Here is a 144,179-nt window from a genome sequence, read left to right as displayed (position 1 = left end):
ACAAATCTCCTAAATATCCTAAATTCTAACTTAAATTCAAATATCTAACCAATTTTCAAATTTGAAGTTTATTCAAAATTTAAATTATTTAAATTTCTAATAAGATAATATAATATAATATCTTGAATTTTAAAATTTAGATATTCCTAATATTATATTCTTAATCTTATAATTTAATAAATTAAATATTACAAAATAAAAAATTTGAAAAATAAGACATTTTATGGTTAGGATATTACAATTTTAATAAAAAAAAGTAAAATAAGTTTGAAAAATTTTATGGTTAGAAACCCTGAAATCTCTATTCAAACCTAAACTAACCAATTTTTTAAATTTTATGTTATTTTTGCCAAAATTAATTTTAATTAGAAAAACATCTAATAAGATAAAATGTTAAAACTAACATCTATCAAATATTATAGTTTTAATTAATAAAATATATTTCAAAAATAACAAATTTGAAAAAATATGATGTGGTTAGCAAATTTTGAAATTTAAACAAGATTATTATTTAAAAAATATTTTAATATCAAAATAAGATCATTCAAATTTAATAAAAAAAAATGTAATATCTGATCTTATAATTAAAATAGATAATCTAAAATTTCAAAATTAACTATAAGGCTATTTTGTGAAAAAACAAATTTTCAAAATTCAAAGCCTACTAACATCTAAAACTAATTTTAATTAATTAAAAATTAGTGAAAATTAAATTTATTCTGATAATTAGATTTTTAATTGAAAATTTAGATTCTACATAAAATTCTACCAAAATTTGAATTTTTCTTCAATGAAAAATGATTTTTGAATCAAAAAATATGAAGAAAACAAATTTGGTGCACAGGGGTATGCAATGCATACCCCTGCGCGCGCGGATGGGAGTGTTTGGCTGAGGGACGAGACTGCATTGCAGCCTACTTGGCCGAGGGAGCTCGGCGTGACATGGCTTCAGACAGCCCGTGTCCGAGTTTCCTCGGTCAGGCTGTCCGAAGACGAGTGGGAAATGCCGGCTATCCCCTAGGTGCGCGCGCGTGAGTGTGCATCATGCTCAAATATTTTTATCAAAATTCAAAATATCATAACTAATTCATAAAAAATTCAAATTGGGTTCTGTAAAAGCCTAAATTCATTAATTTTTCGTCTACTTTCCAGTAAAAATATTGCCAGAACAAAATAAAATTTTTTTACAATATATATTGCGATTTCCAAACAATCATCAAATGAGCACATAAACCATCATGAAACCATCCAAATCAACACTAAACATCGTTTTAATTCATATTACATGAAAGTAAACATTACCATAGCTCTGAGGCTAGTTGTTGGAATATGTTTTACCAGGATCTAAATTTACTACCTTGTATGTTATTTAACATCCTAAATATGAATTTCTAAAACAATGTAAATAAACACATATAAAGTTTCAGAAACCTTACACTGGGTGCAGCGGAATATTAATGACTCCTTCCACTCAGATCTCTAACCCTTGTATCCTGAGATTGAACCTAAGCATATCAAGATTAAGATCTTTTGATCTAAGATCAACCAGTAATATTGACTTAGTAAGATACAACGGTAAGATTATAATATCTTTACCAAGATCAATATCGGTCCTAGTCCAATGTATACTCCATACATCCGAAACTAGCATACTTTGCAATTGTTCTGGAAAGAACATAACACTTATCCAAGGTGTAAGTACACTTTATCGCTGATTATCACATCAGTGTAAATCCAGTGCACTGATGAATCAGGGACATTGTCTTTTGAAGCATATAATCACAATCACATTCCACTGTGTTGACATCACTGTAATTGTGAACATTGGAATGCAGTTAAGTATATTCTGAAATACTTGAAGAGTACAAGGAATCTTGTGTTAGTCTACAAGGGTGGTGCTTTAAATCCCATAGGCTACACTGATTCAGATTTCCAGGCTAGTCTTGAAGACAGGAAATCTACATCTGGGATGGTGTTTACTCTTGGGGGTGGAGCAGTGGTTTGGAGAAGTGCTAAACAAACCGCGATATTGGACTCAACTATGGAAGCTGAATACATAGCTGCAGCCGAAGCTGCTAAATAACTTGTCTGGCTAAGAAAGTTCTTCACCAGTATAGGTGTCGTTCCTGGAATGGAAAAGCCTCTGGTCTTACTTTGTGATAACAATGGAGCAATAGCAAACAGTAAAGAACCTCGAAGCCGCAAGAGAAGCAAACACATTGAAAGGAAGTATCACATTATCAGAGAATACGTGGCAAGAGGGGATGTACTAGTTGAGAAAGTTGACACAGAGGACAACCTAGCTGATCCATTTACCAAAGTCCTGGCCGTGACAGCCTTTGAAAAGCACCGTCAGAATTTAGGATTAATTGATATGTACTAATTAGTTTTATATTAGTGCAAGTGGGAGTTTGTTAGGTTTTATGCCCTAAATAAAACTCCATTTCAATGTAATCTATTTTATTGAACATCAATAAAGAAACAGAAGTATTTTTCATTCATTTGTGTATATTTTAGTTCACTTTATCAATTGCTTGTCTATTTGATTTATAAATTCATCTTAAACCCTTTTCACATACTTGATCCTGTTTATTGTGTTGTCATCACATTGGAAAGTAAACATGGCTATGTGAATAAAGTTTCCTAGATTTATCAAACACAGGGTTTTACTGATATGATAATCTACAACAAGAGTTTACTTGCATTTGGAGAAATGCTATGTTCTTTCCAGAACATTGGTTAAAGTAAAGCTCAGGTTGGATGCATGGAGTATGCATCGGAAGGGACCGATATTGAACTTTGACTTAGATTTAATTAAACTTACCGTAAAATCTATTCAAGTCAATATTGCCTAGTTGATCCTAGATCAAATGATCTTAATCCTGTTATGATTAGGCTCAATCTCAGGAGGCTATTCGTGTTCTTTGATTTGTTAGTTAAGCCTACTTTTAGGTCAGGGTGATACGTACATTTTGGGAACACGGTAGTGCAATTGAGTGGGAGCGCTAACATAAACATGGAATCTATAGCTTCTATCTGGCGAATAGTAAACAAAGGATGATCTCCTTCGAGCTTGACCAAACGAAAATAAATGGTGGAGTACTCATTTCACATAAGCTGAAATATCATTTATACTGGGTCAAGTGTTTTAAGGATAAAATACATAGTAGGGTGTAACGGTAATCTAATCCCTTTACAGTGTAGATCATTCATATAGAGGATCATTGATCAAATTAGGATTATAACAATGGATAACTAATGATGCGTTTATATGGTGGAACATATAGAGCATTCTATATACTGAGAGTGCACTTCTAAAATCTATGCGTGGATTCAATGAAGAATAATAAGTTAGTGAATTTTAGTGTTAAATTCTTGATCTACTTATTGGAAGCTCGGTTATATAGACCCATGGTCCCCGCACTAGTTGAGATAATATTGTTTGTAAGACTCGTGTAATTGGTTTTGATTAATCAATTATAATTCTCAAATTAGACGATGTCTATTTGTGAAATTTTCACTAAGTAACGGCGAAATTGTAAAGAAAGAGTTAATAGGGGCATATTTGTTAATTATGATACTTTGTATGGTTCAATTAATAAATATGATAAATGACAATATTATTTAATAATTATTTATAGTTATTAAATTGTTAGAATTGGCATTTAAATGGTTGAATTAGGAAATTGGCATTGTTGAAAAAATCAGATACAAAAGTGTTAAAATTGCAAAATTACGAAAAGCAAGGCCCAAATCCATCAAGCCATGGCTGGCCACTTTTGTAGGCATTGGAAATTGATATTTTCATTATTTTAATGCCAAATAATTCAAACCTAACCCTAGTGGAATGCTATAAATAGATAGTGAAGGCTTCAGGAAAATTACACTTCTGATTCAGAAAACTTGAGCCTCTCTCTCTACCTTGGCCGCCACCCTCTCTCTCTCTTCTTCCTTGATAATTTCGAAACCCCTTAGTGATTAGAGTAGTGCCCACACATAGCAAGCAATACCTCAATCATAGTGAGGAAGATCGTCAAGAAAGATCATCAGCAAAAGGAGTTTCATCATCAAAGATTCAGAGAAAGAGATCCATGTTCAGATCTTGATAATACTCTGCGACAGAAAGGATAAAAGGGTTAGAGATCTGAACGGAAGGAGTCAATTAATTCCGCTGCACCCAATGTAAGGTTTCCTAAACTTTATATGTGTTTATTTCATCGTTTTAGAAAGTTCATATTTAGGGTGTTAATCAACATACTTGTGAGTAGATCTAAGATCCTGGTAAAATAAATTCCAACAACTGGTATCAGAGCCATGGTAATTGATTTACTTACAAGAAATTTGGACTTTAAAACGATTGTTTGTTTTGTTTTGGATGGTATCATGTTGTATTGAGTGTTATTTGTTGATTGATTGATGTTTGTGAATTTTTCGTAAAAAATAATTGAATATCTGTTTCTGGAATTATTTTTATTGGATAGTATGGAAAAAATTAAGCAAGTTACTTTTTTACAGAACTCAATTTCAATTTAATTTGAATTAGTTATGATTTTTTGAAGATTCAAAAAAATCGGAGTTGTGCTGAAACTAACATGCGCGCGCGGAAATCATGCACGACATGATTCCGTCGAGCAAACTCAGCCAAACACCTTGCATACGCGCGCGGACGGGTATGCACTGCATCCCGTCCGTTCAGCTCGCAATTTTTTCGTTTTTCTTCGTTTTTTCATGCTTTTTCATGGAATTAACTTTCGATTTTTTGTGTAGTTCTGTATTTATACTATTCCTATTCCTAATTCAATTCTAATTATCATTATGAATTAATTTAATATTTTTTAAATTTAATTCAAGATATTAGTGTAATTTGAATTTAAAAATAGTTAGTATCTATCTTATTTTTAAATTTGATTATATCTTATCTTATTTCTAAATTTAAGGTCACATTTTAAATATTTTAAATTAATTTTTTTTTAAATAATTTGACCTTATTTAAATTTAAAATAAGATAACTATAATCATGTAATTTTAAAAAGATGTAAGATATTTTGCTAACTTTTAAATTTTGTTATTTTAGTTAGCAAATTTTTTGAAATGATATTTAGGTTGGTTGAAACCTAATTTTTCAAAATTGTAGGTTTAATTTTAAATTTAATTTTTTTTTAAATTTCAAATTTTTCAAATTTTTTATTTAAATTTTCGATTTTTTTTATTTATTTAATTAATTATTTCGAAATTATTATTTAATTTAAAATTAAATGAATCCTACATCCAACTATCCAGCTAACCTTGTTGTAGGAGTATGTGTTTTAGCTTGTGTGTAAGCTTTCAAAACCTATTATTGCATGATTGCAAATAGCCATGGTTAACTTGTTGACAGATCCAATGATCTGATTTTAACTCATGGCTCCCTTGGTCAAGTTAATAATTTGTAACAGGTATATTTACAATCTTCTTTCATCTGTGTATGACCTAGCAACATGATAGGACCCATCCAAAGTGTGCCTGTGTGAGCCTATGTGTTTAATTTCATTATAGATGCATATAGGTTAATGTTGCTAAATAAAATATCATAGTTCTTGATAGATTTTATTTAGGTCCATTTAGTTTTTGGGCTTATTCAATTAATAACAGTTGTTCATTTTAATGTTAAATTCCTCTCTTTTGGGCCTTGTGTGAGAGTTGGGAGCCATAGAAGTGGGTACGACATACTGAACCCAGCACCCCCTCACATGAACCACCCCAATTGTGAAGGCCCATTTGCCTGATTTGAACAACTGTACTAGGTTAATTACACTAGTTTAACCTAATAAAATTGATTAGCAACATAATTAATTTCATTTATTTTGAAATTAATTTAAGAAAACCATAGTTTAAAGAATTTTATATTCTAAGCTAAACTATATGTATTTTCTTGTATTTAATTAAATATAGAATTATAACCATCTAGATTCTTTCTGAAGCTTAATTTAAATTTTTCATTAAATATTCCTATTTAAGTTGATATTTAGTTATCTACAACTAACCAACTTAAATCTGAATATCTTTTGGATTTAAAATTTCAAAATTAAGTTGAGGAATTTTAGGCATTGGTTATTAAGATTCTTTAGATATTTTTTAAGTTAATATCTTTTCGAATATTAACTTAAAATGGAATATCTTCAAATTAAGTGGTTATAACTTAATTTTAACTTAATTAAATCTGATTTGAAAGATATTTAAGTTGATTTTTTTTAGATTCTTCTAAAACAACTTAAACAAGATATTTTCAAATTTGTTCCATTTATTATTCGAATTTATTTTTCGAATTTAATTAATAATTGAAAATTAATTAAAGTTGATTTTTTATTTAAACCAACTCTGATTTGTAATTTTTTATTATTATAATATGGAACTTGTTCGATATTTATTCGAATTTATTTTTCGAATTAAATAATAATTAAAAATTAATTAAAGTTAATTTTTTATTTAAACCAACTTTAATTTGTAATTTTTCATTATTATAATATCGAATTAAAATGATTATACAAAATACATATAATATTTTCAAATAATGAGCTTTTAATCAAGAGACATTCGATCTCCATTGTGGGTTTTACACCGCGTTTATTTTAGTGAGTAATCCTCCCTAATGGAGGAACGTTCATTAGCAATTTCGCAACGTTCAATCTCGAATGATAAGTAGTTTGTAAGTGTTTTGTATGGTATGGATCACCCTAATGGTGGCGACCATACTTGACTTGCAAATTATGAAACAATGGTGTAAGCTCATAAGATAGAATTGCCTTGACTCTCGCCTAAACGGGACAACGCTGAATTCCAATCTTGATCGAATAAAAGGTTGCTAGAATGGTTATCATTTTAGATGAGCTGACAACTCTATTCAATGGATGATGCTTTGACTCTCGCCTAAACGGGACACTGTATCAGTTTGTTGAAATACCTTGGAAAATAAACTATGTTAGATTTAGTATTTCTATAACATATGTCCTTACTTGTTATTTTCTGAACTGTGTATGAATTTATGAACCAAAACCTTTCTTCTGTTTTATTGATGTGTTGTAGTGTCATTATGAATAACCCTCACTCCGATCCTCTCCTAGTTAATATCTTAGTAAAAGAACTCTATAGTGTGAAAATGCATCCTGGTAGTAGCATAAACTCGCACCTGTTGATGATGAATCTGAAGTTCCAAAAGGCAAATCTACTCGGAATTGATTTATCAAGAGAACAATGGGTCCAACTCATCCTTAATAGTCTTCCTCCGGAGTATAATGAATTTGTTATCTCTTACATGATCAACAATTCTAACTCATCCGACATGGACAAGCTCGAAGCAGAATTACGAGCCCATGAACGGAATTTGATTGCAATGGGTCGCCCTGGGTTTGTAATTCATAATCGAAGGAAAAGGACTAGGTATGAAGGATCTAGCAAAGCTGCTTCTTCAAGTACAATTATTAGACATGATCTTCTATGTTCGAATTGTAATGAAAAGGCACATCGTGAAGAACGATGTCCCAGGCTTCTAAACAATTCAAAATGAAGGTAATGCTTTTGTCTTTGAATCATGTGTTTTAGAGAACGACAAATCCGTCTGGATTGTTGATTCTGGGTCTACTAACCATGTATGTTCTTCACTGCAGTTGCTTGAAACTTGGAAAAATCTGCTTCCAGGAGAGTTAAAGCTTAAAGTTGGCAATGGCGAATTAGTGTCGGTCAAAGCTAGAGGAAAATCCCGCATCAAGTTTCAACAAAGATTTTTAAATTTTAGAAAATGTTTTATTTATTCCAAACTTTAGTAGAAACTTGATTAGTGTCTCATGTTTGCAAACACAATCTTAAATATTGAATTTTTCGAGTACAAATTGTTCAATTTCTCGTAATAGATTTCAAATATGTGTTGCTATAATGGAACAAGGGCTTTAGGTTTTAAGACCAAATACTCAAATCTCACTAAATAGTGAACTTTTCAGTGTAGCTAGACCTAAAAACGTTAAAAGAAAAGAGATTAATAATGATGATCATACATATCTATGGCATTTACGTTTAGGTCATATAGGCTTTGATAGACTCAATAGGCTCACCAAAGACGGTCCATTGAAAAATGTCGTCTTAGGTGAACTGCCAGAATCCGAGTCCTGCCTAGAAGGAAAATTGACTAAACGTTCTTTCTCTGCAAAGGGAGAGCGTGCCAAAATCCCTCTAGGGTTAGTGCATTCCGATGTCTGCGGACCTTTGAATGTCAAAGCCTGAGGTGGTTATGAGTATTTTGTCACTTTCATTGACGATTTCTCTAGATATAGTTTTCTTTACCTAATGCAAAAGAAATCTGAAACGTTTGAAAAGTTTCAGGAGTTTCATGCTTTGGCCCAAAACCAATTAGGTAAATTATTTTAAGATCTTGCGAACTGATAGGGGTGGAGAATATATGGATATGCAGTTCAAAGATCATTTAATTGAACTTGGAATTAAATCCCAATACACTGCCCCAAGCACTCCACAACAAAATGGAGTTGCAGAAAGAAGAAATCGTACTCTTTTGGAAATGGTTAGGTCTATGCTGAGTTATTCAACTCTGTCTACGTCCTTCTGGGGATATGCTATACAGATGGCAAATGACATTTTAAATGTTGTTCCATCTAAAGCAGTCCCTAAGACACCCGTCGAACTTTGGAATGGTCGTACACCTAGTTTACGCCATTACAGAATTTGGGGGTGCCCTGCTCATGTCTTAAGAAAGAAAGAAGACAAACTTGAATCACGTACCGAAGTATGCATGTTTGTCGGAAATTCTAAAGAGACTAGGGGTGGACTATTTTATAGTCACGAGGATAACAAAGTGTTTGTTTCTACAAATGCTACTTTCCTTGAAGAGAACTATATTAAAGACTACAAACCGAAAAGTAAAGTTGTTCTAGAGGAATTGCTATCAGATTTAAGTCCTTCCAATGTTCCGTCCTCTTCCACTCGTGAAGAAGACAATCCCACTCCCTCAGTTGAACAAAGTGAGAAATCTACTACTAAAGTTTCTGTTCAGAAGATCACCGCACATCGTCGTAGTGGGAGGGTTTCAACAAAACCTGCTCGTTATGGCTTGGATGGTGAAATCAATATGGTCGTAGGTGACGGTATTGAAGACGGTCCATTAACCTATAAACAGGCAATGGCTAGTCCGCAACGGAAACGATAGTCGGCCGGCATGGATTCAGAAATGGATTCCATGAAAAAGAACAAAGTCTGGGAATATGTAGACGCACCTCACGACTATCATCCGATAGGATGCAAGTGGGTTTACAAGAAGAAAAGAGGAGCTGGAGGCGAAGTCGAAACTTTTAAAGCTAGACTTGTAGCCAAGGGTTATACCCAAAGAGAAGGCGTGGACTATGAGGAAACTTTTAGTCCTGTTGCCATGCTCAAATCCATCTGAATTCTTCTCTCCATAGCTGCTGCTTTCGATTATGAAATCTGGCAAATGGATGTCAAGACTGCCTTCCTTAATGGGGTACTTGAAGAAACCATCTATATGGAGCAACCAGAAGGTTATGTTCTTCCTGGGAAGGAAAAGAAAGTTTTCAAATTAAATAGGTCTATCTATGGACTTAAGCAAGCTTCTCGCTCATGGAACAAAAGGTTTGATGAAATAATCAAGACCTACGGCTTTCTTCAGAATGAAGATGAACCTTGTGTTTACCAACTCAAGGAAGACCAAATAGTAGTATTCATGGTCCTTTATGTTGATGACATTTTGATTATTGGAAACAATGTCAAGAAAATGACTCACATCAAGGAATGGCTTAACACTCAATTCGATATGAAAGATTTGGGTGAAGCAGCCTATGTTCTTGGTATTCAGATTATTAGAAACCGGAAGAACAGATCTCTTGCTCTCTCTCAAACAACCTACATAGACAAAGTCTTAGAGATATTCTCCATGAACAACACCAATGGGGCAAACATGCCTTCTAGATATGGTATCCGTCTATCTAAGGAACAGTCTCCGACTGATCCTCAAGAGATAGAGGACATGGCGAAAATTCCCTATGCCTCTGCAGTTGGAAGCCTAATGTATGCAATGTTATGCACTAGACCTGACATCTGTTATGCTGTTGGAATCGTGAGCAGGTATCAGTCTAATCCAGGACATGAACATTGGAATGCAGTTAAGTATATTCTGAAATACTTGAAGAGTACAAGGAATCTTGTGTTAGTCTACAAGGGTGGTGCTTTAAATCCCATAGGCTACACTGATTCAGATTTCCAGGCAAGTCTTGAAGACAGGAAATCTACATCTGGGATGGTGTTTACTCTTAAGGGTGGAGCAGTGGTTTGGAGAAGTGCTAAACAAACCGCGATATCAGACTCAACTATGGAAGCTGAATACATAGTTGCAGTCGAAGAGAAGCCACAAGAGAAGCAAACACATTGAAAGGAAGTATCACATTATCAGAGAATACGTGGCAAGAGGGGATGTACTAGTTGAGAAAGTTGACACAGAGGACAACCTAGCTGATCCATTTACCAAAGTCCTGGCCGTGACAGCCTTTGAAAATCACCGTCAGAATTTACGATTAATTGATATGTACTAATTAGTTTTATATTAGTGCAAGTGGGAGTTTATTAGGTTTTATGCCCTAAATAAAACTCCATTTCAATGTAATCTATTTTATTCAACATCAATAAAGAAACAGAAGTATTTTTCATTCATTTGTGTATGTTTTGGTTCACTTTATTAATTTCTTGTCTATTTGATTTATAAATTCATCTTAAACCCTTTTCACATACTTGATCCTGTTTATTGTGTTTTCATCACATTGGAAAGTAAACATGACTATGTGAATAAAGTTTCCTAGATTTATCAGACACAGGGTTTTACTGATATGATAATCTACAACAAGAGCTCACTTGCATTTGGAGAAATGCTATGTTCTTTCCAGAACATTGGTTAAAGTAAAGCTCAGGTTGGATGCATGGAGTATGCATCGGAAGGGACCGATATTGAACTTTGACTTAGATTTAATTAAACTTACCGTAAAATCGATTCAAGTCAATATTGCCTAGTTGATCCTAGATCAAATGATCTTAATCCTGTTATGATTAGGCTCAATCTCAGGAGGCTATTCGTGTTCTTTGATTTGTTAGTTAAGCCTACTTTTAGGTCAGGGTGATACGTACATTTTGGGAACACGGTAGTGCAATTGAGTGGGAGCGCTAACATAAACATGGAATCTATAGCTTCTATCTGGCGAATAGTAAACAAAGGATGATCTCCTTCGAGCTTGACCAAACGAAAATAAATGGTGGAGTACTCATTTCACATAAGCTGAAATATCATTTATACGGGGTCAAGTGTTTTAAGGATAAAATACATAGTAGGGTGTAACGGTAATCTAATCCCTTTACAGTGTAGATCATTCATATAGAGGATCATTGATCAAATTAGGATTATAACAATGGATAACTAATGATGCGTCTATATGGTGGAACATATAGAGCATTCTATATACTGAGAGTGCACTTCTAAAATCTATGCGTGGATTCAATGAAGAATAATAAGTTAGTGAATTTTAGTGCTAAATTCTTGATCTACTTATTGGAAGCTCGGTTATATAGACCCATGGTCCCCGCACTAGTTGAGATAATATTGTTTGTAAGACTCATGTAATTGGTTTTGATTAATCAATTATAATTCTCAAATTAGACGATGTCTATTTGTGAAATTTTCACTAAGTAAGGGCGAAATTGTAAAGGAAGAGTTAATAGGGGCATATTTGTTAATTATGATACTTTGTATGGTTCAATTAATAAATATTATAAATGACAATATTATTTAATCATTATTTATAGTTATTAAATAGTTAGAATTGGCATTTAAATGTTTCAATTAGGAAATTCGTATTTTTGAGAAAATCAGATACAAAAGTGTTAAAATTGCAAATTTGCAAAAAGCAAGGCCCAAATCCATTAAGCCATGGCCGACCACTTTTGTAGGCATTTTAAACTGATATTTTCATTATTTTAATGCCAAACAATTCAAACCTAACCCTAGTGGAATGCTATAAATAGATAGTGAAGGCTTCAGGAAAATTACACTTCTGATTCAGAAAACCTGAGCCTCTCTCTCTACCTTGGCCGCCACCCTCTCTCTCTCTCTTCTTCCTTGATAAGTTCGAAACCCCTTAGTGATTAGAGTAGTGCCCACACATAGCAAGCAATACCTCAATCATAGTGAGGAAGATCGTCAAGAAAGATCATCAGCAAAAGGAGTTTCATCATCAAAGATTCAGAGAAAGAGATCCATGTTCAGATCTTAATAATACTCTACGACAGAAAGGATACAAGGGTTAGAGATCTGAACGGAAGGAGTCAATTAATTCCGCTGCACCCAATGTAAGGTTTCCTAAACTTTATATGTGTTTATTTCATCGTTTTAGAAAGTTCATATTTAGGGTGTTAATCAACATACTTGTGAGTAGATCTAAGATCCTGGTAAAATAAATTCCAACACCTTGTGTTTACCAACTCAAGGATAACCAAGTGGTAGTATTCCTGGTCCTTTATGTTCATGACATTTTTATTATTGGCAACAATATCAGGAAAATGACTGACATTAAGGAATGGTTTGACACTCAATTCGAAATGAAAGATTTGGATGAAGCTGCTTATGTTCTTGGTATTCAGATCATCAGAAACTCGAAGCACAGATCCCTTGCTCTCTCTCAAACATCTTACATTGATAAGGTTTTGGAGAGATTCTCAATGACCAATGCCAAAGGGGCACAAATGCCTTCTAGATTTGGTATCCGTCTATCTAAGGAACAGTGTCCCACTGATCCTCAAGAGATAGAGGACATGAGAAGGGTTACTTATGCTTCAACAGTTGGGAGTCTAATGTATGCAATGTTATGCACTAGACCTGACATATGCTATGCAGTAGGAATTGTGAGCAGGTATCAGACAAACCCAGGAGCGTAACATTGGACTATAGTTAGAATATTCTGAAATATTTGAAAAATACTAGGCATTATGTTTTAGTCTACAAGGGTGGTGCTTTAAATCACGTAGGCTATACCGACTCAGATTTCTAGGCTTGTATTGATGACAGAAAGTCTACATCAGGGATGGTTTTTACTCTTGGGGGTGGAGTAGTTGTTTGGAGAAGCGCTAAGCAAACTGCAATATCAGGCTCTACCATGGAGGTTAAGTACATAGCTGCCGCTGAGGCTGCTAAGGAATTTGTTTGGCTAAGAAAGTTCTTCTCAAGACTTGGTGTTGTTCCTGGAATGGAGAAACCACTGGTTTTACTTTGTGATAACACTGGTGCTATAGCCAATAGTAAAGAGCCTCGAAGCCACAAGAGAAGCAAACACATAAAGAGGTAATACCACATCATCAAAGAATATGTGGCAAGAGGGGACGTACTGGTGGAGAAAGTGGACACTGAAGACAACTTAGCTGATCCATTCACCAAAGTATTGACTGCAACTACATTTGAAAAGCACAGATTTAATTTAGCATTAATTGAAATGTACTACTAGTTTTATGTTAGTGCAAGCGGAAGTTTGTTGGGCTATGTGCCCTAAATAAAACTCTATTTCAATGTAATCTTTTCTATTCAATTATCAATAAAGAAACAGATTTAATCTCATTACTTGTTTAATGTGTTATTTGGTTCATGTGATCATCTATTTACTTATTTGATTAGTAAATTATCAATAAAGCCTTATCACACTGATATTCTTGTTTATTATGTTGTCAACACAGTGGAAAGTAAACAAGATTGAGTGATTAAATGTATTCCTAGATTTATCAGTACACATGGTTTATCTAATAAGATAATCTACAACATAGTTTACTTGTACCTTGTATAAGTGCTACGTCCTTTCAAGGGCATTGGTTAAAGTAAGCTTGGGTTGGATGCATGGAGTATGCATTGGAAGGGATCGACATTGAACTTGAACTAGATATGATAATTTTACCGTAATATCTATTCAATTCAATATCACCTAGTTGATACTAGATCAAATGATCTCAATCCTGAGATGGTTAGGTTCAATCTCGAGAGTGTTATTTGTGCTCTTTGATTTGTTAGTTAAGCCTACCTTTCGCTCCGAGTGATACATACATTTTGGGAACACGGTAGTACAATTGAGTGGGAGCGCTAATCATAGATATGGAATCTATAGCTTCTATCCAGACATAGACGTGAAACAATTATTTCCTTCGAGCTTTGCTAAATAACGATAAACGATAGATCGCTCATTTTAGTGATTATATTAGTTCAGTAGAATATAATTTATAGGTGGCTAAGTGTTTTAAGGATAAAATACATTAAAAGGGTGTAACGTTATTTTTATCCCTATGCAATGTAAATCATCTATAGAGGATCATTGATTATTGGGATTATAACAATGGATAATTAATAGCGTATCTATATTGTGGAACATATAGAGCGTTCTATATAATTGAGAGTGCAATTCCAAGTTCTATAGTGGTTCAACGAGGAATTAATAAGTTAGAGAATTTACTTGGTAAATTCCAGATCTGCTTATTGGAAGCTCGGTTATATAGGCCCATGTTCCCCATACTAGTTGAGACAAACTGCTTGTAAGACTCAGTTAATTAATTTTAATTAATCAATTTTAATTCTAAAATTAGACTATGTTTAGTTTGTGAATTTTCACTATGTTATGGCTTAACTGTAAAGAAATGTTATTTTAGGGTTAATTATTAATTAAGAGACTTTGTGGAGTCTAATTAATAAATATTATAAATGACAATTTTATTTGATAATTACTTTAATTATTAAATAAATAGTTTTGGCATTTATAGGGTTGAAATTGAAAAAAGTGGTATTTGTGAAAAATAGATAAAATAGTTGAGAAAAACGACAACAACCAAACCAATGTGGGGCCCATTAAGTGCCCGGCCACTTGGTGCTTATTTTTCTCTATTTTTATCACTTTTTTTTTAATCCTAATAATTCAACCCTAAACATATTGAAAATTAATATAAAAGGAAGGCTATGGTCTCATTATCTAACTAACGCCTCCAAAGCTAAAAACCTAGTTTTCTCTCTAGGTTGATGAGACCTCATCCTTCTTCTTCTTCTATTCAAAAATACCATAGCCTATGTTAGAAGTATTTTACCAGGATCTTAGATCTACTCACAAGTATGTTGATTAACAACCTAAATATGAACTTCTAAAACCATAATAAGTAAACACATATAAAGTATGAGAAACCTTAAAATGGGTGTAGCGTAATAATATGTCTCCTTCCACTCAGATCTCTAACCCTTGTATCCTTTCTGTTGCAGAGTATAATCAAGATCTGAGTCTGAATGTCCTTTTCTTGGATTTGATCCTTCACAGTCTTCCAAACTATGATTGAGGTACTGTTTGCTGTGTGTGGGCACTACTACTCTCTTACTAGGATTTCGAAATTGTATCTCTCTTGTATGTTCAAGAAGAAGGAGATGGGCGGCTATATATAGAGAAAAAGGGAAAGCTCAATTTTCTGAAAGAGGGAGTTTCCTGTATTATTGAGTAATTGCTTAACTGCCTTATTTGGTGTGAGCCATCACTTTCCATTTGTAGATAACTGCTAGGTTTAGGTTAGTAATTAATTGGCATTAAAAAAATAAAAATATTAATTGGAAAATGCACATACAAGTGGCCGGCCATGGGTGTTATTGGGCCTCACTTGGATTTTGCAGTTTTTTACAATTTTATTTCTATTTTCCCAAATATGCCAATTTTCTGATTCTAACCATTTAAATGCCACAACTAATTATTTAATAACTAAAATAGATTATTAAATAATATTGTCATTTAACATAATTATTAATTAGACATATAGAGTCTCTTAATAAATAAATAAACCTAGAATCTCTTTTCTTTACAATTTCACACCTGCTTAGTGAAAATTCACAAATTAGACATAGTCTAACTTTAGAATTATAATTGATTAAACATAAATCAACTATTGAGTCTTACAAACAGTATGGTCTCAACTAGAATGGGGACCATGGATCTATATTACTGAGCTTCCAATAAGCTGAACCGAATTTACCAAGTAAATTCCCTAACTTATGAATTCCTTGTTGAATCCACTCTTAGAACTTGGAATTGCACTCTCAGACTTATACAGAGCATTCTATATGTTCCACGATATAAATATGCTATCTCATTTAACCATCGTTATAATCTTAATGTGATCAAAGATCCTCTATATAGCTGATTTACATCGAGATGGGATAAATTTACCGTTTTCACCCCTCAATGTATTTGGCCCCTTAAAACACTTAGCTACATGTAAATGATGTTTTAGTGATCTAAGATATAGTCACTGAAACAAGAGCTCATCCATTTACTTCTATATAGCTAAGCTCGAAGGGAATCATCACTTGACTTCTATACACCAGTAGAAGCTATAGATTCCATATTTATGTTCAGTGCTCCCACTCAGTCATACTATCATGTTCCCAAAATATACGTATCACCCTGACCCAAAAGTAGGCTTAACTAATAAATCAAAGAACATGAATAGCACTCCTGAGATTGAGCCTAAGGATATTAGGATTTAGATTCTTTTAATCTAAGATCAACTAGTGATATTGACTTGGAAAGATACAACAGTAAGTTTATAATATCTTGTCTAAGTTGCAATATTGGTCCAGTCCAATGTATACTCCCTACATTCGAAACTAGTATACTTTACTAATGTCCTGGAAAGAACATAACACTTACTCCAAGTGTAAGTACACATCATCGCTGATTATCACATTAGTGTAAATCCAAAACACTGATGAAACAGGGACTTAGTCTTTTGAATCATATAATCACAATCACATTCCACTGTGTTGACAATACTGTAATTGTGAATAAATATCTGTTTTGGACTTAACTGATTTTGTGTATATATTAAATATATATATATTAAACCATAAACATGAAAAATACATGTTAACATAAATCACTTCAAATCTCTTAAATTGATAACTAATCAGATTGTAATGGGTTTTATTTAGGGCACAAAACCCAACAAACTCCCACTTGCACTAACATAAAACAAGTTGTGCATTCCAATCAATCTGTTGTCTTGATCTTCAGATCAAGTGTAGTATATTTGAATCCACCCAAACTTCTGGAACCAGGTTCATAGAACATTATGAAACATCCTTAACTATATGCTTTGCTCATCAAGGGATACTAAAATTTTTACTGCTTATTAAGTACATCTGAATTATTTTACCAGGATCTTAGATCTACTCACAAGTATGTTGATTAACAACCTATATGTGAACTTCTAAAACGATAATAAGTAAACACATATAAAGTATGAGAAATCTTACAATGGGTGCAGCGGAATAATATGTCTCCTTCCACTCAGATCTCTAACCCTTGTATCCTTTCTGTTGCAGAGTATAATCAAGATCTGAGTCCAAATGTCCTTCTCCTGGATTTGATCCTTCACAGTCTTCCAAACTATGATTGAGGTACTGTTTGCTGTGTGTGGGCACTACTACTCTCTTACTAGGATTTCGAAATTGTATCTCTCTTGTATGTTCAAGAAGAAGGAGATGGGCGGCTATATATAGAGAAAAAGGGAAAGCTCAATTTTCTGAAAGAGGGAGTTTCCTGTATTATTGAGTAATTGCTTAACTGCCTTATTTGGTGTGAGCCATCACTTTCCATTTGTAGATAACTGCTAGGTTTAGGTTAGTAATTAATTGGCATTAAAAAAATAAAAATATTAATTGGAAAATGCACATACAAGTGGCCGGCCATGGGTGTTATTGGGCCTCACTTGGATTTTGCAGTTTCCACAAATTTATTTCTATTTTCCCAAAAATGCCAATTTTCCAATTCTAACCATTTAAATGCCACAACTAATTATTTAATAACTAAAATAGATTATTAAATAATATTATCATTTAACATAATTATTAATTAGACATATAGATTCTCTTAATTAATAAATAAACCTAGAATCTCTTTTCTTTACAATTTCACCCCTGCTTAGTGAAAATTCACAAATTAGACATAGTCTAACTTTTAGAATTATAATTGATTAAACATAAATCAACTATTGAGTCTTACAAACAGTATGGTCTCAACTAGAATGGGGACCATGGATCTATATTACTGAGCTTCCAATAAGCTGAACCGAATTTACCAAGTAAATTCCTTAACTTATTAATTCCTTGTTGAATCGACTCTTAGAACTTGGAATTGCACTCTCAGACTTATACAGAGCATTCTATATGTTCCACGATATAGATATGTTATCTCATTTAACCATCGTTATAATCTTAGTGTGATCAAAGATCCTCTATATAGATGATTTACATCGAGATGGGATAAATTTACCGTTTTCACCCCTCAAATGTATTTGGCCCCTTAAAACACTTAGGTACCTGTAAATGATGTTTTAGTGATATAAGATATAGCCACTGAAACAAGAGCTCATCCATTTACTTCTATTTAGCTAAGCTCGAAGGGAATCATCACTTGACTTCTATACACCAGTAGAAGCTATAGATTCCATATTTATGTTCATCGCTCCCACTTAGTCATACTATCATGTTCCCAAAATATACGTATCACCCTGACCCAAAAGTAGGCTTAACTAATAAATCAAAGAACATGAATAGCACTTCTGAGATTGAGCCTAAGCATATCAGGATTAAGATTCTTTTAATCTAAGATCAACTAGTGATATTGACTTGGAAAGAGACAACAGTAAGTTTATAATATCTTGTCTAAGTTCAATATCAGTCCAGTCCAATGTATACTCCATACATTCAAAACTGGTATACTTTACCAATGTCCTGGAAAAAACATAACACTTACTCCAAGTGTAAGTATACTTCATCGGTGATTATCACATAAGTGTAAATCCAAAACACTGATGAAACAGGGACTTAGTCTTTTGAATCATATAATCACAATCACATTCCACTGTGTTGACAATACTGTAATTGTGAATAAATATCTGTTTTGGACTTAACTGATTTTGTGTATATATTAAATATATATATTAAACCATAAACATGAAAAATACATGTTAACATAAATCACTTCAAATCTCTTAAATTGATAAGTAATCAGATTGTAATGGGTTTTATTTAGGGCACAAAACCCAACAACCTATTCTTCACAAAGTAAAGTTCAGCCATTAGTGATTGAGTACATGCCCACACATAACAAGTTGGTCCTCAATCATAATATGTAAGACTTTGAAGAATCCAAACAACAAGAAGGAGAATCGGGATTAGATCTTGGTGATACTCTGCTACAGAAAGATACAAGGGTTAGAGATCTGAGCGGGATGAGTCATTTTATGTGTTTATTTTCATCATTTTAGAAATTCATATTAGGATGTTAAAAACATACTTGTTATTAAATCTAGATCCTGTTAAAATATATTCCAACAGTGTGGGCACGACACTCATTCACTGTAGGTTTCAAAAGTGAAGAACAATGAAGGAGGTGAAATCACTAAGGAAGGAACTCTCTCATCTTGGTTGGTTGAATAGTCAAGTTTAAATTAGTTGGATGAGTGAGAGTATCATGTTCCTTTTATAGTGTTTCAACTAGGGCTTAGGGTTGAATTTTATGGATTAAAAAAGAATAAAATATTGGGAAAAAATAACTTAATGGTCGTACACTTTAAATGGACCATTCTCTAGTTACAATTTTGCCTCTTTATTTCAACCACTTATTCTTCTTTGCAATAATGTCATATTTTCCAATTGAATCCTATAAATGCCAAAACTATTTATTGAATAATTATAATTAATTACTAAATGAAATTGTCATTTATGTAATTTATTAATTAGACCATACAAAGTCTCTTAATTAACAAATTGACCCCAAAATTCCTTTTCTTCACAATTAAGCCCTTGCTTAGTGAAAATTCATAAATAAGATATAGTCTAATTTTAGAATTATAATTGATTAATTAAAATCAATTAACTGAATCTGCAAGCAGTATTATCTCAACTAGTGAGGGGACCATGGGCCTATATAACATAGCATTCAATAAGAAGATCTAGAATTACCAAGTAAATTTCCTAACTTATTAATTTCGCCTTGTGCCACTATAGATTTGGAATTGAATAGGACTCTTAGTTTTATAGAACGCTCTATATGTACCACGATATAGACGCGTTATGATTATTTATTGTTACAATCCTAATAGTCAAGGATCCTTTGTAGATGATCTACACTGACTAGGGACAAATTTACCATTCTACCCTTCAATGTATTTTATCCTTAAAACACTTAGCAATCTATAAATTATATTTCAGTAAACTAATATAATTACTAAAATGAGATCTCAATTATTTATCTCTATTCAGCCAAGCTCGAAGGAAATCATCGTTTCACTTCTAAATACTTATAGAAGCTATAGATTCCATATCTATGATCAGTACTCCCACTCAATTGAACTACCATGTTCCCAAGATGTAAGTATCCAACTCTTAGAACATAAATAATACAACTAAGTTGAACCTAACCACATCAGGATAAATATTCATAGACCTAAGATCAACTATTGATATTGACTTAGAAAGATATAACAGTAAGTTTATGATATCTTATCCAAGATCAATATCGGTCCCTTCCAATGTATACTCCATACATCTGATACTGGTAAACTTTGCTAATGCCTTAGAAATGACATATCACTTATCTAAGGTGTAAGTATACCTTATCACTGATTATCATGCCAATCTAAATCCAGTGAACTGAAAAATCATAGGAATTAAGCTTTTGAACATATAATCATGATTATATTTCACTGTGCTGACGACACTATAATCATGGACAAATATTTTTATATATTTATGTTATGGACTTAATAGAATTTATATATTAAACATAACCATGAAATAAATCATGTGAACCATGCAACATAAAACGATTTCTGATCTTATATTAATTAGTAAATCTGATTACATTGAAATGGGTTTTATTTAGGGCACAAAACCCAACATCTTCTTAGTCATCTATCAGTCATTTCCTTTTCCTCTGCTTGTGTTCTTCTTCTCATTCCCTTCTACATGAGCCTCAGTTCTCAAGACCGTTGTCACACACTCAGTCAGTTTGTTAAAGGTCAAAAAGGCTATTGGACCACATATTGCAGGCCTCAAACGATGCATGAACTGTTCAATCACCAAGGGTTGGTCAACCACACTAGGATATGCATAAGATGATAGCTCTACAAGCTTCATGTAAAACTCATCCACAGTCATATCCCCTTGTCTAAAACAATAAAATACCCCAATTAGAGCCCTCCTGTGAGATGGACTAAAATATTGCTCCCGTTGGACACAACAAAAGTAACTTGGTATTCTTATTGTGTTAAAAAAATTTCTTTATTTGCCTCAACCATCTTTCAGCTTCCATGGGATCTTATCCACCTTCAAACTCACGGACTTGGATCCGATGAAAGATCTTAAAGTGATGACTCTGTCGAGTGGCAGGATCCATCTATTTAGCGGGAACTACTCTTAAGGCTTCAAGATGCTCGTTCATAAGGATTTTAGCTTGTGGAGGTTGGACATTAACTGTATGGGCATCTTCTCCAACCGTTATCCTTGTTTTCCTTCCTTTCGGAGGCATTTTCTTAGGTCTGAGAATTGGATGCTAATAATATAAATATGTCTTATACATATAAATATCAAGATACTTATTACTACTATTATTTAAAATAAATCTAAGGTATTTGGTGATACACTCCGAGGTAATTAAACCTAGTGCTCTGATACCATTTTTCTATCACGACCCGAGCCCTAGGCCATAGCAGATATGTAATATCCATAACTTGGGTGGTCAAAGATCACACTTTGACCCTTGTAGGAAGATAAGACTTGTAAATAATCCTTGAATTTATATATATCAAAAAATACTTATTTAAAAATAATGGATTAACTCCTATGTCGATAAGAAAATATTAATAACAAAATCAGGACCACTCATTAATATAAAAGAATAATAATATCCCCACAGTCATGTAGTCACCGAATAGATAGATTTAATAAGTTAATAAAATACTAAAATAATATCTAGCATTAATCATTCCTCTTTTTTAACGGACACTTAGCTAATTTAAGTCATCCAGACCATCCATTCCAGCTTAAATAAAAAATTAGTTTCATTGGAAGTTTAAAAAGTAAAATAAAACTAAAGAAATAATGACTTTCTTCCTCAACGGTACCATCCTTATCAACTATCGTCAAACTGAGTTCCTGGAATGGGAGAAAATAGGGGGTGAGCTTATAAAGTCCAGTAGGAAAACAACTAATATCAAAGGATCCTTGGCTTAATAAAAATTCTTGCAAGGTTAGCTTTTAAAATAAAATATCTCATCACCATTATCAAAATATATAAACAAAGTAGAGAGACCACAAATAATAACAAAATCAACCATCAAATGCATATCACACTGTCCACTAGACCCCTAGCTCTCAATAACAATCATAGAAAATGACTTCTTAAATCAGGTAGTCGCACCTGATAACCACCATAATACTAGGGCTCAGATTTACTTCACTCCTTGTACATATTCTAAGTCTTTCACCTAAAGGTGAGTGCACACCTGATCTACCTATGATGACACAGAGACTAGGTTGTGAAATAACAATATGTACCAAACGTGATCAACATGACTCTAATCAGTATAACCAAAGTAAGAAAATAATAAGAATAACAAAAGAACATATTCCTTTTTATTTTCTAGAAAATACGGCAGCATACCGGCTGTATTCTGAATAAACTCAAAAATTATAACCTACCACTACTACAAAAGGGGTTTTTTGCATCGATCAACGCGTTTGGTCAAACTTGTTGACCGACACAAAAAGCAACCCACACTTTTTTGCTCCAGTTATCTATCCGACACTAAAGCAAAAACCAAAGCAAAAGATGAAATATAAAAAAAAAAAAAAATTGTATACACTATTAGCGTCGGTGCACAACCGAAGCAAAAAGACATTAAGAAAATCAGTTATGGGCTTTAGCCCATTTGAAAAAAACCTAACCCTAAAATATAAATCTAACTTCTAACCATAATTTTCTCTCAGCCGCCCCTCTCTCATCTATCTCTCTCTAACCTTATTCCCTCTCTTCACGCATCATCACCTTCATCTTCTTCCTTTCTTCTTAACCTAACCCAAAACATGAACCTCTCAAACTCTAACTCTCTCTTTCTCCTTTTTTTGTAGGTGGCGTTGGAGCTCATTGTCGGCCATCATGGAGCACGGGACCATCTGTGCCACCCTCGCCATCTCTCTCTCTCTCTCTCTCTCTCTCTCTCTCTCTCTCTCTCTCTCTCTCTCTCTCTCTCTCTCTCTCTCTCTCTCTCTCTCTCTCTCTCTCTCTCTCTCTCTCTCTCTCTCTCTCTCTCTCTCTCTCTCTCTCTCTCTCTCTCTCTCTCTCTCTCTCTCTCTCTCTCTCTCTCTCTCTCTCTCTCTCTCTCTCTCTCTCTCTCTCTCTCTCTCTCTCTCTCTCTCTCTCTCTCTCTCTCTCTCTCTCTCTCTCTCTCTCTCTCTCTCTCTCTCTCTCTCTCTCTCTCTCTCTCTCTCTCTCTCTCTCTCTCTCTCTCTCTCTCTCTCTCTCTCTCTCTCTCTCTCTCTCTCTCTCTCTCTCTCTCTCCCCCTCCAAAATGGAGTTTTCATAGGTGAGATTCATAATTTTTTTCTCATTCCCCGTCTCGCGCGCCTAGCTCCAACTCTGGCTTCTCTCTTTCTCGTTCGAGTTCTCTCTCTCTCTCTCTCTCTCTCTCTCTCTCTCTCTCTCTCTCTCTCTCTCTCTCTCTCTCTCTCTCTCTCTCTCTCTCTCTCTCTCTCTCTCTCTCTCTCTCTCTCTCTCTCTCTCTCTCTCTCTCTCTCTCTCTCTCTCTCTCTTTGATTTTTTTTTCGCAGGAAGTGGTTGTGATCCCGTGGGATGGTGGTGGTCCTATGGATGGTGGTAGTTCGATGTGCTTTTGGTGGTACGATGGGTTGAGTGGTGGCAATATTTATTACAGCTGTTCTTGTTGGGTTGTTGTGGTAGTCCGAAGGGTTATGGTGGTCTGATAGTTTATATTTTTTTTAGTTTTTTTATTCTTTTGCCTCGGTTCATAACTAAAGCAAAAAAAATAATTTGCGTCAATGCTTTACTATTTTCTTCGGTTATAAACTGAAGCAAAAGACTTTTAGCATTTGTTAATAAGTGAAGAAAGGGAGATCGAGAGAGGGAGGAAGACGGCGAGAGAGGAGGTCGATGGTGCGGAGGCGTGGGTGGGGTTTCGGAGGGTTAAGATTTTCGTTTTAGGGTGTGAGAAATGGAGAAGAAATAGGTAGACATGTGGGAAATAAAAAAAAAAGTAGGTGGGCACGTGGGAAATGTAACGAGAAGTAGGTGACGATTTTTTAATGGGCCCTTATACCTGACGGTTTAAAATCGTCGGCTATAGTATAAACTGTCGGGTATAAGGGCCCAATAAATGATGAATTCCAATTAAAACTGTCGCCTATTCCTATAATTACTGTTATAAACCATCAGTAATACTAATTTTTCGTGACGGTTTTAAACAGATATTTAATTTTTTTAGCGACGGTGCCCCAAAAAAAGTATTTTTAGGACCGTCGCGAATTCTGACTTTTGTGGTAGTGGACTCGATATTAAAATGCACCAATAACAGTATGCCATCTCTTCTGGTGTTTAACACCTTAAAGTGTCCCTTAACATTTTCCTTAAAATATAGGGTATTTTTACAATACATCCCGAAAAAAGTGCATAGTTGCATTCTATAGTGTTTCAACATTTAGAAAAAAAAAATTTCATGGTCTGAATAATTTACAATACTGAAAATAGTATTCGAACAGTCTATTTCAGACACGTATAAAAAATAAAAGAGTCACATGTGTCACAAGCTGTTTAAAACTTACTCCTAATTTGTTAAATTTTTTTCGAATTGTTTAAAATTTTCTAGGAAATTTTAAATAATTATAATGTAAACGATCATGAAAAGAAAAATAAATTAAAACTTCTTCTAGAATTACTAAAATAGATAGGGATAGATGAGTGCACCATTTAATTTAAGAGACGCACATAAATTTTCCATATTAATATCTATATCTATATATACATTTATAAACTAATTTGATATAGTTTTATCAAAAAATATAAAAATATTAAAGCTACGAGAGAAACAATCAATCATATATATTACATAAAATTATAACTGAAATATTATAAACTAGCACAAGCATAGATTCTACAAAACAAATTCAGATAATATATATCTATATCATTGGTGGCTTAATTCCACTAGACACTTGAGAGCATTGACCTGCAACTGGAGGCAGCCAATGTAACTTGCAACTTGTGTGAGTAATTGATTATCATCAGACTCTCCCAATATTATCTCATTCCCTCCAGGCAAAAGTGTTCTCAATCGAGCCAAACGGTCACCAACAATATTAATATCCTCTTCTTCACTACTTTTCATTGCTACAGTACCTTTTCTCTCTCTTCTTCTACTCAACTTCCTCTTCTTCTTCATCATCATCGTCATCTTTACCTCACCACTAGTACTAATCTCACCACTCTTAAAATTATTAGTGAAAGAAATTTGGTGCAAAGAAGAATATCTTTGATATGTGGAATCATTATTATTATTAGTATTTTTGTTGTTATAATTATTCACACTTATATCTCTTTGAATAATAAGCTTCGCTTCCAAGGCATGACTCCATGCAAAATAGAACTCTTTTGCTGATAATGCAAATGCCATGTCGACTTCAAATCGGACTGCCTTAGCTAGCTTGTTATGATTAACGCCATTTTCTTCGTCGCAGAGGCAAAAGCTACTGCTATTTTGGTTGTTGATCTTCCTTAAGGCTGGTACCAAGTGACTAAGATAATTTCTAACAAAGTCAAGATCATGATGAGGTGATTTGTATGTTTGGAGAAGGCGAACACGACGAATTCGTTTATTCATCATCTCACTCCCAAAATAAAAAAAAAATGATGACCAAATACTACAAGAAAATAATAATAAAGAGTAATTAATAATAATCGGAATGTTAAAAAACTAGTACAGTCTACAAGCAAAGCTACATATAATGAAAGAAGAAGAAGACTATATCAAGTTAACAAAAGAAATAGACATATTGGAAAAGCCCCTAGAGAAAGTATATATTATAAACGAAGAGTTTGGTGACATATATATAAGGTCGCAAAGCGACAAACTATCTAATAACTTTCACTTAATAACCAATAAGAGCTCCTCCTGATCATTACACCCAACATGCACACATTGACATAATCATATCTATAATATTTGTTCAGTTGGATTTTTGTCTTTTATTATAGAAAAACTCATCAAGTATAGTACTCAAATCTTATAATTACGTAAACTTGATACGTAATTAAAACTACTGATATCCTAATTACATTGTGACAAAATCATGATTATTTTTTTAAAAAAAAAAAAAAAAATCTTATGACGAGAGAGGCCAATTTGGAGATATGCACATGGCCTCACATGCTGCATGGCCTTTTGTTCGTACCAACTTATTAAAAGGACCCTCAACCCATGTGCACTAGGTTACAAAAAACACCTAAGCCCCACTATAAATGCCTTCACATGACTATATAGTGTATTTCTTCTTTTGGGAAGGCTGGCTCTTTCTTCCTCTACCTCAACCTTTCTGCCCCTCATTTCAAATCAAACAGCTCATATATATTATATAGTACACTTTCCAAAAATCACCCCTCTCAACCCCTCTGAATATTCACTTTTAGCTCAATTAATTTGGATACAATTTCCTGCTATATGATTTATGCAATTAAAGAATTTTTTTTTTGTAAGTAAGAAGACTTTTATTGCTCACTAAAACACCAATTACAACTTACAACCAATACAACTAACTAGTCATACTCAAACTATCCAACTAATTACTATCCTCTATACTAGTTTTCTCTTTATAAAAATTAGAAAAAACCTCAAACAAATTTCTTTTGTAATTTTCTTTACAAGAAACTTTACAATATAAACTTCATGATTAAAGAAAATTTTTGAAAAGGAAAATGGCTCGTCTACTCAGAAATGTTCCTGTGAATTCTTCCTCCCATATCTTGAATGGCAGAACACGTTCGATCAATCGCACTTAGTTGTGATTCGTATATATATTCCATCTCTTGCTTTTAATTATGTTTCTTTTCATTTACTTATGTATATGTTTATTTTGATCTTTATAATTAGTCCTACTTAGAAATTAAGATCTCACATTAAGAAATGATAGGTAAAACTAATAAATATATAATGATTTTTAATGAAAAATTATATTGAGATTTTTTTGTGGAGATAATATATAAGTACGTAAAATTCATTAATAAGGTTAGTAAAAAAAGTGCATAATCGGTTGAATTGCTTCATATTGATAATTTAAATAAACAACTTAAACATATCACAATATTCATCACTGAAAATAATATATGAACCGTGGTACAGACCTAAAGTGAAAATATTAATGTTACGTACAATTAGTTTTTAATTAAGTTTAATTAAGAAATATTAAGTGTTATATTTAATTTTTTTAATTAAATAATATATATTTTTAAAATTTTTGAAATGAGATGTGAGATTATAATTTTTGAGATTTTTATTAAATATTGAGGCAACATAAGTGTATATATATATATATGTCTCCTATCAATAATTAGTACTTTATATAATCATGATATTTTAAGTTTGACTTACCTTACAAATATAGTTTAACTTAAAATACTTTCAATTTTGATATTAGAAAATAATTTATATAAATTATATTTTAAGATTGTGTGCTTTTAAAAATTATGTGAAATGTATCGATTGATATAAAATCGTTATAAGTTTCGCTCTACTAATATATTGATCGAAAAGAAAAAAAAAACAATATAAGCTGACCAGAAGACTAATATAAAATATTTATAATTAAAATTTTCTTATATTAAATATTTATATAATTTTTATCTTTAAATATATATATAATAATATTACAAAATTAATAAAGAATATTCTGTTAAATAATAGGATATTGTATTAATTATATACATAGATTTTCATGCTCTATATAAACACCCACAAATCTCATATCATGCTCATAGAACAAGGATTATCCAATGATGACCATATGACTGGAAAAATTTAAATCCAAATGTAGCAATACAATTTTAGTATTAATTTATTTCATTAGACATTTAAATTTAGATTTTATGTTTGTAGTAAATTTTTACTTTGTTGCGTGCAAATTTATTTAATTTTATTATTTAACGTAGCCTCCATAGAATCATTTGCACATAAGTTGCATAAATGTATGCATGTAAATATCTAGATTCGATCAAATTATAAAATGATTGTTAAATATTATTAACTCATCCAATCAAACTAATTTTAATCACCCAAATTAATTGAATATTTGAATAGATTTATTGAATGTATTGTATATTTATTATTTTAATTCAGATTTATCCAATATTTTAAATTCAATATTTTTTAAATCATGCAAATCAAATGGGATCCATCTAATATTTTAGATTTATTTATTGGATATCCAATCCAAAAAACAAAATAAAAATACAAATAAAATTTTAATCATAATTTTCATATATATATATAAAATAAATATTACAACATAAAATCTAATTACTCATCCTAATTGTTGATGGCTGAATCTCATCAACGAAATCAAAGTCGAAAAACCATAGTTAATGTCAAATCACGAAGAATGTTGAAAGTTTTAAAGCTTGATCAAGATAAATGTTTGAAGTAACAATGAAGAAAGAAAAGTGTTTAAATTACTCAAGTATTTAGTGTTACAATGATTTTCTAACCCCTCTCACAACCTGAAAATAGGGTATATATAGGCTTTAATGGCCAACAATACAAAAGTAGTCCCAAGAGGACAAATAGTACATTGTACGCCTATAGGTGCTGTTGGAATTATTTTACCAGGATCTTAGATCTACTCACAAGTATGTTGATTAACACCCTAAATATGAACTTTCTAAAACGATGAAATAAACACGTATAAAGTTTAGGAAACCTTACATTGGGTGCAGCGGAATTAAATGACTCCTTCCGTTCAGATCTCTAACCCTTGTATCCTTTCTGTAGCAGAGTATTATCAAGATCTGAACCTGGATCTCTTTCTCTGAATCTTTGATGCTGAAACTCCTTTGTTGATGATCTTTCTTTACGATCTTCCTCACTATGATTGAGGTATTGCTTGCTGTGTGTGGGTACTACTCTAATCATTAAAGGAATTTCGAAATATGAAGGAAGAAGAGAGAGAGAGAGGGTGGCGGCCAAGGTAGAGAGAGAAAGGCTCAGGTTTTCTGATTCAGAAGTGTAATTTACATGAAGCCTTCACTACCTATTTATAGCATTCCACTAGGGTTAGGTTTGAATTATTTGGCATTAAAATAATGAAAATATTAGTTTAAAATGCCTACAAAAGTGGCCGGCCATGGCTTATTGGGTTTGGGCCTTGCTTTTTGCAATTTTGCAATTTTAACACTTTTGTATCTGATTTTCTCAAAAATGCCAATTTTCTAATTCAACAATTTAAATGTCAATTCTAACTATTTAATAACTATAAATAATTATTAAATAATATTGTCATTTATCATATTTATTAATTGAACCATACAAAGTACCATAATTAACAAATATGCCCAAACAAGAGAAAAGGATGATAAAAATGTGGCCCAAACAAGAGAAAAGTGGTATTTTTGAAGACCAAATTGAGCCCAAAGAGCATGAGGCCCAACCGGCCCATTTTCCTCTCTCCCAGCAAACAAGGCAGCCACGTGGCAGTCTCCCATTCGCCCGCATGCTGCCACAGCCAGTAGCAGGCCCCTCTTGCTTCCACGCGCGCCTGAGGCGCACGCCCTCACCCTGGTCGTGCGTGCATCTCACCCCCAGCCCCGAGAGTGGGGCTTCTCTTGGTCCGAGCCCCTTCAGCCCAAAGTGGCTTCAGCCAGTTTCCACGTGGCTCTTTCTCCAGCCGCCACATGTCACATGCAACCAATGAGAGAGTGACCATGGCACTCCGATTTTAATTATTAGTATTTACATTTTTACCCACATGCAATTTGTAATAAGTTTAATTGCACATTAGTCCTTTTACCCTTCTATAAATAGAAGCTTAGATTTTTAGAATTCAGTTGCAGTTTCAGTTTCAGACAGAAAAATCCAGAGAAAACGCTCAGAGCGCTCAGTGTTAGTTTACCGCTTTCTTAGTTAATTTTCTTATGGGTTTCTAAGTTCCCTTATTATTAAGGCGGACAATGAAACCTAGTGTATTTACTTAAGTATTTATTTTTATTTTGATTCTCAATACAATATATGCTTATGATTTTTGCTTCTTAAAATAATTTATTTCATCTTTAATATCACGCATTTTTGATAGTTATATATTATTTATGCTCAGTTCCACATTTTATAAAAAATAATATTCTTTGATTTTTTGTATTTATATTAAATTGTTTCACATTTAATGTTTAGAAGTTATAATTTTAACGCGAAGGAAAATTTATTTTTTGTTAGAAAATAATTGGTTTGATTGCTGATTAAATTATGAGAATCAATATAAACATAAATATTTTTATATACTCTTAAGTGGATTCTGAACCCTTAATAATATCCCCAAATATTACTAAAAAATATGTTACTGTCATTTTTATCATTTAAACACTTTATTTTATTTTGTTACAAAAAACCTCACCATTTTCGGGACTAGGTTAGAGTTTTATTAGCTTAGATTAAATAAGTATTTTCTTTGATTTCACGCAATTCCCATGGGTTCGACCTCGTTCTTCACAATCTCTATACTACAATAAAGATTCGTGCGCTTGCGAGTTGATAAATGTAAAACGTACTATTTCGTTATAAAACAAGAAGAAGCTTTTTTGACTTTTAGGATTTTTTGAGGGTGACTCTTCTTAGTTTGTCTGGTTTGGTTCGTGGCTTCGTGCGTGAGCAGTGAATATAGTGAATTCGAATAGCCTTTTTTGAATGTGATAAAATAAAATTTATATTATTAAGTATTAACTTTTAAATAAAATAAAAAAAAATTATATTTTTTCGGGTTACGGGTTACAACCCGTAAAAAAAAATCAATTAACCATACCCAAACCCGAAACATGTTTGGAGGTATTTTTAGGTTAAACCCAACCTGACCACACCAGTTTTCATGTTTTCAAATTTTTAGCGACGAGTCGAGGCAGGTGGTCGGGTTTGCGGGTCTAAATGTGCAGCCCTAATAGATATACAAATTTTGTTATCGATTGACTAGCTTGAGGTTTCATCTTTAGTTCATCTAATTGTAACAAAATAATTAATTATTTAAAAATTTATTATAAGAAGAGAAGTTTAATTTGTGTACAAAGAAGATTAATTTTTGTAAAAAAAAAAAATTATTGTAAATATTATAATTAAATAGCTTAATTGTTAAAATAATTAGAGTACAGATTTAAATATAAATAAAAAATTATTTATAAATATTAATTGTTAAAAGATGTCTTGTTAAATATTTAAATAATTATTTTAAGAAAATAGTTAATTATAATTAATTAATTTTAAAAAAAGAATGTTTATCTATTAGTAAACTTCTATTACAGGTAAAAAAAAAATGTAACATGATGGTCACAATAAAAATGTAACATTGAATAGTCACCCTAATATTTAATTGTATAAATATTTAAATACCATATAGGGCTTTTTGTGAAAATAAATTGGGTTTTACAGATTTTTATGTAAAATTTTCAAAATGAAAGTAAACCTAATCTGTCAAAAGGATATGGAGGAATCTGCTTATTTTTCAGCAGTGTTTCCTAGCACAAACATTCCTACTTTCTTTTTTTAAATCCAAACATTCCTACTTAGTCTCAAAATATAAAGCAGTGGTAATCATGACATATTTGACATGTTACTTAATCAAACATCTACATTTATAAATTTATCATACCCTTTAAGTACCAAATTGACAACTCCAGAACAGTAGAAGAGGAAATTTACACTGGTATTTCAAATCAATGACAAAGGAATACAAGCACCAGAAATTCGAGCAAGATACTCAACCAGACTCCCCAAACTTTCTCACTCGCATTTCAGCCCACTCCTTGCCTAGTCAAGCTTATAATTTAAGCATGCTATTTAAGAAAAATAAAAAATAAAAATGATTGTAACTAAGCAGTGATGCCCATCTCAGCTGATATTACTTGTGGCACTTACCATAATTATAGAAGACTGGAAACTTTTCACTATACTATCAATATTCAAGCATCTTCTGTACTAGTGATGTTGTAACACTCCATTACATGAAGCATTTCCTTCATATTCGTCCAATGCAACTAAGGTATACATCATCCCCTCTTAGAGTTTCAGTAAGTTCAACCAACTGTTTCCAACAACAAAAAAAAAAACTGTTTCACTCCTTGTCACCATCTGCACAATTCAAGAATAATGATAATAAACTCTAAATTTTATGGCTTCTTGCGTATTGACACGAGAGCCTATAATAATTGGGGAAAGTATTGGTTTATATGGTATGCAGAACTTTACAGAAATTGGTAAAACCACATCCAACACAAATATAATGCACTAAAACCACTAACTTAGAAAAAACATCGCAAATCCTTCCTTTCACATTTGGTGTTTTCACACTTTTCTATATAATATTTGCTTTTTTTTCAAATAATCTTTTTGTTAATTTTTTTTTAATGCAATTAGTAGAACCCACACACTCAGATGCCCAGCCAATTGAGCCAACCTTGAGACATTATGGGAGATTTTTTTATCTTTTCTTTGTCAGAGCATTATCGGAAAAAATTGATAATAATAAACTGAAATACAGCAGAAAAATCACACTTATTTGTATTATTAAGAGACAATACCTTAAATCACATGAGCAACCAATATAACGTATCAAACAATGCACGATATGTCAATCCAACCTTCATGAAACTAGAAGAAAAAATCCCTGCATGGGCAAAATTAAACAGCAATGATTATGAACCTGAAGAGCTAAATTTCTTGTACACAACCAAAATGAGGACATGTGAGTCTCACATCTTTCACTGTAAATTTGTCTAACAAACTCAATGGAGGCAGTAGCCATTCAGATAAATAAACAGGGCCAATTTGTTGATGTCTAACAGTGGAATCATCATCTGCATGCACAATTGCAGTCCACATTCATATAGTCCATTACTAATAAACTACTTCCAATGTCATTACAATGACAACTAGGATAGATGAACATTGCTATAATTAAAGCATGGAAGAGATTTGAAACCTGAAGCTCGTATGAGTATTCGATGTGTGACAAAAGACTGCATGCACAAAAAAAAAGTGAAAGGTTCAACAAGTAAATCATACATATAAATGAGCATTGAATAATTTTCTATCCTCCTTGACTCTCTTTTTTCATTTATCTTGCAAGGGTAAAAGCTTACTTAACCAAACTATTTTATGAGTAGAAGTTCCTAAAATCAGGTGCTTTTCGGTAGAAAAATGTGGGGAAAAATCCCCAGGCCAAGTAGCAATTAAAAGGTATATTTGCAATACAACAGTACTCTTACAACTAAATACATTCAGATGAAACCCACACAGAACTACAGAAGAGCGTCATAAAATGTACAATATAGCAGAATATTAGCTCCCCAGAACATCAGATTGTATCTCACGAAATAAAGCAGCAAACAGGTTGTCATGGAACATCACCTGCCAGACTGAAGGCATGTACTCGCGACATGGTACTTTGTGAGTACTCGTAGTACCTGGAAAATACTTTTTTCTGAAACATTGAATTTGAGAAAGTATTTCAGAAAGATACTGAGCAGGATTGTTTAGAGCATTTACTGTCACTGTATGGTAGAACTTCTAATGATTTTTTTAAAACTTCTATTCCTCTCAGCAGAGGATAATGAGATATGTCATGGTCAATTCTTTACATCTATATACATGCATACATAAACATATAAATATATATATACATTTTCTCCATTCAGGGACCAAGTCTATTGTGTACTGTGCGCATGATTTTATGTGCTTAAACATTTATATATATTTAGTATGCTCTGGACTTCGTTTTATGTGTGCTTACATGTAAAATTCTGTTTACAAAAGTAGATTCATATAAAATAATAAGTTTCGTAGTTTAATATCATCACTGTCACTTTAAAACTTCCCTGTTAAATGCTTTTTGCTGCACCCAAATATTATCAAAAATATATGGGACAGGACTGAGAACCCCAGTTAGGACGGATCTATCAATGATCACTAGACAGTAATTTCTTATCTCCAATGTTTGTCTTACGAACATGACTCTTTCTGCCCATCAATGAGAGATAAAAATTTGTCCAACTTGATACAGATTAGAAATTTTCTAAGATTTCACCAAGTGTATTGGTCATTATTCAATCTCAAATCTTTTAGAGATAATTCCCTAATTAATTAATTCAAAAACCCTCACACTTCTTGTAGTGGTACTACTATTAAACATTTATGATGTGTTCCTCACTTCATTGAAGTCCCCTCCCACACCATTTATCCCTGCATAAATCAACCAACTCATCCCAAAGCTGATCCCAGCCCCTGCTACTATTAGAGCCATATACACCAGAAAACCATCACTTCTCATTATCAACTTCTTCAATTCAAATTGACACTGAATAGGACTCAACTATCTTGATACACACTAGAACAGGCACAAGAATGGGGTAGAAAGAATTGAAGTTTTATTGAATTTCAGCAAATAACAATGGTGCCAGGCAATTCGAGAAACTTGGGGTCTCCCTTAGTTCAAGACTCTATTTACAAGTGATTCTTTTCCTTCCGTCCCAATTACAATTCTCACTAATATTTATAGACACCACTAACAAAACTATTAACTAATATTTTGACAGCTCATTCATAATACTGCCACCTCAGCTAATATTTCTATTCTTTATGCTATTATTCAAAGCATATTTCTTAGGTCTCCTAAAATTAGTGAACCTAATTGGTGGTGTATCAATACCCCGGGGGTGCACTTTCACCTTGTCCTCAAGGTGAAATTCAGGAAAGGTTGTGTTGATCTTGTCAAAGCTCGCCCATGTAGCTTCAAACTCGGGCAGGGACTTCCACTTAATGAGGACCTCCAAGTCTTCCAGGCCATGTGTAGCTTGCTGCCGCACTTAAAGAACTGCTTCTGGTGCAACTTGCAGCTCTAACTCAGGTGTGAAAGGAGGCAGAGTCGGCAATGAAAGAGTCGAACTATGTGCTCTTTTCAGCTGCGAGATGTGGAAGACCGGGTGAATAGATGAGGAAGTTGGTAGCTCTAGTCGATAGGCTACTGCGCCTACCGTTTCTGTCACCTTAAAAGGACCATAAAACTTTGCAGCGAGCTTCTCAAAGCGACGCTTGGCTAAAGACTACTGTCGGTAGGGACGAAGCTTGAGATAAACCAAGTCGCCAACTTGAAATTCCTCATGGTGCCTGTGTTGATCAGCATGATGCTTCATTTGCTGCTGGGCTCGAAGGAGATGCATCCATAGGTCATCAATGTTGGCATCTCCATTAGCCAACAAGGTATCAACTGCGGACACATGCGAAGATTTAGCATGATAGCGAATCAAAGGTGGGGAATCTCTGCCATACAATGCCTAGAATAGAATAAGCTTAATGCTCGAATGGGTGGAAGTATTATACCAATATTTTGCCCAAGCCAACCATTTAGCCCATTGCTTGGCTTTCTCATTAGCAAAACAACGGAGGTATGTCTCAAGAGTCTGATTCACCACTTCTATTTGGCCGTCAGTTTGTGGATGGTAAGCGGTGCTGCGCTTGAGGGATGTACCTTGCTAAATCACTCCAAAAGTGGCTAGTAAAGATCCGATCACGGTTTGAAATAATGGACAAGGGTAAACTATGGAGGCGGACTACCTCTTTAAGGAAGACTTGCGCAACTGTTGTGGCTGTGAATGGATGTTTAAGGGTGACGAAATGGGCGTACTTGCTCAATCTATCCACCACTACCATGATGGTATCCCAGCCTTCCAATCTTGGCAAACCTTCGATGAAATCTACGGAAATATCATCCCAAACTTGAGCTGCCAGGGCAATGGGCTGCAGTAACCCAGCTAGGGTAGTGGCTGCAAACTTATGTTGTTGACAAATGGCGCACTCTTGGACGAATTTCAGCACATCTTTTCGCATCCCTACCCAAAAAACCTCAGATTTCAACCGTTGGTATGTCTTCATCTCCCCTGAATGCCCTCCCATAAGAGTGGTGTGAAATTCTCCTAAGATGACAGGAATCAAAGAAGAATTTTTGAGAATCACAAACCTACCTTTATACAACAAAATATCCTGCTCGATAGTAAACTGATAGAATAATCTTAGAGTAGAAATATTCTATCAGCTAATTCCCAAAATAAATACCAATAATGAATTTCTCAAATGATTTTTATTCTGAAAAACAGTCACGAAATAACAATATCGAGCTTTCGAGAGGCTCGTCTCTCCAAATTCCCAATCTTTCGAGAGGATTGGTCTCTCCACAAAGAGTCTACTCTTATCTGATTCCAAGCTAATCTAAATGAGGTTGCTCCCTCTCTATTTATAAGCATTGGTCTCAAAAAGACTTAGGCCACCTAGGATTACAATTGGACCAATAGAATTAAAACACTAAGACAACTCAGCTTGTGTACATAAGAGACTAAGCATTTCATTTAATCCTTTGTGATACATAAGATAAGTCTTAGGCTTATCATAAACCCAACGTGTTCCTAGTGCTGGATTTGTAGACAATGTCAAATTCATAGGTCATGAGTTTAGCTATCCAACACTGGTACTCATTACCTATCACCCGCTGCTCTAAGAGGAATTTAAGGCTTTGCTAGTCATTCCTCACAATGAAACGTCGACCAAGTAAGTAAGGTCTCCATTTATTTACTGCATACACAATGGCCATCAACTCCTTTTTATAAATAGACTTAAGTCTACCTCGTGGACCAAGAGTGTGGCTGAAATAAGCTACTGGTCGAGATCCTTGCATGAGTACTGCCATAAGGCCATATCCCGAAGCATCGGTCTCTATAATAAAAGGTTGAGAGAAATCGGGCATTGCTAACACAGGAACTGTACTCATGGCTGTTTTTAATTCTCGGAATGCTTTACTTGCCCCTTCATTCCACCCAAACCAATCTTTAATCAATTGATCGGTTAATGGCCAAGCTATTTGCGCATAATTGCTAACACGGAACTATACTCATGGCTGTTTTTAATTCTCGGAATGCTTTACTTGCCTCTTCATTCCACCCAAAGCAATCTTTCTTCAATTGATCGGTTAATGGCCAAGCTATTTGCGCATACCCAACCACAAATTTACGATAATACCCTTTGAGACCCAAAAATCCTCTAAGCTCGAGGATATTTCGAGGAACCGGCCAATTTGTCATAGCAGCCACCTTGCTTTGGTCAGCTGCCACTCCTTGACCCGAGATGATGTGGCCCAAATAAGCCATTTGGCTCTGCCCAAACTCACATTTTTTCCTATTTGCAAAGAGTTGGTGTTGTTGAAGTAGTTGTAGTACTATGGTGAGATGTCCAATGTGGTCTTCGTCACTCGGGCTATAAACCAAAATGTCGTCGAAAAAAACCAGCACAAATTTCCTCAAATAAGGGCAGAAAATAGCATTCATCAAGGATTGAAAGGTGGCTGGAGCATTGGTGAGACCAAACGGCATTACCTTAAACTCATAGTGCCCTTCATGGGTTCTAAAAGCAATTTTCGGCACATCCTCTTCCCTAACCCGAATTTGATGGTATCCGGACTTAAGATCGAGCTTAGAGAATATTTGTGCACCGTGGAGTTCACCCAAGAGCTCGTCGATGATTGGTATAGGAAATTTGTCAAGAATGGTGGCCCGATTTAGTGCCCGGTAGTCGACACAAAATCTCCAAGTCCCATATTTCGTTTTTACCAACAAGACCGGACTAGAGAAAGGACTCTGGCTATCTTGTATGATTCCCACACGTAGCATTTCTACTGTCTTCTTTTCAATCTCGGTTTTCTGGAATTAGGGGTACCGATAAGGCCGAACACTCACTGCTGGGGTCCCTTCTTTGAGGTTTATTGCATGCTCATGACCACATATTGGGGGTAACCTTTTTGGCGATTGAAACACGGGGTCAAATTTCACCAAAAGCTCTTCCAAAAAAACTGGTTGTTCTGTCTTCTCCACTATTTTCAATGTTGAACATATTTGGTTGTGCCCACCACTTATCTTAGGCTGCTTCCTTGACTTCAAAGTTACCACACTTTTGCCCAAGGAAGTATTCCCCTAAATTGTTACCGGTTGACCCCCAATCTGAAACTTCATTGTTTGTTGATTCCCTTTAACATGGGTGGTCCCTAAAGTTGCCAGCCACTGTATTCCAAGTATCACATCAATGCAACCCAACCCAAAAGGTAAAAAATCATCTACAATGGTCAACCCTTGTAACTCCAAACTACTTTTTGACAAATTCCTTCACCTTTAAATGATTTACCAGAACCAAGAGTCACTCCATAAGCCCCTGTTTTCGTCAAAAGCAGGTTGTGTTGCTTAACTAAGTTCTTGGAAATAAAATCATGTGTTGCTCCTGAATCAATAAGCACAGTTACCTCTTGGCTGCCGACGATTCCTTTAATCTTCATGGTCTTGGGAGCAGTCACACCTGTGACTGAATCAAAGAGACTTCTGCAGTACCGATCGATTCCGCATTATCTAGGTTGAGATCCTCCTCTTGCATAGAATTTGAGTCCTCCTCGCAACCTCGGTCACCCTCATCGTCATGAGTCACAATAACAATGAGCTCTTTCTTTTCACATTCCCAGCGACCATTTGTTATCACACCGATAACAAATTCCCTTTCGTCACTTCTCTTGCAATTCTGAGTCGATCATCCTCCGGTATTGGCCATGGGTTTCCGATCCTTGGATGAAAATTCGGTGTCCCTGCGATCTTCGTGGCGGCTCGTGTATTGGGAATTGCCCCAAGGAGAACGATTTCCAAATAAAGACCGGTTCTTGCTCTCGATCTTGGCTGCAATCTCCATTGCTTTATTCAAGGTCCTCAGTTCAAACAATCACAATTCCTCCTTCAAACCCCGTTTGAGACCGAAAAGAAATTGACCCAAAGCCACAGTGTCGGATACCCCATCTAATGGTTCCAGCAACTCCTCACAATATTCCTTAACCGTGCCGATTTGCCGAAAATCAAGAAATTGTTCATGTAAAGATCCTTGTGTTTCAGAATTTATTCAAGAGAAGTAACATAAGATCTTCCCAAAGTAGGATCGGCCTCCGACGAAGCTCCCATTAAAAGCAAGTTAGAGCCTTCCCTTCGAAGCTAATGGTGGCTGCCTCAACCATTTCTTCATTGTTAAATCTTTGGAGTGCAAAGTACTTCTCAACCCGCATAAACCACCCATCAGGATCAACTCCGTCAAATATTGGCAGTTCCAAACGGCGTAATCGAACATCCCGGCGATGTTCGAAGGTGGCACTGCTGTTTTCCCCATCTGGCGTCGAAGATTTCTCATGGCCTAGTCGCTGTCCCATCCTCGCCATTCTTTTCAACGTCCGAGAGGTCAGCTTATCAACGCCAAGTTCTTGATTTCTGATAGAACCCGACTTCTCTGTTTGTTTTCCCAGAAGACGTCCGACCATTTCCTAGAGTTGCCGCATCTCTTCCCTGAAATCCCTGATATCTGCTCGTACAGAGCCAACCTCCGTTTTAACTTCACCAATCTTGGAGTCGACAACCTCCTCCTCCGACATCTCCTCCGCTCGTTCTTGGTCTGATTTTCCTGGTTTCTTCAACATTCTTTACTTCCCAGAAGAACTGCTCTGATACCACTTTGATACACACTAGAACAGGTACAAGAATGGGGTAGAAAGAATTGAAGTTTTATTGAATTTCAGCAAGTAACAATGGTGCTAGGCAATTCGAGAAGCCCGGGGGTCTCCTTGAGTTCAAGACTCTGTTTACAAAGTGATTCTTCTTTTCCTTCCGTCTCAATTACAATTCTCACTAATATTTATAGACACTACTAACAAAACTATTAACTAATATTTTGACAGCTCATTCATAATACTGCCACCTCAGCTAATATGTCTATTCTTTATGCTATTATTACTGCTATTATTCAAAGCTTATTTCTTAGGTCTCCTAGAATAAGTGAACCTAATTGGTGGTGTATCATACCTTTGTGTTTTTTGAATCCCAAACCACCACATTACCTTGTCCTTCCAATTGATGGAAGACACAGCCATTGTTTAAATATGGATTCAATATACTACCAATGAAATTTCAGTCTATTATTTCTCCTTTTATTCTCTTGTAAGACTATAAGGTAGGTTACTTTTATTGATATGATTACAAAACAAGTTCCAAGTATTCCTCACTTGGAAAACATCACAAGAACAACTTTAGTTTACACAAACTCCACACCCTCTTGAATAGCTTTTCCTGCTAGTTATACATTTAGGACCCGTTTGGAACTCAAGATTGGACTGGAAAGGATTGAATTGAATTAGACTGAACTGAACTAGACAAGATTGGATTATGCTAAAAGCAATCTTGTATTTAGTTTAAGAATAGACCGGACTATTTTAATTATTTCTTTCTAAAAAAAATTAAAATAAAAATAAAAATATAGGTGTTGTTTGGTTACACTTTTGTTTTTCAATTTTTTAATCACAAAATGAAAGTAAAATTTTTGTTTTTAAAAAATTTATTTTTGAAAAATAAAAATGCGTTCTGTAACAACTTTTGTTTTTCAATTTTAAAAACAAAAAATAAAAGTGTGTTATGTAAAGTTCATTTTTATTTTATTTTTTGATTTTATTTAAGTCGGGTCTAGGTTCGGGGTTGGATTCGGGTTCGGGTCAGAAGCCGGGTTCAGCGCCAGGGTCGTGGGGAGGAGATTGGGCCCAGGTCTAGTTGTAATCCAAAAGATAAATACGAAAAAAAAACTGTTTAAAAAAATATTGAAAATGATTTTTTTTTGTTTTTAAAATTTTGATTTCTAATTATAAAATTGAAAAGTAAAAACTGTTTTATAGAACATGTTTTCGAAAAATATTTTCACTTTTTCACTTTTAAAAACAGAAAACTGATTAAAAAAGTGTTACCAAACGCCACCATAATAATAAATAAATAAAAACGAATAATTTTTAGCAAAAAAATAAAAAAGAATAATAAAAATTATTAAATTATAAATTAAAATAATATATTAGTCAAATATATATCATAAATATATAATAAAATAATTTATCATATTTACATTTAATAAATAATTACAATAGTAAAATAAAAAGATTTGAATAATATAAAATCATTTATGCTAAATAATAATTTAACCACTAATTTAATACAAATATTAATTTTTTAAATTAATGATATAAATTTTTTAGTAATTTAAAAAGAATATATAATTTTATTGTCATATTATTTCTCTTAAAATTAATTTAAGTAGCTATTGTTTAATTAATATTATTTTAAATTTTGAAAGCTTACGTATGATAATTCAAAATTATACATTTTTACTAATTTTAATGAATAAGTTTTTGATAAAAAATCTATAAGTAAATTTGTAATAATTCTTTTATTAAAATTCTTATTAAATTTAAAATATATTAACAAAATCAAAATTGAAAAAAAAAAAATGATAAAAAATAAATCTCACATGTATGGGATTATTTATCTCACCTTGCAAGCTGGGATAAATAATCTCAAACAAATGAGATTAACTGGATTAATTATCAAAATTTCTTGCATGCCCAAACACTGGACTGGACAAATTACTTTGTTTAATCTGTAGGAAATCAAGCTAGCTGTAAATTAGGTGTAAATTTACATTTAATGCTTTTTCATTTACTCTAGTGTTCTAGATGTTCACATTGTATTATATATATCCTTTGTATGTACTAAAATTGATCATCAGAAAATACAAATCATTTTCTCTCATTTCCTTCATGGTATCAGAGCATGTAAAAGCTTCTCAAAGAATTTTTTCATTCCTTCCTTTCTAAAAATTAGGGGTTGGAGTCTCTATCTTAGAAAACTAATTAAAAGGAGTTTTCTATTCTCACCTCCAACCCAGGGAGCTTGTCCCACCTCCGATCGGCAAAACCCAAAAATCCAACGTCCATTTAAGCTGCGCGTGGGCCCCACGTGCCACCTCCATCCGCAGCGACTCTCCACGCGCCGGTGCATGGGTGCACGTGGAAGCCTCCAACGGCATTTTTTCTGCGTCGTCTCTCTCAAATTTCTCCATCTCTTGCTCTTCTCCAACTCCAACGACGTTTTTCCAGCATTGTCTCTCTTTGTTCGTCTTCTCTAGGATTCTGTACTTGTTTGTTTTGTCTTCTTGTCTTTCTCCATGGCAAAAAAAAAACTCATTAAGAGTCATTTCTTTAGTCGCAAGACAATGCAATACTCATGCACTTCAGGTTATTCAGACACCTCATAACCCTTGGATTGTAGATTCTGGTGCTTCTGACCACATGACAGGTGATAGATCACTATTTTCTTTTTTAAGTAAATACTCTCATGAAAGTACTGTTCGCATAGCAGATGGTTCGTGTTCAAGAATTGATGGAATTGGAACTATAACAATCTCACTAAGTCTTGTCTTAAATTCTGTCCTTTATGTTCCAAAGCTTGATTGCAATTTACTTTCTGTAAGCAAATTGAGTAGTGATCTTAATTGTGAAGTTAAGTTTGCTGCTAAGTTTTGTGTTTTTCAAGATGTGGAATCGTGGAAGATGATTGGCTATGCTGAGTTCGGTAAGGGCTTGTATCTGCTAAAAATTGACAACCCCATGTTTAACTATGGAAATCGTTGTTGTTTCTCCCAAGGTCAATCTCTTTCCTCATAAATCAGTTTAATAAAATTAGTACTATCATGTTATGGCATTACCGTCTAGGTCATCCAAATTTTGTATATCTTAAACACTTATTCCCATCCCTATTTGTCAATATAAATCCTCAGTCTCTCAAGTGTAATATTTGTCAATTATCTAAGCATTCTCGCCACTCTTTCATTCCAAGACCTCATCATCAACCCTCTCATCCATTCTCACGGGAATATATGGGGACCATAAAAAATTCAAAATATCAATAGTTGATGATCACAGCTGCCTAAGTTGGACATTCCTCATGAAAAAAAAATCTGAAACAAGTCATATTTTTCAAAATTTCCACAAAATAATCCAAACTCAATTCCAAACTAACATCCAAGTGTTAAAAACCGACAATGCCCGTGACTTCTTCAATTCTGTACTTGGATCTTATTTGCAATCCAATGGGATTGTTCATCGAAATTCTTATGTACACACCACAACAAAATGGTGTAGCTAAACGCAAAAATCGTCATGTACTAGAGGTAGCCCGATCTTTACTCTTTTCATCCCATGTTCCAAAAAAAATTTGGGGTGATGTTCTCACAGCTACCTATTTCATAAATAGAATGCCATCACGTGTGTTAAAATTCAAAACTCCGCTGCAAATCTTCTTAGAAACATATCCCCACTCACATCTTGTGTCTCAAATTCCCTTTCCTGTTTTTGGTTGTGTTGCATTTGTCCATGTTCACTCCTCACATCGTAGCAACCTTGATGCTCGAGCCACGAAATGTATCCTTCTTGGCTACTCATCTAATAAAAAAGGATACAAATGCTACTGTCCTGTTTCACAAAAAGTGTTCAACTCCATGGATGTCACTTTTTTTGAGGAACAATCTTATTATCTCACATTTGCAGTTCAGGGGGAGAATCATAATCAAGAACTACAAAATTGGGACTTTGTTTCACTCATTGATCCTCATCCTTCTTCCCCTAACAACACCCTTGCTCCAAAAACTACTCATCCTCCTATTTCACTCATTGATCCTCATCCTTCTTCCCCAAACAACACCCTTACTCCAAAAACTACTCATCCTCTTGTTTCACTCATTCATCCTCATTCTTCTTCTTTAGACAACACCATTACTTCAAAAACTCTTCATCTGTCTGTTACTCATACTCCAAACCATTCAGCCAATTCACACGAGCCAAAAACTCCTCATCCAACCTTTTCAAATCCTGTCCACATCCCAAACACAGAAAACCGAGTTTACTCAAGGAAAAAGAAAAATCTAGCAAACATTGATCAAGCTACCACTCACACTCAGCAAAGTCAAGAATATAATCTGATTCCATTCATTCTTGAACAAACACAGGAAGATGCTCACGCTGAACCTATTGTGGAAGATGTGTCTGAAGATCTAAGCATTCCCATTGCTCTCAAGAAAGGGGTTTGCTCTTGCACTCAACATCCCATTCACAACTATTTGAGTTACTCAAGCTTCTCTCTTACCTATAAAGCTTTTATCACCACTCTGGATCAAGTTCAGATTCCAAATTCGGTCCAGGATGCTCTATAAGATCCCAATTGGAATGCTGCCACAATGGAGGAAATAAAAACACTTGAAAAGAATAAAACATAGATCATCACAGATCTGCCTAATGGTAAACGTCCAGTTGGTTGTAAATGGATCTTCTTGGTCAAGTATAAGGTTGATGGGAGCATTGAAAGATTCAAAGCCCGATTAGTGGCTAAAGGATTCACCCAATCATATGGCATTGATTATCAAGAGACATTTGCTCCTGTTACTAGGTTAAACACCATCCGAGTTGTCTTATCTATTGCAGTCAACAACGAATGGCCTTTATTCTAACTTGATGTAAAGAATGTTTTTCTTAACGACGACCTTGTAGAAGAAGTATACATGGACATTCCTCTAGGATTTGAGGACCGATTCTCAAAGGGAAAAGGGTGAAAACTAAAAAAATCTCTCTACGGCCTCAAGCAATCCCCTCGAGCCTGGTTTGACAGGTTTATAAAAGTGTTGAAAGGAGATGGTTACACTCAGTGCCAATCAGATCATACTTTGTTTATAAAACACTCAGTTGGTGGAAAATTTACAACATTGATTGTTTATGTCGATAATATTGTGGTTACAGGTCATTTCATGGAAGAAATTTCTCATCTCAAGCAGCTTCTCTCCAGTGAATTTGAGATTAAAGATTTAGGCCAATTAAGATATTTACTGGGAATGGAAGTTGCAAGATCCAGTCAAGGTATCTCAATCACTCAGCGGAAATATGTCCTTGATCTCTTACAGGAAACTGGGATGATGGGATGCAAGCCAAGTGAAACTCCGATGGACCCTAATACCAAACTTGAAGTACAGACAGATGGAACAAAAGTTGATCGAGGAAGGTATCAACGTCTTGTGGGAAAGTTAAAATACCTAACTCACACTCGGCCTGACATAAGCTTCGTTGTGAGTGTTGTTAGCCAATTTCTCAATAATCCATTCGAGGAACACATGGATGTTGTCTACCGGATTCTTAGGTACCTCAAGGGAACACCAGGAAGAGGGTTAATGTTCAGGAAAACTCTCAACAAAGATCTTAAAATATACAAAGATGCAGATTGGGCTGGTTTTCTCACTGACCGAAGATCAACTTCTAGGTACTGCTCCTACGTTTGGGGAAATCTCGTATCTTGGCGCAACAAGAAGCAACAAGTTGTAGCTCGCAGCAGTGCAGAAGCAGAATTTCGTACCTTAGCGCATGGAATTTGTGAAGGAATGTGGTTGAAACGTCTTCTCAATGAACTCAGAATCAAACTTGAAGGCCCGATAGATGTTCTTTGTGATAATCAATCAGCCATAGCAATAGCAAAGAATCTAATTCATCATAATAGGACCAAACATGTTGAAATTAATCGTCACTTCATCAGAAAGAAGATTGAAAACAAGATCATCACCTCGAAGCATATTCCCTCGAGACAACAAGCAGTTGATATCTTAACCAAAGCTCTCCATCATCCTAATGTTAGAGAACTAAGTTCAAAATTAGGAATGTTTAGTATATATCTAGCTTGAAGGGGAGTGTAGGAAATCAAGCTAGCTGTAAATTAGGTGTAAATTTACAATGTTTTATCATTTACTCTAGTGTTCTAAGTGTTCACAATGTATTATATATACCCTTTGTATATACTAAAATTGATCATCTAAAAATACAAATCATTTTCTCTCATTTGCTTCATAATCCAATCCAGTTCTGCTAACCAAACAGGCCCTTAGAGGAGTTCCCTTTAGACTAACTCAAAGAATGAGAGCTGGACTCATTAATCCAGTCTGCTAAACTCATAAGTGAAAGTAAAACAACAAATGAATCAACCCTCCAAATCACAATTGCTATTGCCATTCAATTTGGATGTTTGGAAATATATCGAATTAGTAATTACAGCTAACCTCTTAGCATTAGTGTTACAACTATGATAATCAATTAAACCAAAGTCTCGAAAGGATTTTAGAGCTGCAACTATAATGTTTTGGGCAGATTTTGAAGTAATAAAAAAATCAGTTAAGCTTTCTATTCTGGAAAAAACGGCAGAGGTAGAACAAGATGAAGAAAAGGGGTTTGTACAGTTTGGGAAGGTCTATATCAGAAAAAGAAAGTCAATGGGACACACCAGAGTTGAATCAGTAGTGTCAGCAGAAGAAGAATTTTATTTTGAGGGGGAGGAGGCTGATGTAGAGTCATTTGAAGAAGAAATGTTGGGGCTAAGTTCAGAGAGTGAGTGTTCGGAGGGGGAAGGAATAGATTCTGAGGCCGAGGATAGTGAAGAGCAAGAAGATATTATTGGTGACATCAAGGAACTGTGGAGACAGAATGAACACGAAAAGCAGTTAACTACCGATTATCTCGGGAAGGGACAGAATACAAGACAAATCTATCATGAGGATCAATCGTGGTCTAACATCGTTCACTCCATGGCGGAGATGGGAATGGAGATCCTGCACAATAATGATGACAACAATGTGATAAAAGGAGAAAGGAAGCCTATGAGAAAGTTAAGCAGAGAATTGAATAATCTGACATTTAATGTCAATTATGATAGAAGTGGCAAAAAAGCAGGGGTGGTCAAGAAAGCTTAATGAAGATCCTTTCATGGAATATAAGAGGGAGTGGGGACAAGGAGAAGAGAAGAGCAATTAAAGCGACAATATGTAAGGCAAGTCCGGATGTGGTGATTTTACAAGAGGTGAAGAAAGATGTTGTAGATAGAAGGTTTATTGGCAGTATTTGGAGGTCACGTTTTAAGGCATGGATTTTGAGCCCATCCATCGGAAGATCTGGAGGAACATTGCTAATATGGGATACGAGAAATATTAAGGTTTTGGACTCATTGATTGGTAATTTTTCTATTTCAATCTTGATCCAAGCTGAGGGGTTAGATTCATGGTGGTTTTCGGGATTATATGGACCTTGTTCATACAATTTAAGATCAGAATTTTGGGATGAGTTGGCTGGCCTTTATTCTATTTGTGGAGATTCATGGTGTTTGGGGGGGGATTTTAATGTTGTGCGAAGAGTGGGGGAGAAGTTAAATAGCAACTCATGTACTAAGAGTATGAAGGTTTTCGATGAGTTGATTCGGGAAATGAGATTGATTGATCCTAATCTAAATAATGGGCGGTTCACTTGGTCTAATTTTAGAGCTACACCAATTTGCAGTAGGTTGGATAGATTTCTTTATACTTGCAAATGGAATGGATTGTTTCCATTTGTGCGTCAAGAGATGTTGGTGAGATTAGTTTCAGATCATAATCCTATTGTTATTGATTCGAATCCGCCTAAATGGGGGCCTGGTCCGTTTCGGTTCGATAATCTTTGGCTGGAACACAAATCTTTTCCTAAGTTATTTGAAGGTTGGTGGAGAAATGCTAGTGCTGACGGCTGGCCAGGAACGAAAATGATGTGCAAACTGAAAAAAGTGCAAAAAAATATCAAGGAATGGAGTCAAGGGGTTTATGGAAATAACAAGGTGGCCAAGAATGCAGTAGAAAGGAGAATAGTGGAGCTGGATAAAAAAGAGGGGAGTATTATATGGAATCAATCTCTAGCAGAGGAGAGGAGAAAGCTTAAAAGGGAGTGGCAGCAATACATAGTTGAAGAAGAAAGGAGTTTATGGCTGAAATCGAAATGTAAATGGGCAAAAGAAGGGGATGCAAATACAAGAATGTTCCATAATTTATTAAATGCAAGAAAGGCAAGGAACACTATTTCAAGAATTGAAAGATTGGATGGTTCGATAATTGACAAGGAGGATGAAATAGTAACTGAACTAGTAGATTTCTTCTCCAAATTATATACATCCGAGAGGAGACCGGGTTGGGGTGTTGAAGGCATTGAATGGAAACAGTTACCAGAATCATTAGCTACAAATTTTGAAAGACCCTTTGAAGAAGATGAAATAAAAGAAGCCATTTTTAGTTGTGAAGGTAACAAAGCACCTGGGCCGGATGGATTTAGCTTGGCTTTTTTTCAGTCAAATTGGGACCTTATTAAGAATGAGCTGTTGGAAGTCTTCAAGGCATTTGAAAGAGAGGGCAGAATTGAGGGAAGTATTAATGAGACGTTCATTTGTCTTATACCAAAAAAACTTAATAGTTGTTTGGTAAAAGACTTCAGGCCTATCAGTCTTACAACAAGTGTGTACAAGATCATAGCTAAAGTTCTGTCCGCAAGGCTTCGAGGTATAATGGGGGAAACGATTTCGGTAACACAATCGGCATTTGTAGAAGGGCGGCAAATCTTGGACTCTGTTTTAGTGGCTAATGAGGCAGTGGAAGATTACCGGTGTCGAGGTAAGAGTGGGTTGGTTCTCAAGATTGATTTCGAAAAAGCTTACGATAGAGTGGAATGGGATTTCTTAGATATGGTTATGTTAAGGAAGGGGTTTGGGGGAACTTGGAGGAAGTGGATTAGGGGATGTATCTCGTCAACATCGTTTTCCTTATTTGTGAATGGAAGAACAAGGGGAAAATTCAAAGGATCTCGGGGCCTTAGACAAGGTGACCCTCTATCCCCTTTTCTCTTTACATTAGTGGTAGATGTTCTTGGAAGGATGATTGACCAAGCTGTAACTTCAAGTAAATTCTCGGGATTTTAAGTGGGCAAAGATAAGATTCAAGTCAGTCATTTGCAATTTGCGGACGATACACTTCTTTTTGCGGATGATGAGGACTCACTCCTTACACTAGTAAGAATTGTAGAGGCTTTTTGTGCTATTTCTGGATTAAAAGTAAATATGAGTAAAAGCCAAGTGTTGGGGATTGCTATGCAAGAAAGTGTGGTGGCCTTGTGTGCTAATCAAATTGGATGTGAAGTAGGGAATTGGCCTATGTCATATCTTGGAATGCCTTTGGGTGGCTCGCCTAGGAAAAAGTTGTTTTGGGCACCGATCTTGGAAAAATGTGCTAAAAGGCTTGATGGATGGAAATCTTCATTTTTATCCAGGGGTGGTAGACTTACTTTGGTTCAATCAGTTCTTTCATCGCTTCCGATTTATTATCTCTCCCTTTTTAAAGCTCCAAAAGCGGTTTTACTATCGTTAGAAAAAATGATGAGAGATTTTCTTTGGGAAGGAGGAGATTCAATGGGTGGGGATCATTTGGTGGCGTGGGAGGAGGTGTGTCGACCTAAGCGTGAGGGAGGTCTCGCTATTGGAAGGTTAGACATGAGAAATAAAGGGTTCCTTATGAAGTGGCTGTGGCGATTTCCGTTAGAATCAAATTCACTTTGGCATAAAGTAATCAAAAGCCGGTATGGGAAAGCAGAAAATTGTTGGGATACTAAAGCAGGTCATAGACTATCCCCAAGAGGTCCTTGGAAAGATATTTCAGAACTTTATGGTGAATTTTTGGAGTTGGTAAAGTTCAAGGTGGGCAATGGCACAACTATTCGGTTTTGGGAAGATATATGGATTGGAGATACAACATTAAAGAATCGGTTTCCGGATCTGGCAGTGATATCAAAAGCGAAAAACGCGACTATAAAAGATCTTGTTGCCATTGAAGGAGAGGTAGGAAATTGTGTTGCAAGTTGGAATTTTAAGTTTAGAAGGAATTTGATGGAGAGAGAAATGCCAAATCTTATTGTACTACTGCAACTTCTGGAACATATTAGGCTGCTCAACATATCAGAGGATAGTAGAGTATGGAAACCAGATCCTAGTGGAATTTTCTCTTGTAAGTCAGCCTTCAACTGGTTTACTTCAGACCAGGATTTTGGTGATCTGTTTTGGACGAAGACCTTATGGAAAAGCAGGTGTCCTTTTAAAGTGAAAGTCTTTGGTTGGCTGGTCGCATTAGGAAAAATCAATGTGCACCCTATGATGCAAAAGAGGCGACCTTTTATTTGCTTGTCCCCGGGGTGGTGTGTTTGCTGTAAGAAAAGTAGTGAAGGAGTGGCTCACTTGTTCTTAGGGTGTTGTCTAACTCAAAAACTTTGGATAAAGCTTCTGAACGAATTTGGAATACAATGGGTATTTCCCCAATCAGTTTCATTAATGATGGTGAGCAAGGTGGGGGGTAGAAAGGGTAGATCATACCTATGGAGGACAGCTGTTCTAGCTATTATGTGGGTTATTTGGCTCGAAAGAAATAATAGAATTTTTGAAGGGATTGAAGCTCCGTTTGAAGACTTGTGGGAAAAAGTTAGATTTTGGACAGCTGTTTGGGTTTATAAAACTAAAAGCTTTGAGCAGTTTTCGTTCTTAGAATTGAGTAGTAACTGGAGATTGTTGTGTAGTGTGGTATAACAGTACATGTTTTGTATATGTCTAGCTGTTGTGATTTTGTTTTAAATGTTTTATATGTTTGTGATAGAACATTTGTAATCATGGTATTCCTCCGCCACAAGTGAGGCTTTCTATATATGTCGGAGGAGGGGTCAATCTTAGTCATTGGCCTCTTTCTCTTTTTCAAAAAAAAAACTATGATATTGAACCAGACCCTACAAATCTCTCATTATCGATCAACAAAATATTCAACCCTCGAGAGAGGTGCACAAACTCCCCACGTGGGTACAGAAGAAATTTGTTACATCAGAAGGCAACACCATTTGCCACATCTACAATGGTTTGCTAATTGTGTTATAGTAAATTTGGGGCAAGGATTATGTGTTTATAACCAGTCTGCAGTCTTAATGTATTTATTAAGTACAGAGTGAAAATCAATTAGTTTCACATATAGAAGCATCCAACAAAAACATATATAAGTTTCGAGAACTAACCGTTGGACCTCATTGGCGTATCTGTCCCCCAAGCTGACTGTTTTTGTAGCTATAACAAGCATAGGATGCATTAGGAGAAGCCTCTTCATCTCTTGAACAACAGTTTCTGAAACACTCTGAAGAGAAAGGCTTTTCCTGCAAACTAAGCTGTTAATATTTCCATAGTATTTCATCCTACTCATCTGCGATTGTACTTTCACCCAAATATGACCACACAAGACATGATCTTATCAGAATAAATGTTCTTATCAGCATTTTAATATCATAATCAGGAGAGACACTGACTTGTAACTTCTTTTGTTTGTTAGAGGGGGAAAATAAAAATTGATAGAAAAGCTTGGAATTATACTATATTAAACTAAGGGAAAACTCCCTTTGTAGTTGGTTTTGTAGCACTTATAAATAACTCATATAAAAGTAATGGATTTTATTGCGCTGCATGTCCCTGACATTAAATCTGCTGATAAACGTGGCAGCCACAAATAGTTCGGAGACCAAAAATTCTAAAAAGCCTAAACTAAATAATAAAACTGGTGTTCCTTTCTTATCGTAGTGAAAGAAACACACAAATGATAGCATAGGTTCCAAGCTTTTGAGAGGCTTGGTCCTCTCTATTTCCCAGTAGAGCTAGGCTCTCAAATTACAAAAGAATCAGATAGCCATTACTGATAAGAATATCCTATTTAGAGATTAGTTATAGCAGAAAAATATTAGAATAATTCCTTTCTATCTTAATAATTTTGTAGCTGACAAGCCAATACATATACTCTTACAATTTTACTAACAAGGTAAGCCAATACATATACTCTTACAATTTTACTAACAAGCTAAGGATACAATCCTAACACATGACAGTTCATTAAATTTTGAGTAAAGGAGGAAATTAATGGGACGTATCATCTATTGTTCCAATTCAACACATAGATACAATTACCTGTGTGTACTTGACTGAGAAAATGATGAAGCACGTTCAACCCAATGAAAAGCTCCAATGCTGAAAAAAAGAATAGATTAGCCGTTTATTATTAATATCAATCTATCAGTAAATTTGTTTAATACAGAGGAACAAGGATTTAGATGAAATGAGATTATAAAAGTAACAACAAATTATAAGACTACAGCAGCTTCTATGTAAATAGTAAAAGGTAATTCTTTAGATTCTTTGGTATCAAACACCCATAAAAACAATAATTGCTTTATCCAGTAAAATCTAAAAAATCCTCTAAATCTTCAGAAACACTATCATTTATTTCCAGCTTCTAGGTGCTTTATTTAGTTGAACTGAGACATATGCAAAGGGTCCCCTTTGTATTACAATAAGTTGTTGGCAATTAAAAAAAAATGATTTAGAACTATAGAAGCGAAAAATACTATTTAAGTAAAATACACCACATTCCAAAGCAAACCTGTCAATTAAGAGAAAAAATACTATTTAATTCAAATACACCACATTCCAAAACAAACCTGTCAATCATTAGCAAATAGACACTAGACTGTTGAGCTTCTTCAACCTGTTTAAGCTGATAATGCAATGTCTGCAATCCAAAAAGAGAAGATAACATTGAAAAAGACCCACAGGTTGACACACAATAGATTGGAGAAAACTAGAATGAAATCTGTGTTGGCATCAAATTAGATTGGGAAGGTTCCTAGCCCTTTGAGACACTTGGTACCTCCACAAAAAAGAGTTTACTACTTTCCACAATCACAATAACCACACATCCTTAAGAGAAAAGCTGAGTATATATAAATATATACATATATACTCAACCCATTGACTCAAAACTAAGCCCTGGATTGCCCAATTAATTTTTTAAAACAACTAGGCCCCGCCAGCCAATTAAATAAAACACAATGACAGTTAAGCCCAAAAGTGAAAATTACTTAGCTAATTATTTCTTGGCTGATGCATAGAGTAAGTAAGACTAATAGGTGGAACCCTGGGCCCGAACATTCACCTTGTCTTCAATGTGAAAATCTGAAAACTGATTGTTGATCATATTGTACTCAATCAAAGATGATTCAAAATCTGGTAGAGCTTTCCACTTTATAAGTACTTCAATGTCCCTTGCATTCCTGCCTCTATTTTGTCTGATTTCCTCTAAGGTGGCATTTGGTTACAAAATAAAAATAGAATAGGAGCGGGAATGGTAATAGGAATAGAATGGAATTTCTGTTCTTTTGTTTGATAAAGACTACGGAATCAATAACTGAATAAGAATTGTGATGTTTGGTATAGTCTGGAATGAAATGGAATTTTTATTATTTTGACCAAAATATCCTTTACTCTTTTAAAATAATTTTTGTTTTATAAAATTATTATGGTACAAATTAAAAAATGGCATATATTTATGTATCACTTTCAAATTGTATTTTTTTAGATCTAATTATCAAATAATAAAATATACATAAATATTTAATTTATTAGTCTATTTTATATTAAATATTTAGGTATCAACATAAATGTTATTCACATAATTTAATCATTACACATCTCGTTTATCTATATAATTATAATAATAGTGTTTCTCTCCTATAATTCTGTACAAAAAAATACACTAAACATATTATTCTAATATTAAATATTGTAGATATATGTTTTAAAATAAAAAAATGTTACCCATATAATTATAACTTTAATCATTTATTTAAGAGAAGGGTAGATAGGGCAAAATAATTTTTGGTTGGTATAGAAGGAGTTTTCAAATCATTTTATTTAGGAAAAGTAATCTCCTAGTTTACATGAATTACAATTCCTATTGGAATAAGTTTCTAATGACAATAAACAAACCAAACACTTGAATGATCTTTCTTTAGGAATAGCAATTCCATTCCTACACTCATGTAAACCAAACACTACCTAAGTTTTTTGGTTCCATTATCTTTTCCAAGTCTGAATATAGTTATGTGATAAGCCTAACACTTATCAAGTGTATCACAAAAGGATTAAATGAAATACTTAGTCAATGTACATAGGCTGAGTTATCTTAGTATTTTAATCGTTTTAATTCTATTGGTCCAAGTCCTTTCTAGCTTAGACATCTTGATGTTCTAAATGTTTTTACTCCTCGATGTATGCTCTAAGAGTCAGCTGTCTTAGGATGTGTCTTAATGTATCAATTTTGTTACCACAGTTTTCCTATGCCACAAGTGCGGCTCCCTAATATAAATGGGAGGAGGTCAATGTAAGACACTTGACCTTTGTCTCTTTTTTAGAAAAGAAAATAAAAATCTATTAGTTTGATAGTAATCCTAGGTGGCCTAAGATAAATAGAGAGGTAGCAACCTCATTTAGATCAGCTAGGAGTTATTGGCAGATTACTCTTGTGGAGAGACCAAACCTCTTAAAAGTTTGGAATAGGAGAGAAAGCCTCTCGAAGAGCTTGTCTTTGTTTTTTTGAAAAGAGAGGAGAGGACGTTGTCTTAGACTGACCTCCCTCTATTATAGATTAAGACCCCTCACTTATGAGGGAGGAAAACTGCTTAAAATAGAGTAAGAGAGAGTACAAAAAGCAGAAAAATAAAAAAAGTTACAATTCAGAAACTAAATTACAACAGGACTCTCCATTCTCTGCTCAAATCTAGAAATGAAAGGTCTTCGAAATGCTTTGCTCTGAAAACCCATGTTGTTGTCCAGAACTTGATTTTGTCCCAAACCACTTCTGTTGAGTTCTCTATATCTTCAAAAATTATGGTGTTCCTCTCCAGCCAAATAACCTAAAGTGTTGCTACAACAGCCATCTTCCAAAGAACATCCTTACGTTTGCTTCCTTTTAACTTACTCACTATCATTTGAGGAACACTTCTAGGTAGAGCCCAAAGCAGCCCGAATTCCTCCAACAACTTTGACCATAAGCTGGAGGAAAATTTACAGTGCAGAAATAGGTGATCCACTTCTTCTCCACTACTCTTACAGCATACACACCACCCAAGGGAAATGAGTATAAAAGGTCGCCTTCATTGTAAAACGTCATGCACATTTACTTTCCCAAGCGCTACTAACCAGACAAAGATTTTAACCCTTGGCGGGGCTATACTTTTCCATAAAGATTAGGACCAAGGGGGTTTAGCTACGTTTTGGTTGGAAGTAAACCAAACGAAAGCTGATTTGCTTGAAAAGATTCTGGTGGCATCAAGTTCCCACATTCTGATATCAACATTAACGTTAAGTAATTTAACTTGTTCCAACTGTTGTAGCAGCCCAATAAGGCTAGGTATTTCCCTTTCTAACAAATTTCTTCTGAACTTGAAATCCCAACTTACTACACTTTCTCCAGCTGCACCTTCCACAGCCACAAGATCTTTTATACTTACGTTTTTAGCTTTAGAAATCAGGGTTAAATCAGGGTAAGTATGTAGCAAAGATGAGTCGCCTAATCATTCATCTTCCCAAAAACAAATTTTATCCCCTTTCCCAGCCTTAAACTTCACCAAACTTAAGAATTCATCATAAAGATCCGCAATGTCCTTCCACGGTCCCCTCGGGGACATCCGATCCCTTTTTTTTGAGTCCCAAAAATTATTAGCCAAGATATAACGACTCTTAGTGACCCTATGCCAAAGAGACTCAAATTCTAGAGGAAATCGTCTGCATTTCCTGCAAAGTATCTATAATCCACGCAGCGGCATCAATGGTCACAGAGACTTGGAACACGAAAAGCCTAGTACGTTCACAAACTCTTACAGTTACAGCTCCACCGTCCCCAATCAAAGTGATCGTGAATACTTTGTGTTCAGTTTGAAAACTCCAATATTTATGGAATCCTTAATTGTTTAGATGTTTAGACAAATTTTACCAGCCAAAACCAGTCGAGTAATGACTTTTTTTTTTCTCAAAACCAGTGGGGTTTCGATGCCAATCATGGTCGAAAGGGCCATGGGAGCCCCCGTATGCATGGATATGTCTCTCAAAAAGAGGAGAGAGAAGAGAGCATGGAGGAGTCAAAAGGTTTTTCTTCCCTGCAATACCTTTCTGGTGAAGAGCTTGTCTTTGTAATTCTTGAAGATTCAATAAAGAGTTTTTATGGTGGGCTTTCAAAATTTGTGTCTCAATTCTTAATTAGACTATTTCTAATCTAAGAAAAGTCTATCAAAATGGTGTTGTGATTGCGAACACGAGAGCTACGAAGCTGAGACGACAGACAGCTACCATGGAGGCCCTACAAGAGCGTTTCTTTGTCGTCCTCCAAGTGTTCCAACAACATCAATTTTATGCTAATAGAAAGAAGTGTGAGTTTGGGCAGCAACAAACAATTTATTTGGGTCACATTATTTTGAGACAAGGGGTAGCAGTTGATCCTAATAAAGTGGCAAAAATGAAGGAGTGGGTTGTACCACATGTAATGTTTGGTGAAAATGAATTGTACTCTCATTAAAAAGTAATACACACATATATATACATAGCTAGGAATCTATTATATAAAACTATGTAATTCGGAAACTAGAGTTAGAGATGGAAATGGGACGAGTTAAAGACGGGGAGTGCTCCCCCATCCCCGTTAACTATTTTAATACCCATCCCCGGATATTTTCTTTTAGCACTTTCCATGGGACATTGGGACCACTTTTCATCACAAAGATAACAAATGCTCTTGTTCATCTGAAGTAGCCCAACCAGTCAGCCAATAGAATTCACCAAATGGTTTCCATTTGTGTTTAACTTGTAGTTTGTGGTTGTCCTCGTGAGAAGTATGACATATGTTGCTTGTTGTAGTGAGTTGTGTAAATAAAAGGAACACTGAACAAAAATTACATTCAATTTTGTACACCAACTTCATCACTTGAGTTAGATTTCTAGGCTCCAAGATCCTCAAGTCATTATTTTCTTGAACCAATTTAAGAATTGGTTTAGTGATTCAATGTAACCTCTTCTAAAAACATTGTCCAAAGGTGGTAACAACTCAATAAGTCTTTTGCAATATTCCTTAATTGTTACATCTTGTAGTACAGCTAGAAATTGCTCGTACAAAGACCTTTCCTATATTGAATGAAACTGGTTCAGCATTGACAGATTCATTTATTCCATTAAGATCATCGGTCTTATTAGCAATTTCATTTATTCTCATAACAGCATATGCCTTTGCTATTATTCTCGTTGATACCACAGCAAAGCAACTCCTTCAAAGCTTACCAAAACTACTTCTAATTTCTCGTCATTGGTGAATCTTTGTAAGGAAAAATAGCATTTGACCTTCATAATCCAACCATCCAGATTTGTTCCATCGAAAATAGGCATTTCCACACTAAGTAACAAAAACTCTTCCCTATGATCATAATAATGTGCAGAACCCTCTTATGTGTTTCCTATCATCAACAATAAACTAAGAGTCATCTTCCTTGTATCGGTTGGCGTGGTCATCTTGCTAGCTTCTCTTGGTTTCAGAAAAGCTTATCATATATTTTCCAATGGACGCTATTTATTCCTTAAATTGAGCTTACTTCACAACTAACCTCTTCTTTCACAACCTCCACATATTTCTTCCTGTTTTTAACTCTTGCTCTTACTTGTTGAGAGACCCGCTCATGCTAATTTGATACACACTAGATTAGATAAAATCTAAAATGCAATTTTTGTTGGTGTTGAAGAACAAATTACAAAGGTTTGAAGCTCTTAGACGCTTGGTATCTCCACAGAAGAGCTTCAACTCTTATCATAGTCACAATAAGCACACATCCTTAAAAGAGAAGCTCTTGAAGTGCCCTTAACTACCCAACTAGTTCTTTAAAATAGCTCAGCCACCCAACAACCAATTAAAATAAAACATAATGACAGCTAAGTCTAAAAATAAACAAATGAACCATTATTTCCTTTCAAATTTCAATACAGCTTATAAAGCAAAGTGTATTCTTACCTTAAGAGAGGCAAGAAACTGAAAGCTATCATAACAGCGGACATACAAAAACCGTCTCATGCATAGAGCATATAGTTCCTCATCATAATCTAAAGTAGATTTTCTTCTTTCATCACACTTCTGTGTATCAAGATGATCCCGCCCCACATTTGTCTTACCCAGCAATCCTAAGGAAATTTTGGATCAATGTTAACACACAATCATTCAAAACATGAAGCTTCTGAAAAATAAAGATATGTAAAAAGAATCATATATGTCTTTCTAATTGCATCGAATTGGATAAATTTATGGAGCGAACATAAACTTAATACACATTTTATTCAACTTTTTTTTTTTTGACAAGATATTTTATTCAACTTACTGCATGATTTTTTTTCTTTTCTTCCTTAATTAAGACATTTTCTAAGAATTCAAGTTGTTCAAACTATTTAAGCTTGAATCTATCATGAGTCTTACATTAGCATACAAAAAGAATGGAGAGAAAGATTTACTGGCTGCTTCAGCACTAATTGAGAAAATTACCGTTCAGCAATTGGAAACAACACATGTCGATGAATAAAGAAACATACCATTAGCTTGCCCAATTCGGCGCTTAAGCATTGTCGAAAAGCATAAGATGTCGAAACGGCAATCGAGGTCAATGAACACAACCAGCCGCCCCAACCCTCCATAATGAACACCATTCCAGTCCTTGGGAAGAATGCAACTGATAGCAGCCTAAGTGTAACAAATTTAACCATTCTCAAAAATTACAAACCCTAAACTGGTTCAGCGACTGAAAGGGAAGAGAAATGGTTGGTTATACGCAAGAAAAGGTTGGAAAGCCTAAAATTTGGACCTGAATTAGGATGAGAGTTTTGGCAGAAGAAGAAGGCCCGACGAGCTCGAGAACATTGCCCACGCGTAGAGGAACGCGATGAAGCGGCGGCAGAAGAAGCAAAAAGGGACGTTCGATTGAAAATCGAGTGAGCATATCACCTGCGCTCTCGTCTCCGTCTATCCATCTTCTCACCTCCATCCCCAATAAATGGCATGATTTTGGCGCCAAGTAAATTAAAATACAACCACAAAAACCCAGAATCCGCTAATTATTTGAACTTAGTGACTTTTGGTTGGAGATAATGAAATAAAATATAAATGAAACAATATATACTCGATTTGGATTTGGACATGAATTAAGAGTAGTGGATGTTAAGATGAACCGATATGCTCTCTCTTGGAGAAGAGCCTTCCGAAACCGATATGCTGCAAAAGCCTGATATCACCATGGATGATCTCCTTGCCAAAGCTTCAAACCTTACCGTGCTGGATGAAGATGGGTGGGAAATCAACGAAGCTCGGGGAGACGTTGCTGGAGGTCACTGCGCGAAGGGCCGATTCTGTTCCAATAAACCGATGAGTCGTCCTCTTCTGAAGACGATTTTAGGTAGGGTATGAGGAATTGCTGATAATAACTGGGGTGTGGAAATTAAACACAGCAATAAACAATCAAGTTTCTTGGTGTTTACATTCAAATCAGCACAAGATCTGAACAGGATCTTGGGCAAAAATCCTTGGTTCCTCAATTATGGAACTCTGATTCTTGAACGTATGACATCTTTGCCACAAGATTAGGAAAAAGAACTTCTGCGATTCCCAATCTGTGGACGGGTTTACCATCTTCCTTCCCGTTCAATAACTCAAAGTAATCTAACTCGCTTGGCAAGTCTAGCAGGGGAGGTAATTGACGTTCAAATGGCGGATATTCCACGAATTGTAACCAAGGATTTCTTTACATTCAAAGTCTGGTGTGATATCACCAAACCTCTATTCCCTGGCCTTTTATTTCCTTCGATTGGGGGAAAGAAATGGCTCCCGTTCAGGTACGAACGTCTTCCATTTATGTGCTTTAATTGTGGTTTTTTAGGGCATGATACTCGGGTTTGTACAGGCACTCCCAAGATGTTTGAAGATGGATTGGGCAATTGGAAAAAAAACATATGGACCATGGCTCAAAGCTGATGACAAACGAGAAGCCCAAACTGTCTCAAAGGCAGCGACCAATGAATTACTTCAGCAGCATGTTCAAAGGCCGGTGATGTATGAAGACTCTTCGAGCAATATGCAGAATACTATGCTGGGAGCTGAAGTCCCTGGTGCTATTATTAATCCTCCTGGCAATTTGGAAGCGGTGAATTCAGGGTTGTTTATTGTTGATTCGAATGGGAATTCCTTTGCAAACTTGTCACGACAGCAGGATAACAAGGTGCCAATGATGGAAAAGGGGGAAAGTAGTCAAGTCAATTGCAAGAGGAATGGTTCTTGGAGGAATGATCATGAATCCTTAAAGGGCCTTGCTGCTATGGACATGGAGAGTGTATTTGATTCGGAAGGCTTGAGGAAGAACAGAACGGGTAACGAGGTTGATTACAATAAATTAGTGGAAATTCCAATAAGTTATGATGTTGGGATTGAGAGGTTAAACAAGGAAGACGGACCATTAAAGAGGAGAAAAGTGACTCCAAGAAGACCAAAGATCAAAGGAAAAGGTGTTCAGACAGAGAACTTTATAGTGCAGATGGCTATGAATGAAGGGAGTACTCTTTCAAGGGGAATTTCTAAGGATTTGGATTTGAACCTTGACGACAATTTGAAAGCGGAGAACCTAGGTAATCTAGGTCGCCGAGCACCATGATGGCCATATTTTGGAATGTCCAAGGACTTGGGAACCCTTGGACATTGAATACTCTTAAGTCCCATTTCAAAGATTATCATCCCGGGATGATTTTTTTGTCTGAAACTCGCTTAAACAGCAGTGGTATGGAATTCGTTCGAGTTCAATTGGGTTACACCAGGTGCTTTACGGTAGATGCTCGTGGTAAAAGTGGGGGCTTGGCGCTTCTTTGGACTAGTGATTTCGTAGTTCAAATCAAATCCTTTACGGTCTCTCATATAGATGCTTTGGTTGAAAACGATTTGGGGTTTATGTGGCGTTTTACGGGATTCTACGGTAGCCCAGATCCGGGAGGGCGCGTGGAGAGTTGGAAGTTGTTATTTCGCCTAAAGAATATGTTTAACTATGCTTGGATTTGTGGAGGTGATTTCAATGAGATAGCTAGTTCAAAGGAGAAAAAGGGAGGGGGTCCGAAACCCGATTATCTTATGAAAAATTTTAGACAAGCAATGTCGGATTATCATTTGAAAGAAATTGATCCTAAAGGAACTGCCTTCACTTGGTGTAATGGGAGGACATCCAACTTAATTTTTGAGAAGCTTGACCATGTGCTATGTAACTCGGATTGGATGAATCACTTCAAAACTAACAAGACCACTCTCCTTAAATGGTGGAACTCGGATCATAGACCGATTCTATTGGAAGCTTTTCAAGGTGCCAAAGGGAGTTTGTTTAGAAGGAAATGGGGGACTCGATTTCATTATGAACATGCTTGGGCGGATAATGAAGAATGTCACAAGATTATTAATGAAGTTTGGAGAGTCAAAGCGAATGGGAAGCCTATTGATACTCTTACGCATTTAATCTCTAATTGTGGAAAGAGATTACATGAGTGGAATATTACTCAAAAGAATGCCACTTTTTCTAGTTCCAAAGAGTTAAAAGGAAAAATTGATTGGTTGTCTAAATCTTCAAGTATGAGTGATTGGATAGCCCGTCAAAAATTGGAAAAGGATCTTAATGGGGTGGAAGAAAAAAGGGAGATGTATTGGAGACAACGGAGTCGGGCGCTTTGGTTAAAACATGGGGATCGAAATACAAAATTTTTTCACTTCAAAGCTTCGGCTAGGAGGAAAAAAAGTACAATTGAGGGGCTGTTCAATGACAATGGGAAGTGGTGTACTGCTGAGAATGAAATCACAGAGGTAGCAATCAATTATTTCCAAAAATTGTTTTCTTCTTCAACTGGAGGAATTGATGTTAAAGAAGGTCTTCGTGGGAAAATTCCTTGTCGCATTAGTGAAGCCGATAATAGAGCACTCCGGGAACCTTTCACCAGTGAAGAAATTCAAGCTTCTTTGTTCCAAGTTCACCCCTTAAAGGCACCTGGGAATGATGGATTACCGGGTATGTTTTTTCACAACAATTGGGACTTAATTAAAGATGATTTTACTGCTGCCTGCCTGGACATTTTAAATCAAAATGCGGACTGCAAGGCTATAAATGAAACCCTTATATGCCTCATTCTAAAGATAAAACAGCCAGCAAAGATGTCGGATTTCCGACCTATTAGTCTTTGTAATGTGGTTTATAAGGTTGTTTCAAAGTGCCTTGCTAATCGAATGAAACTTAGCATGAATTCCGCCATATCCGACAACCAAAGTGCGTTCATTGGTGGTCGAATTATTCAAGATAATGCTATGAGGCTTCGAAAGTCTCCATTGTATGAGGAAAGGTCGGTTCGGGAATGGAAGAAAGATGGCTTTTAAACTTGATATGTCTAAGGCATATGATAGAGTAGAATGGGATTTTTTGGAAGCAATGATGGAGTATTTGGGCTATGAGGAGGACTGGATTAAGAAAGTGTTGAACTGTGTTAAATCTGTTTCTTTCTCAATCATTTTAAATGGATCGATCAAAGGATTCTTTCATCCGAGTCGAGGCTTAAGACAAGGAGACCCCCTCTCCCCTTTTTTATTTTTAATCTGTCCAGAAGGACTCTCTTGCCTTATTCAGGAAGCCGAAAGGGCTGGGAGAATTCACGGGTTACGGTTTGGAAGCTTGGATATGAGGCTCTCCCACTTATTCTTTGCAGATGATAGTCTCATCTTTCTAGATGCTACCATGGAGGAGTGCAAGGCAATAAAAGAGGTGCTGGAACGTTATGAAACTCTTTCTGGACAGTGTATAAACTTTGAGAAATCTGAAATGTGTGTGGGCAGCAAGATCAAAACAGCCGTGGCAGCCACTTTAGCTAATTACTTGGGCGTTTCTTTGGTGGAAAACCATACTAAATACTTGGGTATGCCTTCCTTTGTGGGAAGAAATAAAAAACAAGTTTTTGGCATAATTAGAGATAAGGTGGAAGCTAAGCTTCGAGGTTGGAAGATGGGGCTCTTCTCACAAGCGGGAAAGGAAGTATTGATCAAAGCGGTGATTCAAGCTATTCCTTGTTATATCATGAGTTGTTTCAGAATTTCAAAAGGCATTCTTAAGGAGATGGAGAGTATGATTGCGAGATTTCAGTGGGGATCTACAACTAATAAACACAAGTTACATTGGGGTAATTGGAAGAAATTGTGTAGACTCAAGGAACAAGGTGGTATGGGCTTTCGGGATTTGGAAGATTTTAACAAAGCAATGTTGGCCAAACAAGGATGGAAACTCATCACCGAACCAGAGAGTTTAATGGCAAGGGTGCTTAAAGCTCTCTACTTTCCTCAAGGTAACTTTATGAATGCTAATATAGGCCATTATGGGTCAACAGTTTGGCGAAGTATACTATGGGGTAGGGAAATATTACTTCAAGGTTCTCGGTGGTGTGTTGGGAATGGCTGTACTATACGCATAAATGAAGACGCATGGCTTCCAAGAGGCAGGCCCTTTTCTCTTCGTACAAAAGTTCTACTCCCTGAAGGTACCACTCTTGACAAATTAATTAATACTGCTGGGAAATGGAAAATTAATGAAGTGTATAGTTGGTTTCATAAAGACGATATCCCTTGGGTGCTTGGTATTATCCCCCTCACTTCTAGTCCCGATTGGATGTCATGGAGTTTAAATAATAATGGTAAATATTCGGTTGCAAGTGGTTACAAAACTAGATTTATTCATACGAATCTAGCTGAATGTTCTAATGCAGCCCCTTTGAAAGCGTGGTGGAAGTTTATATGGAGTTCTAAGCTCATCCCAAAAATGAAAAATTTCATTTGGCGTGTGTTTAATCAATGGCTTCCCACGAAAATAGAATTGTCAAAAAGAGGTATGTCCTTGGAAACTAATTGTGATTGGTGTCAAGAGAAAGAGGAGGATATTTGCCATGCTCTATGGTTTTGTCCTAAAGTTCTTAAGATATGGAAACTTGCTGGTTTTGACACTCAAAATTTTATACACATGCCGAAAGCTTCTGATGTTCTTTTTTACTTATGGGGCAAACTTCCCAAGGAAGATTTGATTCAATTTATTGGTCTTTCTTGGCTAATTTGGCAGTGTAGAAATATCTTCATCTTTAAACACCAAGTTCAAGAGATCCATAGTTGGGTAAGATGGGCTCTTGAAAAGTTGGATGATTTTTTTGGTGAGTGTAAGGACCCTCGGCAGGACAACGCTGTAACAGCAAAACCAAAATGGGGTCCTCCTCCTTCTGACTGTGTAATGATCAATACAGATGCCTCTTTAATTGATGATAAAATGGGGTATGGATTAAGTGCTGTGCTTAGAGATTCAGTTGGTGATTTAATTGTGGTTGAAACTGTCTTTGTTCCAGGTATAGCTTCTATATTTTTGGCGGAGGCTGTTGCTGTTAAATTGGGGGTTCGCCTTGCGCAAAAATGGTCTGTATCGAAAGCCATTGTTGCTGCTGATTGTTTAAGTATCATTAACAGCCTCCAATCGAGTTCGGCTCTTAATTCAGATTGGGGCATGCTTTGCAGAGATATTCTCAGCCTCAAACATCATTTTCTTTCTTTAAATTTTACTCATGTGCATAGAGATTGTAATGCTGTAGCAAATGCTTTAGCAATATGGAGTCGAATGACCCATTCTTCTTGTATTTAGATTGATTCTTTGCCCTCTTGTGATGCTGCCTATTTAATGGTAGATAAGCCTAGTGTGGTTGCTTAATAAGATGTTCATTTTCAAAAAAAAAAATAAATAAAAAAATAGAAATGAAACAATCTTCATTTTACTTTTTTGTTTGGTTGCATATTAAAGGGCTGGAATGTCATTCCAGTAAAATGGCATTTTCACCATTTTAGTAGAATAGCTATTCCATTCTAAAAAATTAATAATTTTTTTAATAATTTTTTTATGCATTTTAAATTTTATTTTATTCAATTCCATTCATATTCTTATTCCTATTCTCGATCTCATTCCTGTATTTTCATTCATTCTAACCACACGCCACTTTAAAATTTTTAACCCTAAATTACTAAACATTCATATAAATTCCACACAACAAATAAATAATGCAAAAAAAGAAATATAAAAAACAAGGAAAAGAGATTAATCAAAAAAGTAGTGAGGGAAAGTCATTTTATAGTTCGATGTGGGGAATAAGGTCTCAAAAAATTCTTTATTGGATACTCCTAATGCAGAGGACTTGAACCCTGGCGATTCTGAGATCGAGGAATAAAATCAACCGAAACTCGAAAAAAGTATGTGAGAGATTATGAGGGCATGCAATTTGAAAAAGAAAAAAGTTGAAAATTATAAAATTCTGAAGCTCTGTAAATGGTAATGGTGAAATAGGGGGAAAACTCAAATTTTTTATACCCAAGCAAAAACTGTTCCATCGTTATGATGACTGGTCGAACGAATGGGAACTATTGGGGAAAAAAGAGTCAGAATAATAAAGGCTAAAATGATGCTTACCTCGAAGTACTGAACCACCAAAATAAAGCATGTAGCTTCTTTTTAAAGAGGGAAAAAACGATCTTACCCTCTAGCAATTAAAAAGTCCTTTTTATTTAAAAAAAAAATACTTTTTCGGGAACAATTTTTATACCCATATTTTGAGCAATAATATGATATTGACACGTGTAAAGAAACTGGAAAATAAACAAGGTCGTGTTATAAAACAATTAATACATTAAATAAACTCGCCTTGGTAAATACATATGGTAGAAATATTCAAACTCACCCTTTTAAAGGTAAGAACAAGCTATGAATAATAACTATTACCTGATGAGACCATCGAGGTGCATAACTAACAAAGAAGGTCCATCTTAGGATACAAAAAATAGACAATAGAATGACAATGCTTGGAAATGGTAGATAATTAATTCTTAAAGAGCTTGCAGCTCATTGATCCACATACTCGTGAGTATGTTGAAAGATTAAACACTCTCAACATGATTCCTCTCGGAATCGTCACACTACGGTAGTGTCTTGCGTTTGCTTCTCTCAACATTTTATATAGGAGCACGAGAAGTATTACCAGAATATACTTAGTCACTGACAACCCTTTCCAGAATAAAGCGTCTTGAGGAGATTGCTTGTATTACGAGAAGAATAAGGCATAGTTAGCATAACCACTTACAAATTAAGCTAAAGATTGGTTATAAGCAGTTATTTATTATTATCACATGTGATATAAATGTTAAACGTGTGATTGTCTACGTTATATGAACGGTTACAAGGATAAGATCTCGAGGGAATAACTATCACCATACAACTCCTATAAATAGGGACAAAACTTAGGGAACAAGGGACGACCAATTTAGGGAAAATAGGGAATTATATCAATATATTCTTGTATTCTGTATACAATTTATAAAATCCCAAAATAAGATGGACTTATGGACTATGAAGAATTAATTTCAAAACTACGTTAAAAACCCTCTTATCATATATTATTATTATTTATTTAATTCTTGAGTTCATTTATTACAAAAAAAGGCTTATTTATTGGTTAATAAAAATCTATGTTAACATAACCATAAGTCCAATGATCTTAACATAATATATATATATATATATTAAATCTAGACTAATAAATATAGAGACAATACATCTTGTAGCCTATCAGGGGGTCCTCATTATCTTTTGTATTATTATTGAACATCCAATCTAAGAACTTACTGAAGAGTTCACGCCACAATCTTATAAGCCAACCTCAACACTCACGAATAGAGTGGGTTATTGTTGAAATTATTTTACCAGGATCTAGATTTACTAACAAGTATGTTTCATTAACATCCTAATATGAATTTCTAAAACAATGAAATAAACACATATAAAGTTTAAGAAACCTTACATTGATTGTAGCGGAATATAATGACTCCTTCCGTTCAGATCTCTAGCCCTTAATTCCTTTTTGTAGCAGAGCATTATCAAGATCTGAACCTGGATCTCTTTCTCTCCTTCTTGAGCCCGATTCTCCTTCTTGTTGATTGGATTCTTCACAGTCTTCCACACTATGATTGAGATACCACTTAATGTGTGTGGGCACTCACTCTATCACTAATGGCTGAAATTATTTAGTGTGAAGAAAGGCTTAGTGTTTCGAATTGAAGAAGAAAGAAGAAGGAAGAGGTCTCATCTAGGTTTTTAGCTTTGGAGGCATTAGTTGGATAATGAGACTGTAGCCTTCCTTTTATACTATTCTTTAATAGGGTTAGGATTGAATTATATGGATTAAAAAAGAATAAAATATTGGGCAAAAATTCAACCTTGGCCGTACAAGATAGTGGATCTCATTCTAGTTAGATTTTTGCCACTTTATTTCAACCACTTATTCTTCTTTTCAATAATACCATATTTTCAAAATTCAAACCTATAAATGCCAAAACTATCTATTTAATAATTAAAATAATTATCAAATAAAATTAAATCATTTATAATATTTATTAATTAGACTCCACAAAGTCTCTTAATTAACAAGTAAACCCAAAAATACTATTTCTTCACAATCAAGCCATAACATAGTGAAAAATTCATAAACTAGACATAGTCTAATTTTAGAATTATAATTGATTAACTAAAATTAATTAACTAAGTCTTACAAGCAGTTTGTCTCAACTAGTATGGGGACCATGGGCCTATATAACCGAGCTTCCAATAAGCCGAACTAGAATTTACAAAGTAAATTCACTAACTTATTAATTCCTCATTGCATCCACTCATAGAACTTAGAATTACACTCTCGGTTACATAGAACGCTCTATATGTTCCACGATATAGATACGCTATTAATTGTCCATTGTTATAATCTCAATAATCAATGATCCTCTATAGATGATCTACATTGCATAGGGATAAAATTATCGTTACACCCTTTCAATGTATTTTATCCTTAAAATACTTGGCCACCTATAAATGATAGTTTAGTGAAATAATATAATCACTAAAATGAGATCTCAATCATTTATCTCTATTTAGCAAGCTCGAAGGAAATCATCGTTTTACTTCTAAATACCTATAGAAGCTATAGATTCCATATCTATGTTTAGCGCTCCCACTCAATTGTACTACCATGTTCCCAAAATGTATGTATCACCCTGACCAAAAAGTAGGCTTAACTAACAAATCAAAGAACATGTATAATACTCTTGAGATCGAACCTAACCATGTCAAGATTAAGATCATTTGATCTAAGATCAACTAGGTGATATTGAATTGAATAGATATTACAACAAATTTATCATATCTAATCAAAGTTCAATATCGGTCCCTTCCAATGTATACTCCATACATCCGGTACTAGTAAACTTTGCCAATGTCCTGGAAAGGACATAACACTTATCCAATGTGTAAGTATACCTATCGCTGATTATCATGCCAGTCTAAATCTAGTGAACTGACAAATTAGGGAATTAAATTTTCAAACATATAATCATGATTATATTCCATTGTGCTGACAACACTATAATCATGAACAAATACATATGTTTTGAAAAAATTTCCGTGTGGCAGTATTTTTGTAAAAGTTAACCCAAATTACAGTATTTTTGTAAGTTTCCCTATAATTATGCAATCATATTATATCCTGAACTCATGAGATACTATGATGAGATAGGATTGATCACAAAATTCACACCACATTGATGTGTGTGGTGATGTGTGTTGAAGAGAGAGAGAGAGAGAGAGAGAGAGAGAGAGAGAGAGAGAGAGAGAGAGAGAGAGAGAGAGAGAGAGAGAGAGAGAGAGAGAGAGAGAGAGAGAGAGAGAGAGAGAGAGAGAGAGAGAGAGAGAGAGAGAGAGAGAGAGAGAGAGAGAGGCGTGCATGTGAGGAGAAAGAGAGTGAGAGTGAAAAATCAATCTTATTTTCTCTCAAACATGATCATTTATTTTTCTCTACTTCTTAAGGTTGTTAGTTATACTGATGTATATTATATATAATGTTATAAACAAACATTTATTTAATCCTCTAAAATAAAAGATAATATCTAATTTGATTCAAAATAATAATTCAAATTAAGTTTGTTGCGGTAAAACCTTTCCAATTATCGTTTCACTTGCTTTTAATATTTTAAGCTCAAATTTTGGCAGTAAAACCTTCTAAATTACTAAACTAGTAACAAATTTAAGGTGTCATTCAGTTAACTATCACTATGGGTTATTCATGTGTACACTCTTGTACACATGACATGTTTATATTGGTACACCCAATATAATTATTTAAAAATTATTTTTAAAATTTATTTTAAAATAAAATAAAATAGTTAAAAAAATAAAAAATATTATAAATTTTAAAATAATTTTTATATTTTTAAAATAATAATATTAGGTGTACTAATATAAATTTGACACATGTACAAAAGTGTACACATAAGTAGTCTATATTGAAAATTAACTGTAAAAAATGGATGACACTTTAAATTTGCGAGCAGTTCAGTAGTTTGGAGGGTTTTACCGTCAAAATTTGAACTTAGAGGGTTAAGTACAAATGGAGTGATAGTTGAGAGAATTTAGCCGCAAAAAACTCATTAAAATTTAAATATAAATACCATATAACTGATTAATAGAAATCAATTAATCCTTCTATTTTATTATTATATTTTTTTCATTAAATAAATTATCCAATAATTTATTTAATTTAATAATTAAAAAATAATTAATAAATTTAATTTGAATTATTGTAACAATAAAATAATCAAATAAAATTAACATAGGCCTTTATATGTCACCCTACACGTGTGGTCCATATTTTAAGGTCCAAAATTAATTTCTTAATTTTACCACAAATAAGATTTATTATTTATTCTGCCAATAAATAATAATTGATTAACTCTCATTAATATCTTATTTCCCAAGAATTAAAATAAATATTATTTTCACTAAAATAATAAATTTATCTTTTTAATATTGAAGAATAATATTATATTTAACTAATTAATATAGTTTTATCAAATAAAATTAGATAGTTAAATACTATTTAATTATACAATTCATAATTGTCGTAACTATTCAATAAATTATTATTTCGCTCATAAAAATTGATGTCACATAGAAATTAATTCTCACTCAAATTTACTCATCAAATAAAACCTTCTCATGTACAATGTAGTATAAAGCTAACTTGGGGACCATGAACCTATATTTCAAAGCTCCAATAAACACTTGATTATTATCGATCTCTACGATAGAATAATCTAGTTCATTAATTCTATTGTTAATCTATTATAAATATGGAATTGCACTCTTTGATAATATAGAATTATATTTACATAATTCTTATTTATAGTCTATTGATATAATCAATATAAGTAGTTCGCCCTCCAATTATTAGTTCATAATTATAGTTGGTCAAAATTATTATTTTACGGTTCTAATTATCTCTTAACGCCTTACATACCATTAATTCAATGTGAACAGTTCATCTATAACTTATTATAGATTTAGATCCAACTATTAGCACTCCTAGAATTACCATTATAAGAGAACTAATATCTGATCCGTTAGGAAAGCTTGCATTCTATTATTGTATATGTTGGGATTTTATGCCCTAAATAAAACTCATTTCAATACAATCTGATTTGTTATCAATAGTAGATTAGAAGTCATTTATGTTTACATGTAGTTTTCATGTTTATGGTTTAATGTGTACAAAATCTGTTAAGTACAGAACATATAGTTATTCACAATTACAGTGATGTCAACACAATGGAATGTAATTGTGATTATATGCTTCAAAAGATAATGTCCCTAATTCAACAGTGCACTAGATTTATACTGATGTGATAATTAGCGATAAAGTATACTTACACCTTGGATAAGTAATATGTTCTTTCCAGGACATTGGCAAAGTATGCTAGTTTCGGATGTATGGAGTATACATTGGACTGGGACCGATATTGATCTTGGTAAAGATATTATAATCTTACCGTTGTATCTTTCTAAGTTAATATCACCGGTTGATCTTATATCAAAAGATCTTAATCCTGACATTGTTAGGTTCGATCTCAAGAGTGTTATTGTGTTCTATGATTTGTTAGTTAAACCTACCTTTTGGTCCGGGTGATACGTACATTTTGGGAACATGATAGTACAATTGAGTGGGAGCGCTAAACATAGATATGTAATCTATAGCTTCTATTTGGACATAGAAGTGAAAAAATGATTTCCTTCGAGCTTGGCTTAATAGAGATAAATGGAAGAGCTCTTGTTTCAGTGATTATATTAGTTTACTGAAATATCATTTATAGGAAGCTAAGTGTTTTAAGGATAAAATAAATTAAGAGGTGAAACGGTAAATTTATCCCTACTCACACTCCAAAGTGTGCTTGGTTTCTATGAAATTAGAAACAACTTCCAATTCAAAGTGAAAAAGTCTTGTGCAAGAACATACAAAATTTGTTGCTTAGATCCAAAATGTAAGTGGGCACTAATGGCATCTAGAAACGCACCAACAAAGTCATTCACAATTCAAAAGTATGACAGAAAGGTGATTCACACTTGTGATCTAAACATAAGATTTGTAGACGAAAGACAAGCTACAACGAAGTTGATTGGAAACTACATCAAGCCACGGTTTACCAACATAAAAACAACTCAAACGCCACAATACATCAGAGGAGAAATGAAACATAGGTATGGGGTGAGAATGAACTACATGAAAGCATGGAGAAGCAAGAGCACGCGCAAGAAGAATTACGAGGAAAAGCAAACGAATCATACAAGGTGCTGTCAAGTTTTTTACACACGCTGCAAAAAAACTAATACCGGAACAATTGTACACATGCAAACAGAGGAAGACAATAACTTCAAATACTTGTTTGTGGCATTAGATGCTTCAATAAAAGGATGGAAGAAGTGCAAACCTATAATAGTTGTTGATGGAACTTTCCTTAAATCAACATATGGAGGTACATTGCTCTCTGCTTGTACACAAGATGGAAATGGACACATTTTTCTCCTAGCTTATTCTGTTGTGGATTCAGAAAACAACAACTCATGGCAATGGTTTTTCACAAAACTAAGGGAAACATATGGGATCAGAGAGGAACAGTGCTTGATCTCAGACAGACACGAGAGCATAATTAAGGTAGCTGCTCATGTATTTCCAGAAATAACGCATACCTATTGTGTATACTACCTGTTAAGCAACCTGAAAGCAACCTTCAAGAAGAATGCAAGCAAGCTCGATAAACCATTCTTCGCAGCAGTAAGAGAATACACAGAGAGGAAATTTGAATACCATATGAGCGAGCTGGATAGCTTGGATATTCATGTTAGACCATATTTATAACAAGTTGGATACCATAAATGGTCAAGATACCACAACAAACACAACAGGTATTCAACTATGACTTCTAACATTGTTGAATCTCTAGAAACGCAACAAACTTAGCAGCTAGAGAACTACCAATCACAACACTATTGGAGTCATTGAGAGCTTTGATACAACAATGGACATACACAAATAGGAAAAAAGCACAGAAAACCACAACATTTTTGACATCTACAGCAGAGAAGAAGCTAGTCAACAACTTTGTGAACTCATTGACAGAAAATGTAAAATCTCTTTAAACTTTAAGTTACATTACAGTTTCCTAATAGTTGTTTTTCAGTTTGTTGTATAGTTTGACAATTGATTATATTGACCTAATTTTCAGGTAAAGCCAATAAACAAGAGCATGTTCGAAGTGGTAGAACTAACAAGATCATGGGTGATCAATCTAAAGGAGAAAACATGCAGTTGCAATCGATTCCAAATTGATGAATTACCGTGTGCTCATGCGCTTGCTGTGATAAAAGAGATGAACTTAAATGTTTACAACTATTGTTCACATTATTACACGACAAGAACATTGCTTGAAACATATAGCGGGTCAACATATCCGGTACACAATCACACAACATGGGATGTACCATAGAACATAAAAGATATCCTTGTTCTGCCACTAAACCAGAAAATAAGATCTGGAAGACCAAGGGAAAGAAGATTTATAGCTGATTGGGATACAAAAAAATAGAACAGGTGAAACAAATGTGGTCAACATGGTCACAACCAAAAGACATGCAACAATCAAGCAATAAAATAGATACACCATAATTATTTGAATTGTTTAAGTCTCTATGAGAATTTTGACAGGATGAAATGTCATATTTGATAGATTGCTATTAATTGGCAAAGTTTAATTAGTTTGCTAGTAGTTGCATAATAGTTTCAGGACAGTTTTGACACTTATTAAGAATTTATTACACAAAGAATTTTAATAGAAATAGTTTTTAAAAGTCAGATATGAGTTTTTATAAGTTGTATAATAAGGAGAAGGAAAAAGTTGCATAACAGTAAGAAATATATTGAGATAAGATGTCAGAAATTAAATGACAAGTATTTTGACTACTAAAAATAGTTTGTAGACAGTTGTATAATTGTTTTTCCATAGTTGTATGCCTTAAAATAAACAAACAACATTAAATGTAAAATCATAAATAACACTATTGCTGTTAAAACAAAAAAAAAATGAACATATTACAATGGTTAATTTCAAATATCCTATAAGTTTATAACCAGTTCCAAAATATAAAATGCATAGAGTACCTACAAACATAATGAAAAATCGAGTTTTTGCAAATGTCAATAATATATATGAAATATATAAAACTGTATACGCCTGCAGAAGCAGAATGTAATTCTGTTATTGCAGAAACCAGTTTTGCAGCGACAAAACAGAACAGACAGAATATAAAAATAATTGCAGAAAGTTAAATAACTTGACACAAGAGATTTGTACGTGGTATCAGTGTTCTCCCGAACACTCCTAGTCCATGGGGCCACACCCAGAGAATGAAATCAATTAATACACTATCAAAAATTACAAAGACAATTGACTTAAACAAGTTTAGACTCCCTCTAAATTATTGTCGCATTCTTTTGTAATGCACTTTATGAATCTGACTTTTGAAACACCTTCAAGCCTGAACTCCCTTCATCTTTGAAGTGTGAGTGCTTACTTCCTCCCGAAGTAAGGCTTCAACAAGTCTTCTCCCGAAGACCAAAGTGCTTACTTCCTCCTGAACTAAAGCTTCAACAAGTCTTCTTCCAAAGACCACTCTCTTGTTCAATCAAGTCGTTCTAACAAACTCTAGGACAGAGTAAGAATTGATTTATAAAATACTAGAACCTAGATGGAACCTAGATGAACATCTAGGTTCTCACATAACAAAGAAACTCTCCTCATAAATAAGAAAAATGCAAAAAATGAATAATGGAAGAGCTGATTCGAATGGCTGCTCTCTAGGTCCTATTTATAGAACATAGAAACCCTAGAGACAGCCATAAGATCGAATCTACAACTGTACAAAATTTTCCTAAGATAAACACAATCTGCAGCATCAGAATCAGAATCTGACGCAGCAAATCAGACCAGAAAAGGAAACTTGCTATAATCAGGTCCGATCTTCTATTAAGTCTTGATTCCTGCCATAAACAGATTATATATTCTGATTGTATCAAGACACAATCGAATTCAATAAGGAAAAGGCAATAATCAAAGTTTCCTTTAAAAACCGACTTTCCATAAGAGAATTGCTTCTCTTACAAGAAGTTTATATACAAGAAAAGTTCAGCTGTAAAATGCATCTTTCCTAACAAAAGAGCAATAAAAACTGAATATACAAGGTAAGAAAATTGGTTATGAATGCAAATAAATCTTACCATAAAAGAAAAAATATTTTGGCATCTAACTTGCCAAAAAAGGACTTTACACATAAAAAAACTAAAAATTGTCTGAAATGAAAATCAACCAAGAACAACAAAGTTTCCCTAAAAATGACACTACTTTTTCAATTTAGAAGCCTTGGAAGACTTGCTTTGCTTCTCATCCTCGCTATCAATACTTTCATCATTTTTCCTTTGACTGTACGAGAACAACAGGGAAGCAAGTCAAGTGCGATAAACTTCAATGTCAAAATCACCATGAACATCTTTCCCATGGATGAAGAACTCCGCAAATGCAGCCACAAATGCTCTGCAATCACTATTTTCAAAAAAAGAAAACAAAACAGTTAAACAACAATTATACAACATAAAAAAACTTAAAAACAACAACTCACTTTTTTTGCTGAGATGGAAGACTAGCAATCTCCACAACTCTTAGAGGAGCTTTAGGGTCAGAACCTAAATCAGGAACATGGGACCTATTCTTCTAAAATCTAAGGAGATCATAAAACAAAGGGAGTAAAACAGAATAAGCCTTCATTGCATTACTTGCTATAGAATTTATTTTGCCAATTCTCAAAGAATTATAAAGAAATATAATCCCCTCATTCAAATCAAGACGGCCAAAAACCCAATGGCTTTCTTTCCAAAGATTTATGATGAATAGGACATGATCGGCTTCATACCAAGGCTTAGAACACGGAATTTGAAGGCCTCTTATATAATGCGCTATTGGGTGAGCAGCATGTATGTGAGACATCTGTGTTTTAATTGCCTTGGCTTTGGAAAACTTGTGGTATAATGATTGAATGGAATCACCGAAAAGGCAGTCAATTGTTGTGAAATTTAGTGCAACAGCAGAAGAATATTTCTCTTTTTTCCTAAGGTAATAGAAGATAGTGTTCGTATGCTGAAACAAAACAATACAAAAACTTAATAACAGTAACTAGACTAAAAAACAATGATAAAACAACTATAACAAGTTTTAAAAGAAAAAAGAAATTTTACTGAGTCATTGATAAACATGTCACAGCAAGCCAAATGATAAAACCAAGTTTTATCTTCAACATAATTAACACCTAATCTAAACCGAGGGGAAATTTTCTTCACACCATCCTCATAGCAATTTTAAGGCCTAAATCAACAAAAAAACGACAAAAAAACAATATTGAATTCAAATAATTGCCAAAATAAAAAAAAAATTCAAACAAATAAAAATATAAAAAAACAGAATAAAGAAAATAATCACTTAGGATGTTTTAGCAATCCTTTTCCAATTCAAGCGTCAAACTTTGCCTCAATTTCAAGAGAAACGGGATCAACAAATGTATCGTTAAGAGCGTAAAGGCCCTTCACATACGTAACCATCTTAAATTCCTCTCATCTCCTCCAAATTGAGAACTTGAGGACATTACCTCCATTAGAGTGCTGCTCACATCAGCCGACCCAAAATTAACAAAAGACGATTTCAATGTCAGGGTACGCTTTCTCTTATCCAAAAGAGTGTTGGGTTTTATGCCCTTAATAAAACTCCATTTCAATGTAATCTATTTTATTCAACATCAATAAAGAAACAGAAGTATTTTTCATTCATTTGTGTATGTTTTGGTTCATCTTATCAATTGCTTGTCTATTTGATTTAGAAATTCATCTGAAACTCTTTTCACATACTTGATCTTGTTTATTGTGTTGTCAACACATTGGAAAGTAAACATGACTATGTGAATAAAGATTCCTAGATTTATCAGACACAGGGTTTTACTGATATGATAATCTACAACAGAGTTTACTTGCATTTGGAGAAATATTATGTTCTTTCCAGAACATTGGTTAGAGTAAAGCTCAGGTTGGATGCATGGAGTATGCATCGAAAGGGACCGATATTGAACTTTGACTTAGATTTATTAAACTTACCGTAAAATCTATTCAAGTCAATATCGCCTAGTTGATCCTAGATCAAATGTTCTTAATCCTGTTATGATTAGGCTCAATCTTGAAAGGCTATTCGTGTTCTTTGATTTGTTAGTTAAGCCTACTTTTAGGTCAGGGTGATACGTACATTTTGGGAAGACGGTAGTGCAATTGAGTGGGAGCGCTAACATAAACATGGAATCTATAGCTTCTATCTGGCGATTAGTAAGCAAAGGATGATCTCCTTCGAGCTTGACCAAACGAACATAAATGGTGGAGTACTCATTTCACATAAGCTGAAATATCATTTATACGGGGTTAAGTGTTTTAAGGATAAAATACATTGTAGGGTGTTACGGTAATCTAATCCTTTTACAGTGTAGATCATTCATATAGAGGATCATTGATCAAATTAGGATTATAACAATGGATAACTAATGACGTGTCTATATGGTGGAACATATAGAGCGTTCTATATACTGAGAGTGGAATTCTAAGTTCTATGCGTGGATTTAACGAAAAATTAATAAGTCAGTGAATTTAGGTTATAAATTCTTGATCTGCTTATTGGAAGCTCGGTTATATAGACCCATGGTCCCCCACTAGTTGAGATAATATTACTTGTAAGACTCATTTAATTGGTTTTAATTAATCAATTATAATTCTCAAATTAGACTATGTCTATTTGTGAATTTTTTACTAAGTAAGGGCGAAATTGTAAAGAAAGAGTTTTAGGGGCATATTTGTTAATTATGATACTTTGAATGGTTCAATTAATAAATATGATAAATGACAATATCATTTAATAATTATTTATAGTTATTTAATAGTTAGAATTGGCATTTAAATGGTTGAATTTGAAAATTGGCATTTTTGAGAAAATAAGATGCAGAAATGATAAAACTGCAAAATTACAAAAAGTGAGGCCCAAATCCATAATGCCATGGCCGGCCACTTTTATAGGCTTTATCATCTGATATTTTCATTATTTTAATGCCAAATAATTCAAACCTAACCCTATGTGGAATGCTATAAATAGATAGTGAAGGCTTCAGGAAATAAAGACTTTCACATCTTGTTTCCTTTAGAGAAAAACCTGAGCCTTCTCTCTCTATACCTAGCCGCCACCTTCACTCTCTTCTTCTCTCTTGTAAATTTCGAACCTCTTAGTGATAGAGTAGTGTCCACACACAACAAGTGATACCTCAATCATAGTGAGGAAGATCGTGAAGAAAGACATTCAACACTAAAGGAAGGAGAGAAAGAGATCCAGGTTCAGATCTTGATAATACTCTACGACAGAAAGGATACAAGGGTTAGAGATCTGAACGGAAGGAGACATTTTATTCCGCTGCACCCAATGTAAGGTTTCTCATACTTTATATGTGTTTATTTTATAATCGTTTTAGAAGTTCATATTTAGGGTGTTAATCAACATACTTGTGAGTAGATCTAAGATCCTGGTAAAATAATTTCCAACAAAGAGGAGTATAAGTAATAGTGTCATCAACTTCTTCATCAGAAGCAATGGTAGCTACCTTTTCAACAACAACACTTGGATTGGAATCTGGAACCTAAAATATAAAATTTGAACATCAGAAAAAGAAAAAAGTTGCAAAACTAACATAAAACTGTCAAGAAACTAAAATAAAACTGACATGCTAACACAACCTAACAAAGAATATAAACTACACTTACATTGATTTATCAACAACCTCTAAAACAGCCAACACAACTTGCTCATCATCAATTTTAAGCTAGCTTAAACCATCAAAAAATCATCTCCCTTTACACTAAACTCTTTGGCCTTAACATTCTCAACATTCTTGGCCCTCTCTTCACTGCCTGCAACAGTCTCAATTTGAATCACATCATCAGCAGGAAATCACAAACAACCTTATCAACTCCAGCAGCATCACCACCATCTTAACCCGACTCATCACCTTCATCGAAATTAGAATCAATATTCTCTGGATCAGGTAATCCCTTGTCATCATCCTCATCATCATCAGAATCTTGGGTGACAAATTCATCAGATGACTTAATTTGGTTCAAAAACAGTATTGCAATTGAAATAAAACAGGAAAAAAACTAATAATAACAGCAGTAAAAATATGAAACAATAACTGTGTAAATTAATACCTCATCAGAAGGTCGACGATGAATGACATTAACTTTTTCTTAAATATCCTTAATTACAGTCAGACGAATGTTCTTAATCTAAAAATAAGCCTTCCAATTGCAACTTCTGCCTCTCCTCATCAGTCAGACGAATGTTCTTAATCTTCAACTGAAAAACATAAACATGAAACAAAAAAAAATTAAAAAAACAAAGATTAATAAACTTGCACCAAACAATAATAAAACAGTAAAGAAACTGAAAATCACCTTGTTCAATGACAAATCAAAAATCTTGCCTTTCAAGTCTCTAAAAGTTAGATTTTTGGTCCCAACATCATTGGTCCAATTAAGAATTCTTGGAATCCTAGATGAAACCTTTTGCAAAAGGTGTTTACCATCGCAGGACAACATTCATAAAACCAAACAATGAACACCCATGGACAGCCCAACACTCTATACCAACCATCCTAGGACTGACCTCCCTTCTCCTCTTTTTTATTTTTCATTTTGATCCCATGCTCTATTCTTCCTTTAAAAGAATCAATAGTCAATTCAAACGACTCCCTACCCCAACAATACTCATCCCATCGACTGCTGTCATCGACATCTAGATCAAACCTAGAAACTTACTTATTCAGAGTATTGCTAAGAAGGAAACATTGTATGAAATACAAAACAGATAGTTTCGAACCTAGGGACTCATCCTGTCCCCACCTACTTCCCAATAAAGCATCCTCTATAGCTTTATGATCAATGATAATACTTCTCAGCATTAAACCGTATACAACGACTAGCAACCTTAGCCCAAATTCTTTGGGATTGGGCTGGTATACCTTCCTCAAAAGTAGGCTATGAACAACTTGGGGGTGAAAAACAAAGTCAGGTATATTCAAAAAATGACCAAATTAGGTGTCACGAAACATATTTAACAAATTGACAGATAAAGTATTCTTATTGTTATTAATAATAGAGAAATTACTCGTACATACACACTTCGATCTGTAGAAATCATTGGGACTGTATTTGTAAACCCAGTCCTGCATTTTACAAAAAAAAAAAAAAAACAAACATAATGAAATAACATATGCAAGTAGCAAAATTATAATAAAAACAGGAAAAACTCTTTGAACATCAACATCCATGATAAATCTAATTGTTACCCATTGATGATATAAAAATCGACAGGAAGCAACTAGACAAAAAACATATTAAAAAAAAAAACACATACAGAAGGTGTTTACACTATTAAAAAACTATAAAAAACTATTACAAAATGAGAAATGATCAAATGAAGAAACTGAAATGAAAAACAATAAAAATCTGAAAAAACAAAAACAGAGAAAAAAAACAACAAAATGAAACAGAAATTAAGACTAAACAAACGAAAATGAAAAATCTAAAATAGTAAAATCGATAAACACAAAACACACAAATGTCAAATACAAAAAAATTTCAAAAAGGGGGAAACCAAAAAGAAATCGAAAACAAACCTAAGATCGAAGACCAACTCCATCTTGATCATTTTTTTTAGCATCATTTAGAGGAATTTTTTCCTGGGCAACCACCTTTGATTTCTTCTTTGGAGGAGCTCGCCCACATTTCGACAATGGAGGAGCAAAATCAGAATCATCTTCCTCAACAACAGGCCTTTTACCCTTGTTTCTATTAGCTAAAGATTTCAACCCCATTTTAGAACTTTTCTTTTGAACAGGGGAAGGAGTTGATGAAAAACGAGTTACAACCATATTTATATATGGATTAAGAGAAAAATAAAAAGAGGAAAAACAATTGTGAGATTCGGTTAATGAGAGTTGAAAAAAAATTTGAAGAACAAAAAGAAGAGGGAAATCGAGTTGGGATTGTGGAGGGGGAAGTGTTCAGCTATGGGGGTTAAGATTTAAAAAAAAAGGAACTAAAAAGAAATGGAAAATAAAAGAAAAAAGAAGAGAAAAAAAGGAGAGAAATAATGTATAGATACATCAATCACTGACGTGTCAAAAAACATGTATTGTGTGTGCATGCGGTAAAAATATAATAAACTAAAACAAAAGTTTATAAATGTTTAGGTAATGAGTAGTGATATTTTAATAATAAAGTTAGCATTTTGTATTTTTGAAATAAAAATTTTTATTTAATTTATATATTATATTATTTAAAAATGATGTAACAATAGTAATCTCTTATATTGTGCTTATATTATATTTTACAATAAAATTGTAATACTTATATATATTTTTTTTCTTATAATAAAATCTCTAACAACTAGTTATAAAATAAATTTAGGCTGGTAGGAGTGAATATGAATCTAGAACTCGTTTAGATGGTGGAAAAGCTAACCAAAACGTGGTAGTGAACTCGGGAAGGTACGTGGCTAAAACCCATTTCACATTCTGAATGTAAATACTCTTAATTTTCAAAAAATAACATTTTACAATTTCATTAATAGAGATTGTTTACTAAGACCGTGGATTCAGTCAAGTCATCGGGAGTTAAACCTTCCCTTAAACGGTTCAGAAAAAAATTAATTAGTCATTAAACGGCGTTTTAACCATGGTTAATCTACCAAACTAAACCTTAACTCTAGTTCACCACCTTTATATGCTTACAGAATCACAAATTATATAGTATTAAAATTAACTGTCTACAACATCCTGACCCTTTAACTTTGCCCATATATTCGTTCTTTGCTGCACTACTTTTTGGCTCCTCTGCTTCGGCTTCTCTATTCTCTGTTTTCTGGGTTTCTGTGTAGATTTTTCTTACAGAGGTAACTAGACTGTTTCTATTTCGTAACTTGTTTTCTTGAGCTATTTTTAAATTGTTTTGATTATATTATGTAATAACTTATACATATGTATATAACTTCTATTTTCTGCATACGTAGATGCCAACTGAAAATGATCACGATCAATGTGACGAAAACAATTCAGAACCATTCGTTGAAATTGATCCTAGTGGACGGTATGGTCGGTACAATGAGCTACTTGGGTCAGGTGCTGTGAAAAAGGTGTATAGAGCTTTTGATCAAGAGGAAGGCATCGAAGTGGCATGGAACCAAGTGAGGCTACGTAACTTAAGCGATGACCCTGCCATGATTGAGAGGCTTTATTCGGAAGTTAGGCTTTTAAGATCCTTAACAAACGAGAATATAATTGCTTTGTACTTTGTTTGGAGGGACGAGGAAAGAGGTACCCTCAATTTCATCACCGAGGTTTGCACAAGTGGGAATTTAAGACAGTATAGGATGAAACATAAGCATGTTTCAATGAAAGCTTTGAAGAAATGGTCCAAACAGATCCTCAAAGGCTTGGAGTATTTGCATACGCATGACCCTTGTGTTATACACAGAGATCTCAACTGCAGCAATGTGTTTGTCAATGGAAATATTGGACAGGTAATGATAATACTGATTAGAAAAATTGTTGGGAATAAACAACGACACCCCTTTTGAGTATGTTTGAAGAAAAAGAAATCCCAATTTGACTTTACTTGTTTTAAAGTATTTTTTTAATACTTAGTTGTGTTTTGGGATCAACAATTTTTGGCAGGTAATCTAATTTATCTTCTTTCTAATACTCTAATAATAGGTCAAAATTGGTGACTTGGGATTGGCTGCTATAGTGGGAAAGAATCATTCAGCACATTCTGTTCTAGGGACTCCAGAGTTTATGGCACCTGAGCTTTATGATGAGAACTACACAGAAATGGTTGACATTTACTCATTTGGGATGTGTGTGCTAGAAATGGTGACCTTGGAAATTCCTTATAGTGAATGTGACAATGTTGCCAAGATATACAGAAAGGTTTCCACAGGTGTTAGACCTTGTGCCTTAAGCAAGGTCAGAAACCCTGAAGTGAAGGCCTTCATTGAAAAGTGCCTAGCTCAACCAATGGCAAGGCCCTCTGCTGCTGACCTCCTCAAGGACCCTTTCTTTGATGAAGTTGTTGATGATGATGATGAAAATAAAAATGATGAGACTTCTTATGCTTCATGAATATGATCTTGTACAAGTGGCCATGCTAATATTAGGTCTTGGTCAAGATTAATCATACAATTAAGATGAATGGTCAGAATCGTGTACTACAGATAGGGGTGCAAATTACAGTGTTCTACTCGTTTTTGTTGAATGAGAGATGTATCTCAATTGTTTTTATTTTTCCCTTCTCTCTGTAAGTAAAGGTTTAAACTTTAAACACCCAATATATTAATTGTTTAGCTAGGTGAAGATTGATTCTTTGTTGGAATAGAAATGTAATAATGTGTATGCTAGTATTTTATATATACATATATATTAGCGGTGTGGTCAGTATGGTTATTCCATTGATTTGAAATGAAATTCTAATTTTATGGTGGGACCTCATCTTTTTAATTTTCTTTCCTTTACAAAAGATAAGAAAGTGAAAGTTTGTTCTTAATATAATCCTCAGTTATATTTGTTAGCAGATATATATATATATATATATATATATTTATATTGCGTTTCTCATCTTTGTAGGAAGTTGGATTTGGAATTAAAATCAAGTGTCCTAGAAATGAATTATTTAAAAAGTAAAGTCAAAGAGAGAGCCAAAACAAACAACAAATGTCACGTTAAAGGCAAGTCAAAACCAACATGTGTATTCATGTAATGAGTTGCCGACTTATAAAAGATTACAACATTCACAAGAGAGCTTTTTCATTTTCAGTTCTGTTGGGAGAAAAATAAATATTTTAACGTGACTCTTGGCTTGTTGGAAAGGAAAATTGTGTAGTGGGGAAGTTGGAATACGAATAATGAATTGAAAGTTTCTTTTTTTCTTATTTATCATTTCATTTGGCTGTGGTCTGGCCGCGCTGTCAACACTGTTTTGTTGGGGATAAAAAGTTTTGCTGTTGCTTCACTGGCACTGATTTGGTTTTCTTCAAAAGTGATAAAAGTTATATCATAGCCGTTAGCTCTTTAAAATAATATAATATGAATACGCCATTATAAGAGAAAACTTATTTGTAACTTGTTGGAATTGACTGTATTTTTTTATTTTTTTTTAAGAATAATTAGTATTTTTGTCCTTAATTTCTAACACTATCTAATTTTATTCTTAAAATATACGAATTGTTAAAAAAAATTCTACAATATAACAATTACATCTTCTTTTAGTTTTAAAAATTAATATTTTTAACCTTTAAACTTTGACCAATACTAAATTTTGTACTCTTTCATAACAAAAATGGTAAATTTCAAAAATTATAATTTTTTTATTAATTTTGAAAAAAAATTAAAGAAAAGTTATTAAAAAATCTGTTAAAAATATTAAATTTACTAAAAAAATTTAAATTATTTTATTTTTAAATATTATTTTATTTATAAATACATATCTTAAAAAATTAAAATAAAATTATTATTGAAAATTTAATAAATAATTTAAACCACTAATATTTTGTAAAGAGAAAAATCAATCTTATTTTGTGCTTACAAATTTATATCTTAAAAATAAAAAAAAATAATTAAAAATTCAATAAAAATATAAAATTATTTTAAAATATATCTATAAATTAAACTTAAAAATATGTTATGTATATTTAAATATATCTAGATTTTTTGAGGAAAAAAAAATCAAATTTATTCTTGTTAAATTAGTTTTTACAGATCGAATTTTTAATATATTTTTTTTAAAAAAAATTAATTTTTCAAATTGCTTAATTTGTTTTAAATTTTTTATTTATTTTTTAATTTTCTTAATTATTCACAATGATTTTTTTATTGTTCTAAATTAATTTTCAAAATATACTAAAAATAAAATATAAAATCTTTAATATTTTTATTTAGATAGGATACAATATGATAGTTGTAAAAGTTTAGGGAACAAAATTACTAATTTACAAACATATGTCAACATTTAAACGGAAAAATATGAATAATATGATGAAACCAAATAGAATAACTAAATTTTAGTATTTGTAAAAATTTCTAAATATTTTTTAATAAGTCCTATATTTAAAAGATAAGATCAATAATATTGAAAGTTAAAAGGTAAAATTACTAATTATTCTTGTTATAATAAAGGAGAAAAGGGGTTATCCTAGTTTGTCTGTTGTGTTCTTCAATGGTAAAACTTGAGAGGATGCTTGATGAGGTAGACATATTATGTAACAAAATATTGAGATGTAATACCATTGGAGAGAAAGTGATGCCATTATAGAAATTTGTATGGATGCTATCAGGCATGGCAAAAGGATCCATTCATTTGTATCGGGTCTGTAATCCGATCCGACGGATCATTACTGATCCGAAACATTCGGATAGTTATTGGATCTTAGATCAGATCCGACGCGCCCCGCTTAATTTTTTTACGGATCGGATCTGATCCGATCCATTTTAAATATATTTTTTTTTTAAAAAAAGAAACATTTTAACTTTTTAATATATCTTTTTTAAAAAAAAGGAAAATTTGAATCTTTGAATTGATCACTTTATCTGCTATATATCTAATACTTGCTTATATATATATATTCATCATTTCATTTGTCTAACCTGAATAATGCAACGTCGTACGTGTACTAATTTATATACCTGAGTATACTAAATGCCATGTGCCCTTATCTTATTGACGAGTGACGACTTGTTATAATTACAAGAAACATTATCATTAAAAAAAAATAATAAATAGCCCGTCTCCATTCCAACGAAGAGATTGGACCCCGCATCGAAAGGGAGACAACCCGTAAGCCGGTTGTTCAAAAAAAGAACTTCTTTTAAGGTATTCCAAGATCGGTCTATATTGATTTCATTGTCCTGTGAAATGTTGACTCTAATACTAATGAAAGGCCTAGGAAAACTCTGGTCGTCTTAAGCTCTTTCTGAGTTTGTCATATTGTTGTTTATTGTTATAGGAAATGAAATTGGTCTGAGTTTTATACTTTAAAAGTTGAAACAAAACTAAATAAAAAAATATATATAAGAAAAAAAATGATGCATTATTAGTTCTTAAAAAAATAAATTTTGGAAAAAAAAATTATAAATTTAGATATAAAATAATTTTTTTTTTAAAAAAAAAAGTTGGGTCGGATCAGATCCGATCCGTATAAGGCGGGTCGGATCTGATCCGATCAGAATACTTGATCCAGCGGGGCGGGGCGGGGCAGATCCGTACATGATTTGGATCAGGTCGGATCATAGTCGGATCAGATCCGACCCGCCCCATTGACATCCCTAGATGCTATGTTGTAGCATTGATGCTATTTATTTTTTTAAAATAAAAAATTGAAGCTAAAAAGTTATTGTAGTTAAAAATTAGGATATACATTAAATAATAATGTATGAGATCATAATTATAGCATTTTTAAAGAGTATTATACATTGTAGTATTTTTAGAAGTAAGAGTGTCAAAAATGATGTGGAAGAAAAATAAAATAAAATATTATATTTTTAGATGATGCGTAAATTTTCAGTATCCTCGAAGGATGCTTTCATTGGAGATACTTAGGGCCCGTTTGGTACGCAAGATTGGACTGGATGACTGGACAAGATTGGATTATGCTGAAAGTAATCCTGTGTTTGGTTTAAGAATAGACTGAACTATTTTATTTATTTCCTTTTAGAAGAAAAACTTAAATTAAAATTAAAATATATAATAATAAACAAATAAAAAATGAATGATCCACAACAAAAAATAAATAATTAAATTATAAAATTAAATAAAATAATATATCCTATATAATTAAATATATATCATAAATATATAATAAAATAGTTTAACATATTTTTTTATTCAATAAATAATTAAAATAGTAAAATAAAAATACTTTAATAATACAAAATTATTTATGTTAAACACTAATTTAATCACTAATTTAATATAAATATTAATGTTTTAAAATACTTTTATAAATTTTCTAGTCATTTAAAAATAATAATTTTATTGTCATATTGTTTCTCTTAGAATCAATTTAAGTAACTATTGTTTAATTAACAATATTTTAAATTTTGAAAACTTATGTATAATAATTTAAAATTATACATTTTCACTAATTTTAATAAATAATTTTTTAATAAAAAAAAATTTATAAATAAATGTGTGATAATTCTTTCATTTAAATTCTTATAAAATTTAATATATTAATAAAATCAAAATTTAAAAAATGATAAAAAAAAAATCTCATTTGCATGGGATTATTTATCCCACCTTGCTGGATGGGATAAATAATTCCAGACAGATGAGATTAGTTGGCTTAGTTATCCAGACTTCTGCCATGCCCAAACACTGGATTGGACAAATTAGTCTGCCTAATCCAATCCAGTACTGTGTACCAAACAAGATATCCCTAAAGAATAAAATGTGTCAGTATTGAATTTTTGTGCTGGTAGGGATTCTAGGGAAAGAAATTAGTGCCAGTGAAGCAAAAAGCAAAAGAGAATGTTGTTAATCCTAATTAGTTAGAGCCTGGCCCAAGGTGACCTGCATTCTTCCTATTGAGGCCCAACAAGCCTTAAGAAACGATATGCGAGTGTGGGCCGTGTGGCCCTAGAAGGCTGAGAGGTTCTGCCCAGTCGTACGTGAACATGATCACACTATCAAGTTGTGCAGGCTTGCTATAACTCACAAAGTGTGAAAAAAGATTCTCAAACTCAGAGTAAAATCGGGTCAGTGGTTAGGTGATCATGATTCATAAGTGTGTATGCATTTTTTTTTTTTAGAAAATTACACCCAGTACTGTATTTTTAATTTTTTTTTTCTTTTATACTGTTAAATTTTTCTACTTTCAAGTACTGACTTGTTTTTAATGAAAAATTACACATTTTGTTCAATTTAATTAATGTGTATTGCTAAAACTTATTATAATATATTTTTATTAATTTTAAATTTTGTAGAAGTTAAAGTTTTGATGTAACCGATCATGTCACTTTTGTGACAACGTTTCTTTTTTTTTTTTTTTAATTAAAATTAAAAATTAAAAAATTGAGAAACTTTCTCATACACATTTCATTATGTTTTTATCTTTATTTTACATTCTATCTTTTCACTTGGTTTTAATTTTCATGCCTTTTTCTTTCTTTTATTTTTAATTGTATTTGAGCCCCCCCCCCCCCCCCATATTCATCATTTTCTTTGTAAGTGTTTTTTTTTTTTTTTTTTTTTTTTTTTTTTGTATTTCGAAGTCCATAGTTATCATTTTATTTCTTTTCACCCTCTTCTTCCTTAAGTTCTATCTCTCCACTAACATATACGTTTTTTTTTTTTTTTTTCATTTATTGTTCAGTTCTTCTTCTTCATTTTTTTTTTCTTTCTTTCTTTAGTTTTTAAAGTTTTCAGTCATATTTTTGGAAAAGATAAGAGTATGTTTTTTTTTTTCCTTCTTCTGGGTAAGACACCCTTCCGAACCCCTAGCGACCCGACTCTAGTGCTAATTCGCCTTGTTTCCAATCAAAAATTGCAGATCGACTCTTACAATGAGTGTAGCCATTATCTTGAATGGCCTCGTGGTTGGTCCTGCATTGACTGAATTGGGTCTTTGAAGTATACATGTCCATTTTCCAAAAATACGAATAACATTTACCCCTAAGCTTCTAGAACTTGAGAGTTGCAGAGGCTTACAGTCTCCCTTCAAGATTTGTGAGGACACACGGGGTGTTGCAAAGCGTTGACCTTTTGAATTCTACATCTTTGAGTTGTGAATGGCAATGAACTCTTCACTTAATGGAAATAGATTACATGTGACAATGATTTTATGGTCCGTGCAGGTTACACGTGTTGGGAAAATACGTGAGGCCTAAGTTAGCAAGATGACGACTGGGCATGTTAGTGAGCGTTCTCAAGCGAGTGTCATAATTTAAATTACCTTGATCCTACATAAGGCATTTAATGATAATGCTTCAAATACCCATACCATCAGATAGCATTGTATTTTCTGGGGCACAATTTGAGCCATTGGATCAGGAGTACGCGGATCGCCAACTCGTCTATAAATACGGTAAAAATCAACTGTTCACCACTTTTGCTTATTTTGCCTTCTGAGTTTGAATATTTTAGAGGAGAGGAAAATGTTTAAGAATGGAGAAAAAAACCAAAATTGCCTCTGGTGAATGTCCATTTACATAAACGAGTTCCTTCACCTTCTTTTTCAAATATGTTCACGATTAAATCTAGATGCACCACCCCCGAGCTCAACATAGATCCCTCAGGATACTGAGATCACTAGGTTTCCAAACAAACGTTGATGAACTTCTAGATCATGCTTGTACCCTTCAGTCCAGACTCTGGCATCTCGATCAAGTCCTTCCCGTTGTGCCTTTAAATCGGCATGAGCACGACATACAAGTCTCCATTTCAGAACCTTCGCCTTCAACATGTAAGTACTTCCTTACCCTTTTACATTTGCAACTTAACTTGGAGTGAGTAGGTTCTATGTAGATGAATTACTTGGTATGCATGCTTTGGTATGTTTGGCCTATTTTTGTTTGTATTTTTGCTATGTCTGGCGGTGTTTAGGTTTTGTCCTCGTTAGAGTGATCTGAATGTTGACTGAGATAGGCGTAGTTAACTATTTTTGCTATGCTTGTAGAAAATATTAGGTTTTGTGAACTCCCTATTTTTTTTTTCTTGTTGTGCATTTTTGTTGAGTGGGTGAATTCAACAAGGCTTGCGCAAGCATAGCTTGAATAAATTCCTTTGTCTGGGACCCTTATGATTTTGTATGAGATACTTCATGAGCTTTCTATCAATTCATGTGTTCTCGACCTGATCATCCTAGAGCAATATTCCCTGAGGATCTTGCTTCCAGATGTAGGGTCCGACGGGGAACTCTCCAAGCAATTTTTAGGGGAGGACTCTCATGTACCCTTGCTATATTCATTAGTGTGGGTACTAACTGTTGGAATATATTTTATCAGGATCTAGATTTACTACCATGTATGTTATTTAACATCCTAAATATGAATATCTAAAACAATGTAAATAAACACATATAAAGTTTCAGAAACCTTACAGTGGGTGCAGCGGAATTAAATGACTCCTTCCCCTCAAATCTCTAACCCTTGTATCCTTTTTGTAGCAGAGTATCACCAAGATCTGAGCCTGAAACTCCTTCCTTGAATTTGGATCCTTCACAGTCTTACATACTATGATTGAGGACCAACTTGATGTGTGTGGGCACTTACTCAATCACTAAGGCTTGAAAATATTTATGAAGATAGGCTATAGTGTTTCGAAATTGAAGAGGAAGAAGAAGTAAGAGGTCTCATCAAAAAGCTAGGTTTTTAGTTTTGGAGGTATTTTTTTTGGATAATGAGACCATAGCCTTCCTTTTATACTATTTTTCAATCGGGTTATGGTTGAATTATTAGGAATAAAAAATTGATAAAAATAGTGCAAAATAAGCACCTTATGGCCAACCACTTAATGGGCCCCACATTGGTTTGGGCTTTGTCATTTTTCTCAACTATTTTATCTATTTTTCACAAATACCACTTTTTGCAACTTGAACCCTATAAATGCCAAAACTATTTAGTTAATAATTAAAATTAATAATCAAATAAAATTTCCATTTAATATATTTATTAATTAGACTTATTAAAGTCTCTTAATTAACAAATAAACCCAAAAACACTATTTTTTCACAATCAAGCCATATCATAGTGAAGACATGGTCCTTGATGTTTTAGGGAAGAACCTGTAGCTCTGAGAGAATGGTCATCTACCTTTCTCTCGTGTGTCTAGTCTTTCTTTCTTCTTTTCTTTTCCTTAGTCCTTTTCAATCCTTTCTACTGGTTGCTGTGTGTTGGTAGCTGAGTGTTTTGAGCGTGGGTCGATTATCGTGTGGGGTGGAGATTGTAGTTTTTCCTGGTATTGGCTCTATTCCTATTGAATATTAATTGAATATTTAACAAGGTCTGTTTTAGCAATTAATATTTATAAATATATTTTTTTATATAAATCCCTACTATAATTATTTTAACAGTTAAGTCATTTAATTATAATATTTACAATAAAATTTTAGTTTTTTTTTTTACAAAAATTAAACTTCTTTATACATAGATTAGAATTCTCTTCTTGTATAATAAATTTTTAAATAATTAATTATTTTTTTACAACTAGAAGAACTAAGTATGAAACCTCAAGCTGAAGCCTAAGTGGTATATGTTCAAATACCATTGGACTAGAGTAATAATTCTGCATACAATACTACACCGTTTTGTTCTTCACTCTTACAACACTTTTAAACCTCTGGGCAAAATTCAACCTCTAATCCTATTAATATAACTTTTTCTTGTTCAATTTTAATTAAAAAACAGTACGTTGTTCAAATCATTAGCACAAGCTAGGGTTAATAATATACATAAATCTCATAAATCTATGGAAAAGATGATAACTATTGTCGCTGCGCGTACATACTTACCTTTCTAGCAACTATTCAAGCACATCTCCTTGAAATTTCAAGCTCTAGAATCAATTCAAAGCGAGAGATGAAAGAAATTAGAACTTTTCTCTCATTATAGTATCGACATAAATTTCAAGCTTCAGTAATCAACTCAAAGCAAGAGATAAAACTTATTAGCTAAAATACTTCTAGACCACTATTGCTATTATTGCAATGCAAAATTAACAAAAAATTAACGTTAATTAAGAAAAACAGTGACATAAAAAAAAAACAAAAAGAAATCAAAACTATTATGATACATAGAGTGAGGGTTGGAGTACCTTACCTGCCATGGCTAATAAGATTACTGTGATTTATTGTGTTGTTGAGAAATTGAAGACATCGACGAAAATCAGAGAAAGCGATGGGGAGAAGAGAGCAATGAAGATAGGTTTCTCTATTTTTGATGTCTGATTTTTGTTTCTTTGAAATTAGAAATTGCTCTCAGATTTTCTGAAAATTTAATAAATATAGGAAATTACTAGCGAAGGGTCTTCAAGTGAAAGGGTCTTTCAATTTCGTACAAAACAAGTCGAAGCAAGCAGAGAGGTTTTTTTTTTTTTTTTTTTTCGAGTTAAAGGTTGCTTCGTTTTTGGCGAGCTTGACTTTATTTTTTGACTTTGGTTTGATTTTTCAATAATTGACTCCTTATGCAAAAAAAAAAAAAAAAAAAAAAAAAAAAAAAAACGGAAGGAGGAGTTTAGCCTTTTTTTTTTGGAAAATACATTCAACCTATTTAAATAAAAACAAACTAAATAATTAAGTGTAAATAAACCCTAAACCCTAAAAGATTCTTATTTAGTAATAAATTACAAAATTAATTAATAATTATAATTAATTTAATTTTAAAATATAATTAATTTTAATTAAAATTTTATAAGGAAATAAATTATTAGGTAACTATCAGGTTATAAGTTAATTATTATTTATTTTCCAAATTAATCACAATCATTTAATACTAATCCAGTAACTAAAATAATGTAACCATGATGGTTATATATTTAATATAGCCATTGAAACCCATCCTAATTTTAAATTATGCAATCTTAATGGGTATTATCCATAAATGAGTAAAATTAGAAAATTTTGAGTTTTTATGCTTAATTTTTTTTTATCTAATTAAAAAAATCTTTAATTTTTATATCATATAGGCTGAGATTGTTCCATCAGTAAAAAATTTTAAAAAAAAGTTTTTAGCAAGAAAAATAAGAAAAGAAAAAGTTGAGTTTGAGTTAAATATTTTTGTATGAACATATTTTTGATATAGTGTAAAAAGAGATATTTTTTGATATTTTTTTTTTTAATTAAGTAGTTAAATTAAGCATAGAAATTTAAATTTGTGATTTCATTATTCGTTATTAGATTAAAATTCGATGGTTTGATATTTTTCAAATTAATATTTATGGTTAAATTTGTTTAGTAACCATTCATGGGTAATACCCATTAAGAAGTGTTCCATACATATCTATTCTATATAAAATGTGGCTATATAACATAATTCTTGGTTTATGAGAAATTATTGGGTGATTTTCTTTTTTAAATAAAAAAAATAACAAATTATTAGATGTTGCCACGTAAAGGGTCAACATTCATGTAGTTAGTTAAACCTAAATATAATTAATCCACCTAAAGTTTTGCAATTAATAATAAATTTGTTCATATTGTTTATTTGTTTTTATTAAAAAGTATTTTCAAATTTTGATATTTAGAATTAGTTAAATTTTAAATTAAATTTGAATGTTTTCATAGTTTAACGAGATGAGCATTTTCATTAATTCCGAAGATAAATTTAAGACGAATAATAATTTTTTTAATTACTATTACAAAGTATAATAATAATTTTTGTTTTTATTTAAATCACTATATTATACTTTTAAATTTCAATGATTATCACTACATTGAATATTATTAATTTTAAAATTATGATATTAAAAAAAACTAAAAACTAAAATAAAATTAATATACATGACTTGACACGTAACATATATCTAGTATATACATATATATATTTATGTATAATAATATAAAATTTAATTACTCATCATTTTTGGATTTTTTTTTTTGATAAAATCACACAAAATATAATATTTATCCAATTACTAAAACTCTATCCTCCGATTAAAACTTGGTAGCTACTAGGGGTGTGCAGAAAGTCATCCAATCCAATTCCAACCGACCGATCCAATCCCAACCGATCCAATAGAATCGGATATCCAATTATAATTGGATCGGATCGGATGCAAATTTTAAAAATCCAATTGGATCGGATCGGATATTGGATGAGACATCCGATCCAATGGATAACCGATCCAATCCAATCCAATATCATCCAATGTCCATCCAATCATATTTAATATTTATAATTTTATATATTTAATTATTTTATTTAATATTTTATATATTATTTTATTATTTATTAGGTTTTAAATTATGTTTTTTCATATAATTTTTTTTTTAATGAAATTAGCCTAAATAGTGGTTAAATTGGATTGGATTCATCCATGAGATTCATTGGATGGATCCAATCCAATCTAATAAAAAACCAGTTAAAGCATCCAATGGATGGAACCGATCCAATCCAATACATCCATTGGATCGGATCAGATCGGATGACTCAATTCAATTGGATTGGATCGGATGAAAAAATCCAATATCCAATAAATAATTGGATTGGATCGGATGAGTCCAAATCCATTAGATGTGATCCAATGAACACCCCTAGTAGCTAATATAAATACCACACATTACTCACACATCACACATGAGTAATATCATTTTTTTTTATATATAAAATCACACCACTAGTTTTAAAGAAATGATACAAAATACAATCTTTTTATTACATTGGAAATAAAAATAAATAAACAAAAACTTACCTAATTTTTCTTATAAAACCGCACACACACTCACCACACCAATTTTCACTACTACAAAAAATTCTTTTTATGTCTCTTTTTCATGTCCAACAAAAACAATGTTGGACATTAAAAATATTTTAGGGATTTTTCTAGTCTAACATTGTTGGACATGAAAAAAATTTCATCATGTCCAACAATGTTGGACTAGAAAACAAGTAGTGGACGTTATATGTATTTTTAATTTTTAAAAAATTGGTCTATTTTCAAGTCCAACTATGCTGGACTAGAAAAATGTTATAGAAAGTTTTCTAGTCCATCTCTGCTGGACTAGAAAATAATTTAGAGAGTTTTCTAGTCCAACTATGTTGGACATACCATTTCTTAAAAGGAGAATTCTATGTGCACCCATAAAATGATAAATACACCTTATTTTAAAAAAAATATAAAATTAAATAATTTTTAAAAATTACTTTTAATATTTTTTTTTAAATATTTTTCTCGCATTATTTTATATTAATTTCAATACTTATTTTGATTTTATCTTCATAATTTTTTCTAATTCATGTATATATATTTTTTTTTATTTTTTTCTAAGAAAAATTCATATAATTTTTTATTTTAATTTTTTTATCATAATATTTTAAATATAATTTATTTTTGTTTGATAGGTATATTTTTTAAGAATATGAATTGGAAGAAAAAAGTTAAAAAACTTAGTACAATTAAAAATATAAATTTTAAATAAAATAAAAAATATTAAAATTGAGTGTCTTTAAAAAATTTTAAGGTATAAATAAAATTTCCCTTCTTAAAAAATAAATAATACCCTATTAAATATAAAAGTTAATAAAAAGCTAATAATTAAAATAAATATGCCCATAATAACTTTTTTTTGAATTTATACCCACAATCACAAAGACCAAGAATAAAAACTGTCACCCAAACAGTTTGGTCAAATTTTGAAAAAGGGCATATCTTTTTTTCTGAATAGGGCATACTAAATGTAAATGCAAGGTGAGTCTTGTCTATTGACATGGTTGGGTTCTAAAAAGTATTGTTTTGTTTTGTTCTGTAATTGAGTCTACGTACTTCTTATCAAAGTTTTTTACGGTATGGCGGAGGAGTTTATGAATGATGCAATGGAGGAGGAGGAGATGGGCAGATTAGTGTATGATGATGATGATGAAGATCTATTGGAGTTTGACGATCGTTGGTGTCTTGTGGGGAGATTCCTAACCAAACAGGGAGTAGATTTTCAGGCTATGCAACATAAAATGGCCACTCTTTGGCAGCCGGGGAGAGGTATGTATGTCAAAGAACTCGGTCCAAATCATTTTTTCTTTCAATTTTACCATGAGGTAGATATTGAAAGGGTTATCGATGGAAGTCCTTGGACTTTTGATCGCGCACCATTGATTTTTGAAAGGGTGACACCGGGTGCTAATCCGAGATCGATCCCGTTAAACCAACTGGATTTTGGGATTCAACTACATGATATGACATCGGGGTTCAAGTCTGAGAGAGTGGTTCGGGATGTTGGCAATTATATAGGCAAATTTGTTAAGTCCGACCCTAACAATTTTGCGGGTGTGTGGAGGGACTACCTCAGAGTTAGAGTCACAATTCGGGTGGACAAACCTCTCGAACAAAAGATGAAACTGGAAAAGAAGAGTGGTGTTTCTTGCAAGATCCTATTCAAATATGAGGATCTCCCTACATTTTGCTTCATCTGTGGTGTACTTGGCCATTCGGAACGTTTCTGTGATAGGTTATTTGAGACTCCTCTTCATTTGATTGACAAGCCGTATGGCTTGGAGTTAAAGGCAGCCCCGAGGAGACGACACTACACTATGGGGGCTCAATGGCTCCGATCGGCCGTCGTGGCAAAGGCTGGTGCGTCAAGCTCTCATGGAGGTGAGAGGGGACAACACAATAATGATACAGAGAAAAATCCGGGGATGGGGAATTCGCCAGCAAACAATCCGAATATGAATATAGATTATGGAAAGAATCCCACTAATCAAGCCGCTGAAAGCAATGGAGACATATATGGCAAGTCAAAAGCCATTGAATTGATTACAGGATCAAAGGATAATGATGCCGTGCCTAGTATCCAGGTGGTTGATTTGAAAATAAGAAAAACAATAATGGACAGTGATTATAATGGGGAGGAGGTTGATGAGTTGGTTGGGCCATATGATAAAATGGTCAATGACGTTAGTGGGGTTGAGTATGAAGATGTAAACATGGGCTTTAATGATGGGGTTAATCAAAAAAACTTCTTTGGGGCGGGTTCTGGTTCTCAGGCCCGCCGGGCATTATGAATGTTTTGAGCTGGAATTGCCGTGGGCTTGGGAACCAACGGGCTTTTCAATTCCTTAAAGAGACTATCTCTCATAAGAAACCCAAATTTGTTTTTCTTTGTGAAACTAAATGTAATAAGTTGAGAATGGAATGGATTGGAAGACAATTGGACTTTGAAGGGGTCTTTGTGGTGGAGGCCCAAGGTTTTAGTGGTGGGTTAGCCTTTTTATGGAAAGAGAAAGAAGAGGGAACTTTATTGGGCTTTTCTACAAACCATATTGATATGTGTGTGAAAGGAGAGGGTAATGAAACATGGAGACTCACTGGGGTTTATGGGGACCCGAATAGGACCAACAGACACAAGACCTGGGATCTTCTTCGCACGATCACCAACGATTCTTCCCTCCCTTGGTGTGTCATAGGTGATCTCAATAACGTTTTGACTCAGGAGGATAAGCAAGGAGGACACCCGTATCCAAGGTGGTTGATCGAAGGCTTTCAAAATTGCCTTAATGAGTGTGGCTCACTGATATGGAACTCACAGGCTATCGCTTTACATGGGAGAAAAGCCGGGGGACAAGCTCCTGGATCGAAGCTCGACTTGATCGAGCCCTTGCTTCAGATGCCTGGTTTCAACTCTTTCCTGCTGCCTCGCTAATCAATTTGGAGCACTCAACGTCCGACCATTGTCCCTTGCTGTTGGAGCCGACTGTGCAAAGTAAGTTTCTTCCTTATCATCGTTTTCGTTTTGAAAATGCGTGGCTCAAAGAACCTATGTGCTATCAAATTATTGAAGATTGTTGGAGTAGAGATGGTAACATGGGAATCATTGATAAGTTGAACTTATGTGCCACTAACCTTGCTAGCTGGGGGAAGGAAATTACTGGGTGTTTTAAGAAAAGAATAAGAAGTTGTAAGGAGGAACTTAATCGATTGAAGAATCTGAGGGATGCTTCTTCGGTTTCTCGATATGATGAAGTCAAAAATCAACTTTCAACTATTCTTGATCAAAGAGAGACGTTTTGGAAACAAAGAGCCAAACAGTTTTGGCTTAAGGAAGGTGACCACAATAGCAAATACTTTCATCTTATGGCTAGTAAAAGAAAGAGGAATAACAACATCACAAAACTCAAAAATGACCAAGGTGTTTGGGTTGACTGGGACCACGACTTGAAGGAGGTCATGGTTGAGTATTTTTCCTCTTTGTTTTCGGCATCTGGTGTGTTTTGTCAGGAGGTTATTGATAGTGTCGATAGGTTGGTACCTGAGATAGCCAATGAAGAGTTTAATTTGGTAGTGTCGGAAGAGGAGGTGCGCAAAGCGGTGTTTCAAATGCACCCAGACAAAAGTCCTGGACCAGACGACATGACTCCAGCTTTTTATCAAAAGTGTTGGAACGTGATCAAATCTGATGTGCTTAGTTTTGTTCAACGGTTCTTTGAAAATGGGCGGCTGGTTTCAGAATGTAGTATGGCTAATGTGGTGTTGATTCCGAAAAAAAAGAATCCAGATACGATGAAGGACTTGCGGCCTATTGCTCTTTGTAACGTCTTATACAAAGTTGTAACAAAAGTCATGGCAAATCGGATGAAACCGTACATGGATGCAATAATTTCAGACTCCCAAAGTGCATTCATACCAGGAAGATTGATCTCGGATAACGTAATGGTTTCATTTGAAGTCCTCCATTACTTGAAGCGAAAAAGAAAGGGTAAGACGGGTTTCATGGCACTTAAACTGGATATGAGTAAGGCTTACGATCGGATCGAATGGCCTTTTTTGGAAGCTATGTTACTGAAAATGGGGTTTACTCATAGATGGATTGGCTTAATCATGTCTTGTGTCTCTTCTGCGAATTACAAAATCATTCATGGGTGTCATGAAATGGGCCCAATCAATCCTACTAGAGGCATTCGTCAGGGCGATCCGCTTTCTCCCTATTTGTTTATCCTTTGTGCAGAAGGCCTATCATCTCTCTTGCGAAAATATGAACACAATGGTTATATCCACGGTTGCAAGGTCGCTAATGGGGCGCCCCGGGTCTCTCACATGCTATTCGCTGACGATAGTTATTTGTATTGTAAGGCTACCTTGGAAGAATCTCACCGCATTCAGGAATTACTCCGTAAATTTGAGCTTGCATCTGGGCAGCAAGTGAACTTGGCAAAGTCTTCAATCTTCTTTAGTGGTAATACAACACCAGCGGTTAGAAGTCAAGTTTGTTCATTTCTAAATGTTTCAGAGGCGGCTGAAGGAAGTTTTTACTTGGGTCTCCCTAGTACTATGTCTCGCAACAAGACTATTGTTCTAGGATTCTTAAAAGATAAGGTGCGGAAGCGTATACAAGGTTGGGAAGGCAAGTTTTTATCTAGAGCGGGAAAAGAAATCCTTGTTAAAACAGTTTTGCAATCCTTACCGACTTACGCTATTAGTGTTTTCCTACTTCCTTTGGAGATTAGCAGAGAAATTGAGAGAATGATGACTAAATTCTGGTGGCAAACCTCTAAGAACTCTCAAAAAGGCATCCATTGGATGGCCTGGGACAAACTAAGCAAGAACAAGAAAGGGGGCGGTCTTGGCTTTCGCGATTTGCGGGACTTTAATTTGGCGATGCTAGGGAAACAAGGATGGAGATTAGTGTCTAGACCGGACTCTCTAGCTTCAAGAGTGTTCAAAGCTAGATATTATAATGATGGTTCTTTTCTCACTGCCCAACTCGGCTCCAACCCAAGCTTTGTGTGGCGAAGCATTTTGGAGGCTCAAGAATTGGTTCGTAAAGGTATAAGGTGGTGTGTGGGTAATGGACAGTCTATATCTGTCATGGGTGAGCCTTGGTTACCAGACGAAAATAACCCATTGGTTACTTCATCTCACCCGACCCTTGCTAGTGCTACTGTGGCGAGTCTTATGTCCATGGACAATGAGGGTTGGGACAATGAAATTATAGAAGACCTATTTGAAACCCGAGACCAGCAGTTGATTAAAAGCATTCCCCTTCAAGCTCCCACTGCCATGGATAGATTGTACTGGACTTTGGAGACCTCTGGGATTTATTCAGTTAAGAGCGCATACAGTTTTTTGCAAAAAGAAAAAGGCTACTGGTATGAGGATCAAACCGCTTCTTTCTGGAATAAATTGTGGAGTTTGAAAGTCCCTCCTAAAATAGCAAATCTGCTATGGCGTGCGTGTACGGAGTGTCTCCCAACTCTTGTTCAGCTTCGAATCAAGAAGGTAGTCAGCTGTGTTCTCTGCCCGTTGTATCAGACCGAAGAAGAATCAACCTTGCACAGCCTCGTCACCTGCACTGTGGTTCAACAATGCTGGAACCGTGTGGGAATTGGAACTTCGGCCACACCAGAAATGTCATTTCTGCAATGGTGCAGCAGCCAGTTTCAAGCTGCAAGTGGAGAACAATGGTGCCTTATTGCAGCAGTTTGCTGGGCTGTTTGGGGCGCCCGAAACAATCTCGTGTGGCAGAGAAAACTTTTTAACCCCGTAAATGTGGTCGCGTTTGCAACAAAGTATCTTGATCAATGGAAGAATGCTAGAAATTCCAATTTGGATACATCTCAGGCTGTTTTTCAGTTCGGTGATGGTAATGAGCATTGGACACCTCCTAATGGTAACAGTATCAAGATTAATGTGGATGCGGCTTTGTTTGATGGTGGACATAAGTATGGTTTGGGAATGGTGGCTCGTGATCAACACGGTCTCCTCCTTGAAGCCCGAACAGTTCTCTCACATAGTTTGGTTGATCCTCCTCTCGCTGAAGCTATCGGTTTGAAGGAAGCTCTTAGTTGGATTAAGGAAAAGCAATGGCAAAATGTTCAACTGGAATCTGATTGCCTCGGTGCTATTCAAGCTATTCGTAGCTTTTTAAAAATGCTTTCTTTGTTTGGTTTAGTTATTCATGATTGTAAGACTTTGATTAACTCTATTGGTAATGTTTCAGTTTCTTTTGTGAAACGATCAGCTAATGTAGTGGCCCATCACTTTGCGAAGGCTGCTATATTATTCCCTGATCGTCGATTCAGTTTGGAGGATGTTCCAACTGATTTGTTACTTGTTTGGTAGCGGAAGTTATTGGTTAATAAACCAATTGATCATTCAAAAAAAAAAAAAAAAGAATAAAAACTGTCCAAATTTATATTTTTGTTAAGGGGTCCGAATTTCAATACCATATGTATTTTCATCTTTATTACTATAGTATTTACTTATACTTATTTATTATTTATTAAATAATTATTTTTTCCTTTCCATTTAAAAACTAAAAAGCCTAGCATATATCTCATCATCACAAACCAGCCGCACGCCACACCAAACTTCCTGTTCTCTTCTCCATTTCTTTGCTAGTTCATCTGTCTTTCTCTTCTCTCTTCACCAAGGTTCTCAAGTCCTCCACCACTATTGTGTCCTCCGCTGCGTCCTCCTCCGAACACGATGAACTGAACATCCACGTTTCTCCATGGTGGATTTGTTTCTCCGGCCCCAATTCTCCAGCACCGCGCACGTTTCTCCATGTACTGAACTTCCTCCATTCTCTCTGTCTCACTTCGCCGGAGCTAAAGCCGAAGTTGAAAGAGAGAATGATGATGATGGAGGACGAGAAAGATGATGGTTTTGCTACAGAGAACTGAAAGAGAGAGCAACAAAGACCAAGATCTGAAGTCGGAGTTGAAGCCACGACCCTGCTCGTCTTCTCTTTTCGCCGTAGCTGAAGCTGTGGCTGACAAAGGAGCAACCATCTCGAGTGCTGACGACGGAGCTCCGGGGATTCTTTTATATATATTTTATCATTTTTAAGTTTTGTGTTAGTCTATTTTATGAAATTTTAGAATTGTACTTTTTTTTTATTTAATCTGTAAATTGTATCTTTTTTTGAATTTGAGATTGTATTACCTGTTGTTTTAACAGGTTCATTATGAAAATGATTTTTTTTTTTATTCTATTGATGTTATAATGCTAGTATAATTAATTACAATAAATTATTAAATTTAAATCTAAAATTATATTATTTAATTAATATCATGCATATATATAAATTATTAATTTTCAAAATATTTACCTTTAATTGCTTTCAAAATTTTTTTACTTTCCTAGTCCAACATTATTGGACTACAAATATACACCTGGTTAAAGGATGAATCTATGAATCACGCAGAGCTAGTATTGCAATTGTTTCCACCAAAGTAAACAAACCTTTAACAGAATAAGACCAACCTGTGTCAGCATGTTTATAAATAAGTTCACCAATTGTGTTTATAAATAAGTCTTTGAGCTTCATTAGACAATATCCTGTGATTTTACACATGCTTGTTATGACTGTGATATGAATCTGACATAGTACATAACGATTAGGAATACACATAGAGCATTGGTTATCTCAATAAAGCTTTGTAATAAACGAAAGAATATATCGTTTTCTGAGGTGGAATAATGAAAGGAGGATCAATAAAGATAGAAGCATATATGTTTGTATGACTATCTTCATTTAGTTTCTGAAGATCCAATAGAGACTTAAAAAGAATAAAGAAAATAATGCAGACAAGGAGAGGATTGAACCGGTTTTTGATGGGGATGATTATTGGTGTTGTCTTCCTTCGAATGCCTACTGTTTTAGGAGGTGAGTCATCTGAATTTGAATCATTAATTTTGTTTCTTAGAGCTGTTGATCCTCAAAACATGTTAAGTTTTTTAGGCCAGGATGCATCAAGCAAAAATCCATGCTTGGATAAGTGGAAGGGTGTGAAATGTAACATAGTTAGTACCAGCATTCTTGAAATTAGCCTTGAAAACTTAAATCTTAATGGTGTACTTGATGCAAATTCATTATGCAAGCTTCCAAATATTCGAGTTCTTAGCTTAGCCGAAAACAGAATTCAAGGAAACATTCCAAACGCCATAATGTATTGCAGAAAGTTGACCTATTTAAATCTAAGCAGTAATCTCCTAAGTGGGAGGATTCCAAGGGATCTAGCCAAAATGAAATATCTTAGGAAATTGGACATCTCCAATAATCATTTTGAGGGTATGATCCCGATTTTCCAAGTGGAATCGAAGAAACCGAATAGTAGAATTATGTACCTGGAAGAGTTTAAGGATCATACTAATGTGTCCCCAGAGAGTTCCCAAAGTGACAATTCTGAGGAAAAGAGTTGGCTCAAGAGATCACAAAACTGGATACCATTAGTTATTGGACTCTCTTTGTTCATTTTTGTGACATACTTGGCGGGGAAGAAGGCATCAGAATTGGCAAGAGACAAGGCAATTCTGAAGTCTCTTCATTACTCTCCAACTATGACCCCTCAAGTTAGGACAACAGAGGAAGTGAAGCCAGAGAGAATACTATCTGATCTTGTCTTTTTTGTTGATGAGGAAGAGAGATTCGAAATGGAGGAATTTCTTGAAGCCACAGCTGATTTAAGAAGTCAGAGTCTTTTAAGTAGTTTGTACAAGGTAATACTCAAGAACAATGCGGTGTATTCAGTGACAAGATTGAAGAGATTGCAAGTTTCCTTTGAGGAATTTTGCAAAATTATGAATCTGATTGGAGATGTGAAGCATCCAAACATTTTACCTCTTGTTGCTTATAGTTTTACTCCTGAAGATAAACTCCTAATCTACAAGTATCAAAACAAAGGCAGTCTGCTTAACCTGTTTGAAGGTGAGTTAATTTCATCATTTTTGCACTTAATTAATCAGACATGTTTAAAATTATGCTGTTCTAACGTAAACTACATAATCAGTCTGATCAAAATCAAAAAATTACTACAAATTTTTTTCTCTTTTTGTTTAGATCTTTGAGGCTATAATTTGTTTGAGCATGTATCTGCAGATTATATCGAAAGCAAGAGGGATTTCCCATTAAGACTTCGATTGTCAATAGCAGGAGGAATTGCAAGGGGTTTGAGCTTCATGTATAGAATTACTAATGAGCATGAAACAATACTACATCATGGGAATCTTAAACTTTCAAATATTCTGTTGGATGACAATGATGAAGCAGTCATAAGCGAATTCGGGCACTCGAGATTTCTAGACCCCAAGGGAGATGGGATATGTTCCTCCAAAGGCTACACAGCACCAGAGAAAGGTGTATCCGAAAAAGGAGATGTGTATAGCTTTGGAGTGATACTCTTAGAGCTTCTCACAGGAAAACCTGTAGAGAGAACAGGTGTAGACCTTCCTAAATTGGTGAATGCCATGATAAGAGAGGAGTGGACTGGAGAGGTGTTTGATAGGGAAATAGCTAAGGCTGAAGCAGCTCACTGGGCTTTCATTTTGCTGAATATTGCTCTTAAGTGTGTCTCTGAACTCCCCGAAAACCGGCCTACTATGGAAGAGGTTTTGGAAAAGATTGAAGATGTTATGAATGAAGAGCAAGACCCTACCATGTCACCATTGTCTTCTTCTCGTGAATGTCACCAAGATACTTGTCTTCTACATAGCATCATAGCTGAGACATGGGAAACTCCTGGATCAAATTATTGAACCTTAATTAGTAATTGCTTTCTGAAACATCACTACCTACATTAATTAATAATTTTCATACTTTTTCATCATGTAATTCCCGGATTGCATAAGTAGTCTTTAGCAAAGTACTTTTGTCTGTTGAGTATAGATTAATTAATTCATCAATTTGGAGACTAGGGTATGTATTTGCTTAGTTCTCATATCTCTGTGCTTATAGATATATACATGAGATATTTGCTTTCTTCACAATAATTAGGCCCACCAAAGAATCTGTTGGTTGTTTCTTGCTAATCACGACAGCTCTTCTGACCAAGTTTACGTTACTTGGAGAGCATTTCCATGATGCAAGCAAGATTACCATGTGACAGAATATATATGATATATAAACATATAGAAAAGAACTGTGACCAATACTGAAAATTAATATATATTTTTTTAAAAAATAAGTGATGGGCAATTTAAATGATTCTGCATTTGTTTTTTAAAGATCTAAAGATAAATAGTTGGATTTATTTTGTAGTAAAATTCCTTAGGTAATTTTTTTTTTTTTTTTTTTTTTTTTATGAAAATCAGTGATTCAATTATAAAAAAAAGTTTGAGATTGGACTTTTGTTCCTAACAATATTTGGTATATCAATAATAACTATACCAACCATAAACTCAAACATAATAACTACTAACCATAAACACTAAAACTATATTTTGTCCTCCACTTCTATTTTGTTCTCATCTATGTCCTCACTCATATACTAAAAAAAATAATGTATATTCTAATCATCAAGATCAACTACGTAAGGCTCCTGCAAAAAATTAAAAACAAAGAAAAGTATTAATAATAAAAACTAATAATTTATTTGATAAATTATAAAAACTTAACTAATTACCATTGTTGGATCAACATCATTATCTTGGTCCTTCACTGTTGATGTAAAAAAAAACAAGACAAAAATTAATTCAAATGAAAAAATATATATGAATATACAATTGTTAAATGATATCTACTTTTTGTTAGGCATCAACCAATTTTGTGTACATACTAATGCTTCTAATGTAGAAGGATGAAGCCTCGATTGATGTGGACTCACGTGTCTACCACCAGTGCTGAATGTAGATTCCAAAGCAACAGGCACAACAAATACATCCTTAGCAATCATACTCAACAAAGGGTATTTGAGGCATGTCACCTTCCAATAATTGCATATATCAAATAACTCTTCAGTCCTAGGTACCTTGTTCTCCTCTAAATATAAATCCAGTTCAGACTTCACATTCTCTACTCGATAGGAAGCTCTAACAAATCTGTCAAAGTTAGAAAGGGCATCCAATCGCCGTGTTGAAGAAGATGTTGATACATTTTTCCACCTGAACCCTTCTTTCTCTCAAATGAGGAAACTTAGAACCGTACTCCTCCAGTAGCTCGCAACAAAGCTCACGAACATTTGCAATTTAGTTACATATTGCTCATCTCCATAGATTACAGGGAACTAATATTCGAGCAACATAAATTTGTACCTCGGGTCTAAAAAAACTGCCACACACATAAGCCCGTGAATCTTTCCCCAATATTTTTGGAACTTAGACATCATTTAAATTGCCATGTCCTTAATAAAAGGCACATTTGATGACATCCATGATTCAATATTTGTCTTGATTTCACATATTTTTGGGAAAAAAATATTGGCGGTTGGGTACTTTGTTCCAAAAAATAATTCTCTCACTTTATGAAACAACTCTAATTTATAACATAATTTTGGAGCATTCTGCCAATCAACTTCCGAAGGGGCACACCTTAAATGCAACTTGCGTAGCCTTGCACGTTCAAATACCGTCTTGTACGATAAAGCTGTGTAAGGATCCAAAAATTTGAATTCTACCTTGTAACACAATCAAGTGATATTTTTTTTTGGTGTATGGTACTCCAAGTTGATGAGCAGTGTCCTCAAATTTTTCATGTCTTTTATGTGTGCCGACCAATAAGCAACACTGTCTCAAATTTTGTCAATACTATAACCAATCACAGATAAGTCATCTTTGACAATTAGATTTAAAATATGTGCACAATTAGCACATGTAGCAACTTTCCCTTCAAAATAAAACTGTCAGGCTCAAATTGTCCTTTCAAAAGCTCAATCATAACATCATTTGAAGTACAGTTATCGAGAGTCACTGTACTAATCTTGTCTTCTATTTTTCATTCATTAAGACAAGATCTTAGGGCCTCAAGTAGTGCTGGAGCATCGTAAGGACATGGAACATACTTAAAACTCAAAAATCTAACTAGGCAATTTCCAAGAATCATCAATAAAATGAGCCCGTTACAGCCATATATCCCCTCTTCTAATGATTTGCAGTCTACATGTCACTGGTTATGGCTATTTTGCTCCTACTTTTTTCCAAATTTTTCCTGCATTTTTCTTTTTCAATTTTATACATTTTCATAATATCAAACCTAACCGTATTTCTTGACACCATTTGAAACATGGGACACAAAGTGCTTGAATATTCTATAAACCCGATATGCTCAACCATAGACAAGGGATATTCATGCTTAATGATTATTTAAGCCAATTTGATCCTTCCTAAATCAGGATCAAAATTGAAAGTAACTGAAGGGCTTGCAATTGCACTAGGATTAGCGGCAAGTTGGACCTTTCTTACTGGACACCTCTCTACGTGAGAATTTAAATGCCTAGTCCCCTTAGAACTTTCTCCCACCAGCTTACACTCGCAATAATTACAAACTACTTTAATTTTGCATCAATATTTTTCCATATAAAATGATCCCATGCACGAGAGGTTCTTTTTCTCTGTGTCCCTGTAGTCTGATTTTCATCTATTGTATTACTAACAGATTGTACTTCAGTTGTAGTTGATGGCACAAAATCAACATCAACCTCAAATTAGAATCAATTTGACGAGAAATTCTATTTTTACCTACATTAACACCATATTCTCATATCTATCAATGAATGCATGCAACTACTTAAAAATATGATAAACATATTTACGAAAAATCAGATAGTATTTTCCCTATTTTATAAACCTAACCATCTGTCACTTTCAAATGTAAATAATCAAATAACACAGAAATTTTCATCCTTATATCACCGCATCACATAAATTTCACAGATCTTACTTCACTAAAATATGCAAGTTATAAACCTTCTATTATCACCGCAACACACAAAGTCTCATAACCTACGTTGTTATGGATGAATAATTAAGTTATTCGAACTCTTTTATAAATTATATGTAATATAATATAACAACTATAAAAAAAAAATATAGCTTCAATGAATCGAGATTGAAATTCCCACTTGACATAAATTCTTTTCAAACACTTGCAAAGCGCCAAATCATACAAAAAAAATTAACACATTTCACTATACAATAATTAACTAAACTTTTATAACTTTGTCAATTTTTATCGGAATCGAGTTCCGTAAAAACTAAAGTTGCTTAATTTTTTACAAGGAATCTAAATAAAATATTTTTAGAACGAAAATAAAATTATTTTCAAGAATTTTTTTTGTAAAATCACATAACAATCATCAAGTAACACATAAACCAACATGAACACATCCAAATCAATATAAAAACAATATTCATCATTTTAAATCCATATTACATGAATGTAAATTATTATCATGGCTCTGAGGCCAGCTGTTAGAAATATTTTACCAGGATCTAGATTTACTAACAAATATATTGAATTAACATCCTAAATATGAATATCTCTAAAATAATAAAATTAAACACATAAATGTTTAAGAAAATCTTACATTGGTTGCAGCAGAATATAATGAATCATTTCGTTCAAGATCTCTAGCCTTTAATTCTTTTATGTCGCAGAGCATTATTAAGATCTGAATCTGGATCTCTTTCTCTCCTTCGGGTTTTGTTACCACCGTCTTACTCACTAAGATTGAGTACTTGACTTGCTATGTGTGGGCATGTCACTCTTTCACTATGGGTTTTGAATGGTGAAGAGCAATGAAGGAGGTGAAATCACTATGGAAGGAACTCTCTCATCTAGGTAGAAGGTAATAGTTAAATTGTCAATAGTCAAGTTGACTAGAGGATGAGATGAGAGCATCATGTTCCTTTTATAGTGTTTCAACTAGGGCTTAGGGTTGAATTATATGGATTAAAAAAGAATAATAAATTGGGAAAAAATCAACACTACGGCCGACCACTAAAGGACCAATCTCTAGTTATAATTTTGCCACTTTATTTAAACCACTTATTCTTCTTTCAATAATACCATATTTTCTAATTCAATCCTATAAATACCAAAATTATTTATTTAATAATTATAATTAATTACTAAATAAAATTTCCATTTATGTTATTTATTAATTAGACCATACAAAGTCTCTTAATTAACAAATTGACTTCAAAATCTCTTTTCTTCACAATTAAGCCCTTGCTTAGTGAAAATTCATAAATAAGACAAAATGTAATTTTAGAATTATAATTGATTAATTAAAATCGATTAACTGAGTCTGCAAGCAGTATTATCTCAACTAGTGAGGGGACCATGTGCCTATATAATCGAGCTTTCAATAAGTAGATCTAGAGTTCACCAAGTAAATTCTTTAACTTATTAATTCCGCCTTGCGCCACAATAGATTTGGAATTGAAAAGCACTCTCAATTATATAGAACGCTCTATATGTACCATGATATAGATGCGTTATGATTATTCATTGTTACAATCCTAATAGTCAAAGATCCTCTATAGATGATCTACACTGAATAGGGACAAATTTACCGTTCTACCTACCCGTCAATGTATTTTATCCTTAAAATTCTTAGCTACCTATAAATGATATTTCAGTAAATTAATATAATTACTGAAATGAGATCTCAATTATTTATCTCTATTCAGCAAAGCTCAAAGGAACTAAATACTTATAGAAGCTATAGATTCCATATCTATGATCAGTGCTCCCACTTAATTGAACTACCATGTTCCCAAGATGTAAATATCTGCCAGAACCATAAGTTTGCCTTCACGAATAACTTGAAGAGCATAAATAATACAACTAAGTTGAACCTAACCATATTAGGATTATGATCCATAGACCTAAGATCAACCATTGATATTGACTTAGAAAGATATAACGATAATTTTAAGATATCTTAACTAAGATCATATATCGGCCCCTTCCAATGTATACTCCATACATCCGATACTGGTAAACTTTGCCAATACCCTGGAAAGGACATAACACTTATCCAAGGTGTAAGTATACCTTATCGCCGATTATCATGTCAGTCTAAATCCAGTGAACTGAAAAATCATGGGAATTAAACTTTTGAACATATAATCATGATTATATTCCACTATGCTGACGACATTATAATTATAAACAAATTTATACATATTTATATATGTTTAGGACTTAATAGAATTTATACATTAAGCATAATCATGAAATAAATCATGTGAATCATACAACATAAAAACGATTTCGAATCTTATATTAATTAGTAAATTTGATTATATTTAAATGGGTTTTATTGTTGGGTTTTATGCCCTAAATAAAACTCATTTCAATATAATCAGATTTACTTATTAATATAGATCAGAAATAACATTTAATGTTGCATGGTTCACATGATTTATTTCATGATTATATGTACATAATGTATAAATTCATCTGAAACCCTTTTCACATACTTGATCCTGTTTATTGTGTCGTCAACACATTGGAAAGTAAACATGACTATGTGAATAAAGTTTCCTAGATTTATCAGACACAGGGTTTTACTGATATGATAATCTACAACAGAGTTTACTTGTATTTGGAGAAATACTATGTTCTTTCCAGAACATTGGTTAAAGTAAAGCTCAGGTTGGATGCATGGAGTATGCATCGGAAGGGACCGATATTGAACTTTGACTTAGATTTATTAAACTTACCGTAATATCTATTCAAGTCAATGTCGCCTAGTTGATCCTAGATCAAATGATCTTAATCCTGATATGATTAGGCTCAATCTTGAAAGGCTATTCGTGTTCTTTGATTTGTTAGTTAAGCCTACTTTTAGGTCAGGGTGATACGTACATTTTGGGAACACGGTAGTGCAATTGAGTGGGAGCGCTAGCATAAACATGGAATCTATAGCTTCTATCTGGCGAATAGTAAGCAAAGGATGATCTCCTTCGAGCTTGACCAAACGAACATAAATGGTGGAGTACTCATTTCACATTAGCTGAAATATCATTTATACGGGGTCAAGTGTTTTAAGGAATAAATACATTGTAGGGTGTAACGGTAATTTAATCCCTTTACAGTGTAGATCATTCATATAGAGGATCATTGATCAAATTAGGATTATAACAATGGATAACTAATGATGTGTCTATATGGTGGAACATATAGAGCATTCTATATACTGAGAGTGCAATTCTAAGTTCTATGCGTGGATTCAACGAAGAATTAATAAGTTAGTGAATTTTAGTGCTAAATTCTTGATCTACTTATTGGAAGCTCGGTTATATAGACCCATGGTCCCCCCACTAGTTGAGATAATATTGCTTGTAAGACTCATGTAATTGGTTTTGACTAATCAATTATAATTCACAAATTAGACTATGTCTATTTGTGAAATTTTCACTAAGTAAGGGCGAAATTGTAAAGAAAGAGTTAACATGGGCATATTTGTTAATTATGATACTTTGTATGGTGCAATTAATAAATATGATAAATGACAATATTATTTAATAATTATTTATAGTTATTAAATAGTTAGAATTGACATTTAAATGATTGAATTAGGAAATTGGCATTTTTGAGAAAAACGAGATACAAAAGTGGTAAAATTGCAAAATTGCAAAAATCAAGGCCCAGTCCACCTAGCCTAGGGCCGGCCACTTATGTCATCTTTTTTAAATGATTTTTTCATTATTTTAATGCCATATAATTCAAATCAAGCCCTAGAGGAATGCTATAAATAGATAGTGAAGGCTTCAGGAAAATTACACTTTCTGAATCAGAAAAACCTGAGCCTCCACTCTCTTCTCTAGCCGCCACTCTCTCTCTCTTTTCTTCCTCAATATTTCGAACCTCTCTTAGTGATTAGAGTAGTGCCCACACACATCAAGTGATACCTCAATCATAGTGAGGAAGATCGTGAAGAAAGATCATCAGCAAAGGAGATTCAGCATCAAAGATTCAGAGAAAGAGATCCAGGTTCAGATATTGATAATGCTCTGCTACAGAAAGGAATCAAGGGCTAGATATCTGAACGGAAGGAGTCATATTATTCCGCTGCACCCAATGTAAGGTTTCCTAAACTTTATATGTGTTTATTTCATCGTTTTAGAAAGTTCTTATTTAGGATGTTAATAAACATACTTGTGAGTAGATCTAAGATCCTGGTAAAATAAATTCCAACAACTGGCCTCAGAGCCATGGTAATTGATTTACTTACATGTAATTTGGACTTTAAAACGATTGTTTGTATGTTCTTTGGATGGTATCATGTTGTATTGAGTGTTATTTGATGATTGATTGATGTTTGTGAAATTTTCGTGAAAAATAATTGTGATTTCGTTTCTGGAATTATTTTTATTGGATAGTATGGAAAAAATTAAGCAAGTTAGCCTTTTACAGAACTCAATTTGGATTTTATTTGAATTAGTTATGATTTTTTGAAGATTTGACAAAATCGGAAATTTGTCTTTGATAGTTTCCTGCGATCGCAGAACTGTCCGTACAGTTTCGGATTTTTTCCTTTTTCTTCAATTTTTCATACTTTTTCATGGAATTAACTTCTAATTTTTTGTATGGTTTTGTATATATACTATTACTATTCCTAATTCAATTCTAATTATCATTTTGAATTAATTTAATTTTTTAAATTAATTCAAGATATTAGTGTAATTTGAATTCGAATAGAATTAGTATTTATCTTTTTGCTTAAAAATCTATCTTATTTTAAAATTTGATTATATCTTATCTTATTTTAAATTTAAAAATAAGATATTTATAATTATGTAATTTTTAAATGATATAAGATATTTTGCTAATTTTTTAAATTTTGTTATTTTATTTATTTAAATTAAATTTAAAATTTGAAAAAGATATTTATTTATCTTTTCTAATTTTTTATTTAATTTTTATTTATAAAATAACATTTAAAATTTAAAAGTAGTTAGCAAATTTTTTTTTGAAATGATATTTAGGTTGGTTGAAACCTAATTTTTCAAAAATTGTAGGTTTAATTTTAAATTTTATTTTTTTTTTAAAAAAAAAAAAAAAATTTCGAATTTTTCAAATTTTTTTTAAAATTTTTCGAAAAATTATTTTTTTATTTAATTAATTATTTTCGAAATTAAATATTTAATTTAAAATTAAATAAATCCTACATCCAACTATCCAACTAACCTTGTTGCAGGAGTATGTGTTTTAGCTTATGTGTAAGTTTTTTAAAACCTATTATTACTTGATTGCAAATAGCCATGGTTACTTTTTGCCAGATCTAATGATCTGATGGCTCCCTTGGTCAAGTTAATAATTTGTAACAGGTAAATTTTACAATCTTCTTTCATCTGTGTATGACCTAGCAACATGATAGGACCCATCCAAAGTGTGCCTGTGTGAGCCTATGTGTTTAATTTTATTATAGATGCATATAGGTTAATGTTGCTAAATAAAATGTCATAGTCATTGATAGATTTTATTTAGGCCCATTTAGTTTTGGGCTTATTCAATTAATAACAGTTGTTCTTATTAAGGTTAAATTCCTCTCTTTTGGGCCTTGTGTGAGAGTTGGGAGCCATAGAAGTGGGTACGACATACTGAACCCAAAGACTCCCCCTCACACAAACCACCCCAATTGTGAAGGCCCATTTGCTCGATTTGAATGATCGTACTAGGTTAATTAAACTAGTTTAACCTAATAAAATTGATTAGCAACATAATTAATTTCATTTATTTTGAAATTAATTTAAGAAAAATATAGTTTAAGGAATTTTATATTCTAAGCTAAACTATATGTATTTTCTTGTATTTAATTAAATATAGAATTATAACCATCTAGATTCTTTCTGGAACTTAATTTAAATTTTTCATTAAATATTCTTATTTAAGTTGATATTTAGTTATCTACAACTAACCAACTTAAATCTGAATATCTTTTGAATTTCAAATTTCAAAATTAAGTTGAGGAATTTTAGGCATTGGTTATTAAGATTCTTTAGATATTTTTTAAGTTAATATCTTTTCGAATATTAACTTAAAATGGAATATTTTCAAATTAAGTGGTTACAACTTAATTTTTGATATTTAATTAAATTTAAATTTGAAAAAATATTTAGGTTCTAGATTTTTTCTAATACGACTTAAATTAGATATTTTTTCAAATTTTGTGGAAAAGATACTTAGTCAAATAAGATATTTTCTAGATAGTTATTTCTAGACTACTTATTATTTCTAATATTAAATAGGAAAATATTATAAATTGTGAAATTAATTATTTATATAATTAATTTTGGTACAATTTATTTTAAGTATATTTTTCCTAGTATTAAACTAGAGATTAATAATTAAGCCTTCTCTACACTTAATTATTTATTTCTTGAATTTAATACATTTAATTAATTTGAAAATAAAATATCTAAGTTGATTTAATCATCATACTTAAATATTTCTTTTTCATGACATTTAATTAAAAAGAAAATTATTTTTAGTTGAAATTTAATTTTTCAACTAAATTTAAATAATTTTCAAAATATATTTATTTTTTATTTTATTAATCAATTTTCGAAATTGCATTTCTTAAATGCTAGAATTTCGAATTTTATCTTGAAAAATAGATTAAGTTGTAAATTAATTATTTATTTTAATTAATTCTTGGATCAACTTAAATCAATGATTTTTTCATTTATTGATTAATTTAAAATAAATTAAATTAAAGTATATTATTAGAAATAGAATTAATTAGTCAAAGGAAAATCTAGATAGGTGATATTTTTGCTTGAAGTATTTTTCTAGTGTATTTAATTAAATAGAAAATTAATATTTAAGTTGATTTTCATCATCATACTTAAATATTTGTAATTTTTCTTATATATTTAATTAAATAGGAAAATTATATTTTTTGTTGTAAATTAATTTTATTAATTAATTTTGGGCCAACATTAAATTAGAATAATTTTTTCAGGATTTATTTTTTATTTTAATATGCATTTTTCGAAAATTGTATTCTTATATACTTTAATTTTTCGAAATGCAATATATATTTATAGAAAATTAAATTTGAGTTGTAAATTAATTTAAATTAATTTTGTAACAACTTAAATATTTTTTTCTAAATATTTATTGGAAATTATTACTAAGATGGAAATAATTCATGTTATTTTCATATCCATCTAAGTAAAATTTATAAATATTAAATTAAAATTTATATTTAGAATTTTTCATTCTAAATTGGAAATTTTAAATAAATAAATATATATTTAAAATAAATAGAATAAATAAAGAGAATAAAAGAAAATACAACTCTTTTTAAATAATGAGCTTTATTATCAAGAGACATTCGATCTCCATTGTGGGTTTTACACCGCGTTTGTTTTAGTGAGTAATCCTCCCTAATGGAGGAACGTTCATTAGCAATTTCGCACCGTTTAACCTCGCATGATAAGTAGTTTGTAAGTGTTTTGTATGGTATGGATCACCCTAATGGTGGCGACCATACTTGACTTGCAAATTATGAAACAATGGTGGAAGCTCATAAGATAGAATTGCCTTGACTCTCGCCTAAACGGGACAACGCTGAATTCCAATCTTGATCGAATAAAAGGTTGCTAGAATGTTTAACATTTTAGACGAGCTGACAACTCTATTCAATGAATGGTAGCTTTGACTCTCGCCTAAACGGGACACTGATATCAGTTTGTTGAAAACCTTGGAAATTATTTAGGATTGTAAGTTTTAGTATTTTCACTTGTCATTCCTACTTACTATATGTTTATAATTTCTGAATTGTGTATGAATTTATATTGAACCATGTTATTTTCTGTTATTAAGTTGTAGTTTAATTTCGAATCTTCATTGTTGGTCTAACTTGGCTTGTTTATCTAATGAGATAAATCCCTAGTGGATTTTCACCATTAGACATACATAATAGTGTCAGATCTCGAAAGATAAATATTGTATATGCGACATCTAGCTGTTCATCAATTGATGACACCTTAGACTAGTATTTTTACGATATAAAACAAGAAGATTATATAAATAAGATTACTTTGACTTTCGCTAATCGAAGCATCGTTGGATTCTTATTTTAAACGAAATTATCCTAATTCCTCTTAGCTTATTCATTTCGAATTAGCTTTCCAAACATATCATTGGATGAATGGTCTATAAATCATTTCATGTCATTTTATATGACGCATATGATTATAATCCCGAAATTCTATTCCCAATTGATATAAATCCTCAATCTTAGAAATCTCCTACTTGTATGGGCAAATCTGACTTAGAGTTTGTATTAGTAGTGCTGGTCCAAGATAGAATTACTCATAATATTTGGTATAAATTTAAGTCTTTGACTTTAATTTTAGATTCCAAATAGAAATTTTCTTATATTTCTAATTCCAGAATACAATACAGTTACACTTTTTCAAGTGTTTAATATCCATCTTCTATTAATGGATTAAAACTGTATGGAATATGAGTTAGGTATTCTGTGACCAGGATCCACTTGAAGTATTCTAAGAACTCTTTGATGTAACTAAACCTATGTCATCATAGACACTACCACATTTTCTTAATCTATGGCATTTGTATCTTGTTCATAGTGGATTTGACAAGATCAATCTCTGCAAAGAGTTAATATGCCTATATCCACTGAAAGTAGTTCATCTCATTCGCAGATGAATGTACATTCAGGGGTGGATATGAGTTTTTCGTTGTATTCTTAAAACGATAACTCTAGATTATACCTTATGCAAAGAAATTTGAAATGTTTGAAAAATTTCATTAATTTCTAGCAATGGTTAAAACCATTAAGGTAAGTGGTTAAAGATCTTGCGAACTGATAGGGGTGGAGAAATAGTTAGTAGATATGCAGTTCAAAGATCATTAAATTGATTTTTGAATTATATCCAAACTTACCTCCCCAGAAATTTCGAGTTGCATGTTGATGATTAGTTACTAGTCGTTGCCTAATTCCTTCTATAATAATACAATTTCAGAATGATGTAATGGTTGTATACTTAACGTAAATCATTACCAGATTCATGGATGACCTAATCAAAATCTTAAGAAAAGCTAGAACTGTTAACCATGGTTTGTTAGCTATTCTAAATGATTAGGGGTGGACCATCCCATTGTCAATAGATAAGAAAGTGTTTGTTCAAACAAATACTACTTTTCTAAGAAAATGACTAAGTCTGAAAAACAAGTAGCAAATAAAGGAGATATTTAATTCTTGATTCCAAAAGTGTTCTATCATCTTATATGACATATGATGATCCCACTGCCTCTGTTGTCTTGTCACAACCAAAGAGGTTAATACCATTTAGTTTTCTTCGACATAATTCGCGGTACCTTGTCGTAGTGGGAGAGTTTCTAGGAACTCACCTTCTTCTGAACTCGGGAGACACTAGTGATTAAAATCCATTGTGAGTTTAAACAAGTAATGGATTGTCAAGATAAGAAACTAAGAAGAAAGCCTATAGAACTATGGTTTAATCCATTCACATGGAATAACCTAAAGTTTTCTATTACAAGGACATAAAAGGAAATTTTCGTTTATAAGTCTATTCAATGGACTTAACAAAACTTCCTGTTCCTAGTATTACAGGTTTGAGTTTATCTAAACCTATGGCTTGTGGTATACCCGGTAATTACTTACTCTAATGCAAGCAACTTACTTTAGTAAAATGTCAAGCATTTTCTTTCTAATGGCAATCTATAGAAGCTTCACAACTTCTTAGGTATAGATTTTATTTATCTAAGGAAAAGTCTTAACTATTCCGTAAAAGATAAAGCCATGAAAGAATTTCTTATATCAACAGTGAGAGGTCTTAGATATGCTTTTGTATGCCTTAGACCGGACATCTCGTTGAGTGGGAGTAATGAGTAGGTATCGGATTAATCCAGAGAAGAACATTGGAAGACAATCAAGTAAATTTTAAGATTAAGAAGAGGAACTATATGTTAGTCTATAAGGGTGTGTTTAAAACTCTTAGACTACACCATATCAGATTTCGAAATTTGCCTTTGTGCTAGTAAATCTTTCTGATAAGATGGTGGTTACTTCCGGGGGTGGAATAGTGATTTTGGAGAAGTGTAAAAACCTATCCGAAGTCTCTAGGTCTACCAGAGAGACCGAATGTTAAAGTCTGCAGGAAAGGTACTTATTCGGCCTAAGGAAAGTTCTATACATCTTTGGCACCATTCCAAATTGCCTTAAACTACTAGTGTTAATTTCACGATTAACCAAAAGTAGTTGCCAAAGATATAGAATCCAGTATCCCAAGAGAGTAAACATATAGAGAGGAATTTCACATTATCAATGATTTTGTGATTAAAGGAAGAGTAATAGTGGAGAAAAGGTTGTGTTTAATTCAACCTTTCAGATCCTATTACGAGGAGTTTACTACTACTACACTTGATTTGTATATCAAGGTGTTGAGATTATTTGAAACGCACTTTTTGTTTTATATTAGTGCAAGTGGGAGTTTGTTGGGTTTTATGCCCTAAATAAAACTCATTTCAATATAATCAGATTTACTTATTAATATAGATCGTAAATAACATTTAATGTTGCATGGTTCACATGATTTATTTCATGATTATATGTACATAATGTATAAATTCATCCGAAACCCTTTTCACATACTTGATCCTGTTTATTGTGTCGTCAACACATTGGAAAGTAAACATGACTATGTGAATAAAGTTTCCTAGATTTATCAGACACAGGGTTTTACTGATATGATAATCTACAACAGAGTTTACTTGTATTTGGAGAAATACTATGTTCTTTCCAGAACATTGGTTAAAGTAAAGCTCAGGTTGGATGCATGGAGTATGCATCGGAAGGGACCGATATTGAACTTTGACTTAGATTTATTAAACTTACCGTAATATCTATTCAAGTCAATGTCGCCTAGTTGATCCTAGATCAAATGATCTTAATCCTGATATGATTAGGCTCAATCTTGAAAGGCTATTCGTGTTCTTTGATTTGTTAGTTAAGCCTACTTTTAGGTCAGGGTGATACGTACATTTTGGGAACACGGTAGTGCAATTGAGTGGGAGCGCTAGCATAAACATGGAATCTATAGCTTCTATCGGCGAATAGTAAGCAAAGGATGATCTCCTTCGAGCTTGACCAAACGAACATAAATGGTGGAGTACTCATTTCACATTAGCTGAAATATCATTTATACGGGGTCAAGTGTTTTAAGGAATAAATACATTGTAGGGTGTAACGGTAATTTAATCCCTTTACAGTGTAGATCATTCATATAGAGGATCATTGATCAAATTAGGATTATAACAATGGATAACTAATGATGTGTCTATATGGTGGAACATATAGAGCATTCTATATACTGAGAGTGCAATTCTAAGTTCCATGCGTGGATTCAACGAAGAATTAATAAGTTAGTGAATTTTAGTGCTAAATTCTTGATCTACTTATTGGAAGCTCGGTTATATAGACCCATGGTCCCCCCACTAGTTGAGATAATATTGCTTGTAAGACTCATGTAATTGGTTTTGACTAATCAATTATAATTCACAAATTAGACTATGTCTATTTGTGAAATTTTCACTAAGTAAGGGCGAAATTGTAAAGAAAGAGTTAACATGGGCATATTTGTTAATTATGATACTTTGTATGGTGCAATTAATAAATATGATAAATGACAATATTATTTAATAATTATTTATAGTTATTAAATAGTTAGAATTGACATTTAAATGATTGAATTAGGAAATTGGCATTTTTGAGAAAAACAGATACAAAAGTGGTAAAATTGCAAAATTGCAAAAATCAAGGCCCAGTCCACCTAGCCTAGGGCCGGCCACTTATGTCATCTTTTTTAAATGATTTTTTCATTATTTTAATGCCATATAATTCAAATCAAGCCCTAGAGGAATGCTATAAATAGATAGTGAAGGCTTCAGGAAAATTACACTTTCTGAATCAGAAAAACCTGAGCCTCCACTCTCTTCTCTAGCCGCCACTCTCTCTCTCTTTTCTTCCTCAATATTTCGAACCTCTCTTAGTGATTAGAGTAGTGCCCACACACATCAAGTGATACCTCAATCATAGTGAGGAAGATCGTGAAGAAAGATCATCAGCAAAGGAGATTCAGCATCAAAGAAAGGAGAGAAAGAGATCCAGGTTCAGATATTGATAATGCTCTGCTACAGAAAGGAATCAAGGGCTAGATATCTGAACGGAAGGAGTCATATTATTCCGCTGCACCCAATGTAAGGTTTCCTAAACTTTATATGTGTTTATTTCATCGTTTTAGAAAGTTCTTATTTAGGATGTTAATAAACATACTTGTGAGTAGATCTAAGATCCCGGGTAAAATAAATTCCAACAACTGGCCTCAGAGCCATGGTAATTGATTTACTTACATGTAATTTGGACTTTAAAACGATTGTTTGTATGTTCTTTGGATGGTATCATGTTGTATTGAGTGTTATTTGATGATTGATTGATGTTTGTGAAATTTTCGTGAAAAATAATTGTGATTTCGTTTCTGGAATTATTTTTATTGGATAGTATGGAAAAAATTAAGCAAGTTAGCCTTTTACAGAACTCAATTTGGATTTTATTTGAATTAGTTATGATTTTTTGAAGATTTGACAAAATCGAGTACATCTTGATAGTTTCACGCGATCGCAGAACTGTCCGTACAGTTTCAGATTTTTTCCTTTTTCTTCAATTTTTCATACTTTTTCATGGAATTAACTTCCAATTTTTTGTATGGTTTTGTATATATACTATTACTATTCCTAATTCAATTCTAATTATCATTTTGAATTAATTTAATTTTTTTTTAAATTAATTCAAGATATTAGTGTAATTTGAATTCGAATAGAATTAGTATTTATCTTTTTGCTTAAAAATCTATCTTATTTTAAAATTTGATTATATCTTATCTTATTTTAAATTTAAAAATAAGATATTTATAATTATGTAATTTTTAAATGATATAAGATATTTTGCTAATTTTTTTTTAAATTTTGTTATTTTATTTATTTAAATTAAATTTAAAATTTGAAAAAGATATTTATTTATCTTTTCTAATTTTTTATTTAATTTTTATTTATAAAATAACATTTAAAATTTAAAAGTAGTTAGCAAATTTTTTTTGAAATGATATTTAGGTTGGTTGAAACCTAATTTTTCAAAAATTGTAGGTTTAATTTTAAATTTAATTTTTTTAAAAAAAAATTTCGAATTTTTCAATTTTTTTTAAAATTTTTCGAAAAATTATTTTTTTATTTAATTAATTATTTTCGAAATTAAATATTTAATTTAAAATTAAATAAATCCTACATCCAACTATCCAACTAACCTTGTTGCAGGAGTATGTGTTTTAGCTTATGTGTAAGTTTTTTAAAACCTATTATTACTTGATTGCAAATAGCCATGGTTACTTTTTGCCAGATCTAATGATCTGATGGCTCCCTTGGTCAAGTTAATAATTTGTAACAGGTAAATTTTACAATCTTCTTTCATCGGTGTATGACCTAGCAACATGATAGGACCCATCCAAAGTGTGCCTGTGTGAGCCTATGTGTTTAATTTTATTATAGATGCATATAGGTTAATGTTGCTAAATAAAATGTCATAGTCATTGATAGATTTTATTTAGGCCCATTTAGTTTTGGGCTTATTCAATTAATAACAGTTGTTCTTATTAAGGTTAAATTCCTCTCTTTTGGGCCTTGTGTGAGAGTTGGGAGCCATAGAAGTGGGTACGACATACTGAACCCAGCACCCCCTCACACAAACCACCCCAATTGTGAAGGCCCATTTGCCTGATTTGAATGATCGTACTAGGTTAATTAAACTAGTTTAACCTAATAAAATTGATTAGCAACATAATTAATTTCATTTATTTTGAAATTAATTTAAGAAAAATATAGTTTAAGGAATTTTATATTCTAAGCTAAACTATATGTATTTTCTTGTATTTAATTAAATATAGAATTATAACCATCTAGATTCTTTCTGGAACTTAATTTAAATTTTTCATTAAATATTCTTATTTAAGTTGATATTTAGTTATCTACAACTAACCAACTTAAATCTGAATATCTTTTGAATTTCAAATTTCAAAATTAAGTTGAGGAATTTTAGGCATTGGTTATTAAGATTCTTTAGATATTTTTTAAGTTAATATCTTTTCGAATATTAACTTAAAATGGAATATTTTCAAATTAAGTGGTTACAACTTAATTTTTGATATTTAATTAAATTTAAATTTGAAAAAATATTTAGGTTCTAGATTTTTTCTAATACGACTTAAATTAGATATTTTTTCAAATTTTGTGGAAAAGATACTTAGTCAAATAAGATATTTTCTAGATAGTTATTTCTAGACTACTTATTATTTCTAATATTAAATAGGAAAATATTATAAATTGTGAAATTAATTATTTATATAATTAATTTTGGTACAATTTATTTTAAGTATATTTTTCCTAGTATTAAACTAGAGATTAATAATTAAGCCTTCTCTACACTTAATTATTTATTTCTTGAATTTAATACATTTAATTAATTTGAAAATAAAATATCTAAGTTGATTTAATCATCATACTTAAATATTTCTTTTTCATGACATTTAATTAAAAAGAAAATTATTTTTAGTTGAAATTTAATTTTTCAACTAAATTTAAATAATTTTCAAAATATATTTATTTTTTATTTTATTAATCAATTTTCGAAATTGCATTTCTTAAATGCTAGAATTTCGAATTTTATCTTGAAAAATAGATTAAGTTGTAAATTAATTATTTATTTTAATTAATTCTTGGATCAACTTAAATCAATGATTTTTTCATTTATTGATTAATTTAAAATAAATTAAATTAAAGTATATTATTAGAAATAGAATTAATTAGTCAAAGGAAAATCTAGATAGGTGATATTTTTGCTTGAAGTATTTTTCTAGTGTATTTAATTAAATAGAAAATTAATATTTAAGTTGATTTTCATCATCATACTTAAATATTTGTAATTTTTCTTATATATTTAATTAAATAGGAAAATTATATTTTTTGTTGTAAATTAATTTTATTAATTAATTTTGGGCCAACATTAAATTAGAATAATTTTTTCAGGATTTATTTTTTATTTTAATATGCATTTTTCGAAAATTGTATTCTTATATACTTTAATTTTTCGAAATGCAATATATATTTATAGAAAATTAAATTTGAGTTGTAAATTAATTTAAATTAATTTTGTAACAACTTAAATATTTTTTTCTAAATATTTATTGGAAATTATTACTAAGATGGAAATAATTCATGTTATTTTCATATCCATCTAAGTAAAATTTATAAATATTAAATTAAAATTTATATTTAGAATTTTTCATTCTAAATTGGAAATTTTAAATAAATAAATATATATTTAAAATAAATAGAATAAATAAAGAGAATAAAAGAAAATACAACTCTTTTTAAATAATGAGCTTTATTATCAAGAGACATTCGATCTCCATTGTGGGTTTTACACCGCGTTTGTTTTAGTGAGTAATCCTCCCTAATGGAGGAACGTTCATTAGCAATTTCGCACCGTTTAACCTCGCATGATAAGTAGTTTGTAAGTGTTTTGTATGGTATGGATCACCCTAATGGTGGCGACCATACTTGACTTGCAAATTATGAAACAATGGTGGAAGCTCATAAGATAGAATTGCCTTGACTCTCGCCTAAACGGGACAACGCTGAATTCCAATCTTGATCGAATAAAAGGTTGCTAGAATGTTTAACATTTTAGACGAGCTGACAACTCTATTCAATGAATGGTAGCTTTGACTCTCGCCTAAACGGGACAACGATATCAGTTTGTTGAAAACCTTGGAAATTATTTAGGATTGTAAGTTTTAGTATTTTCACTTGTCATTCCTACTTACTATATGTTTATAATTTCTGAATTGTGTATGAATTTATATTGAACCATGTTATTTTCTGTTATTAAGTTGTAGTTTAATTTCGAATCTTCATTGTTGGTCTAACTTGGCTTGTTTATCTAATGAGATAAATCCCTAGTGGATTTTCACCATTAGACATACATAATAGTGTCGCATCTCGAAAGATAAATATTGTATATGCGACATCTAGTTGTTCATCAATTGATGACACCTTAGACTAGTATTTTTACGATATAAAACAAGAAGATTATATAAATAAGATTACTTTGACTTTCGCTAATCGAAGCATCGTTGGATTCTTATTTTAAACGAAATTATCCTAATTCCTCTTAGCTTATTCATTTCGAATTAGCTTTCCAAACATATCATTGGATGAATGGTCTATAAATCATTTCATGTCATTTTATATGACGCATATGATTATAATCCCGAAATTCTATTCCCAATTGATATAAATCCTCAATCTTAGAAATCTCCTACTTGTATGGGCAAATCTGACTTAGAGTTTGTATTAGTAGTCTTTGGTCCAAGATAGAATTACTCATAATATTTGGTATAAATTTAAGTCTTTGACTTTAATTTTAGATTCCAAATAGAAATTTTCTTATATTTCTAATTCCGAATACAATACGATTACACTTTTTCAAGTGTTTAATATCCATATTCTATTAATGGATTAAAACTGTATGGAATATGAGTTAGGTATTCTGTGACCAGGATCCACTTGAAGTATTCTAAGAACTCTTTGATGTAACTAAACCTATGTCATCATAGACACTACCACATTTTCTTAATCTATGGCATTTGTATCTTGTTCATAGTGGATTTGACAAGATCAATCTCTGCAAAGAGTTAATATGCCTATATCCACTGAAAGTAGTTCATCTCATTCGCAGATGAATGTACATTCGGGGTGGATATGAGTTTTTCGTTGTATTCTTAAAACGATAACTCTAGATTATACCTTATGCAAAGAAATTTGAAATGTTTGAAAAATTTCATTAATTTCTAGCAATGGTTAAAACCATTAAGGTAAGTGGTTAAAGATCTTGCGAACTGATAGGGGTGGAGAAATAGTTAGTAGATATGCAGTTCAAAGATCATTAAATTGATTTTTGAATTATATCCAAACTTACCTCCCCAGAAATTTCGAGTTGCATGTTGATGATTAGTTACTAGTCGTTGCCTAATTCCTTCTATAATAATACAATTTCAGAATGATGTAATGGTTGTATACTTAACGTAAATCATTACCAGATTCATGGATGACCTAATCAAAATCTTAAGAAAAGCTAGAACTGTTAACCATGGTTTGTTAGCTATTCTAAATGATTAGGGGTGGACCATCCCATTGTCAATAGATAAGAAAGTGTTTGTTCAAACAAATACTACTTTTCTAAGAAAATGACTAAGTACGAAAAACAAGTAGCAAATAAAGGAGATATTTAATTCTTGATTCCAAAAGTGTTCTATCATCTTATATGACATATGATGATCCCACTGCCTCTGTTGTCTTGTCACAACCAAAGAGGTTAATACCATTTAGTTTTCTTCGACATAATTCGCGGTACCTTGTCGTAGTGGGAGAGTTTCTAGGAACTCACCTTCTTCGAACTCGGGAGACACTAGTGATTAAAATCCATTGTGAGTTTAAACAAGTAATGGATTGTCAAGATAAGAAACTAAGAAGAAAGCCTATAGAACTATGGTTTAATCCATTCACATGGAATAACCTAAAGTTTTCTATTACAAGGACATAAAAGGAAATTTTCGTTTATAAGTCTATTCAATGGACTTAACAAAACTTCCTGTTCCTAGTATTACGAGTTTGAGTTTATCTAAACCTATGGCTTGTGGTATACACGGTAATTACTTACTCTAATGCAAGCAACTTACTTTAGTAAAATCTTTGAAGCATTTTCTTTCTAATGGCAATCTATAGAAGCTTCACAACTTCTTAGGTATAGATTTTATTTATCTAAGGAAAAGTCTTAACTATTCCAGAAAAGATAAAGCCATGAAAGAATTTCTTATATCAACGATGAGAGGTCTTAGATATGCTTTTGTATGCCTTAGACCGGACATCTGCATTGAGTGGGAGTAATGAGTAGGTATCGATTATTCCAGGAGAAGAACATTGGAAGACAATCAAGTAAATTTTAAGATTAAGAAGAGGAACTATATGTTAGTCTATAAGGGTGTGTTTAAAACTCTTAGACTACACCATATCAGATTTCGAAATTTGCCTTTGTGCTAGTAAATCTTTCTGATAAGATGGTGGTTACTCTGGGGTGGAATAGTGATTTTGGAGAAGTGTAAAAACCTATACGAAGTCTCTAGGTCTACCAGAGAGAGACCGAATGTTAAAGTCACAGGAAAGGTACTTATTCAGTCTAAGAAAAGTTCTATACATCTTTGGCACCATTCCAAATTGCCTTAAACTACTAGTGTTAATTTCCTGATTAACCAAAAGTAGTTGCCAAAGATATAGAATCCAGTATCCCAAGAGAGTAAACATATAGAGAGGAATTTCACATTATCAATGATTTTGTGATTAAAGGAAGAGTAATAGTGGAGAAAAGGTTGTGTTTAATTCAACCTTTCAGATCCTATTACGAGGAGTTTACTACTACTACACTTGATTTGTATATCAAGGTGTTGAGATTATTTGAAACGCACTTTTTGTTTTATATTAGTGCAAGTGGGAGTTTGTTGGGTTTTATGCCCTAAATAAAACTCATTTCAATATAATCAGATTTACTTATTAATATAGATCAGAAATAACATTTAATGTTGCATGGTTCACATGATTTATTTCATGATTATATGTGCATAATGTATAAATTCATACGAAACCCTTTTCACATACTTGATCCCGTTTATTGTGTCGTCAACACATTGGAAAGTAAACATGACTATGTGAATAAAGTTTCCTAGATTTATCGGACACGGGGTTTTACCGATATGATAATCTACAACGAGTTTACTTGTATTTGGAGAAATACTATGTTCTTTCCAGAACATTGGTTAAAGTAAAGCTCAGGTTGGATGCATGGAGTATGCATCGGAAGGGACCGATATTGAACTTTGACTTAGATTTATTAAACTTACCGTAATATCTATTCAAGTCAATGTCGCCTAGTTGATCCTAGATCAAATGATCTTAATCCTGATATGATTAGGCTCAATCTTGAAAGGCTATTCGTGTTCTTTGATTTGTTAGTTAAGCCTACTTTTAGGTCAGGGTGATACGTACATTTTGGGAACACGGTAGTGCAATTGAGTGGGAGCGCTAGCATAAACATGGAATCTATAGCTTCTATCTGGCGAATAGTAAGCAATGGATGATCTCCTTCGAGCTTGACCAAACGAACATAAATGGTGGAGTACTCATTTCACATTAGCCGAAATATCATTTATACGGGGTCAAGTGTTTTAAGGAATAAATACATTGTAGGGTGTAACGGTAATTTAATCCCTTTACAGTGTAGATCATTCATATAGAGGATCATTGATCAAATTAGGATTATAACAATGGATAACTAATGATGTGTCTATATGGTGGAACATATAGAGCATTCTATATACTGAGAGTGCAATTCTAAGTTCTATGCGTGGATTCAACGAAGAATTAATAAGTTAGTGAATTTTAGTGCTAAATTCTTGATCTACTTATTGGAAGCTCGGTTATATAGACCCATGGTCCCCCCACTAGTTGAGATAATATTGCTTGTAAGACTCATGTAATTGGTTTTGACTAATCAATTATAATTCACAAATTAGACTATGTCTATTTGTGAAATTTTCACTAAGTAAGGGCGAAATTGTAAAGAAAGAGTTAACATGGGCATATTTGTTAATTATGATACTTTGTATGGTGCAATTAATAAATATGATAAATGACAATATTATTTAATAATTATTTATAGTTATTAAATAGTTAGAATTGACATTTAAATGATTGAATTAGGAAATTGGCATTTTTGAGAAAAACAGATACAAAAGTGGTAAAATTGCAAAATTGCAAAAATCAAGGCCCAGTCCACCTAGCCTAGGGCCGGCCACTTATGTCATCTTTTTTAAATGATTTTTTCATTATTTTAATGCCATATAATTCAAATCAAGCCCTAGAGGAATGCTATAAATAGATAGTGAAGGCTTCAGGAAAATTACACTTTCTGAATCAGAAAAACCTGAGCCTCCACTCTCTTCTCTAGCCGCCACTCTCTCTCTCTTTTCTTCCTCAATATTTCGAACCTCTCTTAGTGATTAGAGTAGTGCCCACACACATCAAGTGATACCTCAATCATAGTGAGGAAGATCGTGAAGAAAGATCATCAGCAAAGGAGATTCAGCATCAAAGATTCAGAGAAAGAGATCCAGGTTCAGATATTGATAATGCTCTGCTACAGAAAGGAATCAAGGGCTAGATATCTGAACGGAAGGAGTCATATTATTCCGCTGCACCCAATGTAAGGTTTCCTAAACTTTATATGTGTTTATTTCATCGTTTTAGAAAGTTCTTATTTAGGATGTTAATAAACATACTTGTGAGTAGATCTAAGATCCTGGTAAAATAAATTCCAACATTTATTTAGGACACAAAACACAACACTAACATGGACTACCGCCACTTAATAGGATCTCCAACTATGGGGCTTGAAACGGTCTTCTCCACCATTATCTTTGAAGCTGGGTTTTCACTCAACAACACAATAATGCTTTTGTGTTGGTCCAATATGTCAATGAGCACTTTCCATAGTGGCAAAGTTTTGAAATTTTCAAAAATTAAAAAAAAATTACCATTGTAACACACTCTGAACTTGCAAACGGAGAAATGACAAAAGAGAAAAACAATAAAATATATAATTAGGCATGGAATTAAATGACATAAAATTACAAAAAATAAAATCCAATAAAAATAGTGATGAAGTAGTTGAGGTTAAGAGAATAAAAAACAAAAATCAACTTCAAAGCTCTGTTTTTTACTTCAAATTCCTCCTCTTCTTCTCGAGACAGAGTAGATACTGTTGGGATTCAAATCTCTGTGTTTCTTGCCCAATATTTCTTTCTCCTTGCTAAAGAAATGGATCAGGAAGAAATGGGGAGCAAGATTCAATCTGTCGAAAGCATTATTCGCTCTAAAAACGGTAGAGAAGTAGAGCACTAAAGAAATTGGGACTGTTTTTTTTTTAGGGATTTAGGTTTTTTTTAATATCTAAAACCGGGCCAGGCCAGGCCCGACCCAAAATAATATGTACTGGGTCGGGCATAGAGCCCGATAAAAACCCGAAATGATTGGGCCAAAGTCTCCCTGTCGGGCCAGGGGCCTGACCCGGTTTGCGAAAATGGCCCAAATTGCCATTCCTTAACTAGGCTTTCCAACTTATACAGTTATGATTTTTCAAGAAAACATAGGAAGTGGTTGATTTCCTGGTATCTCTATTTGAGGCGTAGTCCGCATCCACGAACCCTTTCAACTTCGGTCAGACCATAATCCCATGTGCCCTTCAAATATTTCAATAACCATTTAAGGGCCTTCCAATGTTCCATGCCCGGATTGGACATGAACCGACTTAGGATGCTTAAAGCGTGAGCTATGTCCAGTCTCGTGCTCACAATCAAGTACATTAGACATCCTAGAACAATTGCATAAGGTGTTGGGAATTATTTTACCAGAATCTTAGATCTACTCACAAGTATGTTGATTAACACCCTAAATATGAACTTCTAAAATGATTATAAAATAAACACATATAAAGTATGAGAAACCTTACATTGGGTGCAGCGGAATAAAATGTCTCCTTCCGTTCAGATCTCTAACCCTTGTATCCTTTCTGTCAAAAAGTATTATCAAGATATGAACCTGGATCTCTTTCTCTCCTTTCTTTAGTGCTGAAACTCCTTCTTGTTGAATGTCTTTCTTCACGATCTTTCTCACTATGATTGAGGTATCACTTGCTGTGTGTGGGCACTACTCTATCACTAAGAGGTTCAAAATTATTCAAGGAAGAAGAAGAGTGTGAAGGTGGCGGCTAGGGTTTAGAAAGAGAAGGCTCAGGTTTTTCTCTGAAGGAAACCATAAGTAAAAGTGTATATTTCCTGAAGCCTTCACTATCTATTTATAGCATTCCACATAGGGTTAGGTTTGAATTATTTGGCATTAAAATAATGAAAATATCAGATGATAAAGCCAATAAAAGTGGTCGGCCATGGCTATATGGATTTGGGCCTCACTTTTTACAATTTTGCAGTTTTATCATTTCTCCATCTCATTTTCCTAAAAACGCCAATTTTCAAATTCAACCATTTAAATGCCAATTCTAACTATTTAATAACTATAAATAATTATTAAATAATATTGTCATTTATCATATTTATTAATTGAACCATACAAAGTATCTTAATTAACAAATATGCCCTAAAAACTCTTTCTTTGCAATTTCACCCTTACTTAGTGAAAAATTCACAAATAGACATAGTCTAATTTGAGAATTATAATTGATTAATCAAAACCAATTAAATTAGTCTTACAAGTAATATTATCTCAACTTGTGGGGGGACCATGAGTCTATATAACCGAGCTTCCAATAAGAAAATCAAGAATTTATAACCTAAATTCACTGACTTATTAATTCTTCGTTGAATCCACGCATAGAACTTAGAATTGCACTCTCAGTATATAGAACGCTCTGTATGTTCCACCATACAGACACGTCATTAGTTATCAATTGTTGTAATCCTAATTTGATCAATGATCCTCTATATGAATGATCTACACTGTAAAGGGATTAGATTACCGTCACACCCTACAATGTATTTTATCCTTAAAACACTTAACCCCGTATAAATGATATTTCAGCTATGTGAAATGAGTACTCCACCATTTATTTTCATTTGGTCAAGCTCGAAGGAAATCATCCTTTACTCTCTATTCGCCAGATAGAAGCTATAGATTCCATATTTATGTTAGCACTCCCACTCAATTGCACTACCGTGTTCGCAAAATGTACGTATCACCCTGACCCAAAAGTAGGCTTAACTAACAAATCAAAAAACACGAATAACACTCTTGAGATTGAGCCTAATCATATCAGGATTTAGATCATTTGATCTAGGATCAACTAGGCGATATTGACTTGAATAGATATTACGGTAAGTTTGATAAATCTATGTCAAAGTTCAATATCGGTCCCTTCCGATGCATACTCCATGCATCCAACCTGAGCTTTACTTTAACCAATGCTCTGGAAAGAACATAGCATTTCTCCAAATGCAAGTAAACTCTGTTGTAGATTATCATATCAGTAAAACCCTGTGTCTGATAAATCTAGGAATCTTTATTCACATAGTCATGTTTACTTTCCAATGTGTTGACAACACAATAAACAGGATCAAGTATGTGAAAAGGGTTTCAGATGAATTTATAAATCAAATAGACAAGCAATTGATAAGATGAACCAAAACATACACAAATGAATGAAAAATACTTCTGTTCCTTTATTGATGTTGAATAAAATGGATTACATTGAAATGGAGTTTTATTTAGGGCATAAAACCCAACAAACTGTTGGAATTCTTTTACCAGGATCTTAGATCTACTCACAAGTATGTTGATTTAACAACCTAAATATGAACTTCTAAAATGATAGAAAATTAAACACATAAAAGTAAGAGAAATCTTACATTGGGTGCAGCGAAATATATGTCTCCTCCCACTCAGATCTCTAACCCTTGATTCCTTTCTGTCGCAGAGTATAATCAAGATCTGAGCCCGAATGTCCTTCTTTGTTGAATCTGAATTCTACACAGCCTTCCTCACTATGATTGAGGTATTACTTGATGTGTGTGGGCACTACTCTATCACTTAGAGAATTTCAAAAACAGAGAAGGAAGAGAGAGAGAGAGAGTGGCGGCTTGAGCAAGGTTTTTGTGTGAAAGAAAATTCTGTCAAAGTGTTACAAAAACTGAAGCCTTTACCTTCTATTTATAGAAGACCACCTAGGGCTATGGTTGAATTACTTGGCATTAAAAAATTGAAAAATCAATGGGAAAAGGGAAGCAAAGTGGCCGGCCTAGGCATTGTGGAAACAAGGCTTTTCACTTTTCCAACTTTCCTTTTCCTACATTGCTAGTTTCCTATTTTGTCAAAAACTGCCAATTCCTTTATTCAACCACATAAATGTCAAATCTAATTATTTAATAATTAAAATTAATTATCAAATAATATATTGTCATTTATTTATTAATAATAAAACTAATTAAAGTTTCCCAATTAATAAATATACCCTTCAAATTCTTTATTTACTGTTTCGCCCTTAATAAGTGATAAATTCTAAAATAGACACAGTCTAACTTGAGAATTATAATTGATTAATTAAAATCAATTAAATGAGTCTTACAAGTAATATTGTCTCAACTAGTGGGGGGACCATGGGTCTATATATCCGAGCTTCCAATAAGCAGATCAAGAATTTACTACTTAAATTCACTGACTTATTAATTCTTCGTTGAATCCACGCAGAACTTAGAATTGCACTCTCAGTTATATAGAACGCCCTATATGTTCCACCATATAGACACGTCATTAGTTATCCATTGTTATAATCCTAATTTGATCAATGATCCTCTATATGGATGATTTACACTGTAAAGGGATTTAATTACCGTAACACCCTACAATGTATTTTATCCTTAAAACACTTAACCCTGTATAAATGATATTTCAGCTAAGTGAAATGAGTACTCCACCATTTATCTTCATTTGGTTAAGCTCGAAGGAAATCATCCTTTGCTTACTATTCGCCAGATAGAAGCTATAGATTCCATATTTATGTTAGCGCTCCCACTCAATTGCACTACCGTGTTCCCAAAATGTACGTATCACCCTGACCCAAAAGTAGGCTTAACTAACAAATCAAAGAACACGAATAATACTCTTGAGATTGAACCTAACCATATCAGGATTTAGATCATTTGATCTAGGATCAACTTAGTGATATTGAATTGAATAGATATTACAGTAAGTTTTATAAATCTATTTCAAAGTTCAACATCGTTCCATTCCAATGCATACTCCATGCATCCAACCTGTGCTTTACTTTAACCAATGTTCTTGAAAGAACATAGCATTTCTCCAAATGCAAGTAAACTCTGTTGTAGATTGTCATATCAGTAAAACCTAGTGTTTTGATAAATCTAGGAATCCTTTATTCACATAGTCATGTTTACTTTCCACTGTGTTGACAACACAATAAACATGATCAAGTATGTGAAAAGGGTTTGAATGAATTTATAAATCAAATAGACAAACAATTGATAAGGTGAACCAAAACATACACAAATGAATGAAAAATACTTCTGTTACTTTATTGATAATTAATAATCTGGATTACATTGAAATGGAGTTTTATTTAGGGCATTAAACCCAACAAACTCCCACTTGCACTAATGTAAAACTAATCAGTACATTTCAATTAACCCTAAATTCTGACGGTGCTTTTCGAATGCCGTCACTGCCAAGACTTTAGTGAATGGATCAACTAAGTTGTCCTGTGTGTCCACCAGTACATCCCCTCTTGCCACATATTCTTTGATAATATGATATTTTCTTTCTATATGCTTACTTCTCTTGTGTCTCCGAGGTTCCTTACTGTTGGCTATAGCTCCATTGTTATCACAAAGCAGGACTAGAGGCTTTTCCATTCCAGGTACTACACCAAGATTGGTGAAGAACTTTCTAAGCCAGACAACCTCTTTAGCTGCTTTAGCCGCAGCTATGTATTCTGCCTCCATGGTAGAATCCGAAATCGCGGTTTGTTTCGCACTTCTCCAAACCACTGCTCCACCCCCAAGAGTAAACACCATCCCAGATGTAGATTTCCTGTCTTCAAGACATGCCTGGAAATCTGAGTCTGTATAGCCTATGGGATTTAAAGCACCACCCTTGTAAACTAAAACATAATTTCTTTTACTCTTTAAGTATTTCAAAATATACTTAACAGCATTCCAATGTTCCGGTCCTGGATTTGACTGATACCTGCTCACGATTCCAACTGCATAGCAGATGTCAGGTCTAGTGCATAACATTGCATACATTAGACTTCCAACTGCAGAAGCATAAGAAACTTTTGCCATGTCTTCTATCTTTTGAGGATCAGTAGGACACTGTTCCTTAGATAGACGGATACCATATCTAGAAGTCATATTAGCCCCATTGGTATTAGTCATGGAGAATCTCTCTAGAACTTTGTCAATGTAAGTTGTTTGAGAGAGAGCAAGGGATCTGAGTTGTTGGAATTTATTTTACCAGGATCTTAGATCTACTCACAAGTATGTTATTTAACACCCTAAATATGAACTTTTCTAAAACGATAAATAAACACATATAAAGTTAAGAAAACCTTACATTGGTTGCAGCGGAATAATGTCTCCTTCCACTCAGATCTCTAACCCTTGTATCATTTCTGTCGCAGAGTATTATCAAGATCTGAGCCCGAATGTACTTCTTTTTGTGTGTGATCCTTCACAGTCTTCCAATCTATGATTGAGGTACCACTTGCTGTGTGTGGGCACTACTCTATCACTGAGGGTTTCGAAATTATGAAAAAGGAAAAGAGAGAGGGTTAAGTTTGGCTATAGAGAGAAAAGTGGAAGGCTAGTTTTTTTGAAAAAACAATTTCTGATTTTCTGACCAAAAAGCATGAAAGCTTGTTGAAAACTTATTATTTGACTGAGCCATCACTTTCTATTTATAGGCAACTACTAGATTTAGGTTAGTAATTATTTGGCATTAAAATAATGAAAATATTAATTGGAAAAACTTGCTTAAGTGGCCGACCAAGGTGTCTATTGGGCCTCACTTAGTTTTTGCAGTTTTCACAATTTTTATTTCTATTTTCTCAAAAATGCCAATTTTCCAATTCTAACCATTTAAAAGCCAAAACTAATTATTTAATAACTAAAATAGATTATTAAATAATATTGTCATTTAATTTAATTATTAATTAGACATATAAAGTCTATTAATTAATAAATAAACCTAGAATCTCTTTTCTTTACAATTTCACCCCTGCTTAGTGAAAATTCACAAATTAGACATAGTCTAACTTAGAATTATAATTGATTAATCACAAATCAATTATTGAGTCTTACAAGCAGTATAGTCTCAACTAGAATGTGGACCATGGATCTATATGCTGAGCTTCCAATAAGTGAACCGAATTTACTAAGTAAATCCCTACTTATTAATTCCTCGTTGAATCCACTCTTAGAACTTAGATATGCACTCTCAGACTTATATAGAGCATATTATATGTTCCACGATATAGATATGCTATCTCATTTAACCATTGTTATAATCTTATTATGATCAAAGATCCTCTATATAGATGATTTACATCGAGATGGGATAATTTTACCGTTTTCACCCCTCAACGTATTTTTCCCCTTAAAACACTTAGCTACCTGTAAATGATGTTTAGTGATCTAAGAATTAGTCACTTAAACAAGAGCTCATCCATTTACTTCTATTTAGCTAAGCTCGAAGGGAATCATCACTTGACTTGTATACACCAGTAGAAGCTATAGATTCCATATTTATGTTCAGCACTCCCACTCAATCATACTATCATGTTCTCAAAATATACGTATCACCCTGACCCAAAAGTAGGCTTAACTAATAAATCAAAGAACATGAATAGTACTCCTGAGTTGAGCCAAAGCATATCAGGATTTAGATTCTTTTAATCTTAAGATCAACTACTGATATTGACTTGGAAAGATATATAACGGTAAGTTTGTAATATCTTAACTTAGTTGCAATATCGGTCCAGTCCAATGTATACTCCATACATTCGAAAACTAGTGTACTTTACTAATGTCCTGGAAAGAACATAACACTTACTCCAAGTGTAAGTACACACCATCGATGATTATCACATTAGTGTAAATCCAAAACACTGATGAAACAGAGACTTAGTCTTTTGATTCATATGATCACAATCACATTCCACTGTGTTGACGATACTGTAATTGTGAATAAACATATGATCTGGATTTAACTGATTTTGTGTGTAAATGTAATAAACATATTAAACCATTAGCATGTAAAATTCATGTAAACATAAATCACTTCAAATTTCTTATATTGATAACTAATCAGATTGTAAAGGATTTTATTTAGGGCACAAAACCCAACAATCTGTTCTTCTGATTTCTGATAATCTGAATACCGAGAACATAGGCTGCCTCACCCAAGTCTTTCATGTCGAATTGAGTGTCTAGCCATTCCTTGATGTGAGTCATTTTCTTGACATTGTTGCCAATGATCAAAATGTCATCAACATAAAGGACCAGGAATATGTTGGAAGTTATTTTACCAGGATCTTAGATCTACTCACAAGTATGTTTATTAACACCCTAAATATGAAATTTCTAAAACGATGAAATAAACACATATAAAGTTTAGGAAACCTTACATTGGGTGCAGCGGAATAATATGACTCCTTCCGTTCAAATATCTAGCTCTTGATTCCTTTCTGTAGCAGAGCATTATCAATATCTGAACCTGGATCTCTTTCTCTGAATCTTTGATGCTGAAACTCCTTCTTGCTGAATGTATTTCTTCACGATCTTCCTCACTATGATTGAGGTATCACTTGCTGTGTGTGGGCACTACTCATACACTAAGGATTTTGAAATTTGAGAGGGAAGAAAGAGAGAGTGGGTTCGGCCAAAGATAGGGAGAGAGAACGCTCAGGTTTTTCTGATTCAGAAAGTGTCAGAAAAAAGTCTGGAAATTTTAGTGTAATTTTCCTGAAGCCTTCACTATCTATTTATAGCATTCCACTAGGGTTAGGTTTGAATTATTTGGCATTAAAATAATGAAAATATCAGTTTAAATTTCCTACAAAAGTGGCAGGCCCTATGCTAGTGGATTTGGGCCTCACTTTTTGCAATTTTGCAGTTTTACCTTTTCTACATCTGATTTTTTCAAAAACGCCAATTTTCAAATTCAACCATTTAAATGCCAATTCTAACTATTTAATAACTATAAATAATTATTAAATAATATTGTCATGTATCATATTTATTAATTGAACCATACAAAATATCATAATTAACAAATATGCCCCTAAAACTCTTTCTTTACAATTTCGCCCTTACTTAGTGAAAAATTCACAAATAGACATAGTCTAATTTGAGAATTATAATTGATTAATCAAAACCAATTACATGAGTCTTACAAGCAATATTATCTCAACTAGTGCGGGGACCATGGGTCTATATAACCGAGCTTCCAATAAGTAGATCAAGAATTTAGCACTAAAATTCACTAACTTATTAATTCTTCGTTGAATCCACGCATAGAACTTAGAATTGCACTCTCAGTATATAGAATGCTCTATATGTTCCACCATATAGACACATCATTAGTTATCCATTGTTATAATCCTAATGTGATCAATGATCCTCTATATGAATGATCTACACTGTAAAGGGATTAAATTATCGTTACATCCTACAATGTATTTATTCCTTAAAACACTTGACCTCGTATAAATGATATTTCAGCTTATGTGAAATGAGTACTCCACCATTTATGTTTGTTTGGTCAAGCTCGAAGGAGATCATCCTTTGCTTACTATTCGCCAGATAGAAGCTATAGATTCCATGTTTATGCTAGCGCTCCCACTCAATCGCACTACCGTGTTCCCAAAATGTACGTATCACCCTGACCTAAAAGTAGGCTTAACTAACAAATCAAAGAACACGAATAGCCTTTCAAGATTGAGCCTAATCATAACAGGATTAAGAACATTTGATCTAGGATCAACTAAGCGATATTGACTTGAATAGATATTACGGTAAGTTTAATAAATCTAAGTCAAAGTTCAATATCGGTCCCTTCCGATGCATACTCCATGCATCCAACCTGAGCTTTACTTTAACCAATGCTCTGGAAAGAACATAGCATTCTCCAAATGCAAGTAAACTCTGTTGTAGATTATCATATCAGTAAAACCCTATGTTTGATAAATCTAGGAAACTTTATTCACATAGTCATGTTTACTTTCCAATGTGTTGACGGCACAATAAACATGATCAAGTATGTGAAAAGGGTTTCAGATGAATTTATACATTATGTACATATAATCATGAAATAAATCATGTGAACCATGCAACATTAAATGTTATTTCTGATCTATATTAATAAGTGAATCTGATTATATTGAAATGAGTTTTATTTAGGGCACAAAACCCAACAAACTCCCACTTGCACTAATATAAAACAAAAAGTGCGTTTCAAATAATCTGAACACCTCGATATACAAATCAAGTGTAGTAGTAGTAAACTCATCGTAATAGGATCTGAAAGGTTGAATTAACCACAACCTTTTCTCCACCATTACTCTTCCTTAATCACAAAATCATTGATAATGTGAAATTCCTCTCTATATGTCTACTCTCTTGGGATACTGGATTCTATACCTTTGGCAACTACTTTTGGTTAATCAGGAAATTAACACTAGTAGTTTAGGCAATTTGGAATGGTGCCAAAAATGTATAGAACTTTCCTTAGACTGAATAAGTACCTTTCCTGTAACTTTAACATTCAGTCCCTTCCTGGTAGACCTAGAGACTTCAGATAGGTTATTACACTTCTCCAAAATCACTATTCCACCCCCAGAGTAACCACCATCTTATCAGAAAGATTTACTAGCACAAAGGCAAATTTCGAAATCTGATATGGTGTAGTCTAAGAGTTTTAAACACACCCTTATAGACTAACATATAGTTCCTCTTCTTAATCTTAAGATTTACTTGATTGTCTTCCAATGTTCTTCTCTTGGATTAATCTGATACCTACTCATTACTCCCACTCAACAGTAGGTGTCTGGTCTAAGGCATACAAAAGCATATCTAAGACCTCTCACTGTTGATTTAAGAAATTCTTTCATGGCTTTATCTTTTCTGGAATAGTTGAGACTTTTCCTTAGATAAATAAAATCTATGTCTAAGAAGTTGTGAAGCTTCTATAGATTGCCATTAGAAAGAAAATGCTTCAGCATCTCACTAAAGTAAGTTGCTTGCATTAGAGTAAGTAATTACCAGGTATACCACAAGCCATAGGTTTAGATAAACTCAAACCTATAATACTAGGAACATGAAGTTTGTTAAGTCCATTGAATAGACTTATAAACAAAAATTTCCTTTTATGTCCTTGTAATAGAAAACTTTAGGTTACTCCATGTGAATGGATTAAACCATAGTTCTATTGGCTTTCTTCTTAGTTTCTTATCTTGACAATCCATTACTTGTTTAAACTCACAATGGATTTTAATCACTAGTGTCTCCCAAGTCATAAGAAGGTGAGTTCCTAGAAACTCTCCCACTACGATAAGGTACCATGAATTATGTCGAAGAAAACTAAATGGTATTGATCTCTTCGGTTGTGACAAGACAACAGAGGCAGTGGGATCATCATATGTTATATAAGATGATAGAACACTTTTGGAATCAAGAAAAATATCTCCTTTATTTGCTACTTGTTTTCAGACTTAGTCATTATCTTAGAAAAGTAGTATTTGTTTGAACAAACACTTTCTTATCTATTGAGTATGGGATGGTCCACCCCTAATCACTTAGAATAGCTAACAAACCATGGTTAACAGTTCTAGCTTTTCTTAAGATTTTGATTAGGTCATCCATGAATCTAGTAATGATTTACACGAAGTATACAACCATTACATCATTCTGAAATTGTATTACCATAGAAGGATTTAGGCAACGACTAGTAACTAATCATCAATATGCAACTCGAAATTTCTGGGGAGGTAAGTTTGGATATAATTCAAAAATCAATTTAATGATCTTTGAACTGCATATCTACTAACTATTTCTCCACCCCTATCAGTTCGCAAGATCTTTAACCACTTACCTTAATGGTTTTAACCATTGCTAGAAATTAATGAAATTTTTCAAACATTTCAAATTTCTTTGCTAAAAGGTATAATCTAGAGTTATCGTTTTAAGAATACAACGAAAAACTCATATCCACCCTTGAATGTACATCCATCTGCGAATGAGATGAACTACTTTCAGTGGATATAGGCATATTAACTCTTTGCAGAGATTGATCTTGTCAAATCCACTATGAACAAGATACAAATGCCATAGATTAATGAAAAATGTGGTTGAGTCTTTTGATGATTTAGGTATAGTTACATCAAAGAGTTCTTAGAATAGTGCAAGTGGATCCTGGTCATAGAATACCTAACTCATATTCCATACAGTTTTAATCCATTAATAGAAGATGGATATTAAACACTTGAGAAAGTGTAACTGTATTGTATTCTGGAATTAGAAATATAAGAAAATTTCTATTTGGAATCTAAAATTAAAGTCAAAGACTTAAATTTATACCAAATATAATGAGTAATTCTATCTTGCACCAGCACTACTAATACAAACTCTAAGTCAGATTTGCCCATACAAGTAGGAGATTTCTAAGATTGATGATTTATATCAATTGGGAATAGAATTTCGGGATTATAATCATATGCGTCATTTAATTTCTTAAGTGAAAATATAATGACATGAAATGATTTATAGACCATTCATCCAATGATATATTATTGAGCTAATTCGAAATGAATAAGCTAAGAGGAATTAGGATAATTTCGTTTATAAATAAGAATCCAACGATGCTTCGATTAGCGAAAGACAAAGTAATCTTATTTATGTAATCTTCTTGTTTCATATTGTAAAAATACTAGTCTAAGGTGTCATCAATTGATGAACAGCTAGATGTTGCATATACAATATTTATCTTTCGAGATCTTACACTATTATGTATGTCTAATGGTGAAAATCCATTAGGGATTTATCTCATTAGAAAAACAAACATGTTAGACCAACAATGAAGATTCGAAATTAAACTACAACTTAATAACAGAAAATAACATGGTTCAATATAAATTCATACACAATTCAGAAATTATAAGCATATAGCAAGTAGGAATGACAAGTGAAAATACTAAAACTTACAATCGTAAATAATTTCCAAGGTTTTCAACAAACTGATACAGTGTCCCGGTAGGCGAGAGTCAAAGTATCATTTATTGAATAGAGTTGTCAGCTCATCTAAAATAGAAACCATTCTAGCAACCTTTTATTCGATCAAAATAAGAATCCAACGTTGTCCCGGTAGGCGAGAGTTAAGGTTATTCTTATTTTATGAGCTTCCACCATTGTTTCATGTTTTATGAGTTTATCTCTAAGTAGTCACCGTAGGGGAGAGTCTAAATAGAGACAAAAACTCACAAAACACTTATCAAATGAAATCTTACGGTGTTAAATGCGTTCAACGAATAACCATCCATAGGGGGACGAAGTCTAGCATCTCGAGGTTATATTGAAAACATTTAACTTTTGTAAGACCAACAATGGAGATCGAATATCTTAATAATAATCAAGCTCATTATTTAAAGTGAGTTATATTTTCTTTGATTCTCTTTATTTAATTTATTTATTTTAAATATATATTTATTTAAAATTTCCAATTTAGAATGAAAAATTCTAAATATAAATTTTAATTTAATATTTATAAATTTTACTTAGATGGATATGAAAATAACATGAATTATTTCCATCTTAGTAATAATTTCCAATAAATATTTAGAAAAATATTCAATTTAAGTTGTTACAAAATTAATTTACAACTCAAATTTAATTTTCTATAAATATATATTGCATTTCGAAAAATTAAAGTATTTAAGAATACAATTTTCGAAAAATGCATATTAAAAAAAAATAAATCCTGGAAAAATTATTCTAATTTAATGTTGGCCCAAAATTAATTAATAAAATTAATTTACAACAAAAAATATAATTTTCCTATTTAATTAAATATATATAAGAAAAATTTCAAATATTTAAGTATGATGATGAAAATCAACTTAAATATTAATTTTCTATTTAATTAAATACACTAGAAAAATACTTCAAGCAAAAATATCACCTATCTAGATTTTTCTTTGACTAATTAATTCAATTTCTAATAATATACTTTAATTCAATTTATTTTAATTAATCATTAAATGAAAAAATTATTGATTTAAGTTGGTCCAAAATTAAAATAAATAATTTACAACTTTAATCTATTTTTCAAATAAAATTCGAAATTCCAGCATTTAAGAAATGCAATTTCAAATGCAACCTGAGCTTTACTTTAACCAATGCTCTGGAAAGAACATAGCATTTCTCCAAATGCAAGTAAACTCTGTTGTAGATTATCATATCAGTAAAACCCTATGTTTGATAAATCTAGGAAACTTTATTCACATAGTCATGTTTACTTTCCAATGTGTTGACGGCACAATAAACATGATCAAGTATGTGAAAAGGGTTTCAGATGAATTTATACATTATGTACATATAATCATGAAATAAATCATGTGAACCATGCAACATTAAATGTTATTTCTGATCTATATTAATAAGTGAATCTGATTATATTGAAATGAGTTTTATTTAGGGCACAAAACCCAACAAACTCCCACTTGCACTAATATAAAACAAAAAGTGCGTTTCAAATAATCTGAACACCTCGATATACAAATCAAGTGTAGTAGTAGTAAACTCATCGTAATAGGATCTGAAAGGTTGAATTAACCACAACCTTTTCTCCACCATTACTCTTCCTTAATCACAAAATCATTGATAATGTGAAATTCCTCTCTATATGTCTACTCTCTTGGGATACTGGATTCTATACCTTTGGCAACTACTTTTGGTTAATCAGGAAATTAACACTAGTAGTTTAGGCAATTTGGAATGGTGCCAAAAATGTATAGAACTTTCCTTAGACTGAATAAGTACCTTTCCTGTAACTTTAACATTCAGTCCCTTCCTGGTAGACCTAGAGACTTCAGATAGGTTATTACACTTCTCCAAAATCACTATTCCACCCCCAGAGTAACCACCATCTTATCAGAAAGATTTACTAGCAAAAAGGCAAATTTCGAAATCTGATATGGTGTAGTCTAAGAGTTTTAAACACACCCTTATAGACTAACATATAGTTCCTCTTCTTAATCTTAAGATTTACTTGATTGTCTTCCAATGTTCTTCTCTTGGATTAATCTGATACCTACTCATTACTCCCACTCAACAGTAGGTGTCTGGTCTAAGGCATACAAAAGCATATCTAAGACCTCTCACTGTTGATTTAAGAAATTCTTTCATGGCTTTATCTTTTCTGGAATAGTTGAGACTTTTCCTTAGATAAATAAAATCTATGTCTAAGAAGTTGTGAAGCTTCTATAGATTGCCATTAGAAAGAAAATGCTTCAGCATCTCACTAAAGTAAGTTGCTTGCATTAGAGTAAGTAATTACCAGGTATACCACAAGCCATAGGTTTAGATAAACTCAAACCTATAATACTAGGAACATGAAGTTTGTTAAGTCCATTGAATAGACTTATAAACAAAAATTTCCTTTTATGTCCTTGTAATAGAAAACTTTAGGTTACTCCATGTGAATGGATTAAACCATAGTTCTATTGGCTTTCTTCTTAGTTTCTTATCTTGACAATCCATTACTTGTTTAAACTCACAATGGATTTTAATCACTAGTGTCTCCCAAGTCATAAGAAGGTGAGTTCCTAGAAACTCTCCCACTACGATAAGGTACCATGAATTATGTCGAAGAAAACTAAATGGTATTGATCTCTTCGGTTGTGACAAGACAACAGAGGCAGTGGGATCATCATATGTTATATAAGATGATAGAACACTTTTGGAATCAAGAAAAATATCTCCTTTATTTGCTACTTGTTTTCAGACTTAGTCATTATCTTAGAAAAGTAGTATTTGTTTGAACAAACACTTTCTTATCTATTGAGTATGGGATGGTCCACCCCTAATCACTTAGAATAGCTAACAAACCATGGTTAACAGTTCTAGCTTTTCTTAAGATTTTGATTAGGTCATCCATGAATCTAGTAATGATTTACACGAAGTATACAACCATTACATCATTCTGAAATTGTATTACCATAGAAGGATTTAGGCAACGACTAGTAACTAATCATCAATATGCAACTCGAAATTTCTGGGGAGGTAAGTTTGGATATAATTCAAAAATTAATTTAATGATCTTTGAACTGCATATCTACTAACTATTTCTCCACCCCTATCAGTTCGCAAGATCTTTAACCACTTACCTTAATGGTTTTAACCATTGCTAGAAATTAATGAAATTTTTCAAACATTTCAAATTTCTTTGCTAAAAGGTATAATCTAGAGTTATCGTTTTAAGAATACAACGAAAAACTCATATCCACCCTTGAATGTACATCCATCTGCGAATGAGATGAACTACTTTCAGTGGATATAGGCATATTAACTCTTTGCAGAGATTGATCTTGTCAAATCCACTATGAACAAGATACAAATGCCATAGATTAATGAAAAATGTGGTTGAGTCTTTTGATGATTTAGGTATAGTTACATCAAAGAGTTCTTAGAATAGTGCAAGTGGATCCTGGTCATAGAATACCTAACTCATATTCCATACAGTTTTAATCCATTAATAGAAGATGGATATTAAACACTTGAGAAAGTGTAACTGTATTGTATTCTGGAATTAGAAATATAAGAAAATTTCTATTTGGAATCTAAAATTAAAGTCAAAGACTTAAATTTATACCAAATATAATGAGTAATTCTATCTTGCACCAGCACTACTAATACAAACTCTAAGTCAGATTTGCCCATACAAGTAGGAGATTTCTAAGATTGAGGATTTATATCAATTGGGAATAGAATTTCGGGATTATAATCATATGCGTCATTTAATTTCTTAAGTGAAAATATAATGACATGAAATGATTTATAGACCATTCATCCAATGATATATTATTGAGCTAATTCGAAATGAATAAGCTAAGAGGAATTAGGATAATTTCGTTTATAAATAAGAATCCAACGATGCTTCGATTAGCGAAAGACAAAGTAATCTTATTTATGTAATCTTCTTGTTTCATATTGTAAAAATACTAGTCTAAGGTGTCATCAATTGATGAACAGCTAGATGTTGCATATACAATATTTATCTTTCGAGATCTTACACTA

The 144,179-nt window shown here is 33.0% G+C and overlaps 5 protein-coding genes across 13 annotated transcripts; 3 read left to right on the top strand and 2 right to left on the bottom strand.

The window, feature by feature from the left end:
* Positions 1–25,200: 25,200 nt before the first annotated feature.
* Positions 25,201–26,315, bottom strand: LOC115725520 (transcription factor bHLH146). The gene has a single exon (XM_030655072.2). It carries the CDS (start codon positions 25,996–25,998, stop codon positions 25,303–25,305), a length of 696 nt encoding a protein of 231 aa, XP_030510932.1. The 5' UTR covers positions 25,999–26,315; the 3' UTR covers positions 25,201–25,302.
* Positions 26,316–31,973: 5,658 nt separating this feature from the next.
* LOC115725383 (DNA repair protein XRCC2 homolog) lies at positions 31,974–60,565 on the bottom strand. 9 transcript variants are annotated; one of them, XM_030654888.2, is made up of 12 exons: positions 58,898–60,565; positions 58,629–58,776; positions 58,060–58,226; positions 52,673–52,743; positions 52,143–52,202; positions 51,209–51,355; positions 33,766–33,838; positions 33,338–33,374; positions 33,112–33,212; positions 32,937–33,022; positions 32,275–32,440; positions 31,974–32,166 (listed from the first exon to the last, which is right to left on the bottom strand). In XM_030654888.2, the coding sequence occupies exons 1-10, from the start codon at positions 59,075–59,077 to the stop codon at positions 32,999–33,001; spliced, it is 1,008 nt and encodes a 335-aa protein (XP_030510748.1). In that variant the 5' UTR covers positions 59,078–60,565; the 3' UTR covers positions 31,974–32,166; positions 32,275–32,440; positions 32,937–32,998. The 9 variants fall into 9 exon arrangements, with proteins under 9 accessions (XP_030510748.1, XP_030510747.1, XP_030510746.1 ...); XM_030654887.2 differs by having other exon boundaries at positions 31,974–32,487; XM_030654886.2 differs by having other exon boundaries at positions 31,974–32,440.
* Positions 60,566–81,322: 20,757 nt separating this feature from the next.
* On the top strand, positions 81,323–83,102 carry LOC115724672 (probable serine/threonine-protein kinase WNK11). The gene is made up of 3 exons (XM_030654010.2): positions 81,323–81,618; positions 81,736–82,245; positions 82,439–83,102. Exons 2-3 carry the CDS (start codon positions 81,736–81,738, stop codon positions 82,844–82,846), a joined length of 918 nt encoding a protein of 305 aa, XP_030509870.1. The 5' UTR covers positions 81,323–81,618; the 3' UTR covers positions 82,847–83,102.
* Positions 83,103–95,215: 12,113 nt separating this feature from the next.
* LOC115704420 (uncharacterized) lies at positions 95,216–96,427 on the top strand. The gene has a single exon (XM_061118121.1). It carries the CDS (start codon positions 95,216–95,218, stop codon positions 96,425–96,427), a length of 1,212 nt encoding a protein of 403 aa, XP_060974104.1.
* A 5,219-nt stretch (positions 96,428–101,646) lies between these two features.
* Positions 101,647–104,283, top strand: LOC115695217 (leucine-rich repeat receptor-like protein kinase PXC1). Its single transcript, XM_030622300.2, has 2 exons — positions 101,647–103,071; positions 103,243–104,283. Exons 1-2 carry the CDS (start codon positions 101,946–101,948, stop codon positions 103,896–103,898), a joined length of 1,782 nt encoding a protein of 593 aa, XP_030478160.1. The 5' UTR covers positions 101,647–101,945; the 3' UTR covers positions 103,899–104,283.
* Positions 104,284–144,179: the final 39,896 nt, after the last annotated feature.

Source organism: Cannabis sativa, chromosome 6, assembly GCF_029168945.1.
Source record: "Cannabis sativa cultivar Pink pepper isolate KNU-18-1 chromosome 6, ASM2916894v1, whole genome shotgun sequence".
In the NCBI taxonomy this organism is placed as follows: domain Eukaryota; kingdom Viridiplantae; phylum Streptophyta; class Magnoliopsida; order Rosales; family Cannabaceae; genus Cannabis; species Cannabis sativa.
Note: the sequence above shows the minus strand (reverse complement) of the source record. Positions and strands in the feature narration are given on the sequence as shown.

Coding starts and splice junctions, on each gene's coding strand:
- LOC115724672 (XM_030654010.2), top strand. CDS start 81,736: ATGCCAACTGAAAATGATCACGATCAATGTGACGAAAACAATTCAGAA. Junction 82,246..82,438: donor TCAATGGAAATATTGGACAG/GTAATGATAATA, acceptor CTCTAATAATAG/GTCAAAATTGGTGACTTGGG.
- LOC115695217 (XM_030622300.2), top strand. CDS start 101,946: ATGCAGACAAGGAGAGGATTGAACCGGTTTTTGATGGGGATGATTATT. Junction 103,072..103,242: donor TCTGCTTAACCTGTTTGAAG/GTGAGTTAATTT, acceptor ATGTATCTGCAG/ATTATATCGAAAGCAAGAGG.
- LOC115704420 (XM_061118121.1), top strand. CDS start 95,216: ATGGCGGAGGAGTTTATGAATGATGCAATGGAGGAGGAGGAGATGGGC.
- LOC115725383 (XM_030654887.2), bottom strand. CDS start 59,077: ATGGAGGTGAGAAGATGGATAGACGGAGACGAGAGCGCAGGTGATATG. Junction 58,777..58,897: donor AAACTCTCATCCTAATTCAG/GTCCAAATTTTA, acceptor TGTTACACTTAG/GCTGCTATCAGTTGCATTCT. Junction 52,203..52,672: donor TATTTGCTAATGATTGACAG/GTTTGTTTTGGA, acceptor TCTTTTTTTCAG/CATTGGAGCTTTTCATTGGG.
- LOC115725520 (XM_030655072.2), bottom strand. CDS start 25,998: ATGATGAATAAACGAATTCGTCGTGTTCGCCTTCTCCAAACATACAAA.